The sequence below is a fragment of the Syngnathus typhle genome, linkage group LG4 (genome assembly GCF_033458585.1).
Source record: "Syngnathus typhle isolate RoL2023-S1 ecotype Sweden linkage group LG4, RoL_Styp_1.0, whole genome shotgun sequence".
NCBI classification, from domain to species: Eukaryota; Metazoa; Chordata; class Actinopteri; order Syngnathiformes; family Syngnathidae; genus Syngnathus; species Syngnathus typhle.
The window spans coordinates 7,897,330-8,037,326 of NC_083741.1; the positions used below are offsets into that span (position 1 = coordinate 7,897,330).

At 41.8% G+C, this 139,997-nt stretch overlaps 13 protein-coding genes and 1 long non-coding RNA gene across 25 annotated transcripts in view; 5 read left to right on the forward strand and 9 right to left on the reverse strand.

Moving 5' to 3' along the window:
• The window catches only part of nqo1 (NAD(P)H dehydrogenase, quinone 1), a 4,385-nt gene extending 3,297 nt beyond the window's left edge, over positions 1-1,088 (reverse strand). Inside the window, exon 1 of the mRNA XM_061276961.1 lies at positions 834-1,088. Coding sequence (XP_061132945.1) covers positions 834-924 — 91 coding nt within the window. The 5' untranslated portion in view covers positions 925-1,088. The remainder of the gene's footprint in view (positions 1-833) is intronic.
• A 7,951-nt stretch (positions 1,089-9,039) lies between these two features.
• On the reverse strand, positions 9,040-12,485 carry LOC133153143 (beta-1,3-galactosyltransferase 1). The gene is made up of 2 exons (XM_061277216.1): positions 12,223-12,485; positions 9,040-10,421 (listed from the first exon to the last, which is right to left on the reverse strand). Exons 1-2 carry the CDS (start codon positions 12,255-12,257, stop codon positions 9,230-9,232), a joined length of 1,227 nt encoding a protein of 408 aa, XP_061133200.1. The 5' UTR covers positions 12,258-12,485; the 3' UTR covers positions 9,040-9,229.
• A 5,045-nt stretch (positions 12,486-17,530) lies between these two features.
• On the forward strand, positions 17,531-18,926 carry LOC133153325 (cystatin-B-like). The gene is made up of 3 exons (XM_061277557.1): positions 17,531-17,731; positions 17,815-17,916; positions 18,676-18,926. The coding sequence occupies exons 1-3, from the start codon at positions 17,666-17,668 to the stop codon at positions 18,802-18,804; spliced, it is 297 nt and encodes a 98-aa protein (XP_061133541.1). The 5' UTR covers positions 17,531-17,665; the 3' UTR covers positions 18,805-18,926.
• Positions 18,927-19,878: 952 nt separating this feature from the next.
• Positions 19,879-26,953, forward strand: kiaa0895l. Its single transcript, XM_061277552.1, has 7 exons — positions 19,879-20,216; positions 21,780-22,533; positions 22,613-22,756; positions 23,284-23,416; positions 24,189-24,494; positions 25,329-25,426; positions 25,557-26,953. The coding sequence occupies exons 2-7, from the start codon at positions 21,811-21,813 to the stop codon at positions 25,716-25,718; spliced, it is 1,566 nt and encodes a 521-aa protein (XP_061133536.1). The 5' UTR covers positions 19,879-20,216; positions 21,780-21,810; the 3' UTR covers positions 25,719-26,953.
• A 582-nt stretch (positions 26,954-27,535) lies between these two features.
• On the reverse strand, positions 27,536-39,911 carry csnk2a2a (casein kinase 2, alpha prime polypeptide a). Of its 4 annotated transcripts, XM_061277555.1 has the most exons (14): positions 39,697-39,911; positions 39,160-39,275; positions 38,891-39,057; positions 37,062-37,173; positions 36,062-36,163; positions 35,829-35,879; positions 35,667-35,726; positions 33,097-33,180; positions 30,829-30,939; positions 30,595-30,696; positions 30,264-30,364; positions 29,743-29,891; positions 29,471-29,561; positions 27,536-28,433 (listed from the first exon to the last, which is right to left on the reverse strand). In XM_061277555.1, the coding sequence occupies exons 3-13, from the start codon at positions 38,998-39,000 to the stop codon at positions 29,485-29,487; spliced, it is 1,059 nt and encodes a 352-aa protein (XP_061133539.1). In that variant the 5' UTR covers positions 39,001-39,057; positions 39,160-39,275; positions 39,697-39,911; the 3' UTR covers positions 27,536-28,433; positions 29,471-29,484. The 4 variants fall into 4 exon arrangements, with proteins under 4 accessions (XP_061133539.1, XP_061133538.1, XP_061133537.1 ...); XM_061277554.1 differs by having other exon boundaries at positions 27,536-28,429; positions 38,891-39,275; XM_061277553.1 differs by having other exon boundaries at positions 38,891-39,275; positions 39,697-39,910.
• An 872-nt stretch (positions 39,912-40,783) lies between these two features.
• Positions 40,784-45,266, reverse strand: LOC133153321 (zinc finger protein 319). 2 transcript variants are annotated; one of them, XM_061277550.1, is made up of 3 exons: positions 45,151-45,266; positions 44,893-45,013; positions 40,784-43,991 (listed from the first exon to the last, which is right to left on the reverse strand). In XM_061277550.1, the coding sequence occupies exon 3, from the start codon at positions 43,854-43,856 to the stop codon at positions 42,084-42,086; it is 1,773 nt and encodes a 590-aa protein (XP_061133534.1). In that variant the 5' UTR covers positions 43,857-43,991; positions 44,893-45,013; positions 45,151-45,266; the 3' UTR covers positions 40,784-42,083. The 2 variants fall into 2 exon arrangements, with proteins under 2 accessions (XP_061133534.1, XP_061133535.1); XM_061277551.1 differs by having other exon boundaries at positions 44,893-45,087; positions 45,151-45,213.
• Positions 45,267-45,821: 555 nt separating this feature from the next.
• On the reverse strand, positions 45,822-56,249 carry jph3a (junctophilin 3a). Its single transcript, XM_061277549.1, has 5 exons — positions 55,030-56,249; positions 50,803-51,583; positions 50,276-50,400; positions 47,764-48,992; positions 45,822-47,629 (listed from the first exon to the last, which is right to left on the reverse strand). The coding sequence occupies exons 1-5, from the start codon at positions 55,409-55,411 to the stop codon at positions 47,549-47,551; spliced, it is 2,598 nt and encodes an 865-aa protein (XP_061133533.1). The 5' UTR covers positions 55,412-56,249; the 3' UTR covers positions 45,822-47,548.
• A 3,140-nt stretch (positions 56,250-59,389) lies between these two features.
• On the reverse strand, positions 59,390-63,902 carry psmd13 (proteasome 26S subunit, non-ATPase 13). The gene is made up of 13 exons (XM_061276601.1): positions 63,762-63,902; positions 63,299-63,377; positions 62,759-62,793; positions 62,595-62,650; positions 62,457-62,500; positions 62,296-62,382; positions 61,715-61,886; positions 61,563-61,642; positions 61,356-61,481; positions 60,769-60,831; positions 60,130-60,210; positions 59,757-59,873; positions 59,390-59,689 (listed from the first exon to the last, which is right to left on the reverse strand). The coding sequence occupies exons 1-13, from the start codon at positions 63,860-63,862 to the stop codon at positions 59,594-59,596; spliced, it is 1,137 nt and encodes a 378-aa protein (XP_061132585.1). The 5' UTR covers positions 63,863-63,902; the 3' UTR covers positions 59,390-59,593.
• A 42-nt stretch (positions 63,903-63,944) lies between these two features.
• On the forward strand, positions 63,945-68,202 carry sirt3 (sirtuin 3). Of its 7 annotated transcripts, XR_009714188.1 has the most exons (9): positions 63,945-64,334; positions 64,423-64,483; positions 66,110-66,289; positions 66,454-66,686; positions 66,784-66,884; positions 66,972-67,133; positions 67,536-67,748; positions 67,895-68,024; positions 68,148-68,202. XR_009714188.1 is itself a non-coding variant. In XM_061276602.1 (8 exons), exons 1-8 carry the CDS (start codon positions 64,250-64,252, stop codon positions 67,919-67,921), a joined length of 1,062 nt encoding a protein of 353 aa, XP_061132586.1. In that variant the 5' UTR covers positions 63,945-64,249; the 3' UTR covers positions 67,922-68,202. The 7 variants fall into 7 exon arrangements, 6 of the variants coding, with proteins under 6 accessions (XP_061132586.1, XP_061132591.1, XP_061132588.1 ...); XM_061276602.1 differs by having other exon boundaries at positions 67,895-68,202; XM_061276607.1 differs by having other exon boundaries at positions 66,784-66,822; positions 67,102-67,133; positions 67,895-68,202.
• A 3,022-nt stretch (positions 68,203-71,224) lies between these two features.
• On the reverse strand, positions 71,225-76,514 carry drd4b (dopamine receptor D4b). Its single transcript, XM_061276827.1, has 4 exons — positions 75,953-76,514; positions 75,257-75,369; positions 74,029-74,627; positions 71,225-72,447 (listed from the first exon to the last, which is right to left on the reverse strand). The coding sequence occupies exons 1-4, from the start codon at positions 76,196-76,198 to the stop codon at positions 72,239-72,241; spliced, it is 1,167 nt and encodes a 388-aa protein (XP_061132811.1). The 5' UTR covers positions 76,199-76,514; the 3' UTR covers positions 71,225-72,238.
• A 4,968-nt stretch (positions 76,515-81,482) lies between these two features.
• On the forward strand, positions 81,483-92,117 carry cdhr5a (cadherin-related family member 5a). The gene is made up of 14 exons (XM_061276903.1): positions 81,483-81,671; positions 82,712-82,884; positions 82,956-83,018; positions 83,086-83,175; positions 83,261-83,347; positions 84,269-84,373; positions 84,453-84,638; positions 84,841-84,931; positions 85,500-85,597; positions 85,680-85,886; positions 86,178-86,291; positions 86,398-86,464; positions 86,753-86,913; positions 90,273-92,117. The coding sequence occupies exons 1-14, from the start codon at positions 81,587-81,589 to the stop codon at positions 90,837-90,839; spliced, it is 2,094 nt and encodes a 697-aa protein (XP_061132887.1). The 5' UTR covers positions 81,483-81,586; the 3' UTR covers positions 90,840-92,117.
• ctsd (cathepsin D) lies at positions 91,846-96,720 on the reverse strand. The gene is made up of 9 exons (XM_061276904.1): positions 96,560-96,720; positions 95,573-95,732; positions 94,676-94,799; positions 94,461-94,579; positions 94,184-94,383; positions 93,373-93,495; positions 92,963-93,107; positions 92,659-92,757; positions 91,846-92,362 (listed from the first exon to the last, which is right to left on the reverse strand). Exons 1-9 carry the CDS (start codon positions 96,619-96,621, stop codon positions 92,201-92,203), a joined length of 1,194 nt encoding a protein of 397 aa, XP_061132888.1. The 5' UTR covers positions 96,622-96,720; the 3' UTR covers positions 91,846-92,200.
• A 1,786-nt stretch (positions 96,721-98,506) lies between these two features.
• Positions 98,507-101,287, forward strand: LOC133153051 (uncharacterized). The gene is made up of 4 exons (XR_009714241.1): positions 98,507-99,381; positions 99,489-99,605; positions 99,692-99,850; positions 100,820-101,287. It is a non-coding gene; the product is annotated as an uncharacterized LOC133153051 (long non-coding RNA).
• Positions 101,288-132,136: 30,849 nt separating this feature from the next.
• Positions 132,137-139,997, reverse strand: part of LOC133152848 (zinc finger protein 408-like) — a 9,242-nt gene continuing 1,381 nt past the window's right edge. Inside the window, exons 2-9 of one of the 2 annotated variants that reach the window (XM_061276787.1) lie at positions 139,922-139,997; positions 139,307-139,365; positions 137,660-137,874; positions 136,580-137,235; positions 135,646-135,852; positions 135,303-135,426; positions 134,951-135,184; positions 132,137-133,531 (exon numbers count right to left, since the gene is read on the reverse strand). The exon at positions 139,922-139,997 is cut by the window's right edge and continues 195 nt beyond it. In XM_061276787.1, coding sequence (XP_061132771.1) covers positions 132,930-133,531; positions 134,951-135,184; positions 135,303-135,426; positions 135,646-135,852; positions 136,580-137,235; positions 137,660-137,874; positions 139,307-139,365; positions 139,922-139,997 — 2,173 coding nt within the window. In that variant the 3' untranslated portion in view covers positions 132,137-132,929. The remainder of the gene's footprint in view (positions 133,532-134,950; positions 135,185-135,302; positions 135,427-135,645; positions 135,853-136,579; positions 137,236-137,659; positions 137,875-139,306; positions 139,366-139,921) is intronic. The other variant, XM_061276788.1, reaches the window with a different exon arrangement.

The following is a 139,997-nucleotide window of genomic DNA, read 5'->3' on the forward strand; positions in this document are numbered from 1 at the left end:
TCTGCACCTCTTTGGAGTCATCCAAACTGCACACCTTTTCTTTACATGCAAATTTGATTGAAACATTTGACACTGATGGCAAGTTACAATATAAATGGAATAAGTTCATCGAGGTTATCATTTGCATAACTGCACCATACTGAGGAGTTGTTAATCATTATTTTGGCTAAAATACATGAAATGGTGAGTTTTTATGAACAAGTGCCAGTATCATATGTTGCCTTTCTTGGCTACTGCAAACTACAACAACAAAAATAAACTCTGTCTCAACTTGCAGGGCTTACTTGTGCAGTAAGTTTACAAAAGCAAAACCCCACAGATGCCCCATTTCCAAAGGATTCATTTGAGTTTGTTTTTGAGTTTGTTTTATCTCACAGGCGTCAGAATGAAGAAACAAGAACATTCCTTTGTGGGCACAGCACATGATCTGCATCTGAATATCATGCTGGACACCAAAGCTACATTTTTCTAACATGTTTTATTTACGAATTAAGACAAGCACATTGATTTGGGTTTTTGTATTTAAAAAGTATATGTTGTTAAAACATGGAAGCAAAATGTGTTCACCAGACATAATATAACAATAAAACTGCACAATGAAGAATATTTTAACTGATAAAGCTTCTGCAGATGCTCTCCATTATTGCACAGTATCACCAGCCCACACAAACATGCCCAGTAATTCTGTTGAAACCATAACACGTGTAAGCCGAAATTTATGTTGTGTCATATCAGTTTCATACTTTTAAAATGATCAGTTTCACTTATTTTCAACTTCAGTGTTTGGAAGAACGATATTGACAATTGCTCCAACAACAGTAATAATGACTTACGCCCAAGCGCTTCTTCTTCAAAGACGTGACAGTCTTCTGCTGCTTGCTTCTGTTCATCCACCAAATTCTTTTCCTCAGGGGCAACGTCCATGTTGTGTTTGCTGGATCAGTTTGTCCTGTGGGTCAGCTTCTTGTGCCTTTTATACACCCTCGAGCCCTCTTTGCGTGACAAACATGGTCAGATTGGAGATGAGGTGGAGCAAATGTACCCCAGACTTGGAGCTATGCACAACCGCAAAGTACAACACTGCAAGACCGGTTTAGTTTTTTTTTTCTTATTCTTAAGGGAGGAGGAAGCCAAAGTGTGTGTGTGTGTGTGTGTGTGTGTGTGTGTGTGTGTGTGTGTGTGTGTGTGTGTGTGCGTGCGTGCGTGCGTGTGTGTGCGCAATTTAGTCTAGCTGTGGAGTCACTGGTGCAGGTAAATAAGATTGGTTTCAGTTGGCCTGGAAAAGAATGTATGGGACACTTTCAAGGGATTATCGGACAGGCATCATGTGGGCTGAAAGACTTTAATCCGACTTAATTTTACTTTGTGTGAAGCAAAATTGAAGAAGGGTGTCCGTTTGCTAAAGATGAAGTAATTCAGACGAGTCGCTTTCTATAATGTCACCGTTCTGCAGAAACTGGCAGACTACTTTGAGTTTGGCCATACTGCAGTTGTCACTGAAATGATCAATATTTTAAATTTCTGAGGATTTCACGTTACATTCCACACCAACAAACAAACTAGTATAGTTACTCTGTAGGACATTAAGCAAATAAAGCATATGACCAACTAAAACAATAAAGATAATACAAAAATACATATACATGAATATTTGAAAGCCTTTTTCGATGTTAACACATCACACTTTGGTAAAATTCAAGTAAATTACAGTTGTGGTAATGGAATACATACATTGAAATAATGTAAAAGTTATGTTTCTGATTTGTAAATACCGTTTCAAGTAATGTGTGTTACCTATGCCAATCATAGTGCAACAAACATTATTTTCTTATCATGTGGCTTTCTTCGCTTGTTTATGAAATATCAAGAACAATGACAATAACCAAGTGGCATAAATGCTCCTAATCATTTTTTAATATGATGTATTGTCCGCTTCTTCCGAAAACTGCTGTATTGCTGCCACTCATACAACGTTCCTGGGTGTCAAGGTACCTGCCTGTCAGACATTTGCCTTTAGCCTGGCAGCCTGGAATGCGGCAGGAATGTTACTTGGTCACATCTGCCATCTACTGATCAAGCCTTGCTCACACTTCCCCCTCAGAAAGAAATGTATGGAATCCTGCAGAGGATAATGGCATGATTCTAATTGATTATACATAATAAAAGAATACAAAATGATCCTAAAAAAAGACCGTACAGCCTGATAAAATACCAAGCTACTCTAAAAGAGCACAGATTTTACGCATTGAATTGGAAGAAAACACTTGTGACATTAATCTGAAAAAGAAACCGTCACAGCGAAAAACAGACTGTAAAACTAAAACAGAGATGATGCCAAAACTGTACAACCCCCAAATTACTACTTGTTACAACTGTTTTTGTGTTTTCTGGTATTGGCGTACACATGTTCCAAAACTGAGGTTGCGAGGGGACATCTTGTGCACATTCTTCTGTGACTAAACAGACCAACTACCACATACATATGGCCTTTTCATGATGGCCACTATCCAAACCTCCAATCCAGAAAAAAACAACAGAGGCCTTCATTCACACGATAAGTAGAAAATATCAGGGCATTTCAATTCTTCTTGCCAGCAAAACAGTGATGCACTTTGGCGTCAGGATTTATTTTCGAACTCCCAGAAACGAAACGTTTCAACTTTCAAGCCAGTTGCACAATATCAAAATACGGCATTTGTAATTTCCCACTGTTACATATGCCACTATGCAATGAGTGGGGAGTCGCTGATGGTGTAGGGCAGGGGTGTCAAACTCATTTTTTTCCCGGGCAGCATTGTAGTCATAGCTTCTTTCGGAGGGCCATTATGACTGTCAACCCAAATAAATGGATGAGCACCTCATATTATATACAGTGAAAACTACAAAAGAAACTGACAAATAACTCGTTTTCAAATCAGACGAGTAAAAACTGGTCAAATATTTAAAAAAAAGATATTAATTTGCGATTCTAGTAATGACATGAATTTGATACACCATTTGCCTTCGTGGGCCACATAAAATGATGTGGCAGGCCGTATCTGGCCCCCGGGCCTTGAGTTTGACACATGTGCTGTAGGGGAACACTTGCTTGTCTTGTGTGCCGACACCCTGAGTTCGATTCCCACCTCAATACAGGCTGGAGGTTGACCTTCTGACCACGTGGTGCAGGGACAATAACCTCCTGCTGAACGTCGACAAGACCAAGGAGATTGTTGTGGACTTCCGGAAGGGTCACACCCAACACCTGCCGCTGACCATTGACGGTGCTGTGGTGGAGAGAGTGAGCAGCGCCAAGTTCCTGGGGGTGCACATCAGTGAGGATCTCTCCTGGTCCACCAACACCGCATCACTGGCAAAGAAAGCCCAGCGCCGCCTGTACTTCCTGCGGAAACTCAGGCGAGCGAGCGCTCCTCCGGCCGTCATGACTGCATTTTACCGCGGCACCATTGAGAGCGTCCTCTTCAGCTGTATTGCTGTTTGGGGTGGCGGCTGCACTGACTACAACTTGAAGGCCCTGCAGCGCATAGTGAACACGGCTGGTAAGATTATTGGTGCTTCGCTCCCCTCCTTGAAGGACATTTACACCTCCCATCTCACCCGCAAGGCGACCACGATTGTGAGTGATGTGAGTCACCCCGCTCACTCTTTGTTCGAGCTTCTGCCCTCTAGGAAGAGGTACAGAAGCCTGCGCTCCCGCACCACCAGACTCTCAAACAGCTTCATACTCCAGGCTGTTAGGATCCTGAACTCGCTCCCCCGTTCTGCGTAGCGTCCTGTACTTTTACTGTCTGTACTGTCTGTATGCACACTGGCTCTTATTTGTTGTGTTATCTGTTTAATTATTATTTATTATTACTCTTATTATTTATTGTTTGTGCCTTTTTGTTTATGATGTTTTTTACTTTTGCGCTATGCTTGCTGGCTCCGTTTTGCTCCTCTTATTTATTGTGTTATCTGTTTATTATTTATTCATCACTCTTACTATTGATTGTTTGAAGTTTTGCCTTCTTGTTTTTATATTGTGTTGCGTACTTGTGTGTCTATCGTGTTATGTGTCTCGTCACCGTGGGATAGAGAAAAACGTAATTTCGGTCTCTTTGTGTGTTGTGACATGTGGAGAGATTGACAATAAAGCTGACTTTGACTTTGACTTTGTATACTTTGAGGCAATGGTTTACATCAAGTGTCATTTAAAATAAACCTTAGCGCTTTAAATACCACAATACCACAAATATTTGTGTGTGAGTGACGGTGTGAATGTGTGTGTAAAAGAAAAAATGTAATGAGTGTTTTGCAGCAGTGTCATTGACGTCAGTATGTTCTACGGCACTTTTTTGAGCTTTTAACCACGTTAAAATGCTTACTCCTCACCTAAACCAGGGATCGTCAACCGGTAGTCTGCGGCCATCTAGTGGTCCATGACAGTGTTGCAGGTCGTCAGCGAAATTGGAAATAGAAAATAATTGTAACTTTTTAAAAATAAAATTGATTTATTGTTTGGACTTGATTCATTTTCCAGCTATTTTTGGGAATCATTTACCCATCCAATTTATGATACTCAAAATAGACATACAGATTGTAAATAAATGGCCTGAATAGGTCTATCCTTCTTCTGTGCGAAATAAAATAGTATTCCGCCAAAGCAGTTGTCCCCGAGTTGCTTCTTGATTATAATGGTGGTCCCTTGAACAAAACCAGTTGAGAACCCCTGCGTCAGGCCAACAACTACCGATGTTGTCCACATGGGGCCGCTGTAATCAACGACAATGCACGTCCAAGTTTTCCATTGCAAGTCCAACTGCAACAACAATTTGCATTGAAATAGAATCAAATTGGGTAATTATACTGTATATTGTTCTGCTAGAGTATAAACTATATATTAAAATGATATTCGCCCAAAGTCAGACGAGTAGACTGAGTTGTGTTAATTTTCATATTTGTTTTTACAATACAGCCCTAATGATTATAATATCAGCTATGTTGTAAATTTTCCCATCTCCTTGGATGTGCTAAACTTAAACTGAAAGCTGTCATAGTACGAAGTAACTTTAGATACAGTGGAAAAGACACAACACTGTCAATGCCGCGGTCGTAAACAACTAGGAGCCTTACACAATTCAAACAAGTATGTGCAAAGACAAGCTGAAACTAAACCGATACTGTGTTGCTTCATTGGTAGCTTGCCTTAAACAAAACTGCAGTGAATTTGGCTAACATTTGCATCAAGGCTCGATAGCGGTTAGCATGGTGTGAGTCAGTAAGCAAAGAATTTTATATTTCTAACATGTTTAATGTAATACCATGGTAAAAATCGACCAATATCTAATATAAGGTATGTATTTTATAAATCAGTGTGACTTAAGACTACTAAAGTATTACAGCATATAAACATTGAAAATTAAGATATGTACCTTGTGTTTTCATTAAAGAGTACCTTCGACAAAGTGTTCAAAACAAACATTCTCCGCGGGACTGAGGTTCTCCGACAGGCTATTCCATAAACGGGGGCCTACAACTAGAACGATGCTTTGCCATGTGTGTGTGAGTGTGTGTCCTGACCTTTGGGATAAAAGGACCTGTAATGAAAATTTTAGTTTTGTTCTGGTTGAGCTGGAGAAAGTTCTCAGCCATCCAGGATCGAAAAGCACACTACCGTGAGCGTGAGCACCAATACGAGCGGGAAAATCAGGAAACACGGGGGGCTCAGGAGAACAAAAGGAGTGTGACTGTTCACAACATTATGAATCGGCAGGGAGTGGCAAGCGGGCCAAGGTTAACAATGTTACACAATGTTACACAATGTTACACAATGTTAACAAAACTAACAAGTGACAGTAAATGGCTGATTGTGCAACACAGACGCAGGGAAGGGCAAGAGCGAACACTTTTGTGTCAAACAAACAGAATATGACAATGGCACGTGTCTGTATAGCAATTGCATTTATTGGCCCGAATAACACAAAACAACATACCGTTTTTTTCCATGTATAATGCGCAAAATTTAACTAATTTATTGTCCTAAAATCTGGGGTGCGCATTATACATGGGTACAATTTTTTTTTTCTTTTTTTTTTTTGAAGAAAATCATGGTACAACAATTTTTGAAGAAAATCTTATCACGGGTGGAGTGTGGAAAGGAGCGGGGCGACCAAGTGCAGCTTGGACCAGGGTTTATTGGAGGAACTCAAAACACAGACTTGGTAAACTAATTGTGATAAATAACTGGAACATCACTCAAATATTGGTGATCCCGTTGAGAGTCTCACATATTTCTTCACTATCGAGTTTGCTACTGCATGCGCAGTGATACTGACCGGCAGAATAACATCCGGTTGTTCCCAAAGATGATCTTTTTTTAAAAATAATTTTACGTTTACGGACTTAAGTAACCCGGCCGGGTCATACCAAAGACTACAAAAATGGGACCCATTGCCTCCGTGCTTGGCACTCAGCATTAAGGGTTGGAATTGGGGGGTTAGATCACCAAATGATTCTCGAGCGCGGCGCCGCTGCTCATTACTGCTCCCCTCTCCCCCAGGGGATGGATCAAAATCACACGGGGATGGGTCAAATGCAGAGGACAAATTTCACCACACCCAGATGCGTGTGTGACGATCATTGGGACTTAAAAAAAATTAAAATTTGGGTGCGTATTATACATGGGTACAGGCTTTTTTCCAGCATCGACATGCCATTTTTAGAGTGCGTATTATACATGGGGGCGCATTACACATGGAAAAAAACGGTAAGTACAATAACAAAAACATATCTACACTGAGAAATTGTGTCAGCTGCTTCATTTAGGGTGCTTTTAATTTTTAATTTAATTTAATTTGCTTTGCACGCCACCATTCTTCCAGTTGTAGTATTGGATGAACAGAGGGAACAATTTTATTGCTCCATGGTTGCTGCCATCAGTGGACACGCCACAGTAGGGAATACCTAGAAGTGCTTCGAAAGCAACGTCAACAGAACGGGGTGCTATCACGGAATTTACAATGGCTTCTGTCTTTGAATTTTTGACCTAATGGCGAGTCTGTGAAAATTTTCCTTAACAAGCCAGATGTGCAGTCCATTGACCTGTAGTCTTCATGGTGTTTAACTGTATGTAAGGCATAGCTACCTTCTGCTGCAGTGACGGCTACACTCTCGGAGTTCGTCACAAAGAAATCTGTGACTTTGGATGATGAGTTCTCGCCCCTCGATGCTTTTGTGTGCTTACCTGAATTTACGTGTGCCTGCAGGTCGTTGGCACCTTTATTTGCCACAGACAACTAAGTGCCCGCCTTAGTTAGTTTGCCGTTTCTGTTGGACTTGTTCCCCTCATCCTCCCGTGAAACTACCTTTTCCCTCAATAAACCCTGGTCCAAACTGCATTTGGTCACCCTGCTCCATTCTGATCCATGACATTAAATCATTTAAATTTATGTTCTCCTTTATGCTAATTCAGCAAAGTAATATAGACGATGTTCCCATTTTGTGCCAAGTGATAAATAGCTTTTCTTCATTGCTGCACTCCTCCCTCATAGCTGTTCATGGGATGCAAACAAACATGTCGAGTCTTGTACGTGCAAGAGGTTCCAACAGATAACAGAACTGCTTGTCTGCTGAAAAACAGAAAGATAAAAAAACTAAAACTATTCCTGACCAATATACATATTCATTTGTGATTTTGTTTCCCCCATCTTGGCGATGATGTTCAGCATGTAAACAGTCAACATAGTTACTTGCCTGCTACTCAGTGATTGTTTGCAAAGCAATGGCAGTTATGAGGTGTGTTGCCTGAGTTACAGACATGGAGATTCATCAAGTTAAAGACGAGTTGAAGCACATTTTTAAAATTCTCAAAAGGAAACTGCTTTGTTTGGTGTCATGAGGACTGTGGTTGTCCTAGTGAAAGTCAGAGGTGTTTAATAAAACGTCCTCTATTCTTTGCTGCACTTACATGTAGTCGCAATACAGGAATGTATTTTCATTGTCCACATTGGAGTAACTTTTCTACATTTCCACGAAGCTAACAGTACATTTTTGTTATAAAAAGTGCATATTTTGCAAATTTCTTCACAAAATGTTGTGATGAACAGTTTTAGACTGTCAACAACACATAAAGTAGTCAGGACATTATTTTCTAGGATAAATTTATCACTAACTCAGTAGATGAGGACACGCATGCCAATAACTATTTGCTACACTACACTAGGGACCAGACTCATCCCAAAAAAATGAGATATTAGCCAAGCCAAGGCCATTCCATATCTGACCAGCAAATACAGCATGTTCATGACAGAATTATAAAATCTTAGTGAATTGGGGGGGGTGAAGAGAGGGAAGGTGGATGCAATGTAAAAGGTTAATTAGTTTGCCTTATTTGGAGTGACAGCAATGAAATTTAAACGGCAAAAGTATAATACAATTAGTGCAGTGTGGTAAAAACTGAAATGTTCACCCACGGAGGTGAAAGAGAGCTCCGTAGAGTAGGACCGGGCGTGCGTAAAAGCCATGACCGAGCTCCATCCACCGTCCCCGGACAGCCACCCGGCCGAGCGCCGGCCCCCGACTTCCATCCACGGAGGTGAAAGAGAGCTCCATAGAGTAGGACTGGGCGTGCGAAAAAGCCATCATAGTTTTTCAAACCTTCTGTGTCACTCCAAATCATTAAATCCTTCAAACTCTTCGTCCTCCGTGTCACTTACAAACAAAGCGGCTAATGATGCCGGTAGTACGTGGGGCCCTTCGTCATCTTCGTCATTCCGTGATCGAATCTTTGGCCTTTATGTAAACAACCGCCGCACCACGCCGCTGACGCCACTTGAAATTCAAATTACAGTAATCCCTTGCTACATCGCAGTTTGTTTAAAATTCACATATAAGCCGCATATGCGCAAGTCAATACCACATGGCATTATGGGGGAAATGCAATGTTTTTAGCATTTAGCTCTAAGCAAATTATTACGTATTTGCAAATGTGTTCGAAAGTATTCGCGAGTACGTTTGAACGTATTTGCCGGTCAGAAGGTTCTCAATCGGCAGCTCCACGCCTCCATACATAATAGCTTTATTGCACATCAAGAAATCGCTCTCTTGGAAAGATAATTGAGGTGATACAGAACAGATAATAAATACTGATTCCTCTTTAACATGTGCAATGTAACACGTTGAGAAAACAGGGGTAAAAACAAAAAACAGATCCCACTCTGGACTATAATAGTTTGAGTCATACTTCATTATATCAGCAGGCCTTCCCTGCCTGTTGTAAATCTTTCCAAATCAACTTGAGATCAATATGTTCATCTAAGGTGATGGCGATAAGTCTGGAATAAACACAAGGATCGTATGACACAGGAAATAACTGGAAGTATTGCGAATCTGGAGGGTCTGTGGGAGAAATGCCCAGGTATTCCATGCACAACCCTAAGTGCACGTCTTCAAGGTAAATGGATTTGACATATCTGGACGCTTCCACAAGCTTTTTAGGCAAGTCCATAGAAAGAACATAACCTAGGCCCAGAACATAAAGTGGGTACGTTGCTTTTGGGTAAAGATCCACTGGGACATACCACTTGGAAGTGGGAGTTCTCAGAACCTCTGCTTCTCTGGCTACAAGTCCAGTCATGTAGTTTGTTTTTGGTGCATTTAACAACATGGAAATGAGATTTGGCACATTGAGGTACACGTCAGAATCAATCTTCATGACGTAAGGGGCACCGGCGCAGTAGGAGTTAAGCCACTCGAGCATCACCATGGTTTTGATGGTCAGGTTATTGTAGGAGTCGAGAAAATCGCTCTGGATCAGGTCTCCATGTTCCTTGCTCTCTTGCTGCAACTCTTCTTCCAGCTGTTTGACAGGCTCCCCGGTATGCAGTCCCAGCAGAAAGAAAACATTGACCACCTTCCCCAACACCACACTTTCCCCTCCCCAGGTGCTGCGGATAACGTCTCGATGATGTCTGTTGTGGGGCGCCACGGGAACCATCAGTGTCACAAATGGTTTCTGCTCTGCACATTTGTTTGGCTCGTTTATAATAAAATGATACTCAGAAGGGTAAGCTACGACGTATTGGATTTGGCCTTCAGCCAGCGGTTGGTTTTCTGCAACCTGCTGAATTGCAAAGTGACTTCCTTCACTTGATAGTCCAGTTTTGACGCCTTCTCTGTGAGTTGCCCAAACTGCGGCAAATGGAGAACTTTTCCAATCCACTCCTATGACAGAAATGTTGCCACTGCGTAGACTTTCCAGCCCAGTCCACCATTTTCCTGCATTATATTGCATCCACCATTGAGGTCCCCAGTCACTTGCACTGTCCTTTATGTTTACACTGCAATAAAACAAAACTACTGCCACTGCCAATATGAAGAGAAGCCAGTGAGGTCGTGCAGTACAGCAACATCGCCTGTGTTGCCTGCCATCCAGCATTCCCTGCCTGATGGATGAGAGAGACAAATATTAAAAAAAACAAGTATTTTACACTCTCTATTGTAGTACCATTGTGAATTGACAGCAACTTCTAATGGCCAGCGTGAACGGATCAGAATCTGTCGTTTTTGTAGCATTTACTTGAACCCATCAGATTCTTGCGCTTCGCCAATAATAGACTCTGTACAGTAATTGCTTCACTCCATGACGTAGCCGTGTCTTATCTTATATCTATCTTATCGTCTGCATAAACATTAACTCTTGTTTATAATAATGAGCAGGGAGAGCAAAAGTGACACATTACCAGCAATGATGAGGTACTGTACAAGTGTCCAAAGCCACTTACGTTAATAATCAAACCATCTTAGCACAGTGCTACTTTAGTCCTCATGTGAAGCAGAACAAAACATCTTGTAATACAAAACTTGTAATACGCCATTTTTAACTGTCGTGTTCTTGTCAGAAGCCAGATTGATGGGATTTAAAATTGTTTACTCATTTTGAAATGTTTTCATTGCTCATTTATGAAAGAATTTAGCTAAGACAGATTGTCTGGGTAACTTATTAGTTTGAGAGCACTTAAAAAAGGGAGGGCAAATGTGTAGATCGAGATAACAGATGGAGGAGAGAGGGGCACAGACTTTAACAATGTGAGAACACCAATTCTTGCATTTTATAATAGAATACATTTCAATCCCGCTTCCTGCTAATGTAGCACTATTCAAATGTAGGGGGAGGACAAAAAAGGGCTCAGCAGCAAGGTTCAGTTCAGTCACATGTTGAACTGAACTCTGTGCTTCAGCTGTGAGTCAATGATCCATCTCAAAAGCTCTGAGGCATATCAGTATCTTCACACTAATAAAGATGGTCACATTGATCATGTTTTACTAATAGAGGTTGGACACAGTCTTATTTAGCTTCAAAGCTTCGTAGAAGCCAGCCAAATCTACCTATCTTCCTACTGTACTGTACGCATAATGTAAATAAGTTTTACGTCGCAATAAAATTGCAATTCTGAAATTGCAGTAACTATCCACCCATTTATACTACAGAGATGGGAAAAACCAAAAGGCCAGGAAGAACAGAGAAATAACATTAATCGTTGAGGAGTGTTATAATGACGGCCGTGGGAGTTTTAGTGCTGGCAGCTCTTGCACTTTATTGAAAATATCATATGTTGTTATATATTCTTAGCCGGTGGAACTATCTGTGGCACACAATTTCATTTGATGATCAATAAATACTGCGTAGTAAATGTATTACAGTGTAACCTTGTTATTTAACCTTATCTACTTGTAGTAATCATTTCATAAAATTCTTAATTGTCCTCAACGGTAGACAGTAATTTATGCTCTGTACGCATAATTTTCCTTGCTGTGGTAAATATGAGGTAAAACATCTTTAAAACATAGTAAAGGAACTTTGGGCCGAATTTGGATTTGCTATTGGTAAGCGTTAAGAGACAATTGTGATATGTTACGTCTGATGCAACCACCTACACGTACCAATCGAAAATGAACGAAAACAAAAAAAAATTACATTCTGGTCATTCGGACTGACTAGCCTGTCTTTTTTTTTTTTTTTTTGCTATATAATCAGTGATCATTGATATGACTGAACATCTGTGTCATTTAGATCATAACATCATTATTTTTGTCTTATTTATTTTCTAACATTACATATTACACCAAACTTGTACTCTTCTACATCCTGTCTTTTTTTTTTAAATATACTGTCTGTATTTTTCCGTGTTCATGATTCCACAAAAGAACAACGGACAACATTTCACTAATAATGTGGATACACACCTTTTTCCACAAGAGGTCAAGTCAATCTCAATCATTTTTATCCTCTTCTCAATGAAGGTGTGTCTATATCCATTCCAAAGGAAGAGCTAAACAAATCTCCGCTGAAAGACAAAAAATGAAAAATGGAAAGGTGTCAAACACGTGGACAGGTCTTTCAGCAAGGCTGCTGACAGTGAAAAATGCAGGGTGTAATCACCAAGCATTGTAACATGAAAGCATTCCTTCTGTCTGCATGATTCACTAGCAGAGGAAACTTCCACAGGTTTTTGTTAACCTGGTGGAGCCACACCTTTCTTTGCCCCACCTTTTCTTGCTGCATTGCCATCTCTTCTCGGGGGAAAATAAAAGTCCACTCCGTGGTTAAACTGTTACTTTGTTAGAGCATGAACAACACCCGAAAACCACGGATTGTTGGCTCATTACAAACTATTAATCAAATTGGGCTCTTTTGGACTATGATTTCTTATTTTTAGTTTGAAAGAGGCGGGGACGGATGTGATGATCATATTATAATTATGGCCGATTAATGATGATGACGTAAGGGTGCCCAGGTGACTGTTAGTCAGTATTCTCACGCAGGAACAATGTGGACTAACTCGACAGTATTTAGAGACTTGTTCATGTTAGAAAAAGACAACAATTCAGCCCAGAAGTCACAAAAACACAAATACATTTTGCTGTATCATCTATTGTTTTCAAAAATAAAACAAATAGAAGGGCAAAACCCTTTCTGTGACCTTTGTAGGATGCTCAAGTTAAAGTAAATGTGCTGCTGAAGACAGGTGGAAAGATGTCTTCTTAACTTCTTAATTTCTCTCATGATTTAAATCCTTATTTTTAAGGGTAGAATCAAATTTTGTTAATGCACTCAAATCAGGAAACGGTTTAAAGGTGAAAGTAAACAAAATGTAGCTTTTCCCCTTGTGCTGCTCTGATACTCCTCCATACTTTGTATATGATATAAGCTGAATAAATGTACTTTAAACCCAAAAAGGGTTACGTGTACTAAAATAACACACCTGCGGCGTGCGTCTATTTACTTTCAGGAGTGGAGCTCTTTTTATCACCATATCTACAACACACTGACTCCATTCTATTTGCACAATGCTAGACTGATGCTAGTCTTTCTTTTTTATTGGGGTGTTTCCATTTGCAAAGTACTAAAATCAGTATTCCTCTGCCTGACTTCTACGTCATTCATCTGCTCTCTCATGCTCAGCCAGCTCCTACAGTAAATATTAGTTATCCCTCTGGTTCTGGTTTCTCATCTAGCACACCAAGGAACATTAAGACATTGCTTCAACTGGCCATTCACATTTCATTTTTCACTCTGTTAAACAGAATGAATCTTTTGTCATTTGTTTTGATTAGTGTTTACTAGTTATGTGTCAGGGCGGCACGGGGGGACACTGGTTAGCACATCCGTCTCACAGTTTAGGGTGCAGGGGTTCGATTCTGGCCTTCCTGTGTGGGATTTGTATGCTCTTCCGATGTCTGCGTGGGTTTCCTCTGGATACTCTGGTTTCCTCCCACAATCCAAAAACATGCAAGGTAGATCGATTGACCGCTCTAAATTGTCTGTAGGTGTGATTGTGAGTATGGATGGTTGTTTGTCTATACATATGTGTTCTGTGATTGGCTGGCAACCAGTTCAGGGTGGACCCCGCCTAACGTCCTTAGACAGCAAGGGGAGGCTACAGCACATCGGCAAACCTCATGAGGATGAGCGGTTCATAAAATGGAGGGATGGATGGATGGTTTTACCGAACACCTAATGTGTTTATGGCAGCAATTTTGGTAAAAAATAGTTTGGTATATGATATGCTTAGTAACTTATCTTGGGCCCTGACTTTGTATATTACCGTTTTTTTCCGTGTATAGTGCGCCCCCATGTATAGTACGCACCCCTAAAAATGGCATGCTGATGCTGGAAAAAAGCTTGTACCCATGTATAATACGCACCCAATTTTTATGAACTTTTTAAAAAAAAAATTTTAATTTTATTTTTATTTTTTTTTTAAGTCCCAATGATCGTCACACACGCAGGGAGGCAATGGGTCCCATTTTTATAGTCTTTGGTATGGTCTTAACTAGGCTGGATGTAATTTTTTTTGTTGGCGTTGATTTCTCCGACTGCCCATAAACGCACCACCGCGCACGGGAAAGAGGCGGCTCTGTATGGGAGAGACGTTGAAGAGGAATAAAAACACCCTTGGAAACCAAAACTTGCCCCTCGTCGCGACTCGGAGCCGCAACAAATGTTTCGGATTTGTGTAGGGTACATTGTGAGACAGCAAACGAGCAGGTGATCGAGCAAGCCTTGTCTGATACCAGAGCATTGCGGTCGCATGGAGCGTGTTTGAAGTGAACAGCAGAGACGAAAGGAACAAGGCAAAGTGTTGTGAAATAAAATATTACCTGTAATACGGATTTAGGTAGAGAACTGAACTCTCACTCTTTATATAGCTGACGTGTCTTGCGCGTCCGTTCTGCGCATCTGTAATGGCGGCCTCCGTATGATATCCCGTTTGCGTGTGTGCGCGTGTGCGTGTGTGCGCGTGTGTGCGAGAGCGAGAGAGAGAGCGCGAGAGAGAACGCTCAACCGTAGCACGCCGCCGACCGCCCAACTGCACCGCGCTGGTAGCATTATTGTGACAGAGCCGTCGCTGAAATTTAGAAGATATTTTTAAAGTCCTGATGTACTTTCTAAAATTTAAGTGGACCTCAGTGCGCACTGCGCAGGGAGCTTAATTTGGTGCGGTCGCGCAACCGCAGCGCGCCGGGCGCTCACTGTCGCATTGCTTAAAGAGCGCCTTTGTGTTTTAGGATGAACAGCAGAGACCAAAGGAACAAGGCAAAGTGTTGTGAAATAAAATCTTACCTGTAATACGCATTTTGTTATTTGCTGATTGAAACTGCTAATTAAACTGTGAATTGAAACTAATAGGAAGAAAACAACTCTCGCTCTTAATATAGCTGACGTGTCTTGCGCATCCGTTCTGCGCATCTGTAATGGCGGCCTCCGTATGACGTCCGGTCCGCGATGGAGATTAAAAACAAACAATATTTGACAATAACACACCATCAAGGATTGCACCATCGCATCAAACGATGTGTCGTCAATTATGTATTTTACTGACTGAGTGTGTTGGCCAGGATGGCTGAATGCGATGCGCGATTGACAACAAACAAGAAGAAAGGTGAGTTTTATTTCGGGGGAGATTTGTCATGTCTCGTCCCCAGTTTTGCTATGTGTCTAGGTTGCCATAGTTTCTGTTCGCGTCGCCCCTCTCTTCCTGTGTCACCTCAATCGATGTAACGTGTTTTGTATTTAAGTCCTGTCTGCCCCTCGCTCACCGTTGGATCATTGCATGTGTTACTGTCATTCTGTTTCTGTCTTTGGTAATGTCACCCTGTCTTTTTGTTCCACGACTTTGTCGGTCAGTCCTGTTGTTGGTTTTGTTGTACCATGACTTTCTTTAAAAAAAAAAAAAAAAAAAAAAATTTTTTTTCTTTGTACCCATGTATAATACGCACCCCAGATTTTAGGACAATAAATTAGGTAAATTTTGCGCACTATACACGGAAAAAAACGGTAAAATAAAATAAAAAGCAATAATAAAATAAAGAACAAAAAATCGTCCAAAGGGGAAGTGCATCATGACTCATGGTGGGATGGGACGTTTGCCTGACTTGTGTTTCCGCAGTGTGGGTTCAGTTCCTACTCCATGAGGCTTTGAATGAGAGTGAATGATTGATGTTGCAATATGTGCCTTGTGGCACCAGTCCAACCTGTCCAGGGTATAGCCAGGAGAGGCTTGAAGCTCACCTATAACCCTGAAGTGGTCAAAAAATGGATGGAAACACTTTACATGTTCAAAAGGAGTAAACAAATAATAAAAAGGTATTGCCTGCTTATTGGTCATGATGGCAAACGGGAATAGAAAGTCGTTCAACTCAGGAGTGGGGAACCTACTATCATGAGCTGTATTTTGATCAGTTTTAGATTTGTTTCATGTTTTGACAGGTTTATCCCGTGTCCCATAATTATGCCTTATCCTGCTTGTTAGGTTATCATTTCTACTTGTTCTCATCCGCCCCGTTTCTTGTTTCAATTAATCAGCTACTCCCAGCCACTCGTGTCGTGCCTCGATATTCTGTGGTTGTTTCAGTCGTCGTTGTTGTGTTCCCATGTCATGACAAGTTTTCCCTGTACTTTGTGGTATTGTTTTGTTTCCACGAGATTCTTCGTTGGTTTGTAATTTGATTTTGTTACTTCACAGGTCCTATTCTTTCAAGTACATTGCCTTCTTTGTTTTCCCCCCAAAGTTATTTTGAGACCTCTCTTGCTTTCCCTCCCAGCTTTACTTTATTTGGGTTCACCACATTGTGCTACAAACTATGCAAACTCATCTACCTATTTTCGTGACACAATTAACCTTGGGATTTATTTGGACAGCAAATGCAGCATGTGAGAGGGACATTACCTGTCTTTAAAAGATGATTAGGTGTTAAGAGGGTGGAGGTTGATGCAAAACAATTAGCTAGCAATGCAAAAGGCAAACGTGTTTCTTTAAATAATAAAATGTTATAACTATAACTCAAAACTAAAGTCGTGATACAGTAATCAGTACAATTAGTGCAAAGTGGGATGTACAATATTATTGACAGTGCTACTGTTAACATTTCTGCTCTTCACAATCTCTTGTTCAATTATAATAAAGCCACAATGTATGAGTTTGGGTGCACAGGAACTGCCTGCTTTTTTGCTTCCCTGCTGAGTTTAAATGTGACTTATTTCTCATGTGATTTATTTATGTTCATTTGCCCCCCCCCCCCCCACACACACACACCCAACAACCACCACCGCCAGATTTCATGGCCTTTATCTTAGTTTCCAAAAATGCAACTCCTTAGTTAATGTGTCTATTTACACAGTAAAAAAATAAATGTCCAACTTTCTAAAACATTTTATTGCGAAGCGGGTTGAATAATTTTGAACGAAACACGTATCATTACTTAGACACTATGTACTCGGATCATGGATTTAAAAAAAAGGCAAATCCCCGTTATACAATGTAAATCTCAAATGTATAAATATATAACAAATAGTACATGATTTAATGAAACACATTTAGTTTTTATTTCATTTCATGGTCAAAATGCGGCATTCTGCTCCCTTTAAGAGAAGCGCATATGTGATGAAATACAAGTTGACGCCCCTTTCTGGTGTTACGCCTCTTTGGAATAGTTCGCTCCTTTCCAACACCACGCCCCGTCCGTCTTGCGGTCTGCATACAGATGCTGTTGCCTCCCAAACGCGAATGGTACAGTCCATTATTAGTCATCGTCACATGACAAAGCGGTAGTGTTCAACTGGACAGACGCACGAAATCTTGCACTTTTAATCCACAGTCTCAAGACTCAAGACCCAAGACTCAAAATGATGTGCGGAGGGCTTGGTCAAGCAGTTAATGCCGACGAAGAGATTCAAAAAATATGCGACAAAGTGAGTAAGGAATTTGACACGATTGATTGATTGGTTTGAAAGTACAGCAAAAAAATATATCAACCAAAAACCGATGCCTGCAGGTAAAGTCTGATGCTGAGGGAAAAACTGGGAAGACTTTCGACGTCTTCATCGCCAAGAGTTACAAATCCCAGGTTGTGGCTGGGACCAACTACTTCATCAAGGTAAGCTCGAAGCAAGCGAGAAAAAGTTGGTCGGCCTGACGTTTGATATTTGATATTTGATATTCCGTTTGTTTTAGGCACCGTCTATTCATTACATGTCCTCAGGTGACATATCAGACAAGTCATCATAAATCAAAAAGATTTATTATATTTATTTTTCGGAAAGCACTAACTGATATAAATTGTATACTACAGCTTACTAAAGCTGAAAATGTGATGGTAACGATCATTATAGAGAAATAAGAGGCTTTGACGTTACAAAATTACACATAAATTGAACAAATGTTCATCAAAATCGGATTCATGCCTCTATTACAATGTCACGAGCCCCCACCGGCTAACGCAGGGGTGTCAAACTCATTTTTTCGCGGGCGGCATTGTAGTCATAGCTTTTTTCGGAGGGCCATTATGACTGCCAACCCAAATAAATGTATGAGCACCTCATATTATATACAGTAAAAGCTACAAAACAAACGGACAAAAAACTGGTCAAATATTTTTAAAAAAAGATATTAAAAGTGAAGACAATTTGCAATTCTCATAATGACACTAATTTGATGCACAATTTGTCTTCGCGGGCCACATAAAATGATGTGGCGGGCCGTATCTGGCCCCCGGGCCGTGAGTTTGACACTTGTGGGCTAATGTATAGTTCACTTCCTTCTTTTTGTTACCCTTAATGAGTATAACATTTCAAATGTAGATGGTTGGAGCAGTTGAGTGGCTCTTCTAAACATTTGTGTTCTCATACTGTTGTAGGTGCACGTGGGAGGAGACGACCATGTCCACATGCGTGTTTTCCAAAGTCTGCCCTACGCTGGTTCAACGATCGAGCTGGTTGACATCCAAGTGTCCAAGACACACGGAGATGCCATTGAGCACTTCTGAATAACAAACAGAAAGTCTCTCCGATTTTCCATTGAGGGTCACTTTGGGGTAGTTGCATATTGGGGTACTGGCACATTGGAATTGGTATATTTTGCAAATGGCTGAATAAACCTCAAATGTGATTTTTTTTTTTTTTTTTGCCAGGCCTGATGTGAGTTTGTGTGCATTTTCAGACATTCAAAAACGGGGGTGTCAAACTCACTTTTGTCGCGGGCCACATCGTAATTATAGTTTCCTTTGGAGGGCCATTATGACCGTCAACGCCATATATGATACATTATAGGCTACACAACAAACTGATGAATATGTTTTGAAGCAAGAGATGTTCAAATATTTAAAAACGATGTGGTAATAACAATTTCTAGCAATACCTCTATTTTGTGAAATGAAGACAATTTGTAATTTTAATATTGACGCGTGACTTTGTACCGTCAATTTGTCAGTACGGCCATATAAAACGATGTGGCTGGCCGCTTCTGGCCCTGGGCCTTGGGTTTGACACTTATGTTCAAAAACAACTTTATTTTCTTGCCAAACAAAATTAGTTTGATCTGATCAGAGTTTGGATTAAAATTATGATTAATGCACTGTATTCATGGACACTAAAATTATTGATCCGATTAGGACTCACACTTTCGATCGGAACAAATCACTTTGACATGCGCAGATTGACCAAACGCTACACGGAAATAGTAGAAGAAGAAACCGTAGCGACTTCCGTGTCAATAAAACATTGTTACGTCAAGTTAACACTTCCTAATGGAGCTGCAATACTAGTTTTGATTTTGTGAATTATTGTAACGTTGAAATTTGTTCCCAGGGTGATTTGATTGATTGAGATATTTTTTGTGTAAAAGCCTCGCCCTTCATACAATAATGGACACGGAGATGTGGTCACAACAACTCAATCAGCATTTTGCAAAAAATAGTGGGAACCGTAATTGTTATGTCAGCACTTTTGAAAATGACAGGAACTGGAAGTGCTGTATCAGCGTTTTGGATTCATGCCGAAAGGCGGGCCTGAATCCAAAACAAAGCAAAAACTTGTTGCTGATAATCTGTGAACGAAAAATAATTTGTCACAATTGTTATGTTGATGTAATGCGTGACATTTTATCGTCACTTGAACCGGAATAGAGTGGAATTGCTTTTCCGGTGTCGTGCGTCATCACGCAGCGTCGCGTGACGTCATATGTTCCAACGCCATCGCCGCTTCCTGGCCGGTCCAGGCAGGCGCCTCAGGCCCGCTCCACACCGGACCCTTTTCTGTCCTCTCCTGCTCCAGAAGCACTCGGCTGCCTGCTGCTGAGGACCTCCGGCTGGCTGTCATGTACGACTGAACGGTGGGGAAGAATGAAAACCTCTTCCCAGCGCTGATTGGTTGGGAGTAGTTTGTGGAGGAAATGTTGATGGTAAGAACATTTGTTTGTATTATCTTGAGAGGCAATATGAAATGTGTTTCAAATGCAAATTTAGTGCAAGATCTAGTTTTCTTCCAATTACTTAAATGTATTATATTATTGGGAGCAATTTCTGAGAAGATTTAATCTGCAGCAGTGGTGGAAAGTAACGAAATACAAATACTTAGGTGCTGTAACTAAGTAATTTTGTACCTAGATTTTTTGTATCTACACTACTGTTAAAAAGTTTGGGGGCACCCAGACAATTCAATGTTTTTTATTGAAAACCAACATAATTGCACAAGGGGTTTTAATGGTTTTCTAATCATCCATTAGCAATTAGCAAACACAATGGACCATTAGAACACTGGAGGAATGGTTGCTGAAAATGGGCCTCTATGTAGATATTGCATTAAAAAACAGATATTTGCAGCTAGAATTTACCACATTAACAATGTATGAAGTGTATTCTTGATTAGTTTAATGTTATGCTCATTGAAAAAAATAGCCATTTAATTTTAAAAATGAGGACATTTCTAAGTGACAGTGTACAGTGGTAGTGGTATACTTTATTCGAGTATTTGTTCATCAGTTGATTTTTTAAATTTGTTTGTAAATATATCTATGTTCTATTTATTACTTTGTCAAAATGTGAACACAATTTTTTATCGCTTTGTCAAAAGAAGTTCCTAAGGAGAGGTGAAGGCAACCTGGAGTTGAGATATTTGATTGACTGATTGATTGATTGATTGATTGATTGATTGATTGTGGAAAACATAGGGATAGCATCAGGATTAATGTCAAGGGAGTATCAATGACAGCAGTCTGGCTGTGAGAATGATTCATGGAGAATTTGTTGTCTTGTGGCAGCCTAAAAATAATCTTCTGGTGTCTGTCTTAACTGAGGAAGTACACAAATGTACCATGAAGTCGTTGCAAAAAAATAAAAAATCTAGTAAAATGTAATTATTGCCAGTAACCTTATTGGACATCAGATGGAAAAGAAGCGGTAGAAGAATGGCACAGCTGCTGAACCTTATGCAAAGGAGATGTGTTGGACTGTGTGAAGGAAAAGGCCTAAACCCCCCCACCCCCCGATACATTAAAACTACACGTTTTCGAGTAGGGCTGCTCGATAATGGGGGGATAATATGAATTATGATTTATTTGTAATCACGATTACACGATTTTTGTGCCAAATATAAACAATTATTTATGTTTGGTACAAAAGAATATCTTTATAAAAAACTATTAAGATGAATACATTTCTTTGAAACATTAAGTTCCTTTATACACTATAAAATGTATTTAAAAAAAAAGAGTTTCTAATGTATAAATGAGGTTTCCTTGTGTAAACTAACATAGTGCATTGAATATTAATTAATGTTGTGTAAATTAGCAATTGTTATCAACTCGCTCCACAATTGCCCTTAACGATTAAATGACCTTTTAGTTTTATATGACATCAGCAACGTGTTACAGTTTTACTCAATTTGAATTGCTTGTTTGAAAAATAAAATGTGCAATTTATCCGCTAGCTGTGTGATTCCCTGATCTCTGTTCTGTCTGCTCCAGCCCGAGTGAGGCAGAGCTGGTGGCTGAGGTGATGGTGTTGGACTCGAGTGAAGTCCTCATGGATCATGTCGAGGGTGAGTATCCCGAAGGCGGCGGGCTCCAGTCGGACAAGTCCAAAGTCGTCAAAGCGAGCAGTAGCAATACAACGACGCTGAGACCTCGGGCCGTAAGGCGCCGTGTTTCCAAGCAGGCCAAGGCACCCCCAAATGGGTTCCTGGCTCAGAATGACACTAACCAGGTGGAAGACAGCAAGTTAGTGTCAAAAGCGGGCGATACGCCCAGGCCAGCTCTCCGTCGCCCCCTCAGCCTAGACATTACACCACAGCGCCTGCGAAGGTCTCAGGAGCAGATGGCAGAAAGGCAGCTCACGCAACCACCTTGGCGCAGCGGGTCGGCCGCCCCGTCACCTCCTGCTCGCAGCCGGACTAGCCTCAGCCTAGGTGCCGGTGGTTGGATGCGCCGCAGTGAGAGCACGTGCTCAGTCAACCAATCCCTGGGGCTGCGTGCTAAAAAGGGGAAAATGCGACCCGCCACCTCCCTACCACACATCGCTAAAGGTGTGGGAAGCATCCCACCGTCCACCTCCCCCAGGCCGTGTCTGCTTGTTGCTCTCAGGCCTCTAAACCTTGAGCAGGAGAAGAAAAAGTTTTTCCAGTCTGACTACAAGTATGAGCCCCAATTTGAATATGCCCAGCCGGAGCAGAACTCCGTGCTAGACAAGTACAGCGAGGGCTCTGGCCTCTTTCTCGAGCAGGTATGTCACAATCGGAGAAACCAAATCGTTTTATCAATCAAGTGTGAGTTCACATTGGGCGGTTTGTGTGTGACTGCAGGCTATTGGAATCATGGAGTGTGTCCTGAACAAGTTTGGCTCCTATGAGACTTTTGAGGAGGTCACAGGTGGAACTGTGCTTCCTAAGAGTCAGGTGTGGGCCACCGTGCGGAAATATTTGCAAAAGGAAGGCTGTGTGGGTGAGGTAAGTGCAACCCCAAACTTTAAATGTGTAAACCTCAGACATTAAACATACACATTAAACATAAACAAAAATACATAACCATTTTGTGGCATCTAGGTTACCATAAAACCAAACACATTATTTTATATTTTAAATTTGTATTTATTATTTGTATCTGAGAATGGCTCAGTGGCACGTTCCTGTGTCGTGGCAGTCACACACAATGAATGAACTCAGGGCTCTAGATTAACTTTCCTTTTTTTTTAGGAGTAGTGGCCCACAAAATAATATTTGAGCATCACAAGCAGAACACCAGTGTTGTCATAATTCCAACATTTTGACTTTGATACTATACCTGCATAAAATACCTACAATACCAAATAAAATCCAAGAATCCCCCACCCGCACACCCCAAATTTAGTTTCTGATTTTGAGCATTTTTTTCCCCACCTTCAATAGAAAGAAATAATAAATATTGAAAACTTTGACGTGGCCCTTTAAAGACCACCCGTAATACTTTGTCTATGTTTGTGTGTGTGCATTTTTAGGTTGTGGTACGTCTCTCTGATGAGCTGCTTTCTCAGGCCGTCATGATGGTGGAGAGCTGTCGTCCAACTCTGACCATCAACCTGGCCGGAGCACGTCAGCACTGGCTAGAGGGGATGCTGAGACACGAAATAGGTGAGCTTGCACAAGAGCACTCTCAATTGGATGTCAAGTTTTCATCAGTTCCATTTTTTCCCTCCTTTTATCTGTGGTCGGAGAGCACCTGTGTCTTGGTGTGTCTTATCACCTTCAGCAGCACTGCCAATTTAACTCTATAGCAGGGGTGTCAAACTCATTTTTTTTTGTGAGCCGCATTGTAAACATAGCTTCTTTCGGAGGGCCATTATGACTGTCAACCCAATTAAATGTATGAGTACCTCATATACAGTAAAAGCTACAAAACAAACAGACAAATAACTTGTTTTCAAATCAAACGTGTAAAAACTGGTCAAATATTTAAAAAAAATATATTATTAAAAATGAAGACAATTTGCAATTCTAGTAATGACACGAATTTGATGCACAATTTGTCATCGCGGGCCACATAAAATGATGTGGCGGGCCGTACCTGGCCCCCGGGCCTTGACTTTGACACGTGCTCTATAGTAATGATAAATGTCATATGCGGCGGCACGGTGTCGCACGTCCGTCTCACAGTGCAGAGGTTGCGGGTTCGATGCGTGTTCTGGTGCGTCTTCTCCCTGTGCCTGCGTGGCTTTCCTCCGATTTCCTCCCACATCCCAAAAACATGCTAGGTAGGCCAATTGAGCACTCCAAATTGCCCCTAGGTGTGAGTGCGAGTGCGAATGGTTGTTCGTCTCTGTGTGCTCTGCGATTGGCTGACAACCGGTTCAGAGTGTCCCCCGCCTACTGCCTACAAGTTTTTCTCTTGTGTGTGCCCGGTCAGGCACACATTATCTGAGAGGCGTCAACAACAGTCTTCAGCCATGGGCCACGGCGGAGGGCAGAAAGCAGTTTGGCCTCAAGCCAGCCAACCCCACTGAGGAGGGGCTGGCCAGCCTGCACAGTGTGTTGCTAAGGAAGCAGCCATACTTGTGGCGGGCCGCTCTTCTTTACTATACAGTTTTCCATGCCAGCAGCATGAGCTTCAGCCAGCTCTTCAGTCATGTGGCACGCTTTGTTCAGCATCCAGACGTCCGCTGGGAATACTGCCTGCGTGCCAAGAGAGGACAGACGGACACTTCACAACCGGGTGAATGCACGCACGCTTTGGCCATCACGTTCTCATCCGCATCGTTCTCTTGAACTACTTTAGAAAAGTACTCGCTCATTGTTTGATCGAATGCTTCACGAGGCTCATGAACTCATGCCAAAATATTGTGGGGTCTGAGACAATTCAACAGACAACTATCATCATGAATTTTAATCCTCATGGCATAAGCACTTAATAATAATGGAAAGTATTGTACACAATGGATGTGCCAAAGCATCCACAACTTGGTCTAAGAAATGAAAAACCAGATTTTTCTGGGGGTCTGCACAAGTAGGGCTTTTTGAGAAATGAATTTCTGATCTGAGAAATGTACCAAACCAACTGAGGAAAAGCTGAAAGACACTTTGACTATACTTCAATTCAAGTTGTTGACTTGCCTGCAGTATTTTAAGCACTCAGCATGACAACTTCGCAAAATCCTACCTAGCAAGTGTGGCGTAGACTTGCATCCCAAAGTCACAAGTCGGATTATAAAAATACTGCAAACAAATCTATGAATGTATCCCTTCAAACAGAAAGATGGAAAGATGTGGACTGCACTTAAGCACTGAAATCTCAACACCATATAATTAAATACATTCTGATTTGAATTATATTAATTATTTAGCTGGAGCGACCACAGTTCACACATAAGAAAAAAAACAATGCAACTACATTCCCATAGCTTTGCTAATGTTGTGAAATGACGTACAAAGTAATGCTAAATTTGCTCATGTGAATGAAATGCGGTAGATATATAACTTTTCTATTTGGCACAATTCATGTTCAAGCATCATTAATTTATCTATTTTAATCTGTGTGGTTCTTTCGCAGGCTGCTTCAGTAAAGACCAAGTTTATTTAGACGGGATCCTGCGGATACTTCGGCATCGAAGGAACATCGACTTCAAGATGTTGACTTCCTTAGGAAAGGTCTGTCAGTGCCTTTATGCATCAACGCAATCGTCTTATTTGACATTTCTATTAAAAGGGGGATCACAGCTCCTTACAAATGCAAACCAACATACACATTCACATAGTTGATTATTTGTGTTGCTTTTAGGTGTCCTATGAAGATGTGGAGAAGCTACGGCACATAGCAGTGATCAACAACGCCAGAATCCCACATTTCATGCAAGACCAGGAGCGCTACCTCCAACATCTGGATCACATTGTCGCAGTGAACAAAGTCGACGATTCCACATTGGAGCAATTGCTTCCTTGACCCCCTTGCACCACCTGAAGCCACTCGGTGAGCTGAATGGCACCAAAAATGATTCAGTGTTAGCCATTCTCTGAGCACTTTTTATTCAACTTGAATGTTACAAATAAAAAGGGACGTACGCACAAGCACCTCTCGCTCCATTCACTTTTGTCCATGGCATGTATGTAAAGGCTTTTAGGCACAGCAAAGCTCCCTCACTCACCTTCTCTCACTATGATTTCACGTCACGCCTCGTCATATGCACTATAACTATCAGATTAATGTCAAATTATCATCGCAACCAACGACTGTACAAGACACTGCTGCAAATTAATTTCAACAATCACATGTATTTATGCAATTTTTTTTAGGGTTCAAACTGAATGTTACCAACATTAGCTTTAAACATATTTGTATGTTGTGGTCTTTTTTTTGCCTTAGAACATTTGTATCATGTAAATTAAAATGACACTAATATATAATCATGGGAGGTCATGAATCTTTGAAATCAAGTGCCGGTGGCTTCAGGGAGGATTTACATTTCAGTGTTCCTGAGAGTATGATTTGTCTTAACGTTGTTTTGGGTCTTTCTATCAATCGGATACTGTGATGTGATCCAGCGATAAAACACTTGAGGAAAATTGTTGAGAGGATTGATGTCATTTTTGCGTAGCAAGATTAACAGCAACTCCCTATTAACATTACACCTATGGCTTTAAAACAAAACTATCATGTTTCAATTTTTTTTTTTTTTTAATCAGCAGCCGTTGGTCCATCATGAGTGAACGTGCCACGGCACTATCATTTGACTTGCCCCGATGGCTTTCTCCTCTTGTGTTTTCTTGCTACTTTCTACTATCTCAGGTTAACTCCTTTTGGTTCAAACATTCCTCGGACACATTCTGGCAGGTAAACCAGGACCGGGTTGGGGGTGGTATCGCAGCCAGACCTGATCAACCTGAGGGTTTTTTCTAGACTCAGATTACCTTCAATCAAGGAGTGTGTAAATTGAGCCCCAACTTTCTTTCTCCCCCTCCTCCCTTGTGTTCTCTCTCCATCTAAGATCTTGAAGCGCCGTAATGTCTAATGCCGACAAGCCTGTACGCACTGTTAGTCATTGTTTTTTATGTTTCTTGGGCAAATTTAGCCTCTTAATTACATCTCGTTGCCTAGTATTTGGTAACGACAATAAAGGTGATTGATTGATTTCCATGAACTTGAATGTACTGTGTATTTAATAAATATCTGCTACGTAATTGGAGTTTTTTTTTAAATTTCATCTCCTGCTGTAAATAAGCTAACACTGTTATGTAGCGTGTGTTTTTTACAACATATTTAACAGATTTTTCAAAAATCTAAGGAAAGCCTGGTGTTTATCTGTAACACTCCTGATAATTTGTTCTGCATAAGTGAAGTGTTTTGTTTTCAGGGCACTTTCTGAGGTACGGTTATTTAAAGGTCGATTTTTGAGTGATTAAAAAAAAAAATGTTTTTGGGTCACTTTATAACCCAAGAGTTGGCTTATGTTTTAACTGATTGTACATTCCAAATATAGTACATAAATTGAACTGGTAACTTGTCATGTTTAGGCCAACATTAAAAAGGATTAATAGCAATGTAGCAACTTTGGCAAGCCACAATGCACGTGTGTAAATGAATTTGGGGCATTTCTTAGGGTTAGACCAGGGAGTGGATCTTGAGAGAAGTTTCAAGACTGCACATGATGTTTTTAAAGATTTGCAAAAAAAAACATTTTTTTCGTTGTTTTTAAATAGAATACTTCCCAAATAGTCTTATTTCCTCACTATCAAGATGAATTGACTATCCCAACACAAATGTTTAAATAAAAATGGTTTATTCTTTTTCAATATACTGTTCACTTTATAGTAGAAAATATCTTACAAACCACTCAGTGCTAATATCAGAACTAGATCTCTGGTCACAACAGATGACAGGCACAAGCTTGCAGCACAATACCTGATCTAATCTTAGAAAACAGTCATTTGCTCAAAGAACAGGTTCAATTAAAGATTAAGCGTGAAGAGAACTTGGCCAACATTTTTTGGAGTAATACTGTACTAACTGCTCAAACTATTTTGTTAGTTTTTTGGGTTTTTTTAACGCAAACCACACAGGTTCTTAATTAGACCCATAGCAACGCGCTTATCAACGAAAATAGATATGCTTGGTAATCTTCGATGAGTGACCCCTTAAGAAAATGCTTACTATACGCAAGCAGGTAGGTCATCCTGACAACTGAAAAAAAAAAGGCCAAAAATATAAGCAGGCTGGATGTCCTTGCGCAAGAATAAACACAATGTTTAAAAAGTATGATGAGAACACACACACACCAAAAGTATTTTGAGGCAATGAAAAAGTTTCAAATATGGCTTTCTGACTCGATTTCTGACTGGCTTTTTACATTTTCCAAGTTGACTTCTGCCAAATTGTTCTTCAAATGATGTCACACTTCAGCGTTTGTCCCTCGCCAGGACCTCACTTCAGGAAAACAATTACTTTGTCGAATATATGAAATTATTTTTTCAGATATTATTTGTATGATTACTTTGTGATGTGAAGAGATTTCATTTGGCATTTTCTGAAAATACTTCACACTTGATCTTTACGGTTGGGTCTTCAACTCCAAGCAGTAAATATAGATCAGTGAGTGCTGCAAAAATGACATCCGTACGGCTGCTGGTGTGGAGACAGAGATCGCTGCGATTTGAGATCTTCCTGGAGAGAGAGAGAACAAATATACTCGTTAAATGAGTAATAATCAGTCATACAATTCTATCACTATCAGTTCTGCTAGGACAGAGCTAGGGCAAGTTGAGTAGTTAAAGCAGAAAGTGAAAGAAATGCTCTAGCTCCATGAGGACCAGATCATTAAGTCATCTACATTTTTTTTTCTTTTTTTTGCTATCAATTGCAATTGCTGCAATTGGGAAACCACTGAGCTGTGCCACTCTCTGAGAATGGGCGGAGACAGCGTTATTAACCTCTAGTCTCTGATGAAATGTGCAAGAAGACCGGCACATTTAATCCAGTACTATGTTGTCATGGCCAAAAACAGTTGCATCTCTGTGCTTCTGTCAGACAATGCACCACTTCTCCCAGAAAACTGTTGCAATTACAAATGCATCGGGATCCAAATTGATTTCCTTTGTTTGGGTGTGAGAAAAGATTCATCAGGAATTCATCCATCCATTATCCAAACAATTTTAATCTCACAAGGATCGCGCGTGTGCTGGATCCCATCCCTGTGATCTTCGGGCAGTACAGCCTGAACGGGTCACCAATTCCATTCACAGACAGTCACAATCACACCCAAGGACAATTTAGAATGCTCAAATCACGAGATAGCGCGGCTTTAGCCTCTCTCCCACCCATCAGCATCTCTCTCCCTCTACACCCACCCTTTCTTTTTCCCTCCCTCTCTCCCACCATAGCAATGGTACAACCACAAAGACAGTGAAAACAGTAAATTAAAACAAAATCACTGTGTTTGTGCTTGTACCTTTATGTTCCATGTAAATGCTGTGTTACAGCTGTAGCGGTTTTAAAATGCGCTCTATAAATAAATACATTAATTAATTTGTTTCATAAAACTCTTTTATGGATATTGTAACAATATATTTTTCTCTACTTGACGGACTTCGCCCATCACGGGTTCTTTTTGGAACGTAACCCCCGTGAAAAATGAGGGTTCACTGTATTGAATGATGGTGCTTTTGGCCGGAACTGTATTCATAGTGATGCAGTGTACTTACCTGCCTGCTGTTTATCATAACACAATGGAGGTGCTTAATTCCTTTGTGCTGACTGTATTGGCATTAGTATTGGATTGTTTTGCCACAGGGTCTAGAAACAAAAAGACACGGTAACGTCAGCTTTGTTATGTTGGGAATTAACACGCAATGAAACTGATTTCAACGTGTTATTATAACTGAACAGTCTATGGAGATATTTCTAATAAATTCAGATCACATTTTTTTCCCTGTTACCCCATTGGCCTGATTGACCTCTACAAGATACTACTAACAGAAATATGGGTGCTTCATGGCCTCCAAGGCTGTTGGTCTTTGCTGGTGGTCATAACGCAGGAGCTTGTCCAGCAGGTCCAGAGCCTCAGGGCTCACCAGGTGTTGATTCTCTGACTGGATGAACTGTTCCCACCGCTTCCGTGTTTGCCTGAACACACAAAGCAGGGTGTGTGCTTAACATTGTGGTGGGAATATGACTGTTGAAGCCCGGGGACAATTGCAGAACAAACAAGTAGGCCATTAGTGATGAGTTGACTTTGAAGGAGCGAGCAAATAAATAAATGAATGAATGAATGAATGAATGAATGAATGAATGAATGAATGAATGAATGAATGAACGAATGAACGAATGACTCAAAAGAGCTTGTAGAAAACTGAAGAACTCTCCTCATCCGAAGTATCATCTGTTCAATGTAGTGTCAAGAAAGCGAATGGCTAATGTGTGAAAGTTAATTATATAATAATTGATAAAGGCAATAAATGGAGCTAAAAAAACAATGTAAACCAGGCCAACACTTACTGTCCCAGTAGGTCTTGGAAGCGACTGTCCAGTTCTATTCGATACTTGTTTAGGTAGCCAAAAAGTTCATCAGTACCAAGAACTTTAGCAATGCGAACCAACTGAAAAAACAGGATTCAAGTGTCAGATTTTTTTTTGCCCCCCACATACGCCATGACATCTCAATTGAGTAGCAAGATATAAGTTTATCTTCCTCTACATTTCCAGGCCAATTATAATCACAGTTACAAGAAAAAGTCCTACGAGTGATTTGTTGACCCAGAGAGCAGGTGGAACTGTCGCTGTGCTAAAAGGCAAACTGTCATGACTGTTAATTTAATTCTGCTGTTACCTGATCATAATTGTCTTGGCCATGAAAAAAAGGCTCCTTCAAAAAGATCATGCTTGCCAACATACACCCGAGACTCCACATGTCCAAACTGTAGTCATACATCTGCGAAATGGGAACAAATATCAGTTGGGAGAACATATCAAACATCACCACCTCATTCAGCATTTAAAAAAAATAAAATAATAATCAGACGTTGTGCAGTGTGAAATCCTAAAAAAAAAAGGGGGACTCTACCTTGTAATCCACAAGCAACTCCGGGCCTTTGAAATAGCGAGAGGCCACCCTGACGTTGTACTCCTGAGCAGGATGGTAAAATTCTGCCAAACCCCAATCTATGAGACGCAGCTGTAACATAAACAGAAAAACAAAAATGTTCACTTCATTAAGTCACACGCCTTTTATTTCTTCGATGGTCTGCATCTTTAAGAAGCATACAAATTCCAATGGCAACTGGAGTGGTGGCATAATTAACTAACAACGCAAAGTTTCACAACTATAAACGCTTTTATGGGATGCGCAATGGAGACTGAGATGAATGGTGAATTGAGCATGGCATAGGAGTTGAACCAACACACGGTCATAAATCAGGGATGTAATGATAATCGATTTAAAATTGATTCAAACAATGTATCGATGTAAAAAAATAAAATAATAAAATAATCGATTCACGACTTCATGTTAACCATAGCCACTCTCGCATATCCTTGCTGTAAAGAAACTGCACACGCACATTGCATGAATTACTGATAAGTGAAAAATGTAGTCAAAATTAGTTCAATAGTTCTTTTTTTTTTTACGTTACTGAGAAGAACAAAATGGGAACGTTAGAACAACAACAACAACGGTTGTAAAATGAGTCTTTCATTTAAAAAAAGAAAAAGAAAAAATCGAATTGAAATCGAGACCGGAAAATGGAAAACTGATATGAATCTGGGCTTGAGTGAATCGTTACATTTCTAGTGAAAAGTGGGAAAATGGGATTTTTTTACGTTATGGGAAAAACTCTCTGTCTGGGCTACTTAGTACAATAGGGCAACAACAAGTTAACCATCATTACAAAACAAAAGAAGGGCTTATTAAAATAAATGATATTAGAAATCTGTTGCATATAGGTGAAGACACTCAGCTTTGCAACAAAAGCCATTTGTCACACATTAAAGGTAAGTACCCAAGAAATTGTCATCTTATTTTCCCCCAAAAATCAATTTCCTTCGTTTTCCCTTGTTGCAAGACTGATTCTCCATCCAAACAAATCAGACTTTAACCAGCATGCTTGTGTTGAAAGGTTACACTCCAAGTACTGAACTATCAATGTTTCTCATTACAAAAGCAAGAAGAGGAACCGGTCTTGAATACTTTGTCGGCGTGTGATAGGTTAAGGCTGCATGCCACATCATGCTGGGGCCTGCACATACTCTTAAGCTCCTCCAATAGATACCAACAATACTGTAGACAGCAAGGAGAAAAAACACATTCCACAAGACTTACCAATGCAAATAGCTTTCATTCACTCTTCAAGCAGAGGTGTCGATTCTTTGATTCATAAACAAGTAATTATAATTATTTAAATAATCATGTAACCGTTTAGATGGTAAATGAGCTTTCAATTGAATAGCGCTTTTCTACCTGAGCTACTCATAGCATTTTATACTGTTAGCACATTTACCGACTGATGACGCAGTATCAGGCGCACTTCCCCCCACACTGCTCCTCAGTATCTTGCTCAAGGACACTTCAACATGGTCACAACGACCGAGGATCAAACACGGTGTAGTAAAATGACCACTCTACCACAAATTGTCCAAAAGTTCTCTAATTTCTGGAGTCTTTCATGAAAGCAGACTGATTGTCTGAAGATGTAGAGGATGTTTACATCTTCTCGGTTGGCTTTCTTTGACCCAACGAGTGTACTGAAAGCTGATAAAAATAGGGATTGGTTCCCTTGGCAACTAGGAACTACCGGATTTTAAGAAAAACGTTAAAGGCCAACAATGGAGAGGCCAGAGAAATGATATCCACGCTTCGTCAGGAGATGTCTGAATTGAAAAAGTAAATTGACAAGTAACGTGAGGCCAGTATGGCGGATGATGAGTTATCAACTGGCTCGTGACCAGGGTTCTCGTAGGCCATGTCTTTCTCGTGAAATCTCAACAATCTGTCTTGTCTTAGTATACGATTTAGAGAGTCACCTCTGGTGTTTTCTCTCTTTGTTTCTTTTTTTGTTTCTGTGGCATCATAAGCAACATAATAGAAGTTATTGAGTTAGGCAATGTAAATACTTGGTTAAAATTGGGGTGGGACAAGATAAGCAGAATTGCTTCAACCCGTATCCCATTTCGGCAAGTCGAGCGAAAACATTACATTAAATCAAAGTTATCTGATCCTGATCATCATGCAACTAAAACACTTATGTTGATGGGTAATTGAGGTGGGTGGGGGATGGTTGGGCACAATAAAAGTGTAATTGACTATAATTATAATAAGCAGTAAACTAATACACACCTTTCTCAGCTGGTGGTCGATCATGACATTGTGAGGCTTGACATCTCTGTGCATGATTCCCATACTGTGACAGTAGTCCAGGGCCTTGGAGACACAGGATACAAATATATGTTGCATATTTATTGGTATTTCTTTCAAAAGTAAATCAATAAAAACACCACACAATTACACAATCACGACACTATTGGCAATGCGCCGAGACCAGATGGATGGAAGCCATTGTGCATATTGTTTCCTATTTTTGTTGTTTTTTTTAACTAGGCCACAAAATCGAGAAGAATCATCTTCGCAACCGAGGCGTTATTGTCAGACACAAAACATGTTATTGTATTGGTTGTTCCACATTATTAAGCATTTCCGTTTTTATGCAGAATGGGGGAAAAAAAAAGAAACCCGTTTCTGCTGAATGCAAAAAATAGATCAACAAGATAAAACAAAATAGCTGCTGGACATTTCAAGACAATTATCATACCATTTAATTATTTGCAAACAGTTTTGTTTAGTTTAGGGCGTATTAAGAAAAGTCGTGGACAGGCAAGGAGCAGCAGTTAAAAAAAAACACATGAACAAGAAGCAGCAATTTCAAGGTGCTGGTGTTTCTTTGGAGTCCCAAGAACAACTACCGTATTTTTCGGACTATAAGTCGCGTTTTTTTTCATAGTTTGGGTGGGGCAACTTATACTGAGGAGCGACTCATATGTGAATTTTTTCATAAATTTTCAAAAATTAAAAAAAATAAGTATACAAACCGCTATATAGCAAGGGAGAACTGTAATTTGAATTTCAAGTGATGTCAGCAGCGCGGCGCTTGTTTACATAAAGGACAAAGATTCGATCACGGGATGACAAAGATGACGAAGGGCCCCACGTACTACCGGCATCATTAGTGGGTTTGTTTGTAAGTGACACGGCGGACGAAGAGATTGAAGGATTTAAGGATTTGGAGTGACGCAGAAGGTTTAAAAAACTATTATGGCTTTTACGCACGCCCGGTCCTACTCCACGGAGCTCTCTTTAACCTCCGTGGATGGAAGTCGGGGGCCGGCGCTCAGCCGGGTGGCTGCCCGGGGACGGTGGATGGGGCTCGGACATGGCTTTTACGCACGCCCGGTCCTACTCCACGGAGCTCTCTTTCACCTCCGTGGATGGAAGTCGGGGGCCGGCGCTCGGCCGGGTGGCTGTCCGGGGACGGTGGATGGGGCTCGTACATGGCTTTTACGCACGCCCGGTCCTATTCCATAGAACTCTCTTCCACCTCCATGGCTGGAAGTGCCACCTTCGGGGATGGAAGTCCACGCCACCACACGCCTGGAAGTCCACGCCGGTGCTTGTACTTTGTTAACGCTACAATATACCGTATTTTCCGCACTATTAGGCGCACCTAAAAACTTACATTTTACTAAAAAAAAACACAGTGCGCCTTATAATGCAGAGCGCCTTATATATGGATCAATTGATGAATTTGTTGATCCATACTGGTTGTACACAGTGCTCTGCCAAAATGTTTCAGTACGTTTTAGTACGACTAGTAAATTACAAGGTCGCATCGCTTCCCAACATTACGGCAACTGTAGTCAGAGGGCGTCACCGAATAGCTGTTGTACCCGCGAGGCTGTTTCATTTCAAAATAGGCTGCTCTGTTCATGTATTAAGTACATTTACGGATTGATATGGAAGGGAAACATAGGTAAGCAGTACCAATGTGTTAGATTGAACTTTAGTCAGTTCCGATAATTTTATAAGAAATTGTTTGAGAAACGCGATTGTTTACACTTTGCTGAGGCTCATGGGAGATTGCGAGCTGAGGCTCATGGGAATTTACGGATGGCTAATGCTATAACGATAGCTGCTATACACACCAGGCTATTTCATGTCAAAATAGGCTGCTCTGTTAATGTTTCGAGCAAATCTACGGATCGATAGGGAAGGGAAACATAGGTAAGTAGTACCAATGCGTTAGATCGAACTTTAGTCAGTTCCGATCATTTTATAGGAGATCGTTTGAGAAACGCTATTGTTTACAGAGGGCTCGTTGGTTATTGGCTAGTGGATGCATACCGCAACCCTAGTCAACCTCAGTTTGTTGCAGTATAGCTTCTATTTTACGCGCCTTATAATCCGGTGCGCCTTATAAATAAACAAAGTTTTAAAATGGGCCGTTCATTGAAGGTACGCCTTATAATCCGGTGCACCTAATAGTGCGGAAAATACGGTAGTTATATACTAGATCTGTGGAATAACGACGACGCTGACGTCAGGGCGCACGCGCGGCGTCGTTGACAAAGGACGAAGAATTTGATCGATGGATTTATTTTGTTTTTTTTTTCCACGTTATTGTGTATTTTATGGCTAATGCGACCTATATTCCGGAGCGACTTTTAGTCCGAAAAATACGGTAGATGCAAACTAATAATAAATATTTGACGATAATGAATCTGAATTTCCTGCCATGGGGTAAAACGAACTTCAGCTTCCGCAGTAAAATAACTGTCATGCAAAACAACACACCAACGATCAAACACATGATTTAGGCTGCACAATGTGGTGTTGAGACAAGAAGATGATGTCACCTTGAGAAGCTCATACATGTAGTAACGAATATCATGGTCTGTCAGCCTCTGGTAAAGCTCCTGTGGAATATGAACAACGTCAGCAATTTAAACAGCAACCTAAGCGTAGGCTTCATAAAGGTTATCATAGAAAGTATTATGATTTTGTACAAGAGTACGTACCTTAAAATTTGTATTATTAATGCACTCAAAGACAAGTGCTGGTGTTCTGGACTGCAAAGAGAACAATTCTAAAAATGATATATATAATAATATAACACAAATGCACGCACACACTTTCCAATTGAGTTGTGACATTAAATGGTGGAAATGTGAAATTATTTAAGTTTGTCTATTTTTTTTCCAATATTTCCATAGGGGTATGTAGTTGATTTTCTAATGACATAGTAACTCACCACAGGGTCTTTCACTGTGTCAATCAGGCGGATGATATTTTTCCCCCCACGTAGATTTTCAAGAATCTTTATTTCCCGTTTTATCTTCTTCCACTTGACAGGCTGTGTTCAAAACAAGCATTTTTTCAAGTGATTGATTGATCATTGAGATCTGTACCAAGATATTTTGCCAGAAGTGATTTTCAGTTGTGTTGCAATTAATGTTGGCAGGAGGTCGTCGTTAATGATACATGAGAATTGTAAATATAAAAAATATATCATTTGGACGCATACATTGCTTTATATGTTTTATGTTGTTTAAAATAAAAGAAAAATATGACAGTGTTACACTTTAAGATCCTTAAGTGCTGTTACAAGTCCACCAAATATTTGTGTTACAAATAAAAGCTTAGGAGTTTGTTGTTGAATTAATTAGAACAAAACATTTTTATTTGTGTTCTGTCTTAAGATGACATGAATTGAAGTATACATTAACAGTTGTAGGCTTGTTGTGGGCTAAAATGCTATTGAACAGAGATGCAAACTAAAATGCTCACAATGTTAAAGGTTGACATCTTGAAATTGCATTTTCAGCGACCGCATAGGTTTTGCGGTCAATACTGCAAACAAACCATCCCTCACTTTAAACACCAAACGAGTCCAACAGTAAACATTGACTCGTTAGTAAACACAGGACAAAGATAATTTTGCAGAATTTGACCCCCTTCTCACTTCAAAACTGAACATTGAAGCAACTTAACTGTACAAACACAAATACTGGTACTCAATCATGAGCAGGATCCAGCTGAAATCTTACGTCCTGTCCTGTGAGAGAAATTAGAATTCCCAACTATTAATGGAAGAAAAGAAAATATGTAGTCTCAACCATATACTTTGAGCGTGAATATTGTCAAAATCCTACACCCTTTAAGCTCAATTTAGAGAAAGCACTGGATGGATGAAAAACGTGTTGCACGAGTCAGGCTCAGTCAAGGAAATAAGACACAAGGTTAGGACTCACCTTGAGGATTTTCACCACTACTTTTTCACTGCTGCTCACGTTAATGGCCTCAAAAACTTCACTGTACTTCCCGCGACCCAATTTGCGCACCAACTGGTAGTTGTCTTGATTGCTGAGGGAAACGACAGAGAAGATCACGTTTAATATAATGCCACCAGATTCCTTTTGGTTGATCATTTCGAATATTAAAACATTTTTCCATTGAAAATAACAGTGAAAAAAAATCCGAGTCGAATCATATAACCATTATAAACTGGACAGTACAGGCAATGGTTTAACTTTATGTAACAACTTTGGTGATTAACTGTCAGGCCAGTGTAAAAAGGAGACAACGCTATACTGTGTCAAGTAATAGAAAGCAGGGCTGTGGACTCGGACTCTGGGACTCGGTCATTTTTGCCGGACTCGGACTCGGAGCTGACTTTGACCGAGTCCACCGAGTCCGACAATAAAAAAAATATGTTCAATTTTATTTTCATCAGGCTGCTGAGAATGCGCGTAGGAATACTGTCCACAGCCCTGCTTGTTTGTTATGAAGACAAATTAAGTTGTTGCACGTACAAGACCCACAATGCCCCGCGCGCAGCCAAGATGGAAGAACCCGGGAGCAGCGAGAGAACAATGTTTTGCCTCTAGATTTGGGGGGGAAACGGAGCGTAAGTTACGATCAATGCGGCCACGTTGAGTTGCACTTAGGCTAATGTTTACATTATGTACCAATGTCAAGGACGATTATGTCACCCAGCTTATATCATTGATGTGTTTCGATAGTTGTGGGGTCGTCACTAATTATTTGTGTTTAGACAAATGTCTGAGCTATAATGGTGTAATTAATGATTAAAACTTGAAAGTATCTGTTTATTGTATTCGTTTATATGTTTAATAAAGACAAAGCCATCACAAAACTGTTGTACCGTTTTTTTCCATGTATAATACGCACCCTAAAAATGGCATGTTGATGCTGGAAAAAAGCTTGTACCCATGTATAACGCGCACCCAAAATTTGACTCCTACTTAAGTCCGTAAACGTAAAATTATTTCAGAAAAAAGATCATCTTTGCGAACAACCGGATGTTATTCTGCCGGTCAGTATCACTGCGCATGCGCTAGCAAACTCGATAGCGAAGAAATGTTTCGGATTTGTGTAGGGTACATTGTGACAGCAAACGAGCAGGTGATCGAGCAAGCGTCTGATACGAGAGCATTGTGTTCGTATGGAGCGTGTTTGAGGTGAACAGCAGAGAAGAAAGCGCATCTGTAATGGCGGCCTCCGTATCATATCCGGATTTAAAAAAAAATAAAAAATAAAAAAAAAAAATAAAAAAAAAAAAGTTTTTTTTTTGTTCCCATGTATAATGCGCACCCCAGATTTTAGGACAACAAACTAGTTCAATTTTGCGCATTATACATGGAAAAAAAACGGTAATTATTTAGATTTTGATCTAAATTCGCCTTGAATAAAGACTAAGCAGTCACATGAATTAACAGAAAAAATGGACAGCCGGACTCGGACTCGTGGTCAAGAGGCCGGACTCGGACTCGGTGTAAAAATCCGACCGAGTCCACAGCCCTGATAGAAAGTAAATTGTGTCCTCACTATTCATTCTGATGGTGTCCAAGAGAGCTTGCCCCTGATAAAGGGTTCAATCAAGTCTGTGAGAATTCGAAAATAGAATAAATACTGCATTAACGTTTGGTTAAAGATTGTACAATTTCCAAATGCCTGTGAGACCGTGAATGTGTGTGGGCTAAGTCCTGACATTTTTCAAGTTCCATTGTCCATAGGTCCACTTGCTATTTATCAGAGTATTTGGTAAAAAAAAAGGTACCTCCACTTTGACACATGCGTGTCATAATCCCAGTATTCTCTGTTCTTCCCAGTGTTAACATCGGTGTACACCCGGGCCTTGCTGCTGGCTGGTGATGCTGATCCGGGCATGGCACACCTTGAGGCTCGGTGGTGAAGACTTTCCACTGAATTTTGGTTGACCCAGTACTGGAAGGCAGCACACTGATTCTCCAGACCCAGTGGCTTTAAGACCTCTTTGTTGGCTTTACCATTGGGTTTGGCTAGTTGTGAAGAGCCGGGATGACCTACCACCGCTGATGAACAGGAGAGTGCTACGATGATGGAATGTGTGGTGGCCCTTAGGATGCTGGGCAGGATGGAATGAAGAGGCGCCAGCTACAAAGGCACAAGAGAGAAAATGGACTCTATAATGGCAAAGACAAAAGATAGAAATTTAGCAAATGTAAGTTTCAGTTTAAAGTCGAAAAAGTAAAATAATAAACTTGGCACTGTCAATGCAACGAAATGATCACGTTTTTCATTTTATGTGATAAACACTATAACTCCTGAAATAATGACATGAGGTTGAAAAGAAATCCAGATGTAGTGCACCATCAGAATTGATCAAAACAAAACGTGATTTGAATTATTTAGCTAAAAGGCGACTTTCTAATAGTATTGGGTGGTTTCGTTTTTTAACGATCAGCAGACATGCTTTATTTATTTATCTTAGCATTAGAGACACTAGTAAGTCATTCACACCTTCGGGATCTTGAGACGTCAAAGACCTGTGTGACTATTTGACCTAAATTAAATCGGCATCAGAGCTAACGTGAGCGGGCTAACCTCGTCGAGGAAGTGTCGAATCCGGTCGACATCTACGTGTGAACAACAGAACCTTTCCCTCCACCGGGCGATGTTTTACCACCAATGTGGTTACGACTAAAACTATGTGTAATGTTCATCGGTATTGGCTTAATGAATTCAATTGGCTACAAAACACTTTGTGGGAGTATAAACTTCCTTCTTCTCTTAACCGGAAGCAAACCTATGACCTTTTATCGCGTCTTATTTTGTTGAATAATAAATAAGACCCACATTGTAAATGAATACCTTTTAATTTTATTTATCAATATTAAGCCTGTAAGGGGTTGACGGGTGAGGGATAAACAATTGTTGACAACATTATTCAACATTTAAATGTTAAATAATGTAGTCAACTTTTTTGTACACAATAGTAAATTTACTTCTAATTGTCAAATTGTAAATCTTTGCACTCCTGTGTATGCAATTTAATCTATAATAGTCTCAAAATGCGTTTACAAATCTAAGAGTCTTAATAATTACCGAAATTTTATGTCGGTGAAAATCACAAAGAATGCTCATGACTGCAAGAACTCTGTCGCCCTCTACAGCTAGGTATTTGTAACAGTCTTAACTACAACCCACATCCCTGGGCAGCATAGTGTAAGTCCTTGTGGTTAAAAAGTGTGCCTCACACTTCTTGTCTCCAAATGTTGTGGTTGATAGGCAACAGTCAGCACCCCAATGATTGCTCACAATGGGGTCCGAGTAACCCTAAGAATTTTATATGATGTATTTTGTAAGCAATTTTGCTAGACCACCCCCACGACTCCAAAGCCACCAAACAGTAAGTTGGGCCTTTGGGCCCTTCTACAGGCTCAATACATTTTACGGTGTAGGTCACCATTGCGCCATACTTTAGTATTAAAATGAAATGTTTTGCCTTCAACCTGTCTGACTTACATGATGCAATACAAAATATACAGCAGTGAAATCAATTTATGCGCCAAAGCTGAGTGGTCAATTATATCTATAGCAAGGATCTGCCTCAGCATTTCATTGTCAACTAAATGTCACAACAGTATACAGTTTGTAAGGATTAAAGAAATGACTATATCAGCTCATGAAATCTGTATACACTTTGATATTCCACAATGTGGTTTATTTTTTTCTCTCTGTGTACACTATGAACAGGAGTCTAAATGATACCTTTTTAAAATTATTTACCAAATTATGACATGATCACCCTCTGCCAGTCCCTTCGTCCATGTCAGCTCAATTTCTCAAATGCTTCTTCAAATATACTGCGAAAAATGACAATATAGAAGTATCAAATTGTGAACTTTCATACATTTTTTCCACTTTATCCTCAGAACAAAACACGTTGCAGCTTGAGGCTGTGTGGAGTCAAGTATACTCAAGTATAGCTGAGGGATCCTGGGAGGATTATTTTCATCTACCACAGAGTAATTTGCGAATTACTTACACGTGAACAATATAATGATAGTTCATCAGAATAAACATAATAATTCAAATGGAAACTTCAGTCCTTGCAAAATATCAGCAAGCTTATCAATAGTAAAAATAAAACGTAACAGAAGCACTACACATTTTTTTCAATGTTTACGTGAGCGCATACACACAATCTATAATAATAGGGTAGACTATGCGATGAATCAGTAGTTATAAATATTACATTGTGCATTTCTATTGCACATGTCAAGTGTTCTCATGACATAATAGGTATTTATTAGTTACCAAATGTCATTTGTTTGAATACATTGATGCGACATCACGTTTAATAGGACTTGGGCTATACACTTCACAAATTCACCTTTTTTCTTGTTTTTTTTTTTATCTAAATAAAAAACCTATAATACAATAGTGAGATTAAGAGTGATAAATATTCATGCACAGAAGATACTATCTAAGGTCGAGTATGTGAACAGACTGCTGCACAGGGCGGACACTGTGCGTGGATGGGAGGGAGTCGCTCGGCTATTACTGAACATCAACTCAATAAAACGAGATCTGTTAAGAAAAAAAGGCACAAGGACATGGGGCGTAAAATACATGAGGGCACATTTGACAGCAGTCTTGCTGTCCAGCTTGCAAGAGTAAACAGTAAAAAAACAAATGCAATCACATCACATGCAACATTAGGGCTGATCAGCACGATCGTTCCACCTTTTACATCAAACCCCTGTTTTTGCTCTTTACAACAACAGTTGCTGAAGAATCATTCTCTGGCCCAGAGTTTCACCTTTTAGTCACGGAGGGGTAATGGAGTCTTCACACGATGGACGCTGTACAAGACATGAGGAATCTTCGTTAACGGGCGCGTGTTTGAAACAACCAAGTTTGAACGCGGAGGCGGCGACGACATGTTGCTCTATTGTTGCTCTATTTGCCGTCCGGGGGCTGCTGAATCACGGTATACAGGGCGCTTCGGGGAAGCTCTCGCCTTCGGCGGTGTGTTGGACCGTGTGTTCCTGCAGAGCGGCGAGGTCGACAAAGCGCTCGCCGCACCACACGCATTTAAACTGCGTCTCCCGCGAGTGCACGCTCTGATGCTTGGCCAAGTGCTCGCGTTGCTTGAAGCTCTTGTCACAGCTGGCGCACTTGAAAGGTTTCTCTCCTGTGTGGACGCGACGGTGGCGCTGCAACTCGGACGAGTACCTGAAGCGTTTCTCACAGTCGGGACATTTCAGCGGTTTCTCGCGGGTCGGGTCGCAGCGGTGCTGGACAAACTCTGAGGATGACACAAAGCGCTTATCACACAGAGAGCATTTCAGCGGCTTCTCTGCGCAGTGAGTGTTTTGGTGGCGTTGCAGCGTGGAGTTCTTTTTGTAACCTTTGCCGCACACGTCACACTTGTAGGGCTTCTCAACTTCCCCTCCACATTTGTGCCTCAACAGCTCTCCGGATTGGCTAAAGGACTTCTGGCAAGTTGCGCACTTAAACAAGCTTTCCATGCCATGCACCTGCTGATGGTAAAGCAGGTGGGAGGGCTGCAGGAAGCCTTTATCACAAAGGTTACACTTGAAAGGGCGGTCGGCCGGATTCTTGTGGGTGCGCCGGTGGCGTACGAGAGCGTACTGTTGCTTGAAGCTCATCTGGCATTCCTCGCACTGAAAGGGCCGCTCCTCGGAATGAGTGCGCTCGTGCTGCCGCAGGTCCGACGGCCGCTTGAAGCTCTTTCCACACGAGCCGCATCGGAAAGGCCTTTCTCCTTCCGGCTGGCATTGATGGTGCAGGAGCTCCGACGACTCCTTAAAGTGCATCTCGCACAGGTTGCACTTGAAAAGGTGCTCGCCCGAATGGGCGTACATGTGGCGCACAAGGTGAGAGCGGTGCTTAAAGCTCTTCTCGCACACAGCGCACTTGTATGGCCGCTCGGAGCTGTGTGTGCGCTGGTGGTGAGCCAAATGCGAAGACTGGCTGAAGCTTTTATCGCATGTATCGCATTTGTACGGCTTCTCACCTGTGTGGACCCTCTCGTGGCGGGTGAGCTCGGACAAATGCCGGAAGGACTTATGGCACACTGAGCACTTGTACGGCCTATCGGGGGCAGAGGCCTCAAAAGCTGGTGGGGATGAGGCATTGATTGCCGCACCGCCACCAGATGTCTCTCCGGTGGAGGGCTGCTGCGGATTGGCCGCCGACGAGGTGGGAGTGACGTTTCCGGATCCGGGACGGTACGTTTTCTCGCAAATGGAGCACTTCATTGGGTTGTTTCCATTGCCGTGGGAGTTGTGATGCTGGGCCAAAGAAGTGAGCAAGGAAAAGCCCATCTTACACACGCCGCAAACAAAAGGCTTCTGTTCCACCTGCACGCACTGATGCTCCAGCAGGTCCGTGGCTTGGCTGAAGATCTTCATGCACTGTGTGCACTGGAAAGACCTGTCTTGGGTCACCATGCATTGATGCTCGTGGGGGTTGGCCAGGTGAGAGATGTCGTGTCCGCAGGCGCCACACTTATGCACTCTTTCGCCACCTAGCTGCATGGAGGGCTGCTGTGCTTGCACAACATGCTGCTGCTGGCCCAGCTGTTGCTGCTGTTGCAGAGAAGAATCCGGTTGTAGGACAACGCCGTACACGGTGCAGGCCAGCGCGTCCGTTGTCTGGGGAAGGGTGTGCACTACAGAAGGTGGAGCTACTGTGTGCTGCTGCTGCTGCTGTTGCTGCCACGCCTCCGTCATTCTTGCACTTGAATATTCAGAACTTAGGAGGTGAGTTTTGAAATGACACACAGAGCAGATTGGTGTTTATGACACAGTATCAGGAAGGTGGGCTCTCTGTTGGTTACACACGTTCTTAGAAATAAACATGAAGACCTGGAGGCAGACAAAACAATCACAGAATTAGGATGTGTGATGCAGATTGATTAACTGACCATTGTGTTGCATAGAAGTAGGCTCATAGACTATGCATGCATGAATAAGTAGACAATTTTAGTCTACAAAAAGTAAAGCACCTAAATAAGAAAGTGGAAGGCTCTAAGCCCTTTCAGTCAGATTTTCTAAACACATGTTACAAATTAACGTTAACAAAATGGACTTTTGGGAACCACAACACAGCGATATTAGATTATAATCAATGGTATGAAAGGACACCGAATTATGAATACATGCATTGCAGGAATGTCGCTAAAATGCGGCTGTCAAATAATAGCGTTTTGTGACCAAGCCAAGCTTAGTCTATTTCCTGAATTAAATCATGCACCACAATATATGGGCGAGTTCGCCGAACGTGTAACTTACGTGCACTTGGTACTCCACAGCTACATGTACTAGCAAACCTTCCATGCAAACCTGGTCACGATTTGGAATGGAAATCTGCACCATTTTGAAGCCGTAGCCGTAGCCCGTAGCTGCGGCAGCTAACAGCTAGCCGCTGGTCTGCAGCCTTTACGTTACTAAACAAGTGGACCTCCTTTGCAATTATTTGGCTAGTGCTATTTTTAAATAACTACCGCTTTCTGTTTTGTAACAAATTATTCAACAATGGCAAAAGTGCAACAGAAGACGCTGAAATACAATCGCCGCTTTGCACGAGCATTTTATGAAAGGCCACTAGATTGCCTGGTCCAACGATAGATGAAAGCCTCCATGGAGAGCTGACCCCGAATCTAAAGTAGGCCTCCGCCAAGCCGCGGGTAAAACTCCCCTCTCGCAGCCTTAGCCTCTCACATCTGCAAAGGTCACACTCTGCAAACACGCATTCATCAAAACGTACCCGGGTCGCTTATTGAGGTTTCTCACTGCTGTCTTCTGAACGGAGCCGGGAAGGTTCGGTGTAAGTAGGTGTCGGAGGACCGGCGGTAGAAGGGATGCGGTAGGAACTCGACGCCATCCTTCTGCAGACAAACGAACACCGGAAACCACGCAGTGAGCTCAGCTACAACCGTGGCTGCCCCATCAAGCAGCTCCACTGAGGAGGACGAAAACAATCACGGGGGAGATAACGGGGAGTGAACGACTAAGGGTTACTCACAAAAACGAGCACAAAGACGACGAGGAAGTGGAAAGAAATCACAAATGTCGCTTTTACAGCAGCACAACGCTAGGGGGCAGTGTTTTAAGTAATCAACTGAGCCGTCATTGGCGAGGGGACAGCACACGGGCACAAGCTGTCACGAACCACCTCCGTAGATTTGCATAAAACACGCACATATTTACTGTGTGTGGGGGGGGGGGGGACTCTTGTTTTTTTACACCAAGAACAAATACTATTTTCTTTTAGATATCAGCACACATAGTGATCTGACCTGGTTAATGTTGATGTGATGTTAAGGATAGTTCATGAGGCATGCAGTATTACGCTTCTATTTTCTTCAGAAACTTCTCACTTTGCGCTCCATGGCACATTACTGCTTGTGATGCAATTTTTGAGCCGCAAAATGCATGTGATTTGGTTCTCTGAGTAGTGTGCAACACAAAACATACCGCGGAGTTCAACATGACCTTCTCATGAGGAATTTCAGTTAGTAAAAGTGAAAGAAAGAAAGTACGTATTGTAATAGTATAATATATGTGATTTATTTTTCCAAAAATTACAATTTTTGAAATTTGCATCCAAACAAACAATATATGCATTCTGACAGGTGTTAAGGGTTGATATTAGGCTTTGATAGGCTTTATATTGATTTGTTTCTCATGAAATAACCTGTGACAAAGTAGAAACCATCTCAATGATGGCATTCAATAACCACGAGTCACTATTTCATATTTCAAACATTTTATTATTTTTTCCCACATTAACAATCTCATAAACCAAAGCGTAAGAAAGAGCATGCTCGGGCATGCAATGATGTCACAATATGATGATGCCACTGGGTGCCAAGTATAAAACATATATAATAGTAGAGAATTTGTTTTTATATCATTCATAAACTCATGACATTTCGAGAGTTAAAAGCTAGCGTTTATTTTACACTGCTCTCCATGTCTCACGTAGCCTTGTGTTACTAAATAAAAGAGACGAGGAGGAGAGAGCTTACAAAGTGACACCAGATTGAGCAGGCTGAACAAACATGCGGAAAAATCTCATCCGGCCCAAAAAGTGTCAGCAAATGACACCGTAGAAACCCCACCTTCCCATTTTGAGTGGTTCAAAGGGTGACTAAGAGACGGAGTCAAAACAGTGCATGCCATTCCTGGTTAGGTGGGGAGTGTGTGAGTTGTGTTGAAGGTTATTTGTTTCCTCGTAGCCTGGCATCATTGTGGATTTTATCGCAATTTACATTAAAATTCATTGGAGACGGAAACGGAATTAACATGAGGCACTCTACATTCTCGCTGGCTCTCAAAATGTGTCAAATAGGAATAATAATGACACATACACATACCATAGTATATAATTAGCGGTCCTAACATAACAGTCTGGAGGCTGTACAAAGGGACAAGGCTGAATTCTCGTATTGTCAGCAGTTAAATGTCACATGTTGGGTTGCCGCGTGCGAATGTGTGTCGATGTGCAAGGAGTGCTGACAGAAAAAAAAAAAAGATCTCTTTGCCAACAAAGTTCCTTGAGTATAAATTTGGTGTTGGTGATATACAAAAGTTCACAAATCACACATGAGCCTTAATTTTCCCTCCCCAGATCCAAAGATTTGGTTGTGTGGCGACCGCAAACAAATGCAACAAGTAGTGAAGATAGAATTTAAACAAATGAAAAGAGAATAGTGATGTTAAAAGGATTGATAATGCATTTAACACCCCCACACAGCCTCAAGCAAAAGTTTCAATTGGATTTGGAACAACTTGAATAAATAAATAAATAAATAAATAAATAAATAAATAAATAAATAAATAAATAAATAAATAAATAAATAAATAAATAAATAAATAAATAAATAAATAAATAAATAAATAATGGCTGAGCCCTTTAAATGGATCTACTCTTGCAGCATAGTTCTGTATGTTGCGCATAGTGCGAAGAGGGGAATGAGATTGATACATGGGACTGAGAATCACAAAAAGTTGAAGGACGACGTCTGTTTTGATGTGCAGTGCAAAATGTAGTTTGAGTTTCATGTGTTTGCGAAATGATAACCAGTTTCTTCTTTTTTTTTCTCAAGGGATGGAAAATGGACCTAATCTGCCGGTGAGAGTCCATTTAAAAGTATGCAATGGACACCCATGCATATGTGTCCATAAATGCCACAATTGTGTAAAGCTGCAATCTTCACTTGATTATGAAACTTATTCAATCATCTTTTAATGGTTGCAAGCTCAAAATAAGAGTAAAAGGAATGGCGTTCATGCAGAAACTGAGGCTCTGTGACCGTCATTCAGGCTGTGGGCTACAGTGGACTAAGCACAATGTCCATCTCAATAATATAATATACTGCAGTAATCAATAAGTCTTAGTAGATCATACCTGTTTTAGCTTAAATAAAGAAATGAATGAAAAGAATGGCTACTCCAATATTGAGTAAGATGACCATAATCACCAGAATGGAGCTGGAGCCCTAGGGGAGGAAGAAAAGACAAAATTGGTCATGTCATTTGCTTCTTTAGATGTTCACATTCTCGTCAGTAATTGAAAATGTGTAGTTTTGCCTCTCCCGTGCTGTGGAATAAACAAAGCATGAACTGGACTTACTGAGTTTGATTTGAGGGTGAGAATCTCTCCTTCCTGCTCCAGAGTGATGGGCTGAGACTGAAGCGGTGGGGAGAGGGTGAGGTCCCTATGCAGCGGCCAGTCCTCTAGCTCCGCCCCCGCATTCAAATTGTCCAGCATCTGGACAGAGTCCACGGATCCCTCTCTGACCGGTCTCAGGCCTCGGGATCTCAGCCGGTTGTTTTTGGGGGCCGGTGATTCCTGAGCCAAGCCTCGAGGTATCTGCGGCCTCATGTCTACTGTGTAGTCATTCATCCTTTCCTCATCCTGCTCTGTGAGGCGTGAATGGGCGGGGCTCCACCTAAGGCTGCTTTCTGCAGTCCAACCCTGGGTGAGGCCATCTTGCCTTTGGTCAATTACAGCATGCTCATTAAGTTTGTGGTTGGAGGGATTGTGCTGCTTCAGGTGGTGGTTGGAGAAGACATGCTCTCGAAAGTTGTAACTGGAGGCAACGTGGTCTTTGGGGTTGTGATTGGAGGAGATATAATCTTGGGAGTTGTGATTGGAGGAAGCATGCTCAGAAGTCTTGTGATTGGACACGTTATGTTCCAAAGCCTTGTGATTGGATAAAATGTGTACCTGCCTATAGTTGGAAGAGGCATGCTCATAAGCCTTGTGATTGGTCGACGAGTGATCCCATGTTTTATGATTGGATGACGTGTACTCCCTTGACTTGTGAGAAGAGGTGGCAAGCTTGGAGGACTTTGGGTTGGACGCAGAATGCTCCCATGCTCTGTGGGAAGAAGTGTGCTCCCGGACTTTGAAATTAGAGATTGATTTCTCACGAAGCTTGTGGTTGGTTACAGGGACTGGATCGTGGCCATTAACCTGTCCCTCCTGTTCCTCAAGTAAAGAGGGCGTCGTTGAGCGGCTGCTACATCCTCGATCTGGGTACACGTCATCCGCCCAGTTGTTAGCACCCCCCTTCAGCATGTCCGTGGCCCGTGACTCCACCAGAACTTGGATCTCTGACCCACCCTGATCATCCACGGCGCTCTGTCTCATGAAGCAAGCATTTCTGGAACGATGTACATGATTGGGTGGGCTGCGGGCCGGACAGATGGGGACACTCAGCGCAGGGCTGAGATCGGGCGTTATAACAGGCGGTGTCATGTCCGGAGTACACAGCTCTGGACTGTCTGTTCCGGTGGAGATGACCTCATGGTCTTTGTCCTTGACGTTCTGGTGCTGGGGCATTTGACATTCGAGCCCTAAGAAAACAGTTGGATATTAACGCCAATGAGGTGATCTGGCAAAACCCCACAGTGCGTGTGTGCCAGAATACGGGACAGTGTTAATAACATGCTGTGTAACGAAAGCAAAATGGCAACACTGTAAAATCCAATCTTCATTCTATGAACTAAAAGTTTCATAAGTATCTATCTTCATTGCTCTTTTCTCGATAACGACCTTTTACTTACCATATTATTAGGGAAACCTGCGTAATCTTAACACATCTGATGCGAGAGCTGTATCAAAAACGGCTTTTGCAATATCGGCTACCCTTTCAAACTAAAACTACAAGAATAAATTATTGATACAACATATGAGAAAGTTTATGTGCAAGTATTTACACCACAGGTGTCAAAGTCAAGGCCCGGGGGCCAGATTTGGCCCACAGGGGCAAATCATCTGTTTCGACTTTATGTTTGCAAATTGTCTTCTCAAGTTTTTTTGTTACCAACGTGTTAAAAAATAGTTGAATAGAAAAAACAAACGTAGTTATCCATCAATTTATTGTGTATATTATAAGGCGATCATGCATATCATGCAGTGTATGGGTTCACAGGCAGAATGGCCCTCCGAGGGAGAACATAAGGTGTCCCGTGACAAAAATTAGTTGGATACCTCTGGTTAACGCAATTTTCTGAAAGCAGAATTTTACACCACCCATTATGCTAATTTATTTTTATTTTTTTAATGACAGCTTGAAAAATGCAGTAAACGAATTGTAACTTGATTTGAATTAGTGGCCCAGTGCTTCTTATTATGCAGCTGCTGAGCACAGAATCTATCAATGAGACAGCTAGCAAGAGATGAAAGAGATTAATAGGCCAAATAATTTGACATCATAAATACAATAGTTGATAAACAACTATGCAAACTTTGTATGTAAATATCATGTGTGAGGCAACCAGAGAGTACACACTGGATGACTGTGAATTATGAAAATGGTTCTGTGGACCACTCCTTTCTTATGTAGATCTGACATTGATGAAAGATTTAATGGATAGAAAACATTATTTCTGTTCATTCCATACTGTTTTTTAATGATGGGTAAATGAAGCTTCAAGATGATTCATGAACCCGTTGTTGTGTTTACTTAGACCTCGAGATGGCACTCTCTGTTCACCGAAGAGCTGAAAGCCCACCGACTTGCCATTTCTTAAAACCCTCACTTTAAACCAACATTGCCATCTAGAGGAGCCAAAGAATACAACAACTGGTTCATGAAGCTTCATTTCCCCATCACTATTGTGCACGGACAACTTACCATTGCCGTAGATGTGAAAGGAGGGTGAGAGCTCTTTGGCAGCTATCCGTGACAGTCGACATTCTTCCATGGCCTTCCGTGCAACTCCCTCCGCCGCCTCTGCCTTTCCACGAGCGTGGCTCATTCTGGTCACAACAATTGGAAACGATTCACTTTAGAATTCTGAGAGAAAATGGAAAGGTGTTCTGTCTACCTTTTATAAACTGACGATGGACCAACATGCAGTATTTCATACCGGTCGGCGGGGGACACCCTGAACTGGTTGCCAGCTAATTGGAATCGGCAATTCATACATATTTTTGGAATAAGGTAGGAAACCGGAGTACTCAAAGTTAACCCACGCAAGCATGGGGAGAACACTAACAATACTTCTGACAGAATACATCCAAATGCATTTATAGAATAAGTTTTGAGCTCCTTTACTATTTTTGGCAGGACAATAACACCATGTAGTTACTTTATGGAAGGATCAGACATGTACTACATTACATGTTCAACCCTTCATTTGTGCATAAGCAAAAAATTACCTTGACATGGCAATCTCAGCTTTCTGCTTGGCAATTTCCGCAGCCTTTTCTGCAGCTTCAACAGCTCGGTCCACCTTCTCCCTGATTTTACTGGCCCTCAGCGGAATCAGGTTCTTGCGCTTGCCGCTCACCAACACATTCTGCTTGTACTTTCCCTCTTCCTTGGTGCCATCAGGAAAGGTGGTGCATCCATACCCATGTCTTTTGTTCCCTGCCCATTCACCTGCGTAGTGAAGGCCATCCGAGCGTCGACCCACGCCCCAGCCAGCCCTGTGGTCGCTTTGCCACTCACCTGCATACATTTCTGTCACAGTTGCATCCACAGGAGCGCCCTGTTCATTTTCACTCGCATTGGAGTGGATGTCGGACGCAGCCGAGCTGACCGTACTCATGCCAGCCTCGCTGCAGAAAGAACTTTGTTTGCTCAGCTGACTGGCAAGGGAGCTTTTAGATTCCGAGCGTCGTAGTTTCAGGCCGCTGAGGATGGACTGCCGGAAGCGACCTTTCCTCTTTCTCTGGCGCTCGGCTTCACTTGGAGCAATGAGAGCAAAGCCTCCTCGGCCGAGGGGGCTGCCGGCCAGCCCAGCCACCACCCCGTCCGTGGGCGTGTTGGCCACGCTGTCCTCAAGCACAGCCGGGGGGCCGTGACTGTGCTCAGAACGGAGGGAGTTTATGGACGTTCGCAGAGGGAAGAGGATGACGGCCGCCATGCCGTATGGCACGCTCTGCCGCACGCCGTAGCCATGACGCATCCCACCCAGCCACTGGCCCTGGTAGGTTCCTGGCCCAGACAGAAACATGAGTCAGAAGTCAAACAACTATGGCTTTGTTTTATTACTTGATAACTCTCCTTGTGAAATATTCTTTCACCGATTGGTCAACCCCGTGTCAACAATTCCATAGACATTTCATTTAAAACAGCACCATACATGGATGCGTCTCAGTGATAGTGCATAGTTTCTATGACCATATTTGGGTGCAGCCTTATCAGACAATAACACTTCCAATTTGGCCGAATGAAACATTTACGACATTTCAGGAATAAAGAGAGACACAGGACTTGCCTCCTCAGCAGCACCATGATGCAAGTGAGCAAGGCATCAAAGGCACCCTCAAGGGTGCAATACATTTATCACTTCAATTCCCTTCCATGCAGCAACCAGTCTGTTTATCAGATGATTCCGTTCTTCTTCTGCAGCTATACTCCAAAATGCATCTTATAGAATCGAATTTGGCCCAAAATGAAATCCTGTGATTTGCCGAGCACAACCGCACCTACTAAAGATAAATCAACTTGATCAAATCCACTTTAAACCAATATGTTTATGCGTTATTACCTTTCAAAGTTGGCTGGTGTGATTTTTGGTACTTATCAAATTTTATGACCCTTTTACAGATTTGTTTCTTAGGTTTATTCAAGTTCACGTTTCTGCATAGAACAGTCAAATAATTCTCACAGGGTAATAAGCTTCTGTGTCTGTTAAGTCAACTGTGCACTGCAATAAATGGCCGCTGAAAGGGAACATGTTGCATTGATTGCGTAGCAAGAGATGGAAGAACAAAGATGGTCTTGTTTTCTCAGAGGACCACTCTTCAGTTAGATCTGCGTATAATTAGTATGTAGTATGTAATTGGGACACGGAACGTGCCCCAAATATACAGTATAGCTGATATTAATTCCCAATTAGGCCACACAAACAGGAAATAATGCAGAAAAAATATCCTTTAACAAATGCAAACATTATTAGCGGACATACAGACATTTGAAATTTGCACTTGAATAATGGCTACTGTACTTTAAAGGTTTCCTCAGAATAATTATTTTTGTCATATCATGTCAATCATGAAATCCAAAGATAAATGAGAAACATAATTATTTAATTCCATCAATTTACGAGAGGTTTCCAAGCCATAGTCACAGCAATTATGAGGTACTATTAATAAATGTGGTACTTGAATTTAATTGATGATAATGATGATGAAAACAAATCAAAAAAACTAAACACAAATCTCACTTTGCCCAAAAACATATTTGTTAAGTCTTTCGCTTAAATTTTATACTATTCTGTAAACTAATGAGAAAGAAGTTTTCTTTAGGTGCGCATATTATTACATCGCAGCATTTGATTAATTTTTTTTTTTTTTAAAAAGAAAAAGAATAAAGAGAACATGAATGTAATAGTCAAAGGTGGTGGTGGCAGTGTGATGGAATGGGTCTGACTTGCTCGGTCAAGACCTGGATGATTTGCTGTGATTAATGGAACAATGTATCCCAATTATTATTTTTTTTAAAAGTTTACTTGGGTGTGATGTCAAAATTGCTGTGATAATCTGAAATATTTCATGTGAGTAATACGGAAATACTGTACATTAAATATGGAGGGGGAATTACCTTTTCATGGCAGTCCACATACAATCCAGTTATTGATTGCTAGTATAGCAATATTTGCTCCATAATTCTCCAAGGTGCATGAAGTGGTGCTGCGAATTTTACATTTATTGCTATTAATCATGGGAAAGTAACTTATGGTCACTGATTGTTGCTGTTGTTATTTTCCCCAGATAGGAAAAAAGAGGTGTCTTTTTGAGGGTACAGCACATATTTGTCCCATCACAGGTGAGTTATTTTTAGAACACTCCGTCATACCGTGTCATTCATGGGGTTCTTGGGGGATACCTGGTGCCAGCAAGCACAATATTTGTGACCCCTCACGTAGCTATAAATATTTTGAGAACCACTTCAAGTAAAGTGCAAGTTCCATACCACTAGTTGGATAGACAACCAGCTATTCTTGACAAAGTCTGTTTTAAAGACTGAAAAAAAAAGTTCTACCTGCTACTTGTGTGAATGCCAGCAGCCATGCATTAGTGTAAAAGTTTCCAGTACAGGTTTTTATTTTACTTTATTCAGCCACACGAGAAGGGCAAAATTAGAATTAGCTCCCAGTGAGAAGCAGGGGCATTGCAGTCCATTGCAAGCATACAACGAGAACACAATTTGATTAATAAAGTACGGTGCACACCCACACACACAAAAATATATATCAAATAGTGTGTAAATATGCTGCAAAGGTGTACACATAAATAAATATAAGTCAATAAAACGCCTCCCCAATGTATTTGTTAGCATGGTCGACGCCACAGTCTGGCGTTATTGCCTAATTGCCCGCAACCTGACCAGGAGCTGTCTGTGGTGCTGAAAACAAGCAAGCTCGTGCTGTGTGGGCTTGTGGACGGATTCATGCCCGTTTCGTCTCTCCTCTGTGTTGTGTGCCTAGATTTACTGGCTTGGAGAAAATGTGTCAGCTCGTGCATGCTGAATTCCTCTGTCGGCGGTCCTCCACGTGAGCGAAAGACCAGGCGAGGCGTGTTATGTGACGCAGTGTCCCCCCCACCACCACCACCCTTTGCATTCAGTGACTAGTTTATATTTCCTGTGTAAGAGCATTTTGTAACAATAACTTCACAGCAAACACCCAAGACCGTGTTCCCTAATCCAGCACTGAACTCCGACATTCTCCTTTGCTCGGCTTGGGCTGCATCACACATTAAAGGGGCCTAAATTATAAGTAAGCAGGGAAAAGCCTGATGACGGGGTGAGGGGAAAACAGCCAATCAGACTGCATGACTGTCAAGCTGTGGTCTCTAGTGACAGGCTGACCTGATGTCTTTGCGTTACCATGGTGACTTTACAGCACCGAGGGTGTGATGCTGAGCTAATACGAGGTGTGTTGACTGTGTTCCTCCGCCCCTATATTAGCTCTTTTATATTTAACGATAAAGACCTAAACGCTCTTGGTGTGTGTTGTGGATGTGACATTGTGATATTATATTTATGTCACTACACTGGAGAAGCCATGTATTTGACACCAGGCTCAGCAAGTGGTTCAATTTCCATCCATCTTCTCTATATTGCACATGGGAGAGCTCATGCCAGTCAACTTGGGCGAGAGTCAACAGTTACTCGTGGGGCACATATACGTAGATAAACAAAAGCTTGCATTCAGACAACTTATCATCTTCAATTGTCTAACATGCATGCTCTTGTAATTGTAATTTGGGAAGACCCAGGCAAGCATGGAGAGAACACACAAATCTGCATGGGGAGTTCTGGAGGGAACATTTAGAAAGGCGGATGTGCTAAGCACTCCACCAGTTTTTGTTTTAAACATGAGTTTAATAGCAGTTGCAATCAGAATGATGACGAAGACTCTAAATCAGCGTTACCTCCATCAGAATAGGTTTCAGTTCCGTATCCATCCTGGAGGCCGTTGCTCCACGTTCCCTCATAGCGAGCGCCACTGGCTGTGCTTTCCAGCTGTCCGTAGCGACCTTTGAACCCTTGCGTCCATTCCCCTCTATAATCCCAGCGGCCCTTGCTCTCCACTCCAATGCCATGCCGCTTGCCTTGCGCCCAGGTGCCCTGATAGCTGTTCCCACTGGGCCACGTGTACACACCCAGGACCTCAAAGCCGTGACTCCATGCCCCAGCGTACTCGCCCTGACCCTGTGGCCCCGTGCAGACCCCTCTGCCGTGGGCTTTTCCCTGCTCCCACCCCCCACAGTACGACCCCCCATCATCAAAGTCAAACCTGCCTCCAGTGGACATGCATGAAACAGGTTTAGGCAAATCCTTAGAATGTCAAGAAAAAGAAATACAAAGGCCAAGTTAACTCAGAAGTAGCAAGTGGGGAGGAGGCCTCGTCCGGAACAAGTAGCAGCGAGGCACGGGCCCCTGGCTTCCTTGCCTTAAAATATTAAATCCACTTTCCTGTTAGGAATGACAGGAAGGCCTAAAACGCATCATGTGGGATGGAGAAAAAACCTATGCCTCAGTGGTGGAGCGGGAGCGATGAAGACAGTTGCTATACATGGGCGAGCTGGCTAACAGTGCTCCTCCTCATCGTCGTCCAGTGCCTCCTCCACCCTCGGCGCTCTGCGGCCCGTCGTCTCGGGCGCTCCAGACAAGCGAGGGCTAGGCTTTTCCAACAGTCCCGCAGGCCTACGAAGCAGCAATCGAGCTCGGCTCAATTAGCCATCAGAGCACATCCCTCCTGCACCGGCAGACATGAAGCTGAAATCCAACCGCACTCGTACGACATTCAGACAAAATGTAGAAGAGCAGAAAGTTGCAGCAATTTCTCTACAGCAAAGCCTGGAAAACAAACATTTGGGCTACAATCCGAGTCATTGAGTCATTACAGCACAGACTGCCACAGAGGCCGAAGCAAAGTGGAGCGTGGTTATCTCCTGTTTCCTGCCCCTCTCCACTCTGCACAGGAGGCTCTCTCCTTAGGGTGTTAAGAGATGCCGAAAAAAAACATTCCGCTCCATTCTCCTCTCCATCCCAGCGTCCCTCTAAACCAGAATTGTTGTCTCCCTCAATTCCACCAGGTCGTCTGCCCTCCTCTTCATTTTTGGCCTGTCGCTATTTTTCTCCATCTATCTCTCGCTTCTCTTGTATCTACTCATTACACGACTGTTCCAGCCCAGTCGATACCCCTCCCCCACACGCACACGCACACATACACGCTCCTTCTCTCAGCTCTTAAAGAGATACAGACAGAAGGATGGTGCCAGTAGCAGCATGTTTGGAGGGAGCTCGATGCGCTCTCCCTTTGGGGATCCAGCCTGCTTTTCCTCATTATCCAACCTCATTTCACTCTCTCGCTCTGCTCTGCTCCCCTCAGACTCGAATGTGGTTGGTCAGCAAACCGATTCCCTGATAACCGGTGGTTGGTAAGGTCATTTATCTCCTCAGCTAAATATGGCCAGCCTTGTCTGAGCCAGTGGATCACTTCAGTGGGTTTTAATGAGTGTCAAATCGACCCAGACTGACCTTTAACAAATAATCTTCAAAACTGACAGCACTGCCATGGCTTTACTTTCAAATGCAACAATGTCATCAAGTGTTTGGCAAAACCTCAAACTGACAGATGAGATGGTTAAGTAACATCAATAAAAGGCCTTTATGGGGGTGTGGTGTGAAACAAATTGATAACTAATGGCTGTGGGTTGCTTTGTGACTGCTATGTTCAAACCAAAAGATCAGGGGGCTCCTCTATGGGGCCTGTGGTCACCAAGTAGCCCCCAAGGATCACATGTGTAACCCACAGGCCTGTCCTATAAATACACAAATGGACACAATTGTTGGAACCCCTCCGCAAATAAAACAAAAAGTCCCACAGCGGTCAGTGAAATGACTTGAATCTGAATAAAGTAATGAGAAATAAAAATAAAAATTAACCATTGACAATCAGGCTGTCCACAGATGTTCAATAGGATTCAGATCAGTGCTCATAGAAGGATGATTCTGGATAGTCCGATGTTTAGTTTTTAGCTGTGTGTTTTGGGTTAGTTGCTGATCTGAGGTGGACCAGCTCCTCGCTGGTGCTGCCATGATGACTGATGGCGTCTTCCTGCAGCGCTTCATCTGATCAAATAGACTTCTACACTTCTTTATTACATATCGTTTCCTATTACATTGTGAGCTAAATGTTGCCCACCCTGGTGGTCACGGACGTTTTCTCATCAGTTGGAGTTTTTCCTTGCCCTTCTGGAGGTCAAAATAGGGATGTCATTAATAATTGTCAACTGTGGGCCCTTTGAGACCTTTTTGCCATTAAGGGCTAGAGCAATAAATGTGACTTGACTCAGAGCAAGCTTTCTGCTGCACAAATTCAAGACACCCAGTGACAGATGTAGCAAAGCAACCCCAGAACATAACAGAGCCTCCTTCATGTTTCGCCGTTGAAACTGTTGTATTCTTGGTATGCTTCATTTTTGCGTTGTGAACGTACAGCTGATGTGGAGGTACTTAAAACATGCTAATGATGGGGTAACCTTGAGTTGTTTTGCTATAGAAAGAAATAGGAACATGACTTACAAGCAACCCAGAAAGGTTGCCTTTTGTAAATTAAGTTAAAATCTGCTCAAGTGAACAGCTTTGACTGGAAGTCAGTTTACTTGTTTTTTTAATGTCCTTCAAAATTTTCAAAAATGTTGAATTTCTTTTATAATGGTATAAATGGATAAAAAAAAAAACACAGAACAAAAAAAAAAAACCTTGGAAGGTTTGTCGATTTGTCTTTAGTTAAATTCTGAAACGTATGACCAGAGGGGAATTTGAATTATTTGCAAAGAAAAGACACTTAAATTTTGCTTTGGAACCAAGAGTTGCATATTCAAGACTTGCTGTAGATGGAAACTGATCTCTGACCAGTGCAAAGGAGATCCTGACCAAGAATTGTAATTTCCTAGTCTAACATTCCTATTGTAATTTAAGCAAACCTTTGATGAAATACCAGAGTTTAATTACCATCAACAGGTAGGTCAACTTTATTTGGTAGTTACTTACCAATGACTACATGCATTCACGCTTACGATGCCATGCAGTAAGCTGATGCCCATCTTTTTTCTTACCACTTTGAATGTGATCCAGGCGTTCATTGAAGCTTGATAATGAATAAATCACGCAAACATAATTGGCTTCTCTATCCACCAACAATTAGAACATGACTTGATGCCCTAAAAGACTCAAATGAAGCAAAACAAATACCCCTTCAACGTCATAATTCAGTAACAGAAGCCAGTTATGTAAAAATCCATGACCGCAGGGGCAAGTGTAGAGCCACTGTGACATTCAAATAACACTATAATAGAAGCAATACAGTTGTTCTTTGATAGAACAAACTTTATTTACAAACATTTACAGAAACAAAAAAATATAAGGGTGAATAGTCCCCCTACATGTATGGACCAGGGTTCCCCACCCCACCCAATTTATGACCCAACTGTATTTCATCATCTACAGTCTATGATATCAAGCTCAAAAAGTAACAATGAATGTCCAAGACCTTTGAGCCCACAGGACACACTGCATTAAAAACTGGCATTTTTATGGAAAAGACATTGCCACGTCGGCTCAGGAGTACCTCAGGAAACCATCATCACTTAAGAATGTACAAATGCAACTTAAAACTCTGCCACGCAAAGCGAGAGCAATATATTAAACGCTGCTGGCTTCTCTGGGCCCAAGTTCTTCTGAAATGGATTGACAAAGCAAAAAAGTGTGGTGTGGTCTAAAGAGTATATATTTCAATTAGTTTTTTGGATTATTATTTGCGCTAAGTTTAAATGCCAACATCTGTGATGGTATTGACATCTGCATAGGCCCAATTAACGCATATAAAATTGGTACATCCAGGTTTTGGAGCAACATTAGCTTCTATCCGTACATCAAAAAAGAATACCACCTACAAAGAATCGACAATTAGTGTCCTCAGTTCCCAAAAGCTTATAGAGTGTTAGTGAAAGGAAAGTTGATATAAACATGCGCACGTGCCAGCAATTTTAGTCTGTTGCAGTCATCAAATTCATAGAGTGAATATTGCCCCCCAAAAAGGTTTCTCAGTTTGAACATCAAAAATATTCTCTTTGAAGTGTAGAACTGTAAATTTTCAAATCACCATATTCTGTTATTGTTCATGTTTATTTTAAAGAGCATTCCAACCTGATTGGAATTGAGGTTTGTAATGTCATGTGCAGAGGGTGAATATACCTGAGTCAGTAAGTGATAGAGATGAAGTTGACTTTTGTCAACATTTTATTCAGGTTATGGAGAGTTTGTCCATATCGTGATAATACTACAAGCAAATTTATTTTGTAAAACAACAGTTGGATATGAAAAGTGCCAGTAACCGAAACGATGCAGTCCAATAGAAAAACAAATAAACAGAACAGAATAGGCTTTACTGGTCAAAGAGGGATGTTGACAATAATTCAGGAGGTCTTAGGTGAGGATGTCATGGGCTTGTTGTTCCACTAGCATGGCCATGTTCTTAACATCTCCGCACCAGAAGTCCAAACGTTCCTTCATACCTTTGATCTGAATTGGGGAGTAACATGCGAGTGTGAGGGAAGGAAAATACACCCTGGGGCAATGAGCATCTCACCTGCTGCAAGTCCAACACCCTAGGCTGAACCCAGGTCATCTGAACCTTCTTGTCCACCTCATCAATGTTGCCTTTAATGAGGCCAACAGACAGAGCCTTCATCACCAGAAGTTCCACCTGCACAGAAAACAGATTTTAAAAAAAATATATGTATATATATTTTTTTAAATGTGAGAGATGTCATGGAAAAATACTTTTCAATTCTTTGCACACATTCATTTCCTATGAAGTGCTCCACCCATCAAGTGTGAAATTACTCAACCAAGTGTGCTGTAATTCATGATATTTTAGGGGGGGGAATATAAGCCATCTCATGGAAAAAAGAAAAACATATCCATGAAGATATCTAGAATATGATGATCATCCCACAAACCTCATTAACAGGGATTTTGGCACTCTGACCAATTTCTGTGAATGTCAGCTGACGGTTGTTTGCTGGACGTGTGAAAGTCATCTGCAAATATAAACGAGAAAGGATTAAAGTATAAAGAATTTTCTTGTCAAAATTCGAAGGGTTTTAAAAGTTGAACTGATTTTGTTTGAAGAAAAAAAAAATATCAAGGGATTTCAGTGCCATTGTCTGCAGGTTTCATTTATCCTCTAGATTTCATAAATTAGAGCTTTTCTTTGGACAGCATTTGCTTTTCTTTGGACAGCATTTGAGTGTCTGTGCGCTGTGGCTGTACCAGGTTCTCGCGTGAGTGTGGTCTTTCTGTTTATTTATGTAACTGTTCTCTTGGTGTTCAGGAATTGGCTTCAAAGCAAATCAGTGACTAGGTCTCTTTTCTGCAGGTTTCCGTTACATACAACGGACTAAATCAGTGATACAGCAAGGTTGTGAATGTAAATAACAGTGGAACCTCTCAGTTCAAGAACTACATTTGTTCTCTGGCTGTCTGTGAACTAAAGTAAAATTTCCCACCAAAACGAATGAACTCAAACTGGTGCACTTCTGCTGCACTTTCCCACCTAGCCAATTGTGCACTTTCACCAGAAGGTACATGCATCTCACCTCCATCACACAGAGCAGCTGGATCTTCTGCATCAGTTTGGGTTCGTGTGCTGCAAGGTCAGGCTAGAATTCAAGACAGATGGGAGAGAGATATTCAGATTGATAATCAGATCGTTACCGAAAATTGGGGAACGTGAAAGATTTTGACTATATAAAGGTGGCCCGAACAATTTTGAAATCTAATCGAACTGGCTGTTAACATCCCACGCAATGCATTGAGGGGAGGGCGGGGCGTCTCACGGAAGTGTTACTGTCATAATGTCTCTGTCATAACACCGTCGTATATTGGAATTTACACTGCCATCCCCACTTAATCTTGTGATACAATATGCAATTCTTTTTTTTCCCAAGCTCTTTCCAAACAATTTGAAAATTGCATTCTACTAAATACATTTTAATGTTGATTTGAAGTTGAATATTTGTTCATACCTAATACATAGTATGACAACACATTATGGACAATGATACTACAACATAATGATACATTTAGGAAATTTGATTATTCTGGAAAGAACCAAGGAAGGTTCTTATAGTTATGGGGTCTCTCGTGTCTTTGAACAGGTGGATGAATAACAAATGAAACAAACCTGCTGGCCCCATGCAGACTTGAAGCCTTGGAATTTTTCTACATTGCCTCCATTGAATGCATACAGTGTGTCAATGAGCCACTGCTTGTCTGTGTTTCTTAAGGACTCCAGTACAGGGTGCATCAACTGCAAAAATAAGCAGCATACAGTCATTAAGTCTCTGCCCTGATATCGTTAAAGCGAGTACAGATTTAGAGTGCAACCGACCAGTTCGCCAAAGTTGTACACGCCCTCTCCCAACAGACCAGCAAGTCCCAATGTGAAGGCTCTTTCCTGCTTCTCCGTCTCTGTGAAATCAATACCAATTGTTATTTTGTTATCCACCTTCCAATTTGTATTTCCTTCATGCATTAGCTTACCTGGAAGGTCTTTAATGTCCACGCAACCAAGGTATCTGAGAGCATCCTTGTAATAAGAGGCGTGGTTCCCAATGATGCGATAATATTTGCTCGAGAGGTCATAAAACCTGCCATGCACCGATGTAACACCTGGCAAATTATTCAACATTTCCTCAACCTCCTCAATTAGTTTCTACAAAAGATAAAAATAACAAACAATAAGATGCGGGCATTTGCAACAGATTAGAGCAGAGGAGTCCAAGCTGTCCTCAAGCGCTGGTGTCCTGCCCGTTTTTCATGTCTCCCTGCTGCAACACACCAGATTGACATGATCATGACCAGTATCAACCCTCTTCAAAGCTTGCTGATGGGCTGATCTTTTGAATCCAGTGTCTTGCAGGAGGGGGTGAGGCATGGACGACAGGCAAGGACAGCAGCCCTTGAGGACCGGAACTGAATATACCTGGGTTAGAAGGATATGTAGTGCTTGCAGAATTGAATGTCTACCTCAAACTCATGGCAAGCCATACTGTCAGACTTGAAGATTTGAAATTTTGAAGAAAGGAAGGGGGTGTAAAAAAATGTGTTTGGCTCTCCCCCACCTTGGTTGCCGGAAGATCATTGATTTCAAGTTTGAGACTGCCAATGGACGTCTTGCAGAGAATGACAGCTTCTTCACTGCTTTTCACCTGGACCAAATGAAATATAACCAGTTTTTACAAATTGTGGTGTTATTCATTTGCAATTGGATCAGCGAACCCACTTTTTCTTTGGTCTTCTCAAGAAAAGTGATGGCATCTTTGGGATCTGGAAACAACTATTTTATTAATCCTTCTTGAAATACAATACGCATCAAATCATTTTGTAGAAAATACTGACTTCTACATCACGCTGGTCTTACCTGTCATCTGTCTGGCAACATATAGAATGATCTCCATGAGTGACAAAGGATTGATTCTGTAAAATAATAAGATCTATTAACTGGAGATCGAGAGAAATAGACATTTATACACTAACAGTTAAGTGTTATTTTTGGTAGCCTTTTAGTTGTTTTTCTTGATTTACCTGTGTTCAAAATCACTGATGAAGTTTTCATAGAGCTGCAAAGAAAAAAAAAAAACAGGACCATGTAAATGTTAAGTATTATCGTGTAGATAGATAGATAGATAGATAGATAGATAGATAGATAGATAGATAGATAGATAGATAGATAGATAGATAGATAGATAGATAGATAGATAGATGTAGAAATGTTATACAAGTATACAAAACATTTCTCTTGGGACGTGGTAAGATTCCTGTTTCTTAATTTTCCCCAGTTTCATACAAACAGCCATTCATCGCTGTCTCATACTTGTTTTTTCTTTCTTTTTTTTAACTTATGAAGGAATAACACACACTAATGCATTTAAATGTATATCTACCTAGATGTTATACATCATCATAGCCTTAGTCTTTACATAATGCATAAGATTGTGCAATATGTCATTGAGTAATACATATATCCTAAAAATACAGCATTCTAAGTGAAACACATATATTGGTCAAATGAAATAATTGTAATAAAAATGTGAAGAGCTACGTGTATCACAATGACGGAGTTACCTGGATAAGGCCATCTCCGTTTTTGAAACAAGGATCTTTAACGAAGTCTGTCAATCTCAGTGTCAGCTGATGCCACAACCTATCAAATGAACCAATACTAGTACACACTCTCAAACACAATGGAAATGGAAGAATGTAAATGTGGTTATGCTGTAATATATTATGAGAATACCCTGACTTTAGTTAGTTTTCTAATGTGAAATTTTCCTCCAAGAGTAACTACTATATTGTGCAATTCACTATAAGAGACGTCGCTGTTAATGGTTTGTATGTATAATGACTATTAGAGACATTTTATTGAGTTGTTCTTTTCGGAGTTGAAGTAGCTGACTATAATGTGATCGTAAATGACTGCAGAATTATGCTAATGCTAGTTCGGCGCATGACTCAGCTAGCAATTCAATCGAATGAGTTTGCTAACGTCTAGCGAGAGCTAACGTTAGTTAGCAGTATTTTATTTTACCTTTTGTTGTGCAAATCCTCCAGTGTGTGCCACTCAGTCGCCAACTCTGGCGTTGAGCTGTTGCTCTGCTGTTGTTTGAGGTACCCGGTAACATCTTTCATGGCGGCAACACAGTGATATTAAACTCAACTCGTTCAGAATGATTTTGGGCTAGCGTCAAATAGCTTGTAGTGTAGTTGGTCTGCTGGACTTGACGCAATGAATTATGGGAAGAAATTCTGCGGTCAAATCGACCTCAGTTTGTCGCTACTGTACTTAAAAGAATATATCTACATAAGGGAAGAAAAGAGATTTTTATAAGATTATTGGAGTTACTGTAATACTATATATTTATGACAGTATTTATTCTGCGTCACGCAATAACAGTACGGACCTTCACCGACAGGTTTAGGAATTTCATGTCGCTCATGTATTGGACCTAATCCTCTTCCGTAACCATATACCATGGAGGTTTAGTGCTGTTTTTCTTGTTGTTTATTATATCGTACATGAGTGTGATGGCTTATATGAGCTCTAAATGTTTCTTGTATCGACGTTGGTTGTCAAGATTAAGCGGAACTGTCCCTTCTAGCGGTCAGTGAACAAACAGCTGCAATGGAGAATTCCCACAGTGTCAACTTTACGGTGCAGTGTACTGAAGAGCAAATGTCATGTTTTATAGACCGTGGTCAAAGAAGTTTGTGTCCGTGTCAAGATGAAAGACGTTTTTCCAAGTGGGTCAGGTATCACAACATACTGACAGACTCAAACATGGAATGCCGATTTGTGTTCCTATAACTGACCTAACATTCTTAAAGTAGAATTCCCGATTTCACTCAAAGACCACCAGGGATGGGACATTGTGATTTTCTAGGAATGTTGTAGTGATTATTTTAAAATGTAAACACTTGTCGATATTTATAGGGATAAAGTGGTGTACATGTCTAATCTAGCTCTTGTTAGATTATTTTTGATAATTATTGAGAAAAATCACAAACATGGTGTCTTCCCATAGATGACTATAATTATTGCTAATAATTAGGGGTGTAAATCGCGGGTTTTGTCACGATACGATATAATATCGATATAAAGAACTACGATACGATATTTGTCGATATCTTAAAGCCTGCTGCGATTCATTCACGATATATCGCGATATAGTGCTCTACGATCGATTTTTTTTTTTTTTAATAAAAAATATAGAACAATATCCTGATTTATAACAATTCATACGCAAAATCAACAAGGTACTGCAAACTCTTTATTTAGGAAATGACAAGAGTATTGTAGTATACTAATTCCTTACTTTAACACTGAACTTTGATGTCGTGTTTTTTCTTTAAATGTGCGGCGAGATTTGTGCTCCCTGAATATTTGATCACCGCATGGCAGGATTTACAAACTGCACGTGTCTTGTCCGTTGAGCCATCTTTTCTTTGGAATCCAAAGTGCTTCCAAACGAATGACTTGAAGCCTAAAGGGGAGCAAATTTCCTCGTCTTTTTGGACACTAGCCATAGCAGCAGCCCAGGAGCCGCGTACTAGTTGTCCCCTCCCCTTTCACGTGCGTGATCTGCTCACAACACAACAACGCCGGGCGCACTGCTCCCGAAAAGAGGAAGCAAGCAACAATGAACTGGATTTCAAAATAAAGTCGCGTCTCATGTCCGAGGTCAAACACGGCGATATAAATCGATGTTTACCTTTAGCATCGATGCCAATAAATCGCAGAGCATTATATCGATTAATCGATGTGTATCGATGTATCGTTACACCCCTACTAATAATCAAAAGCAATTGAGTAAGTTAGTTATTTCAAATGTGTGTATCAAACGAGTAGACTAGCAACCCTTTGCGTTAATCAGTTCGCAAGCAGAGCTCTCTTTTTCAAAAAGGTTGGTGACCCCAGACAGTAGCTGCCATATTGTTATTGGAGAGAACATTAGAATTTATGCCGTGAATGTTCCTATTGTTTCAGAGTAAATTTGTAGTCATGTAAATTACATGTCATGCAGTTTTCAGAAGTTGATTCGTAATAAGTGCACATTTCTTTGCATTTTTTCTCTAATCAAGTGACCACTTGGGCTTGGATGATTCAGTTGTTTTGAGGTATAATTATTACACAGTAACTTTTGACATCTGGCCTTTTCAGAGAATTTTGTTCAAAATTAGAGATAGATTTGTACATTCCAGTTTCGGATCTTTTTGGGTGCAGCGGCGGCCTATTCAGCCCAAGGACGTACCATCGGCTAGAGATAGACTAATGAACTGACAAACTCTTGATTTTGATTTTCCCGTTACCAATATGGCAGCCCACACACCCTAGTGGCTTTGTATGAAGAGGTTCAATTAACCTCTACATTTCCCCAGACAAATAAACTCTCCTTGGTGGAATGCAACTAAGGGACTTTTCTCCCGGGGTGGTGGAGCATCTGCAGAGCAGCAGACCTTGAAAAACATCACTAAGAACATGCTGGAGCAGAAGTACAAGAGAGTGACGGTGATGGCAGGGGCAGGGATTAGCACTCCTAGTGGCATCCCTGATTTCAGGTCAAATTGTTCTCCATGGTCTCTTATCCCCATGGTTTTTTTTTTACGCATCCCTGATTTCAGCTCAAATTGTTCTCCATGGTGTCTTCTCCCCATGTTTGTTTGTTCTTACACATTAAAACATTTATTCCGGGATCTTTAATGAGTTGTCATTTCCTCTGCAGGTCCCCTGGAAGCGGTCTCTATGACAACCTGCAGCAGTATAACCTGCCTTATGCTGAAGCTATTTTTGAATTGGCCTTTTTTCATCACAATCCTGAACCATTTTTTGCCCTAGCCAAAGAGTTGTATCCAGGAAATTACCAGCCTAATCTTACACACTATTTTGTGCGTCTGCTTCACGAGAAGCGTCTACTTCTCAGAATGTACACACAGAATATTGATGGCCTGGAAAGATGTACGTATGTATTAATTTTTCTACATAATTTGTTGTATTTCACATATTTCTTTTGTAAAGAAGTGATTATTTTACATTAAGCTGCATTCCCCTACAGTAGCCGGGATCCCCTCTGAAATGCTCGTTGAGGCCCACGGTACGTTTGCCACAGCTACATGTACTGTTTGCCGAAGAAAATATGAGGGAGAGGACCTACGCGTGAGTTATAAATCAGAATATTTTTATTTCAGTCAATTTCTTAAATTTCTCAACAAAATAAATGTTAATGGAGTTCCTTGTCACTAGCCAGACTTGATGAGTGGAGTGATTCCTAAATGCCCGACCTGTAAGGGTGTTGTAAAGCCGGACATAATATTCTTTGGAGAGGAGCTGCCACGTCATTTCTTCAAGTACCTGACAGACTTTCCCCTCACAGATCTCCTGATCATCATGGGCACCTCACTGGAGGTGAGCACCATTTTCCAATTGATTTAACAAACAGTCCTGTGAAAGAAGTGAATGGTTTGTTTTTCGCCTGATTGTGATTCACAAAGTCTCTTTGAATTTTGTTTGCGCATCAGGACTAAAACAAAACAAAACAAATCTTGTACTTTTCCGGGTCGTAAATTTTGGTCAGTTAAGTCCATCCATATAAAATGCAAAAAAAAGCCCCTTTCTGGTCAACGTTTCTAAAAAAGGCCTAGGGCTCTTTTTATTCAACTGATTGACAGCTCACCAGAAACAGCTCCCAGATTGATCCTTTATCTAATTACAGCACTACCTTTCATAGATTAGTAATGAAAACTGAGCAATATTAAGTTTGGGTGAAGTCTTAATTCCTCATACTGTTGTTCATTTTCCTCCCTAAAGGTGGAGCCCTTTGCCAGTCTAGCTGGAGCTGTTCGAGGCTCTGTTCCTCGGCTGCTCATCAACAGAGACTTAGTGGGTCCATTTGCAATGAGGAACACTCGACCCTGTGATGTTGTACTGCTGGGCGATGTAGTGAACGGTGTCCAAACATTTGTCCATGCCCTCGGTTGGACTCGGGAGCTGGATGCTCTGATGGCAGCGGCTGCTAAGAAAGTGAGTTTCCATTCGGCTGGCAACTGAAAATAATCTCCACAAGGGACAAAACATTGGTCCTGTCAAAAAATAAGATGAATGGATTGGAAGCCCAATAAAACACTAACTGGCTAATGCACTAATGTTTTTATTGCTTTTTTCTGCAGAATCCAACAATGACAGATGAAGAATAATGAGAAATAGAACATTCAGAGGATGAACATTTCTCCAGAAGATCACATGGACCAATTAATACTGATTTCATGTAAATGTAGGCACCAATAATAATGGCCCCTTTTTTTGTTGTTTATTAAAATAGGATTGCTCTGCTATGAATTAATTGCACCTCAGAGCTACTCACAGCACTGGATCTGTTTAGTGAACTGCTGGAATTGACTTTTGATGAACTACCCATTGTTATTGACTGTCAAACATCATTACATATAATAAAAATCAAATCAGTAGGGACTTTTAACCTGGAAAGAATATTTATAACTTCGGCACATGGTTGTGGTTAGAAGTACAAATAGTACACTCATGATAACACAGACTTTATTGTAACTCAAAGGAATAATATAATTAAGTGTCATAGCATCCAGATTTGAGACCAAGATAATGTGTTTCTTTATTTGGGAAAACTGTTGGTATATATATTAAGTAGATTACCACTTCTTTACATATAATAAAAATAAAATCAGTAGGGATTTTTAACCTGGAAAGAATATTTTTAACTTCGGCACATGGTTGTGGTTAGAAGTACAAACAGTTCACTCATGATAACACAGACTTTATTGTAACTATAATTAAGTCTCATAGCATCCAGATTTGAGACCAAGATAATGTTGGTATATATAAAGTAGATTACCACTTCTGGATCTAGAATTATACACATTATAGTTTGGGATATCAAAGAAAGACGTTAACCCATCAGTAACTTTTGGAAAATGGTAAATCTGAGAATTCATGAATGATCAGAGACAATAATTTACAAAATGAATGAATCATGATGAATCATAATTTTTGGACAGTGTAAATGTTAAAAGCAATACCTGAAAAATTATTGTCGATCATTCAATTGCGCAGTAAAACCATCCATCCATTTTCTGTACCGCTTGTCCCCACGGGGGTCGCGGGCGTGCTGGAGCCTATCCCAGCAGTCATTGGGCAGTAGGCGGGGGACACCCTGAACTGGTTGCCAGCCAATCGCAGGGCACACAGAGATGAACTACCATCTGCACTCACACTCACACCTAGGGCAATTTGGAGTGCTCAAATGGCCTACCAAGCATGTTTTTGGGATGTGGGAGGAAACCGGAGTGCTCGGAGAAAACCCACGCGGGCACGGGGAGAACATGCAAACTCCACACGGGGAGGGTCGGAGGTGCAATCGAACCGGCACCCCCCTAACTGTGAGGCGGATGTGCTAACCAGTGTTCAACCGAGCCGCCTGTGTATAAACCATAAAAGTGCAAATATCAATGTCATCTGATTTTCTGAAAACAAGTTTAAAGCTGATTTGGTGTCAAAATACCCTGTGTAACGCCATCTTGACCATTATAAACATTTAACAGTCAAACATAGTACCCACTCTGCAGTATGAATGCTGCTGGAAAATTGAATTTCCCCCCTGGGATGTGTTTATTATAAATGCTCATTCATTTATGTTTTTTTTTTTTTTATTACCGTAATTTTCGGACTATAAGTCGCTCCAGCCATAAGATGCCCAAAAATGTGAAGAAAAAAAAACATATATAAGTCGCTCCGGAGTATAAGTCGCATTTTGGGGGGCAATTTATTCGACAAAATCCAACACCAAGAACAGACATGAACGAGCAACAACAGGCTAAACGATACGGTATGCTAACGTGACAAACACAAACGAGGAGCTGAGAACGGGCCTGACGTAACATTCAGTTATTTAAAAAAACTATTACATAAATAACACGTTTATAAAACCATCTGTGTCACTCCAAATCATTAAATCCATCGATCGTCCTTTGTCAACAATGCCGTGTGCCGTGCCGCAGTTCAAATTATTCCACAGATCCATACAACGATATATAAACTATATTTTAAATAACTATCACATAAACAACAATATTATCAAACCATTTGTGTTACTCCAAATCATTAAATCCATCGATCAAATTTTTCGTCCTTTATGTCATCTTGGGGATAGAGGACATGTCCAGAGGATATGGCGCATTAAAGTGTTAATTACTTTATTTGATTTTTTTCTCTCTATTTTTCATGTTTTGAATATGTTCAAGATAAAGATATCAAAGCATGAGAAGTGATCAACTATACTAAAAATAACATGTGAAGTGGTCAACTATACTTGTAAGTAAGTGATGTGTTAATGATCAAGTAAAACTTTTGGAAAAAAAAAACATATAAGTCGCTCCTGAGTATAAGTCGCCCCCCCCCCCCATCCAAACTATGAAAAAAAACGCAACTTATAGTCCGAAAATTACCGTATCTATTTTTTTTTTATATCAGTTTCCTGGTCTCTTTTGCTATAAAAATCTTGTATGACGTTGCCGAGTATTGCCATTATTTAGATAAGGGGCGCCCCTAACTCTGCCTGGTTCACATGCATTCAATAACCCCTTGAAAAGTGTAATTCTGACAATTTTCTGTTTATGCAAGGCCATTTAAACAACCGCAAAAACCTCAAAAAGCTCATATTTGGGTTTTTAAAAGTCTGAATATGACCTCTGGGTTATTCCTTTTACGAGTAAAATGTTTTGTCACATAAACATGCATCAGAATATCTCCAGTGCAACAAACATGTTTTGTGGTCTATTAGCAAGGAATTTGGATCTTTTGACTCGACAAACAACTTGTCTGCGCGCAATCCACCATGAATACACAAGCAGAAATAAACAAACATTGCAAAACTCACTTGCAGCACAGAACCACACTTCTGCAGCAAGGAGGAAACAGACTACAGTACTTTATTACTGTGATGAAAGATGTGGCTATAATTGACAATAATAAGTAAGAAGCAAAAGTGACTATCTATTTGGATAAAAAAGTTTCAGATATTGGAATTTTGACCTTAACTCGAATATTAACAAAATACAGATGTGGATTTTTTTTTTTAAGTGCACGCCTAAAAGCTAATTATTTTGATATAGGTTCTGCAAACAGGAACTACTCCGTAAAATTGTCCGTTCGTTGCTCGTTTCTGGACTTTTTTAAAACATTTTTTTACTTAAAATCATCATTGTTGCGGATTATCAATCCACAGCAAATATTTTAAAACATTTAAAAAACCAATTACCTTAAATTCCGGACTATAAGCCGCACTGGACTATAAACCGCACCAGCTAAAATTGGGGGATATTTAAGTTTTTTCCTTATATAAACCGCACCGGACTATAAGCCGCACGTGCACACGCGTCTTTTTACAAGGAAAGACCGTTCACAGAAAGCCTTTTTAAAGTTTTAATAACATACTTTAACATGTCTTTCTAAACACTCCCTGTGACGAAGGGTTTAGAGCCCTTTGACGCAGGTCACCTAGCGTGCATTCCTACTAAAGCTCATAATAGTCACAAGCAACACAGCCAGAATAAGCAGCAGCCATAGTAGTGTTTCAAAATAGTATTTTTGTTGTTGTTTTTTTTCTTCAAGATACCGCAGTGTATAAAAGTGATCAAGTCATCACAAAAATCACGAAAAAAATCCTTATATAAGCCGCACTTGACTATATGCCGCAGGGTACAAAACTTTGGAAAAAAGTCGCGGCTTATAGTCCGGAATTTTGTGTCAGGGGACCCAATAGAAAAACAAAGGCAAGGTAAGTCAGTCAGCCTCTCTTTATATTGTGCATTTACACGAGAATAATGTGCTTTATATAATTAACATGTAAAAACATTTATAAACAAAAGAGTCAAAAACATTTAAAGCAAAGTAAACAAATACAAATGTACATTACCAAAATTACTAAAAGAATATACAGTGCAAGAACAAGATTTTAAACAAAAATATTTAAAAAATGCTTTAAGACCTTAATCATAAGTATGCAGGGGTGAGGGCAGTTTTTAACCTGGATTTTCCCATAATCGAGCATGTTTCCACATCTCTTTTTTAAAAAACTTTATCCTAATACCCAAAGCATTTCTGTATACTGACAGCAATGTCCCTACGTCAAGTTGCAATCAAACGATCTTGAGAGGAAAAACATGTTTTGAGAAGACACATTTGAGCATTTGAGGACATTTTAGGCTTGAATCCATCTTTCCTGGCAGACGTCGTTTTTCGTAGTTGATCCTCAGAAGATAACAAGCTCGGTAAAACAAGCTACCAAACGGTATGCCTGTAATTTGTGACTGTCTAAAACTGATTGTGCTCAAAGGAAAAACATTTTTACCAACTGACAGTCGAGGTACAACAGATTGATGTAGCTAGTTTATGACCACTGCACTAATGCATCTACACCATCCACACCTTGACTTATTGACGGACTATTACAGTACAAACAATCCTAGTGTTAATTAGACCGATCATGTGTAGCAGCACTTTCTGAAGCATTTCTTAAAAAAATTCTTGAACTCCGTATTAAAGATGGTATAGATTATAGGATTGAGGGCACTGTTGACATAACCCAGCCAGGTCACCGTGCTTATTAGTCCAGGAGAGATCTCACACCACAAGCACACAGCTCGAGTGATATGGACCACAAAGAATGGAGTCCAGCAGAAGAGGAAGCAGCCTGCATGAATGTATGAAAGCAGTATTATTAAAACTCATTTATCATGGACTTGACAAATGATCAATTGTTTCTCACAGAAATGCATGAATGGTAGATATTTCATTCGCCCTGGAGAAGTACTACGTCATAGAAAAAATATATAATTGCATATATAACATATCTTGCCAAGCTGTACTGACCAACATCAGTGGAATTCCATCTTCAGTAATCCCTCTTTTATCGCGGATAATTGATTCCAAAAACCAACCGCGATAAGTGAAATCCGCGAAGTACGGTCACCAACAAGAAGTACTGGGCCGGCTAACGGGTTAGCGGAAAACGGACTTCTAAAGGAATGTAAACGAACATTTGGAGCAATACTACTTTGTCCTAAAGGTTAGACACATGTTTCCTCAATTTAAAAGTTTTATTTTGACTTTTAAATGTTTTTTTAATTTGGAAACAAAATCCGCGATGTAGTGAAGCCGCGATAAAAGAAAAGCGAAGTAGCGAGGGATCACTGTATTTGGTCCTGTTAGGACATAAATGACTGCAAACAGATGAAAAAGAAATATTATACCGATGCAGGTGACTTAAAATGGAAAATTACTTTTTATTTTACAGAAAGGGTTGGATTTTACACACATTTGCAACAGCACAGTAAAGAAATGAGTAGCTTTGTAAAATTACCAAAAGTGAAAATTGATTTTAAATGAATAAAAGACCTTGATCAAAAGTATTTGGGAAAAGTGTAAATGATTGCTTTTGTTGGCATCTTATTCTACTTGTGTGCAATATAACAGGTAAATGCCACTCCACCATGTTTGCTTGGAAACCTCGATAAGAGCTGGTTTCCTGCCTTAGACAGCTCGAACCCTTAAATGAGTTGACTTTACCATGGCAAGGAACATGCTGCTAAAAATATCTAGAATTCTTCATTGTTGGGATATTCTGGCATGCCCTCAACATGTTAAGACATACAGCAAGATGTTGATATTAAATGAGTCTTTATTTGTTTTCCTTTTTTGGGTGGATGTACTCCTCTTTGTTCACAATCCCAGAAATAATATTTTGGTATAATTTCAAAATGGTTAGGCCTGAGGCATCAATTTTCAAGACTCTTGATGAAGGTGTTTGTTTAGTGCTGGGGAATAATTAATTCGATACAAGCTGTTAGTTGTGCTCCTCAATGGATTGGCTCACTGAAGTAATCAATTACTCCGCTATCTTCTTTGAAACTTTGGTTCACTTGTGATGGAGTTGCAGGCCTTTTGTGAGTATGATCTTATCATCATTGAGTATGGTTTCAGTGCCTTGAAAAAGTTTTTCACCTTTTGTCATCTTACCACCACAAACTTATTTTTTACAACCACCAAAAATTTTGTATTAAGATTTTGTGAACACAACTTTGAAGTTGTAACGATAACCGCCAGCACGAGCGCCATAGTATTTCTCAAAGATGTCAAAAACAGGCTTTCTTTTGCAAGAAATTGCGATTTGATTTAAAAAATAAGCCCATTTCTAAGTGACCCCAAACTTTTGAACGGTAGCGTATGCTATATCAAAAAAATGGAGAAAAAAAGTGGAAATAAAGAAACTCACCGACAACAACAGGCAACACCCTCATGGCTTTCCTCTCCCTGCTGTTGATCTTGGCTCCTTTCTGTCTGTTATGTCCGTGGCTGTAGGTCACTGTGGCTATGGAGTTTGCTTCATACTGACGGGGATAAGGAATCTCTTGCTTGAAGTAGTCATCCATATGGTCAAGCCTCGACGCATCAGCTTGGCCTCTTTCAATCATCTTAGGTAGAGGAGTCAACAAAGGTCCGGTGATGGCGCTCGCCAGTGGCGGGAGGGCGGTGGCGATGACCGCATGCTGCAGCTTCCTACACGCGTCAATGCTGCTGCGCAGTTTGGCCTTACGAGCCACTTCCCAGTGGCGTAGGCTGCGAAAGACACCAAAGTATAGCAGGACCATGATGGGGCATGGAATAAAGAAGGAGCAGATGGAGGAATAAACAACATAGTTATTGTCCTCCAGTTTACATGTGCTGGGGTCACGGTTTGGTACATTGTTGATTCCAAAGATAACAGGTGAGGCCACAGCTAGGGCGAGCAGCCAGGTGGCTGACAACAGGATGAGTTGACGATGGTCCACGTGCTTGCGGTTATAATTTAGAGGAATGGCAACAGCAATGAACCTGGAAAACAAAAGAACACATTGCAACTGATATTATGCAGTCCAGGGTGTAAAGTTAGGGAGAGAAAGCCTCCAGGTCACCTGTGACTTGCTGGATGGGTTGGGTGGATGGATGGGTTGGATGGATGGATGGATAGATGGATGGATGATGGGTGGATGGATGGATGGATGGATGGATGGATGGATGATGGATGGATGGATGGATGGATGGATGGATGGATGGATGATGGATGGATGGATTAGATTAGAACAGCGGTATGGATGAGCATGGCCTTTTCTTCTCCATGAACCATTCCAGAATTAATCAAGGAAATAAAAGATGTGAAGGAAAGCCCCAATAAAAAATAAAAAAAATCCACCGATGGGTGACTTTGCATGACCTAATGGTACTAAAATTAGTCACCATCATACAACTTGCTGTAAAATATCTGTATTGCTATTTTACTGTTGCTTAAGATTCGTTGTACAGCCAGGAAAGACAAATGTGACTTTTCTCTGCCATTGGACCTCCATCATACAATTTTTTCATGTAGCTCTTGTATCGGATCTCATCAGACACTGTGAATGTATCGATTGAAGTGGTTGGTGAATGTATTTCAGTGTGACTCTAGAGAGAAGGGAGAGTATTACCTGTCCACACTGATGGCACAGAGGTTGAAGATGGATGCAGTGCACAGCATCACATCCATGGTCATCAGGCCATCACATACAAACACATTCAAAGACCAGACTCCACCCTGGAACTACACACACACACGCACACATAGCTGCTCAAAATCTGAATCTGAACAGCCGCACAAACAAAATCTATAATCCTCTTTGCTCTTGCATCACTACCACCATCCCTCAAGGAAACATTGTTCCTGTAAAACACACCTTTCTGCATACCTTCTTCTGCCATTGCAGGATATTATAATAATACCTTATTGTTTCAGATGGTAGATGAATGCTGACAGCCCACAAGATTTGAACTCACTACACCTTTTTTGTTTGTTTGTTTGTCTGATTGAAATTATCTGCCCAGTGCTGGTGAAGTGCACAACAAGAACACAGTGGCAGCCAATTAAAGAAGAAGGTCTCGCTTGTCGTCTCTGAGTCATAGTCATACTTTTGCACAAAGGTTAGCTTTAACACTTAATGAGAGCTGTGATCGCATAGCCTGTTTAAGTATGAGTCATACTTGTACTGTTGTGAATTCAAATAAGACTCTCATTAATTGTGGTTTTATTAACTGTCAATAAATTAATGTCATATAAATGCTAATAATTCACAGCTAAATGTAGCTTGCATGAAAGCTTTGGAGTGTGGTGCCAAGTTGAGTTTTACCTCTGCGTAAACGAAGAGTGGCAGAACCAGAACCGCCAACAGCAGGTCTGCAAACGCTAAACTGACGATGAAATAGTTGGTTGTCGTTTTTAAAGCTTTTTCCGAGTAAACACTCAGGCACACGAGCACGTTGCCGAAGATGACCACCATGATCAATAAGATCCCGAAAACTAGAGCCGGAAAGCTGTGGACCACCGGAACCACCAACTGCGTAAGGTTACCAAAATCCGAGCAGTTGTCCAACATGGTGTTGACCGCATATGAAGAACGAGCTTCTCAGACGTAGTTTTCATTTAGAAGTCGGATCCAGTTGCCATATATAAGGGAAATTCTACTGCGCTAATGAAGCGATCCGGACCGAGTCGGAGAGCTCTGCGCGTAGAAGATGCAAACTCACGTCTGAACAGAAACGGAACGGTGCTTAGGCATCGGTTTGATCAAGAGTCTGAGAAAAGTGACGTCACGGTTTGGGTTCCCCCACAGTGTCTTGTGACTTTTTGGAGTATTTTTATAAATAAATAATCTCATTTGCTGTTAGTCCAGTCATCGTGTTGGTCTTCACGTGGTTCCGGGGGGTAAACACATTTAAAATTGGAAGCAGACAGTATTTATGAAAATAAAGAAGATATGCAGGATAACGAATATGGATCAAAATCATGAAAATGAAATATAATGAAAGGAAAATTGCTCAAGGTGCACAGTGTGACCCTGAACATGATAGTATAGAATAATACAAAATGGATGCATAGTATTACGACCAATAGTTCTGTATTTGTTAAGCATGAATTCTACCTCTAATGTTGGTGGATCTTTCGGCTCACTGCACATGATGCAGGTGTAAATGAAAGTGTCAGTAATTTTTTCATAACTAAATTGCCATCTGGGAGAATAATAAATCCTTCATATCCGAGCACCATCTGTTGGAGCAGATAAAAGTCTTTCACACAACGCATATAAAAATGATATTTCATTTTGATTAAGGGTTACATTTGCAAAACACTCCTTTCCTACAACTTTTCATCAAAGTCAGCATATTAGAAGCTCCAGCTCCTCAAAGGGAAATAGGTGAAAACAAAATAGCATTTCACTTCGCCTGCAGTTCTGAGGTCGTGGTTGGAATCTGGACTGGGTTCCCTTCTGAGTGGAGTTTGCATGTTCTCACCATGCAAATGTGCATATTTGGTTAATTGAAGACTCGAAATTGTTTCTCTGTGTTGATGTGAGCGTGTTTAGTTTGTCTATACGTCCCTTGGAATGGAATTGGCTGATGACCACCTCAGGGTTGAGCCTGCTCCTGACCCAAAGTAGGGATGTATCTAACAGCTGCTATTTTGTACCGTTAAAATTTGTTTTTAAAGTATTCTATAATGTAATTACTATCCATCTAGTATTATGCTGTGTGTTGTGCATACGTATTATTATGTGCACTCTGTTTCATTTCAGCCTGATAGACTCGAGAAAGCTTAATCTGCTATCAGTTCAGCCATAACTCAGTACAACCCACCTGACAACATACAGTCCAACTTGTTGCTTACACTGTATATCGTTATGCATGCTGAGGCAGGGCTTCGGACTAACATTTTTTTACTAGGAGCACAGTAGCCCCTAATTTAAAATTTTAGAAATATTTAGGCGTGCACACAGTCCATGCAAAGTAAATAATCACATTCTGCCGCATTCTCAGAAACGACGGTGTTGTCAGTTCACATTTTTGCGCAAGTTGCAATTCAACATAAACCACAAGAAGTATAAGTTACAGCTTAAACACTAAAGAGGGTTAATGGATGTCTGGCTACATGTATGTATGCACTCTGCGACTACCTAGGTCTCTCTGGTTTACTTGGGAGAAAGAAGGCATTGATCATCTATCCATCCATTTTGTGTACCGCTTTGTCCCCTCGGCGGTAGCGGCCATGCTGGACCCTATCCCAGCTGTCATCGGCAGTAGGCGGGGGACACCCTGACACTCGCACTCGTACGAGAGGCAATTTGGAGGTCTCAATCGGCCTACCAAGCATTTTTGGGATGTGGGAGGAAACCCACGCAGGCACGGGGAGAACATGCAAACTCCATACAGCGAGGCCCGGAGGTGGAATCGAACCAGCACCCTCTGAACTGTGAGGTAGACGTGCTAACCAGTGCCCCACCGTGCCGCCTGCATTAATCACCTCTTGGCTAAACGTCTGTAAGACTTACGATATTTAAGCACGTTTTGGGTGGCGGCCCTGTCACAGGCGATATCTTCCCCATATATTGTTTTAAGAGGTGGTTCACTGGGCTGAACATTGGCACCTGTATGATAAGTCCATATGTAAAAATTATGTTAGCACTAAAATTGAAGCCACTATAAGAATCTGTTGCTATTTAAGGGCTTTTTTGGGATGAGATTTACGCCAAACTGTCATAACCACTTCTGGAGCACAATTCCTTTTTTTTTTCCATCTCAGCCTGTTTACATCACCAGAGGCAAGCAGACAAGCATTGTTATGCGTTTTGTTTCCTGTCTTGGTTTGTCACCTTGTGTTGTCACCCAGTGTCTGAAATGGTGAATAATTGCCTCCAAAATTCATATGCAGATTCCTACTCTTATTCACTTCAATCTGTGAAAATATGAAAGACGCCTTCTTACTAGCCAGACATGGAGCTCTGTGTCACAGATGTTTTTTTTTGTTTGTTTTTGTTTTTAATATAATGCATGTTTATTGTGGTTAATATATTTTTTTGTTAATATATGTTTTCGTTACAATATAATTGTGTTTATTATAAATGCTCATTCATTTATTCTATTATTTTTTCATTACCGTAATTTTCGGACTATAAGTCGCTCCGGAGTATAAGTCGCACCAGCCATAAAATGCCCAAAAATGTGAAGAAGAAAAAAACATATATAAGTCGCTCTGGAGTATAAGTCGCATTTTGGGGGGCAATTTATTCGACAAAATCCAACTCCAAGAACAGACATGAACGAGCAACAACAGGCTAAACAATACGGTATGCTAACGTGACAAACACAAACGAGGAGCTGAGAACGGGCCTGACGTAACATTCAGTTATTTAAAAAACTATTACATAAATAATACGTTTATAAAACCATCTGTGTCACTCCAATTCATTAAATCCATCGATCGTCCTTTGTCAACAACGCCGTGTGCCGCGCCGCAGTTCAAATTATTCCACAGGCCCATACAACAATATATAAACTATATTTTAATTAACTATCACATAAACAACAATATTATCAAACTATTTGTGTCACTCCAAATCATTAAATCCATCGATCAAATTTCTCGTCCTTTATGTCATCCTGGTGACAGAGGACATGTCCAGAGGATATGGCGCTTTAAAGTGTTAATTACTTTATTTGATTTTTTCTCTCTATTTTTTATGTTTTGAATATGTTCAAGATAAAGATATCAAAGCATGTGAAGTGATCAACTATACTAAAAATAACATGTGAAGTGGTCAACTATACTTGTAAGTAAATGATGTGCTAATGATCAAGTAAAAAGTTGTGAAGAAAAACATATATAAGTCGCTCCTGAGTATAAGTCGCCCCACCACCCAAACTATGATAAAAAACGCAACTTATAGTCCGAAAATTACGGTATTATACTGCATGTTTTTCCATTTACAGTTCAGTATTTTACTGCAGAAAATCAAGATACCCTGACAAAAAAATGAAAGGCTGTGAAAGGTGAAGCGGGCAATAGCAAGGGAACACCGTACAGCCTTTTTTGTCTTGTAAATACGACTTGTGATCCAGTCCAAATCCGCTTTCTTTACCATCTAAAACTGTCCAGGTTTCTTAGAGACTCCAGGTGTAAGACAAACTCACCCGGATTGGTTGGTGGTCAATTACTGGGAATATAAATAAAGACAAATAACAGTTGACCCTCACATTGTAGACGGAACCGTGCCCACCTTGCCTGGGTCAAGTCACTTGGATAAACCACGACATTGTCGGTGACGGCAATCCAAAGTCATTTGACATTTTTTTTAAGGTTTTATTGTTAATTATAATTCCAGTAAAAGTTAAATCAATTCAAACTCAGAATCAGTTTACAGAGAATGGAACAAAAGCCTCTCTATTAGAATTCCTGCAACTTCACCACAATCTTTAGAAGTCAGTTAGTCCCATTGATAGCATTGGATTAGATGCCCTGCAGGAAGTCATACTGACACAAAAAGAAATGTTAAGCCATTTGTAGAGCACCCAACTGCCACATATCCTGGAGTTTATTGTAATGCTCCATTTTACTGGAAAATACGACTTTTATGACTTCTTTTGAAAAATTAATATGATGGGAGTGTGATTGATTAATAACTGGGAGATGCAGCATATGCCTAATTACCGATGGAGGATGTCTAGGATAGGATTGGAGATACTGTGTGATTTAATAAATCCAACAAATACCTCTGTCTGGCGTGAACAAAGATTCAATTCATTTACACAATCTTCACAGGAAAAGGTCATCTTTATGGTCAAATTGAGGAACAAAAACGTTTTGCAAATAAGGACTTGCTGATGATTTTGGGAAATTAGTGCTTTTGTCACTCCCATTTTTTTCTTGCTGCTTTTTTGTTTTTCTTTTTTACCCAGATTCCCCTGAGGGGAATTGTTGTCACTTTGTTTTTTCCTGTTGTTCATGCCATCTGATAAATTCAGATTAGGGTGTACCCTGCTTATCTCCCAAAAACACGCTCGTGACCCTCATGAGGATAACATTTCCACGGTTACCCTACCCCACTGATTCTGGACCTTCGATTTCTGTGTAATAGATGGACATTCAAGAAATGAACACAGTGATAATTCAAACATGAATTTGTGGAAAATATTAAATGATACTAGACATTGAAAGATGTGGCAATTCTCAGCTTGTTCCCTCACGGGTTGACATAACAAGTCATTTGAGATTTGTTTGGCACCATTTTTATGTATCCCTTCATGACATAACCCAAAAGTTTTTTTTAAATTTTGGTTTGGGACGGGCTGTGGCCAGGTATACTCTACTTGTGCACTCCTTGCAAGTTTTAAAACTAAGATGGCCGCCTCCTGTCAATGGAATTACTGGAATTAAATCAGACGTTTTCGTTTTCAAATCAGACGAGTAAGAACTGGTCAAATATTAAAAAAAAAAAGATATTAAAAGTGAAGACTATTCGCAATTCTAGTAATGACACAAGAACTTGATGCACAATTTGTCTTCGCGGGCCACATAAAATGATGTGGCGGGCCGTATCTGGCCCCCGGGCCTTGACTTTGACACCTGTGGGTTAGTAAGACCCACCTGCTGAGACCTGTACCTGCCTTCAAATTGCATCTTGAGGAAGCAAGAAGAAATGTTTCCCACTGTTAACATTCCTCTTGTTGATTTCCCTGAATGCATCGGGACTGCCATTGCAAACAGAGCAGTTAAAACAGATGCAAGTATTTCTGTGGGAGGCTGTCAGGCCTCTGCTGGTATCCGCTTAATGCGATATGCGCCCGTAAGATGAAGTCACAAATGTCGCAACTGTAGTTGACTCCCACTCGCAAGGCAGCACAGACAGAGCATTATGTGGAGTACCAGCTGGTACCACGGGCTCCTCATCCTCCCTGTGTCTTCATTCTGTTAGTCCCCCACAAATCAGGACATGGATCAAAAATGGAAACGCCAACCTGTGACCGTCATCATCATCATCACCCTTTGTTTTTGTACGTTTGGTTCCGCTCAAAGACGTAAGTAGTGCTCTTATCTCTACTGAGGACTTCATCTGTTGCTGCTGACTGCAGGAGGATGTTGATCAGGCTGCTGAGACAGAGAGTCAGTGTTTATAGTTCTTGCAGTGCTTCCAATCCTATTTGCTTTATAGCCATCTGAAAAGTCATTAACCAAACACAAAAACGGGAAAACCCTTTTTTTTTTCTCAAACAATTTCATTGTAGAAATGTATCTGACCTGCATTTTACTAAAATCGGTCAAAAGTCCAAGTTTGACTGTTCAAAACCAGCAAGAAGAAACACATCGTTTGAATGTCCAAGTCATAACTTTTGGTCTTGTTCTGTAAGTTGGAAAACAGTCGATATGGAAGTTTACAAAGACATATTTTTGCTTTATGGTAAAAGTTGTAAGTTCATATTTACAACTTTCTTGTATCACTGTAAAATCTAACAAAGAATGCAACCCTCTTTGTTTTCGGAACTACTACTATGTTTAGGCCACAATGTTTTTAGTTAAGTTTTAGAACCTTCAGCATGCAGTGGAGTGGTATTATTACTTTATCTTAAATCTAATATTACATAATAGTATTGGTTTATAGGATATTTCAGTTATATCGAGAACTATTTGGACAATAGATATTTTTATTATTTTGTCTTATATACCTACGTACATATTATACTGTAGAAGTATCTGTATTTATCTTAAATGTAAAATCACATTATAGTATTGGTTTATAGGATATTTCAGTTATATCGAGAACTATTTAGACAATCGATATTTTTATTATTTTGTCTTATATACTACGTACATATTATACTGTAGAAGTATCTGTATTTATCTTAAAAGTAATATTACATTATAGTATTGGTTTATAGGATATTTCAGTTATATCGAGAACTATTTGGACAATAGATATTTTTATTATTTTGTCTTATATACGTACATATTATACTGTAGAAGTAGCATTAGCAATAATATTAACTAACCTAATTAATATAACTATCCATATTAATAATGGCGTCACAAGGCCTTGATTGATTTTTCACACTTCTCTCAGTTTGTACAGTGCCCGCTGGGCCTGTGTCTGTCCCGGAGAACAGCACCGCTGACCTCCAAGTTGTAAAAATAAGCTCTGGTAGTGACGTAACACTGAATGTTGTGGTGAACCCTGAAGAAAAGTTCTACCTGAAAGGCAAAGCCCTGATGGTGAAAAAAGAACTGGATTATGAGGTAATCTATTGAGGGTTGCATTTTGCATTTTTCAAACTTACATCATATTACAATGGATGAATGTTTGCTAGGCTTTGCCCAGCAGAGCAGCTCTGGTGGTGTGGGTACAATGCAGCAGACCAGGCTCCAAATCTGTGAGTACAATATCATGTAATAAACTGACACATTTCATAAATGAATCATCATTTTATACTATTTAAGGTCAATGAGTCTGTGGAAGTACTGGTGGAAAATATCAACGATAACCCCCCAAACTTTGCTCAGAATAACTACGTACTGGAAGTAAATGAGGTGAGCCGTTGGACTTTCTTAATTTATCATTCATTACTCTCCCGTTGGATATGACTGTGAATTTTGGACTTTTTGACTTCCCCAGCTAACACCTGTCAATTCCAGTGTTGGACTGATAGAAGCCACTGATGCTGATTCTGAACCACTATTTTATCGCTTAGAATCTACCATGGTAAGACTATTTAGAAACTGAAGTAGAATTTTCATGATCATGACAAGCAGAGACAGTAATGTTGTACTGAAGTATTATTTTGACTTTTAAATGTTTTTTTAATTTGGAAAAATAATCTGCGATGTAGTGAAGCCGCGATAAACAAAACGCGAAGTAGCGAGGGATCACTGTACATACAGAATCTTTGTAAAGATATCTGTCGAGGTTATCATATTTAGTTACAATTAGACATACGCCAGTAAGAAACAGGAGCCCAAGAACATAACCAGAGCCAGTGTTTTTTTTTAAAGTTCCACTTCTCCCACGCCCCTCTTTATTGCATTCGACCTGGAAAGAAATAGTTACAAGTCTCACAATGCCTTGTATGATGTTCTTGTCAGTATAAATTGTGACTGGCAGCTGCAGTCAGAAACAATCCATTGGGTTAATAATAGCGTTGCAAAGGATTTCACACATATATGAAAAGTTTCCTTTGAGTCGCAACAGTGTTATGTTGTTTACTAGTACAGTAATCCCTCGGTTATCGCGGATAATTAGTACCAAAAACCACCCGCGATAATTGAAATCCGCAAATTACGGTCACCAACAAGAAGTACTGGGCAGGCTAACGAGTTAACGGAAAGATCCTAATTCGCGATCATGCTATCACGCGAAAACGGACTTCTAAAGGAATGTAAACGAACATTTGGAGCAAAACTACATTGTCCTAAAGGTTAGACACGTGTTTCCTCAATTTACGAATTTTATTTTGACTTTAAAATTTTTTTTTTTAATTTTGAGAAAAAAAATCCGCGATGTAGTGAAGCTGCGATAAACGAAACGCGAAGTAGCGAGGGATCACTGTATATGGTCATGTCGTGACCACTTCTCTATGCCCCTTTGGTCTTAACCCAATGTTCATTACTCTTTCTGTTACATTAGGACAAATACTTTCGGCTGGAGAACATCAACACTCCAAAATTACTTGTGAAAAGTGTTATAGACTACGATGTTGTTCAGAAAATCTCATTGATTTTACACGTACAGGTAGGCTACAGTGAAGTCTCCCAGCACAACTTCCGAGACTTGTAGCTCAAGTAATCTTTGTTGTCAAAAAACCTTACAGGACACATTTAATGGGTCAGCCTCCAATGAGCCCTTCTTCACATCCGTGGCCACCATCACAGTGCATATAAAAGATGTAGACAACCGGCCGCCCTGGTTTCAGCCTTGCTTAAGGACTAATTTAGGGCTTGCCAAACTGTGTGTGAGCACTGGTTATAGAGGCAAAGTCAATCTGACTGAGAAGGAGGTGAGTCCACACCATGATGATATAGTACTTTCAAAGCCTCCAAATATAAAAGGTGCAAAGGTACTTTCACACATGCATCTATCACCTTGTTTTCACAGTCTGTTGAGAATGATGTTGTACTTTGATTAATTTGATGCAGACACACGGAGGGCAATTAAAACAAAGACTCGCTATAGAATGAGCGCATGATTTGAATCCACAGGAAGGCCCACTGACGCTGGAACCAGGCCCAGTCTTTGCAAAAGATGGAGACAAGAACAGGAGTGAACAGATCAGCTACCGGATTTTAAGAGGTACTCATTTGATTGATTTATTGATGTTTTCTGATATAGGGCCACCATCTCTTACGCTTTAGACTTTAGTCTTGATAGAGTACCATTGATCGAATAAATCGTACTAATATACTAGAAATTGAAGTCACTCAAAATTGCAACTCTCTTTGAGACGGAGAATCAGGGGAAATGCTTTTATGGATCTATTATGGTATAATGTTCACATGCACACAGTTGATCTGTATTTTTGATCTCACTATTTTGTACTAGCTCCAGGCAGGTCAGTCATAAGTGTGGTACAAAACAACACTTTATGTGTTTGTTTGTGGTTTGTTTGGATTTTGAACTTTCCAAAACAAAATACCTTTGACTGAAATGAAGATGTGCTTATTTTATATCTATAAAAATTGCAGAGTACATAGAGATGAAAACCATGGTGCACGTTAGGCCACGACTTCCTCCTCCTTCCTCATTATTGCAAATATCCCAAAAGACATCATGAAGTCATACCGACACAACGTTTTTTGTTTATAAAGGCTTTAGGTGGATTAAACCTTTATAAATTATTTACATTTTCTTGCCAATGCAGGGAATGATGGAAATCTATTCCAAATAGATGAAGATACAGGAAATATCAGCATGACGAAAGCTGCCGATATTGTGGGCCCGATAACACTCACAGTTATGGTAACACAACATCACACTGGACTGTTGTTTTCCATTTTGTTATTCACATTTTTTTATTTGTTTCCAATTCCAATGCACTCAGGCATCACAAGTGACCAACAGGGATCAGTTTGCTGTGACACAGGTGACCTTTGATGTAACCAAGAAGAGCAGAAACCCTCCACACTTTGAAAAGGAGCGTTACGAGGGCTTTATTTACAGCAATTCTATACCTGAGAGCATGATCCTCAGAGACCGCAGTAGCAACAGACCCTTTAGGGTCCGAGCGCGAGATGAAGACTTTGCCGGTGTAAGTTCTTCACTTTTGATGGAGGACAGGCCATTAGGTGGCAAGTTTTGGTTTTAATCGACTATTATTTTCAATCCTTTTAGCCAATTAGCAGAAGACTATTTAGAAACACTTGATAAAATACAAAGCAATGACTTGATGTTGAATATTTCTGCTCTTACCATAACATCGACACCAGCCTGTCCTGAGGCTCCTCAACCGACCAAATCAGTTTGATCTGAAATGACCCTGCTCTTAACTGTATTGAAATACAGTAAGATTTGACTTGTGAAATGGTTTCCTGTATTTCAGGGTGTGAATCCGGATGTAAAATATGAGGTGCAGTACAGCAGTTACGTCAATGTGACCTCAGATGGTTTTGTGATTCTGAAGAGAGTTGTCAAAACGGAGTCGTTTGTTTTACAGGTGAGCATCAAGGTAACAAGCACAGCAACAATAAATGCCAACATATTTTGACTTCTAAATTGTTGGTGGTTTATCCCCTCTCTCCCCACCCCTCTCTTAAAATCAGCTTAGAGCAGTGGACACAACAACAGGAGAATTTGGTACAGCCGCCCTCTCTGTTCAGGTTATACCTGGTATGAGAATCACTTTACAGTCTACCGCCTCTAATTCACAGTCACGGGAAATCTGACAAAGACTTGAATATGTAGGCAATAGAGGGGAATAAAATGCAATTAGAAAGTATCCAGACAGCCTCTGCTAACATGTAAAATACAGTACTACAATTGCAAGTACGTAAATTGCCTTAGCACCTGCGGACTTGAAGGAAAACATTCTATGATTTGAGCATTTTAAAAAATGGTGACTAAAATGGATGTACATGCAGATTTGATTTTTACATATACTTGTCATAATCTCTGCAGCTGATGCCATGCCGTCCCCTTCAAATGTTGGCTATCGTGCGGGTGACATGGCACTCCTCGGGCTGGTTATGGCGGCTTTGCTGGTCCTCTGCCTTATTGTGATTGGCTTCTTGATTTCCCGTCTATGGAAGGGGCATTCCAGCGGTGATAAAATATGTGAGGTCAGTGTTTCTAGCTGTAAACGCTCATATAGTAAAGAAATATATACATTAATAACAGATCACACAAGCATATTTTATATATTCACCGTATTGGCCCGAATATAAGACGACCCTGATTATAAGACGACTCCCTCTTTTTCAAGACTCAAGTTTGAAAAAATACTTTTTGAACACCAAATTTAATTTTTATACAGAAAATAATTACAGTACACTCTCTGATGAAGGCGGAAGTTACTGCCGAAACTGTCAGAAAAAGCTACTAAGGTAAGACCTTGCAATTTGTCTGAAGAATGTCTGAATGGCAATTACAGTACATCTGAAACAAATGATTATAACAATATATTCAAGAGAAAAAGCATGTTATTTTGCCTCATTCAAATCATACAAAAACTGTCTATCACATCTTGAAAACGGAACATTTAAATATGTAAACTAAAGTGCGATCACATTTGTAAATGAATGGCTTCTGGTTTTTGAAAGGTAAATAAACCTACTGTTTCTGTTGGGGAGCCTGAGGACTGTATAGGGGGTTGGCTCGGATGGTTATGCTCTTTTCGCCCCCGGGGGTCGGTCAGAACACAGGAGGGAAGACATGGTTCAATTTTGATTGCTTGACTGAATTATTGGCAAAAAAGTAACAGGCACTGTGGCTCATAGGGGCATACAGGCAAACTGGCAAAAGGGTATAGGCACATCTTTGGTCATAAGGATGTGAGAGCAGGTGTGTGTAGTGTACATGGGTGAGTCTTTGGGTGTGTGAATGTGACTCTTGTATGTGTGATTCTTGCGTGAAGTGTGTGAAGGGTGTGTGTGGTTTGTGGGGTGGGTGTGGTTCTGCAAAAGACAGAAATACAGCACGTAAGTCAATGCTCAACTTCTGACGTCACACAACACTAGTAGACGGCACACATTACATGACTAACTGCGTGTAACGGTTCCGCTATACTAAATAACCATAAACGAAATACTCCCAGCAACACACCAAACATAAGTCATTGAAACAACTAAATATATTTGCTGGCAACGTTCAGACAAACAGCACAACAGTAGACAGTAGTGACAATGAAATGTATATACTCACTTTGTGTCAAAGACGCACACAATCACAGCAACACACTCAGTTGATACCAGCAACTTTTAACTTACCTCTGCGCACAAGCTCCAACAATCGCTGACGTAACCCACGCAAGACTTAAGGCGCGGTGACATAACTGTCCAACATTTTGACTTCAACATAGGAACCTTTCTAACAGTTTCTCCATTTCTGTTATCTCTTCTCTTATTTTCTTCTCTTTTCTTTCTTACCGCTATTTTTTATTTTTCTTCTTCGTGCTACCGCTATTTTTATTTTTATTCTTCGTGACAGGGGTTCGCTTTGGCCTGGGGCAGTGCTTCTCAATTATTTTCTGTTACGCCCCCCCCTAGCAAGAAGAAAACTATTCGCGCCCCCCCCCCCCCACCGTGACTATCCTAACTTGTCTTGTAAGTCGTAAAATGTTGCACTGTCGCAAACGTGACAGAAGTAACAATGAGAGCGCCACTGCCCCCTGCTGTAGTAAACGCGCAATTACACTTTATTCTAGTACTGCCAAAAAAAAGCCTGTTCCCCAGGGTCACACGCGCCCCCCCAGGAATAGCACCGCGCCCCCAAGGGGGCGCGCCCCACTATTTGAGAAGCACTGGCCTAGGTGACTGATTCACAATTTGGTTTTGTCTGATATCAGAGATTAAATAAAGAAAACCAACTGGCTGATTGATTTGTTTTAATTGAGAGGGAAAAAAAACAGCAAAAGCATTTCACTAGCTGACCAGGAGATGGCGACAGCGTGGCATCTGAAGACCATGGATTGTTTGTTCTGCTATAGCCTAGGTGACTGATTCACAATTTGGTTTTGTCTGATAATAGATATTAAATAAAGAAAACCAACTGGCTAATTGATTTGTTTTAATTGAGAGAAAAAAAAACATCAGCAAAAGCATTTCACTAACTGACCAGGAGATGGCGACAGCGCGGCATCTGAAGACCATGGATCGTTCTGCTATGCCGGTTTAAAAAAAAAAAAAAAAAACGTAATTAGCTAGGGGTCAAAGGTCAAAGTTTACGGTTCAAAGTTCACCCAGGGGTCAAAGGTCGGTTCAAAGTTCACGGGGTCATGTGCACATTTTCGATTTTTAACTAGAGTTGAAAGTTCAGGGTTCAAAGGTCACCCAGGGGTCACCACGGGGTCACCGCGGGGTCAACGCGGGTTCATGGGGTCACCACGGGGTCACCGCGGGGTCACCGCGGGTTCAAAGTTCAGGGTTCACTTTTTTTTTTTTTTTTTTTTTTTTTTAGGTTAACCTTTATTTAACCCAGTGCGTCTCAATTATTTTCTGTTACGCCCCCCCCTAGCAAGAAGAAAACTAATCGCGCCCCCCCTCCCCACCGTGACTATCCTAACTTGTCTTGTAAGTCGTAAAATGTTGCACTGTCATAAACGTGACAGAAGTAACAATGAGAGCGCCACTGCCCCCTGCTGTAGTAAACGCGCAATTACACTTTATTCTAGTACTGCCAAAAAAAAAGCCTGTTCCCCAGGGTCACACGCGCCCCCCCAGGAATAGCACCGCGCCCCCCAAGGGGGGCGCGCCCCACTATTTGAGAAGCACTGGCCTGGGGAGTTAAGTTCAGCATTCCCTTTAAAGATATCTGGCGCCATCTAGCGTTGCGAATGGGTATAATGTCTAGACCTCAAACGTAAGACGACCTCCAATTTTTCAGTCTTATTTCAATGCAAAAAACACCATCTTATATTTGGGCCAATACGGTAGTTCATGTTTCCGTTTGTTCAAGCAAATTCTTTGGATTTCTTGTTGACAGTGAAATACACAAACAGCAAACGTCTCTTCAAAACAGAAAATTTGGAACATTAATTATATATACATTATATATGCCCCCCCCCCCATAATTGTTAAAACCTTTTTTACAGCCATTAGTTATTCATATTAGAAGGTAGACCACAATTTAAATTTTTATAAGCATGTTATTTACTTTAAAATGTAAAGAGGCTTTTCTTGGAAACAGAAAAGGCATGCACCGATAGCAACTGATTGTATGATTATTGCTAATACAGTTATTAATTCTGTAATTATTGGCCAAATGCATTTCATTATATTCCTAAGCCATATATTGAAGAAGTGCTTTTATGTAGTTATTAAAAAAAAAAAAAATCAGATTCCCTATGAAATCTTATCAAGAAGCACACACCAGGAATTTGTTGAAATATGCTAACATGATGACACCATCTTTATACAGTGAATGAACAGAAAATTTCTGAAGCCATAATTACATTACTTTCTCATCTCTGCACTGGTTCTAGTGCTTGGACTGTCTGAAGTCTGAGCAGCCAAACAGGGGCCGCAGAGACTCCCTGCAGTACACCAATGATGGCTTCCAGAATGAGGCTGACGGAAGCCGTGGCCGCTGGAGGAAGGCCCTTCCCAGGCGGAGCACCTTCCCCGGGGGCCAAGTCATGCCATTGGGGAGACGCAACCGCCACTGTTCCTCCTGCGGTGTCTTTACTAACCACGCCCCCAAAGGGAGTCCCTCAGTAAGACCCTCCAGGAGAGGGAGAGGAGATGGAGATGATTACCGCGCAAGGGCCATGCTGGCCAAGCAGAGGAGGAAGGAGGGGCAGAAAACTGTATGGTTCAAGGAGATCGAGGACTCCTCAGACATTGAGGTCGAGATTATCCCGGACACGGTGGGCCGGGTGGAGGAGGAGACGCAGGAGGAGCTGGAAGGGGAGTTGGTGATGGAGGGAGTAGTCAAAGACAAAGAATCTAATGATGGGCAGGAAAACCACAGCACGGAGCCTAGAGCAGAGCAGGACAATGGTAGCGCCGCATCGGATCAGGAGAAGGAAACAAACGAGCGGGATGGCTGACAGGACGTCCGGCTCAAGTCAGTATTACTTTTGGATACTGTCTGCAGCCAAGGTCTGAACAGTCCAGTCCATGAAGACTCAACATGTGGATATAAAATATTGGTTTGATTAGCACAAGCTGCTCAAATATCGTTCTTTCTTATGATGATGACTCAAGATTATACTTTAAAGCTCAAAGTCAGTCTTGTGACGAATTAGATAGGTTTTAACATTTGCCAAGTAAACTAAACTGCAACATCAGTCAATATGATGGAGCAAAATGAAAAAGACAATCAGGAAAAAAAGGTCTTTCCTATAATACATGCAGTTTTAGAAAGTAGTTACTGCTGCATTACAAATATTGAAAATGTGCACAATTGCAGTGTTGTTTTTTTTTATCTTAACAAATATGACAGCTTTTATGACTGAAATTCACAAATGTATTCAAGTGTGTCAGTGAACACACCCCAGAGAACATACTGTTGCTACATTGTGTGTTTGTTTTATTATTAATTCACTATGTAGCTTTGAGGTAATGGAAATGGAACCAGGCTTCTAAATATCTGTAGGATTTTAATAAATAAAAAAAATCAAGAAACCTTAAAAATAGCTTTTCTACTAATGCTCGTCAACTAATTCTCTGGAGTACACGTTTGTTTCTGCGCATTTGAACATTGCTGTGAACACATTAGGAATAAAATAGTGTATTTTAGACAAAATATCACCTTGGTCCAAATTGTTTTGGATCATGCAATGCAGTCGAATCTAGTAACATTCTGAATTAATCAAGAAGCTTGAAACACTCCTGGAGTTCACATTTTGTATTACCCATTCAATTGAATGTTTTTTTTTTCGTTTTGAGATCTTCAACAATCCCCTGCAGGGCGGAATTGTACCCCAACAAGACACGGACTACATACAAAAATTCTGAAATAACTTTCACGAGAGAACGGTCCTCTTGTAGGCCAAGACACTGACTATATGCGAAACCTCTAAAATGAGTAACAGAAAGAACTGTACCCTCATGACAATTTTAATTGTGTTTATTGAGGCATTAAGCCCAATTGCAAAATAGGTACTACATCAGTCAGTAGTCAAAGCTCACCTTCCTCTAAAATTCCATTTAATTAAAATTTGTTTAAAACAAGTCCCTGATGAAAATGAAAACCAGCTCAAACACATCCACCTCCTTTAGCTGCATGCAGTACCTCTAAAACCAGTCTGAAATCTTCCGTGGAGTGCATGTCAGCTCTACACAAAATCTATTGCTAATTAGTTTGATTGCGAAGCAGCAAAAGTTGTGTAGCCCAAAAAAATGCCTTTGTGTGATTTATTTTTTTAACACTGTACTGCTCTGCATATATTTTATTCTTATTTTGTACTTATTTGGATTTAGCAAAGCCAACCCTGTTGTTCTCTCGATCAAACACGGTGTAGTACTGCCCGATGAAGACGTCTCCCAGAATCCACAGGGGACCTGCTGGGGGAGGGATGTCCAAACCCATGAAGCCACTCAGACAAATGGTCTTTCCACCTTGGCTCTCCTGCAATTTAGAAAGTGGCACAGTCAGGGTCCGCTTATGTTTTGGTATTTTAAAACGAATACGCCAGAATCTAAAAGTTGGCAGAGAGCTTGTAACAGGAACGGGAAAAACAAAACAAGTGTAATCTCTCTGAATAACAAAGCTGCCCCCTCATGACTTGGTCAAATGAAACAAAGGCTAGAACTGTTGGTTTTTTGGTGATGTAACCCTTATTCAGTGTTTTATTGTTGTTGCTCAGTAGAGCATATCTCTGTTGCCCCCTGCTGGACAACAAAGGCACATGCACAGGTTCTCACCTTGAGGACATATTGGTCTCCAGTCAGCTTGTAAGACTGGCCACCCACATTGAAAGTGATGACAGGCAGTGAAGGGATCTTATCACAGTTGATCAAGTACTGAAACAGAAATAGAAAAGCTTTACACTTTTCAAGCACAAACCAGCTCATCTGCGTTAAAATATAGACTGACATTTGTACATCATGATTTCATAATCATACTTGGAAATTAAATTTCACAAAATGACTGGAATTTATCACTCAGAATATGAATTGGATGGATTTAAAATTCAAAGGACGAGTGAGGCCTGAGCTTTAATCTCACCTCTCCCTGGATGAGCGGAGTGGCTCCGATGGCTTTCTGCAGTGCTTTGACCTCCGCAGCGGGGCCAGTGATCAGAGACGTGCCGGTGTCCACAATAGCTTCACAGCCACTTTTGCATAAATTGAGCTGGCTGCCCACTTGCATGCTGAAATGCACACATTAGTAAGTAACATCCAACAAAGTCTACAATGAAGCAAACTGACATCGGGGATGAAGCCCATGCAAGCACAGGGAGAACTTGACTTGCCACAGTGCCACCCAATAAATAACCCGAGTAATTAAATAATTTACTCTGCTTAGTGAAATCACAGCAGTGATTAGACTTTACAGTTATTGACCATTACACTACCTTCCAATAAGTCACATTAATCTGCTGAAAGCAAAACAACTTTCCCCGTAAGAGAACTCACGAGTCCATGTGGATCTGCCAGTATGCTTGGCGGGTGACGTTGACATAGCTGAATTCACCAGTGTAGTATTTAGGGTCTGTCCCTCCCAGCAGCAGCTCACCACCGGGCTGAGTGTCAGGGTTCCTAAAGCAGAGAAAGATGTAAATGAACAAATAGTAAGTGCATGATTGACAAGACACAGCCTGTACATAATCTGAATTTCTTTTGTTGAATTGTTGAATATGATTGTCATTGTTTTGCGACAAAAGTCATGAAGCAATTTAAAAAATAAACAAGCGCTTGTTCAGAAATGCTGTGCATCCATAACTTATAAATTAAATCATTTAATACATGCTTGCGAATAAAATAAAAATACAAATGGGAGCACAGATCGTCACAAGCGTGGATGTGTCTACTTCACTTGCAAAATGTACAGTCTGAATAGGAACCACACCAAACGAAAAAAATGAAGTCCTCTTTTGGTCCGGACAAAACAAGCGGACTAAAGGACTTTTCTGGTCTGAATACACCCTTAGAAATAATTGGCTGCATCTTGCTGGCTTCCTACCCGGTAACGTACTTTTCGTAAGTCTATGCGAGTGGAAGACACCATCACGCTGGTGTGCGTGGCCAACTCTTCCACTCCCACATAGTGAGTCACAAGTTAAAAAGACGCACTTTAGACCTGAAACTTGGTAGCGTTTGATTTCGCATGAATCGGCAACATTTTGTCCCTTATTTGATTATAATTTCGTGCATGAGAGAAAACACAGTCATTTTAACAGTTATGTTCCCTATGTCTTCAGTAAAATACCACCACTATGTTTCTCACCTGTTAAGGTAAAAGGAGAACACATTCTTCTCAACCTTTTTCTGGCTCATGATGTTATCAAAGACTGGCGCCACAGCATCCACAGAGATGCGTGGATAGGCCATGCCAAGGATCCCATCAAATTTGGCAGCAATAAAAGCCACGCCGGGCTGCTTTATGGCTTCCCCAAAGAGCTGATTCTCCACAGATAGGTCTCCAATCTAGAAAATGGAATCACCATACAAACGCAATGATTCAGTTTTTTCTTTTTTTAAGGATCATTTACTGTTAATCTTACAGTGCACGTGTCCTGACTGAGGTAGCCCGACAAACTGCCGCTTCCGTACTGGATTGCAAAGGAGGTGCCATTCTTCACATACGTGCTGGACTTGGCAGAGTTATATTTGTGGTGAAGCACTACAAAACATAAGAAAAATTAAAAAAAAGTCAATGAATGTGATTTTATAGCCTGACTCTAAGAGCTGCTATTTTATAATATCAAAAATGACTTACAGCAAGCAATGTCAAGAAGGGAGCAGTGGATGGACGGAACCCACAAGTTGGATGAACCAGTGTCAAAGACGACGGTAAAGGGCTGAGGTGGGGTGCCCAGGCCAATATCACCGTAATACTGGGCCTGATGACAACATACGCTTGAGTATAAAACCACAGAAAAATCTCGGGTGCTTGTATGATGAAATGGTCTAAATAGAAATCATTGTCGGGCTAATTGGCTAGAAATGTATTTTGAAAGATTACCAACAAATCCAACACTAAATGTAGGTCAGTCTGTTCTATTTTCTTCAGTAGTATGAGATGCTGACAGGCTTAACAATAATGACTGTTAAGAGTTCAAAAAGTCAAAAGTCATGTTCTCCTAGAAACGCCTTAATTGACACAAATGGCTGTTTCATGTGACAGAAAGACGGTTATTTCAAAATGCCATTGCGAAATAGTGATTTTTATGTCAACTAAGTGAGAAGTCCTAACTTTCACTTCCTATATTGGTTAGCTCATAGGTTCTGAAATAATAAAAGAGCGCTACTGTGATGTCTTTGACAAGAATATCACCATGGGGCTTAAATCTTTGATCCAAAGGTCATTGCTAAAAGGTTTAGGAAATTTATTCCATCAGTTGAGACTGTTCTCAACCATTCTTTTGAATGTGGACAGTTAAAAGACAGTAGAGTTAAGAAATCAGAACAAACTACTCAGTGACAGATCATGTGCAAAAACTTCCCCTTTCTGTGACCAACTCCTTTATCCATTTTAGCTTTTACTGTTGGGAGCAAAAAGGCAGGACTATAATTATTATATATAGCTTAGATTTTTTTCACACAGGGAACACCTTTCCTTGTCGTGCTTCCACAGCTTCAGTTTTCGCAAACATTGCATAAAGGAAATGCCTACATCAAGGTAGTTCTTTAGGGTCTCGGGAGTGGGTCCACTACTTGAGGGAAAGCCAAAGTTGTACTTGAGGGATTGCTTGCCGGCCGCCACCAGGTCCTCTACATTTTTCCCGGAGTCGGTCAACTCTCGCCTGATTGAGCGGAATTTCTTCAAGGGAATTCTGCATCATAGGACAAAAAAACCCAACAGAGTTGATTTTGTAGTCTGGCACCAAAACAGCTGGAAACTAAAATGTGAATAAAAATAAACCCATCTGTGAAAGCAGGCGCCGCAGTAAATACTTTTAAAAGCTTGCAAGTAACATTTTGACCTACTGACCCACAACACTTATCTCTACATAGTTTACTACACGAGAATGCAATGACATTTCGAGGTTATAAATTGTTGAGAATAAGCTGTCAAAAAAGCCTGTACTTAATATTTCGCATTTGGCTATTTTATATTCACAGTTTAAAAGTGATTTATACGCAATAATTTTCTATTAATGTGACGTTACTATTGACATGCAAGAATAGGTTAGTGATAGATTACGACTTGCTTACAAATTCCCATCCGGATCTGAGTGGCCAAGCACGGTTAGTTACTCAAGTATTGCGTATTATGCTAAGGAACTGTACTGTAATAGAATATTTTATTATCATTTATTTATTATGGATTTTATGTGTTGTTTTTTGTGATATTGTTAAGTGCATTTATTTATAGCGATCCATTTGCGCACAGAGCAGACCCTTCTGAATCATAACAGCCTGCCCTGCACATAAATCAACAAGAGCTCTTTGACTGCAAGAACACGGGCTCTTTAATCAATATTTCTTTTTCATGCATCGCCACTCAGAGTTTTTATACCCTCCTAAATCACGGAGTACATGCCCATTTGCCCCCTGTGCGTTTCGAAGAACTATAGCTAACCACAAGGCTAATTTGAACGAGTGATATTTTTTTTTACTCTACTTCAAATGTCGATGTCAACAAACTTGATTTTCTTACCTAACAATCGCGTCGCTCGTCAGAGCTAACGTCGACAAAATAAGCAGATAAAAACTCTTCATCGTAGCGTTTTGAAAGTCGCAAAATAAGAAATACAATGACTGAGCGATTTGACGCTTTAGTAAGCAATAGGCGATCAGACGAACGAGTCATGTGACGCGGGTGCTACGTTTAAGGTCCACATGACAATGGGAATATCCACAACTCAATAATAAAAAAAAGAAATTCTATAGGGCGCAAAGAAAAAAAGTTGTTTTAAGAAGGTTTTGTGGGCTATACGGAATTTAAATAGAACATGAACAATTTTCATCTTAAACATTTAACATTCTCTTCATATTTTATTAGTAATTTTCATTACGTCGGGTTGACCTGAGGAAGGACTATTTATTTGCGTATATTTTTAAAATAAACTATATTCACAATTTAAGATACATATGCATTTTTTCCTGTAAGTATAATTTTTTTTTTGCTAAAATAAATGTTAAAAGTAAGCGCTGTATGAACGTTTTGAATGATTTGTCGTCGTCAGTTCCGCTGTCGGCCACCGTTTGTCGGCCATTGTTACCAACCGAATCGCCGTACCGTCCGGATCTGCAACCATTTGTGGAGCAGACTGTCACACACGCATACTTGGGATCAACGAATACAAGGACTCTTACGTTCAACATGAAATATTTTGAGTATTACAAAAACCTACAGCAATACATGGCTACCGGTGAAGTTCATGCAGATGTATCCAAAAGGGATCGCGCTGAAATGCGCCGTGCCATGTCTAAATTTACAATTAAAGGTACCAATCGCAATCATATATTTTGGTGAAGTAGTCTAGCAAGGTTATTTGCCGTTTACTAGTTTTGTACTTTCTAGATGGCAAGTTATTCTACACGGGACCAAATAAAAGATACATGCGGCTTGTGGTGTTGAATGGGGAGGATAAACAACGTGTCCTCGCGGAGTGCCACGATAACTCGGGGACGAAACCGAGTCATTGCTGGTTACTACTGGGGAACTTTGAATGATGATGTCATTCATTGGGTAAGCGAGTGGTGGTTGGGACCATGGGACTATGTCAGTTTGGTCGGTACCTGTTATGGATAAGGGAGTCCAACCAGCTAAGCAAGAGTGCATGATAAAATATTGTTTTTAGGGTATTTTATGGCTGATTTAATACACGGGTCCAAAATGAACCGCTAACACAACAGATGGCAGCAGAAAGCTAACAAGCCAGCAAGGTTAATTCCTTTCTTGACCACGCTAGTAACTCAAAACATCTCAAATCCTCTTTCCCACTTGAAATGAATGATTTTTAATGCCATGAATCTGCCTCAGCCTTCCTAAAACAAAAAAAGTTTTATTTTAATTCACTAAACAGTTCTCTATAGTATTCTTTATGAAAACATACTGTAATTTTATAACTAATTGAACCCCAAAAATTAAACAGTTTAGGTCCCTTGTGCACATTTGCTGTTCATTTTGTTGTGCGCGGCTTGGCCACCTGAGGGCAGTATGAGACAGACATTCTGGTATCGTTATCCGTAAGTAATTTTTTTCATTTTTTTTTTTCAGGAAACAAAAACCTGAACCAAATACTGTTTGTTATATTACTCACCTTTCATTTCAGGGGTAAAATTAACCAATTGACTAAATCGACTGAAATTTAGTAGTTGCTCGGAGCTCAGGTCATTCAAGATTAAAAAACATTTAAACATTGAAAATAAATGTAATGATGGTAACAAAAACGATATGTAAACACAAACATAATGCATTATTATTTTTTATTACATTTATTTTTTATATTTGTTTTTTTTTTACTTTTATTCATAAATTTATTTTGGCGGTTTTCGACCTCCATAACCAAATGCTGGATGTTAAAAGTGGGCAAAAGAGGACGTTTGGTCATCCTATAATAAATAAAAGTAATACAATACATTAAAATAAAAATAAAATAAAAGCACATCATGTTAAATTCTGACTTGCCTGTTTAGTGTAAAATCCTGTTTAAAATGATTAAATTAATAATAATAATAAATCGTTTAAAATCGGATGTGGTGAGGGCACAAACAATGAACTGTGATAAAGCAGGCCAGGATTCTTGTCCTTGCCGTCCTTACAGCAGTCCTGTATGACATTTTGAGGTGCAAGTTAATAGTTATTGTGGACAAAGCCAATGATCCCAAAAGAAACAAGGCTCAATACTGTATTTTTATTCAAAGTGCAGGTGCATAATGAAAGAAAAACGTTGAATTATTCTCTTAGGCGAGCCATTGTCAGCGTTGCAACTTGAATGTCCCTAAGCCCGAACCTCCAAATGAACTGAGTAAGCCGTAAGGTAATGGATGCTGCCTATTTGCAACGAGATGAATGAGCATAAAAGAAAAGCTGGATATTGAATTGGAAAACTGATAAAAACTATGTTCTCAGGTTAAACAACCCTGGGAGCTTGTTTTCATGGATGTCATCGGCCCGCTTTGTGAAACAGACAGAGGAAATAAGTATATTGTGTCCATGACTGACCTCTACAGCAAATGGGTTGCTGCCGAATCCTTGAGTTGTAAGAGTGCAGACCAAATTGCTGAAGCCATCGTGACCAAAATGTATACATTTGGCATCATTAGGAAAATCATTACTAATTTATGTGCGGAGATGGTGAATGTGGTGAGACATGCTTCGTTTTCCATTGACGTCTTTGTTATTGTTCTTTGTTTGCATTACACAAGTCCTCCCTGTAACTGCTCTATCCCCAGATAAATGAGTGCATCTTTGAGACGCTTAAAATCAAAGAGGTCGTAGTAGCAGAGAATTACATCAGGACAAGTGGAAAGGTATGGTTTTTTTTGTTCTTTTCTGTTATCTTACATGATGAGGTCTTGCAGGTTTAACATCAAAAAACAATTGTGAATATATTTCTGAACTGTATGAATTTGTTTAGGTAGAAAAAATAAATCATAGCGTAAAGCGTGGTTTGAGGAAATACTTCAATGAGACAAATAATGATTGGGACCTCCTGCTACTTGCAGTGGTATACGGTCTGAACACATCTTTGAAAGTGGGTCTTCTTGTTTTTGTCATCTAATCTTTTCACGTCTACCTAAATGAGATGTAAGGATACATAATGTATTTTTTACTTTGCAGGCATCCACGAGACACAGCCCTTTTTTCCTTATGTTTCACCGGCATCCTAATTTACCTGAGGTCATGAACGCATGTCCCATGACCAGTATTGTGGAGGTTACCGATCCAGAAGAGGACATTGACACCATTGTTCACGAAAAGATGGAACTGGCTGAAATTGTGAGTTCACTTCAAACTACAAACATTAAAACAGTATGTGACCTTCCAAGCACAAAACATGGGTCAAGTTTAAGAAATTTACCTACGAGATACAAAAAAAACCCTTCGTATTATGTAATCCTTAGCAGTGCATATCAGCATCACAGACCCTCATAACCTTTGTATTTCCACAAACATGACCCTGACCGTCCCAAATTTTTTATACAGACAGGCCAACCAAAATTTGGCCTTTTTCTTCCCAATTTCGTTTTTCATGTATTTATGAATTTCAAACTGGGGGAGCAAAGTAGTTATGGCCAATCAGAAGTGGCTTTTCAATGTTTGTTTAGCAACAAGACTGTTTTGTTTTCAGCACAAGGGATTGTACATTCAGAAACTTAGAATGCTGCTGTTTGGTTTATCCCAAAGGTGTGCCAGAACCTTCTCTTGGCACTCCAACATGGAACATGGCGCACCAGTGTATCAGGCAGTACCGAAGGAACCATTTCAAGCACCTTCTATGAGAACATAGACTATGTTCACAAATTAATGAAAGGAGCGTGCGCTCTATGGTGTTACGGCATCAGAGGGAATTTCCAAAAGCACTCTAAATCTGGCGCTGCAGGGAACCTCAAGCTTTCAGTTGCTACCAGACATGGCGCGTTTTTCTTTGTATTGCATGTTTATATTAGTTTAACTGATATTTGGACTTTTGTCGTGGAGATGCATTAAGCTAGCTAATTCACTCCATTTCCAAGTGGGAAGTGAGCTTTACTATTTTTTTCTGGTGTTTGAATCACAAATATGAAAATGTATCATTTTCACATTTGGGTATTTCGCTAGAAATGGCAATGTGACTTCTGAGGTTCAGATATAGACGATTGGTGCAGTAAAATAAAAGTTAACTCACAACCCGAATCTGAGAAACTGTTTTTTTTCCAGTTTATGCACTTTGTGTATCTTGTAAAATTTCAAATGTATTTTTTGCAGGTTATAGACAACATTGAAAAGGACAGACAGAGGAAATTATTTGGGACCCATAAGACACCATTTGTTCCAATGTGCTCAGACAATACTGAAGACAATGTTTCGGTCCCTGACAACCCAAAGAAGCAACATTTTAAGGGAAGTCTATAGTTTATGGACTAAAGAGAGTGAACCAGAAAAAGGACTGATTGATTGTAAAGACTTTGCTACTTTGTCCAACACCGTCACAATCTCTGTATCATGGATACCCTGCCCCCACCACCACCCCACATACTGCCCTCAACAATAAGGGCGCATATAAAACAAAACAAGGGTCACCAAATCTACAGTTTGATTCAATTTTCAGTTTTGTGCTCAAAGTTTCCACAAAAATAAATGTTCTTTTATTAGAAATCAAGGCGTATATTCACAGCATTATTTTTAATTACTATTATGAATGATTGTTTTTCCGTCTATGGCAGTTGGATATAATGGCAGGCATGACAAATGCTAACTTATCTTCACTTGGATGGCAAAGTGTACAACCAAACTGTATAGTTTGCCAAAATAAAAGTCAATGGTTCTCAACAAATATACCAGCTTTGTGTTCAACTCAACAAGACTACATTTCACACTAAACATTTTTTATTTTGATTTGGTGGTTTAACATGAAGGTTTTCTTACATAAAATGCATGTTTTGGCAACACAAGTTGAAAAACACTGACCTTATAATCAGGTTCCTAAATAAAAGCTCAAATTATTTAATGTCTTCTATGATGCACTTATATTAAGCTCCATCTGCAGACTTTGGTTGAAGAACTTTCACGATGGATTGTGGTAGTACATTAGGTTGACGTATTGCTCCATTCTCCAGACATCTTCTGTTAAAGTTCCTTGGCACAGTAGCCGAAATCAAATTAGTGTGTGTGTGTGCGTGTGTGGGTGTGTGTGCGTGTGTGTGCGTGTGTGTGGAGGGAAAGGGTGCAGGGACAACTACCGTTTTTTTCCATGTATAATGCGCAAAATTTAACTAATTTATTGTCCTAAAATCTGGGGTGCGCATTATACATGGGTACAAAAAAAAAAGAATTTCTTTTTTTTTTTAAATTTGGATATGATACGGAGGCCGCCATTACAGATGCGCTTTCTTCTCTGCTGTTCACGTCAAACACACTCCATACGAACACAATGCTCTCGTATCAGACGCTTGCTCGATCACCTGCTCGTTTGCTGTCACAATGTACCCTACACAAATCCGAAACATTTCTTCGCTATCGAGTTTGCTAGCGCATGCGCAGTGATACTGACCGGCAGAATAACATCCGGTTGTTCCCAAAGATCTTTTTTCTGAAATAATTTTACGTTAACCGACTTAAGTAGGAGTCAAAATTTGGGTGCGTATTATACATGGGTACAGACTTTTTTCCAGCATCAACATGCCATTTTTAGGGTGTGTATTATACATGGGGCGCATTATACATGGAAAAAAACGGTAGTTACTGAGGACATTGGACACATGCCACCACAAGATCATCTTTTTTAAAAGGCCTCGGCAGTAGGCCCAATATATTAAATCCTTTCTCTCTGAACCATTTGAAGGTTGCTTAAATGGCACTAGCTGGCCCTCTTTTATTGTGTTTGAAATTTCCCTTGTGGTGAATGTGATCAAACTGCTTCTTTGTATCAGGTGACCACTTTGGAGAGATCAAGACTTTGGCAACATCACTTCACCCTTGTGTGTGCAATCTAAATAACAAAGACATGTTGCAATACAAGCAATATCAACTTGCTTTTTTTTTTTTTTAAACGGGATTTGGTCTCTGCTGGGCCAGTAATGTGGTTGACTCATGCAACTGGGGAAAGACTCAGCCGGATACATCTGTCATTTGATACAACTAAATCACGACCTTGGACAATCAATCATGTTGTACATTGCATTGGAACTATATTGGGACATCTGACAGGTGTTTCCAATGCACAGTGCACTCTTTCAGAAATGCACGCATGGCCTTAGTGGGCATATGCAACGTACACCAACGAGGAGTCAACAGCGTAAAAGTTTCCTGTAGTTTTACAGCAAGTGGCTGGTTTTCTGATTGGGGGCTGAATTTTGGTACCCAAAGATCCTCATGAGTGACGTTTTCCCCCCGATAATGATAAAGATTATGAATACCTACTGGGCATGCTGTGTCTTCTGTCAGAAGATTAAGAGCTTAAAAAGTCAATGAAAACAAATGTGTGTATTTTGCTCACACTCCAAGAGATTTGGTAAGAAAATCGTTGATGGAATTAAAATTTTTACATTTTTATCAATTCCCCATCTTTGTGAATATATTGTTCACATTGAATTAATTAATGTTGCACAATAATGATCAAAAATATTTTAACAAGATAGGACATAGATGAATATAAATATGCAGAACTTTAAGCCCCGATCCCACTGAGAGACAAACATTTGCGACGGTAGTAAAATACGCGTACACGCCAGGACTCGTTCAAGGTCGCAAACGTTCACCAAAGGTTCAAGTGTAAGCAGTGAAATATGGTGAGTGATTTTAAAGGGAAAAGAATAATGCCTCTTGAAGCGGGTCAATATTTGAACATCGGTTGGCCATACATCCTGAGAACTACCCAAATATTTTCACTTCCGCCACTTGAATGAGATTCGTTCCCCCACGGAAGATTTTATTGGGATTTTACTTAACTACCAAACAGCGTTTTCTTTATTCCCACTTTTATTTCAGCATAGTTTGGCAATATACTTCCTTACATTAGTCCAGTGCTTCTCAATTATTTTCTGTTACGCCCCCCCCTAGCAAGAAGAAATCTATTCGCGACCCCCCTCCCCACCGTGACTATCCTAACTTGTCTTGTAAGTCGTAAAATGTTGCACTGTCGCAAACGTGACAGAAGTAACAATGAGAGCGCCACTGCCCCCTGCTGTAGTAAACCCGCAAATACACTTTATTCTAGTACTGCCAAAAAAAAAGCCTGTTTCCCAGGGTCACACGCGCCCCCCCAGGAATAGCACCGCGCCCCCCTTGGGGGGCGCGCCCCACTATTTGAGAAGCACTGCATTAGTCAATGGCAATGAAATTCATTTGCATTTGAATAGGATTTTCAGAAAAAATACGACCAAAAATAACAAGAAATTGCAGTTACTACCAACATAAATTCAGAAATACAGTATACAGTGTCATGCCTCGTCCCCAGTTTTGGTTGTGTCATCGTTTCTGTGTCCGTGTGCTCGCCCCTCCCTTCCTGTGTGCCCTTGTTTAGAGTAATCACACGCACCTGCCTCTCGTTACCTGTGTTGTATTTAAGTTCTGTTTGAGTGTCACTCCCCGTCGGAGCATTCTCTGGGTATGTGTGTGTAACACGTGGACCATGCATGTCTCACGGTCCCGGTCACGGTTGGTTTTGTTCCTGTCTTTTGTTTCACAATTTAGTCTGTTAGTCTTGTTAGTTTGTTGGTTAGTCACGTCAGTTTGCCTAGTCTTTTTGAGTTTGTTGCAATAAACCCTGGTCCAAGCTGCACTTGGTCGCCCTGCTCCATTTCTCCACTCCGAAGCCGTGACAGAATGCTCCGACCATCACAGCGACCAGCGCTTGGACCTTCCAGGATGAGCTCCCGTCCGCGACGCGCAATCCACGCCCGTCGTTCGAGCAGGTTCCAGCGCCATGGGCTTCGCGGCCGCCATCAGAGTTCCTCCCGGTGCGACCGGCTCCGCCGTTGCCATCGGACTTCGCCCACCTGCGACGCCAGACTCGCGGCCGCCGTCGGACTTCGCTCCAGCGACGCCGGACCCACGGCCGCCATCAGGGTTCCTCCCGGCGCCATCGGCTCGACGGCTGCCATCGGACTTTGCTCCAGCGACGCTGGACCCACGGCCGCCGTTGGTCTTTGTGCCAGCAGCGCCAGAACCTGCGATCATCACCCGACATCTAGAAAGGCAACATGCTTGACTCGTGCCGCTGCGCACAACTCCGCCTCCCCGAATTCCGCCGTTTGCGGCTCTGTTTCCCCGGGTGTCCGCCGATTGCGGCTTTGTTTCCCCGGATGTCCGCCGATAGCGTTTTTGTTTCCACGGGTGTCCGCCGATTGCGGTTTTGTTTCCCCGGGTGTCCGCCGATTGCGGCTCTGTTTCCCCGGGTGTCCGCCGATTGCGGTTTTGTTTCCCCGGGTGTCCGCCGATTGCGGCTCCGTTTCCCCGGGTGTCCGCCGAGTGCGGCTCTCTGCCCCTAGTCGCCGCCCGAGTGCGGCTTTCTGCCCCTAGCCGCCCCCCGAGTGCGGCTCTCTGCCCCTAGGCGCCGCCCGAGTGCGGTGCATGTCCCCCTAGGCGCCGCCCGAGTGCGGTTCATGTCCCCCAAGTCGCCGCCCGAGTGCGGTTCATGTCCCCCAAGTCGCCGCCCGAGTGCGGTGCATGTCCCCCAAGTCGCCGCCCGAGTGCGGTGCATGTCCCCCAAGTCGCCGCCCGAGTGCGGTTCGTGTCCCCCAAGTCGCCGCCCGAGTGCGGTTCGTGTCCCCCTAGTCGCCGCCCGAGTTCGGCTCTCTGCCCCTAGTCGCCGCCCGAGTGCGGCTCTCTGCCCCTAGTCGCCGCCCGAGTGCGGCTCTCTGCCCCTAGTCGCCGCCCGAGTGCGGCTCTCTGCCCCTAGTCGCCGCCCGAGTGCGGCTCTCTGCCCCTAGTCGCCGCCCGAGTGCGGCTCTCTGCCCCTAGTCGCCGCCCCCCCGAGTGCGGTTCTCTGCCCCTAGTCGCCGCCCCCCCGAGTGCGGCTCTCTGCCACTAGTCGCCGCCCCCCGAGTGCGGCTCTCTGCACCTAGTCGTCGCCCGAGTGCGGCTATCTGCCCCCCCGCCCCCCCGCGTGCCGTCGTGAGGGATTGGATTTTTGGGACGTCGGGAGCCGTCCCTTGTGGGGGGGGTTCTGTCATGCCTCGTCCCCAGTTTTGGTTGTGTCATCGTTTCTGTGTCCGTGTGCTCGCCCCTCCCTTCCTGTGTGCCCTTGTTTAGAGTAATCACACGCACCTGCCTCTCGTTACCTGTGTTGTATGTAAGTTCTGTTTGAGTGTCACTCCCCGTCGGCGCATTGTCTGGGTATGTGTGTGTAACACGTGGACCATGCATGTCTCACGGTCCCGGTCACGGTTGGTTTTGTTCCTGTCTTTTGTTTCACAATTTAGTCTGTTAGTCTTGTTAGTTTGTTGGTTAGTCACGTCAGTTTGCCTAGTCTTTTTGAGTTTGTTGCAATAAACCCTGGTCCAAGCTGCACTTGGTCGCCCTGCTCCATTTCTCCACTCCGAAGCCGTGACATACAGCAATCAACCCGTCCATTTGAGAGCTAATATAAAGCAGGTGATGCACAGAGCATAAGCCGCTGCTTTGCTGGTCTTACTGTCTTTATTGCTTGCCTCTTCGGGTTTGTGTTATTAACTCCTGCACATTATGGTTTGTTGCCGCTGTAACTTCATAAAGCATCTCCCGCTCTGTACTGTTCAGCCGTGACTTGGGATGCTTATTCTTTGTCTTTTGACTGACTTACTGATCTTCTACTGTATATTCATTTGTGTTTCAATTTACTGATTTCAATTTCTTTGTGGTTGTCCATTGCTATATGTCAAGGGCTTTGTTACAGCTGCAGCTATTGTGAAATGCAATATAGAAATAAAGTTGTATTGTATTGTACATTCATTTCAATTTATTCCTCTTTCCTTTTATTTTACAGACACATGTTGATTTGAAAATAAGAGTTAGTGGTCATGATTAGTTTTGATATACAACAATTATATTGAAGTTCAATTTTCATTTAATATCTTTGGTGGCCTATGGATTCCACTGAGCCCTTAATTGGCTTCTGCCTATTTCACTTGACCTGACCCGGTGACCCCTGCACTCAAGGGGAATTCCAGAAACTACAACTCCCCACTACTCAAAACTTTTTTTATTTTTTAACTATGATTTTCTCCTGATTCACTACAGAGACAAGTCTCTATATGAACTGGAAAAAAAATCCATCCAAACAAGAGACTGTCACCAGTAGCCATGGGAACAAGAGTTTCAACCGCATGCTTATATCTATTTAACTCTGCCTTTGTGTGAATGGACCGTATACTGCCAATATCTATTCGACGCATCTTCTATGCAATTCATGTTATTACTGACCAAATGTTGAGTGTGTCTATCAATCAAACGCAATTCAGTCTTGACAGGTATCTCAATTTTCACACTTAAATTCAACACCTCTTGTGCTTACCGGACCTGGTAATCAAGAAGACGGGCAGGTAGAAATTGACTCACGAAAGAACAAGAAATAAATGGGTAGAAACTGATAAATTGCTTTAGTTTTAGTTACTATACTATGTACTTATTGTTTGACAAGAATCACCACCCCTGTCATCAGTGTTGGTAATAATTGATTATGGTGTGAACTGTGAAATAATTTGTGACATGTTGTACGACTGCTATATTGGATGGAGCGGTGACTTTTTGTTGTTCAAGGAGAAACAACAGGCACTTTAAACTTTCTGAAGAATGTCTGCTATCATTGACGAACAATGAGACAGCCGCTCAAGGAAAGTAGAGAGGGCGTCACAGACTCACCAGACTTTAAAAATCATCCACCACACGGTAAAACAAAACAACAGCACAACAAAATTAAAATCAACAAGTAAAAAACCCAATTACAATTGCTATAGGAAAAAAAGAAAAATTGAACATTGACGACATGATAACAAAATAAAATAAATAAAAACAATCAGATACAAAGCAGTTTAAGTTCATTGGATTATAAACAAGTATGTATGAATTCAGAAAATATGTTAAAAAAAAAATCAAGGAAAGTTTTACCATATAAGTTGATTTATGCCCGGTCTGACCACAGTCTCTGACCGGCCCTCACAGTGACCATGAAGTCAAAGTAAAACATAGTGTATTTATTTTAAAAATTCAGCTTTCATTTATGTGCACACCTATGGATGCTAGCACGAGCAAGGTTAGAAGAAAGAGCTACAATTTGTGTGTGAATGTTGCAAACTTCCTGAATTTCCAACTCTTCTAGCAACTGGTGGTGGTGGCTCCTTCCAGCTTTTCCCCTCAGAGATCGCCACAGCGAACCATCTGTTTACCCGATAGTTTGCATGAGAAGTTTGGGCGCAGGTTTTACCCTTCCTGATGCATCCCTCTGCGTTTACCCGGGCTTGGGAGACACTGGCTTGTGTCCCCCAATGGCTGCATCTGGTTCCCTGACCGGGAATCAAACCCAGGCCACGGCGGTGAAATCACTACAGTCAAGTGACTAGATCATCATGGACAACTCTTCTAGCAACTACTTTTCTAAAAATATGACGTTAGAAAAAATGACAACAGTGGTCTTAGCAACACTTTTATTCTTTGCACAGTGGAACAAAGAGGGCCAAGAGGATTTGGGTTTATAATACTGTATGCGTTTTTCCCATTCCAAATACTGTATGTATTGGTCGCATCATAAGTCTGTATCATTTATACATCGCTGTTAATAATACCATACTTGACTGATTATTGAATCTTTTCTCATCTTTATAGATCGTGTTCATAGCTGCTTTGGTGTTTGTCATGCTTTTTATTTAAATATCAGTATACAATCAGAAACAGAACAAAAACAACAACAACAAAGGTTAAAGTGGAAAATCTTTACCGCCACCTGACCTTACACAACTGTAGAACTTTTTTCCAACTCTTAAAATGCAGTAGACTGAGGAGAGTGTTTTTTTTTTTTTTCAGAACATTGTATGGACTTGGACTCCAGTGTAATCAATGGCAAATTAATGAAAGCTTCCACTGTTTCAAATGAGGCTGGGTTGAGTGAAAAGTTTAATGAAAGAGGGGAAACCTCTCACTCTGCATTCAGACAGAATTTCAGAATTTTAATAAATGAACAAACAGCCTTAATTCCATGCCTCCAATCTTCATATTTACATTTTATTTGGAAAAAAGAGTCCTCATCAGTTAGCCAGCACACAAGATCACAATATCTATGGAACTGAATGTCAAACAAACTGAGGCTTTCAAGACTAAACAGAAAAGAATGACTTTATTGTCATTGTACAACAAAATTAAGGTATTCTACCAGAGGGGGATGCGGCCATGTACCACTGGGACCAATTCAGGGTCAAGTGTTTTGCTCAAAGACACTTCAACATAGTCACCAGGGATGAGGATCGACTGCACAACCCACGATTTGGGAGACAAACACTGAGCTACACCGCCCATGGAAGGTTAGACAGAAAATAAGACCCTTTTGAAAATTACACACCTACCTACTTCAAACAATGAATTCAAAATGAGCTTGATCACTGTAAGTGGGCTGTTACGAAAGTGCACCTGGGTGACATTTTCTTTCTCAGCATGCCTCCGGCTCATGCTTGTGACTGGCGTCGGTTATTTAGCATACAGCTATGTTTGGATGAGACAATGTTATGATGAGACACAAGAAAAGAACTACAGGAAGAATTTAAAACCTCTGGCCATTTTGAAAATGATTTTTCTTGGTATGAATGCAAGACTGTCTCAGAAAATGTGAATATTCTTATAAAGTTCTTTATTTTCTGTATTGCAATTAAAAAAACAAAAAAGTCATACATTCTGGGTTCATTACAAATCAGGTGAAATATTGCAAGCCTTTAATTATTTTAATATTGCTGATTATGGCTTAAAGCTTAAGAAAACTCAAATATCCTATCTCAAAATATTACAATACTTCCTCAAACCAAGTAAAAAAAAAAGATTTATAACAGCAAAACAAAATCAAACATTTGAAAATGTCCATTGATGCACTCAGTATTTGGTTGGGAATTCTTTTGCCCGGATTACTGCATCAATGCGGGTGGCATGGAGGCAATCAGCCTGTGGTATTGCTGAGGTGTTATGGATGCCTAGGATGCTTCAATAGCAGCCTTTAGCTCATTTGCATTGTTGGGTCTGGTGTCTTTCAGCTTCTTCTTCACAATACCCCACAAATTCTCTATGGGGTTCAGGTCAGGGGAATTGGCAGGCCAATCGAGGACAGCAATGCCGTGTTCAGTACACCATATACTGGTGGTTTTGGCACTGTGGGCAGGTGCCAGATCATGCTGGAAAATGAAATCATCATCTCCATAGAGCTTTTTAGCAGACGGAAGCATGTAGTGCTCTAAAATCTGCATCTACTCTGGACTTGACGAAACACAGTGGACCAACGCCAGCAGCTGACATGGCTCCCCAAACCATCGCTGTGGGAACTTCACACTGGATTTCAAGCAACTTGGATTTTGCTCCTCTCCAGCTTTTCTTCAGACTCTGGCGCCTTGACTTCCAAATGAAGTCTGAAAAGAGGACTTCGGACCACTCTGCAACTGTCCAGTGCTTCTTTTCTATAGCCCAAGTCAGACGCTTCTTCCATTCTTCCGTCTTGAGTTCAGAAGTGGCATGACCATGGGAATACGGCTATTGTAGCCCATTTCCCGGACACGTCTGTGAACAGTGGCTTTTGATACCTGGACTCCAGCCCATTAAAATTCTGGATTAGTATTTTCATGTTTAGCAATACAAAGAGTGAGTCGGTCTGTGATTGCTCATTCAGGCACAGCCATGGAAGCTTTACTTATGACATGACAAGAATGTATTGACACCAGTGTGGCATGTTGTTATGTCCGGAAAAGAGGGTCACGTGATTTGGAGAAGGCGGGACTGCTGGTTTCTTTGTAATAAGAAGGTGAAATAAAGCTGAGTGCTCAAACGTTACAGCGTGACGTTTCTTAACATCCACAAAACAACACAACCAGTTTCCTGGGTGCATGTCATGTTTATAAAACTATTGTTGCAAAGCATATTTATACTGTCTGGTCTGGTTTGTATTCAAAAGCTTTGTGGCAATGGCTTACCTTTTCACACAATGACAATCCTTCGACTTTTCTGCTCTCAGGTGGTTATAAAAGATTCGTCTTGGTCTCTGATGATAGTTGTGATTTACATTCATAGACTTTATTTTATTTCTGTGGCATATTAGCTCAGCCTTGACATTTTCAAACATTAACACATTTTATGAGCTATCATAAATTTGATATTCCACCAACTAGTTGCTGTTACATCATAACAATGTGGAGGCAGTAACAGTAATGTTTGCTGCATCCCTTAAAACAGCAATGGATGAATAATTTAGGAATGATCTTTTGTCAAGGGCGTAGCCATCACAAATGAATTTTCATTCATGTAACCGGGTGACTCATCTTCTCACCGATAGCGTACATTTGTGTGCTGTCAAGCGATTAAAATATTCATTGAATTGGATTTTTTTTTAATTAAATTGGATTCATTTCATAAAAAGTCACACAAACGGCCCCACAACAGTTCATTCTAAGAATTCAAAATTTGGGCAGTATAAAAAATAAATCAGGCATATGAAATGTAAACAAGGACAAGCCGTACAACGAACAATTTTTCAAGTTTGTTTTTAAATTAGTAGCAATATAATAGTCTTGATTCACCATATTAACCCAACCCCAATCACAAACAATCGCATGGTGCGATGACAGATGATCCATTCGATGAAAACTCTGTTACTTTAAATATTTTGTACATCCTTTGTCTGACCACAGTCATGATTCTGTTTCAATGAATTGAAATGAATGTATTTCAGATTGTAGGGCGATAGCAGCAACTGTATACTGGGTGAAAACAATGAAAAAAAATGCCGATATCCCAGAGGGGAACAGCTCACTGCAACTTTTTTTTGATTGGGGAGAAACTATGAACTTTTCATTTTTAGAACGACAAACTTACTTCATAAATTTTCAATTAGGAACTATGAACTGAACAAGTTCATTTTAAAAATTGTGCACTGAACTTCGAACTAGTTCATGTAGAAAATAAACTTTCTCGACACGGCACTCAGACTATACCAATTGTCCTGATGAACACCTATCCCGACTTACTTTGAGCCGCATACGTACAATTTGTGTAACTAATTTGTGTGTAATATGTCTAGAGGTCAAGGGCTTTAACTTGTTTATTCAGTCTACTGTCACCCCCACCCTTTTTCTCTCAATAAAGATGCTCTTGTGGGAAGCGAGAGTCAGACTTCATTCGACCATCGCTGTAAGCACAGGGACGAGTGAACTCTCCGCCTGCAGGTGTCTAAAACGACTAACTTGTCTCCCATGTGGTTCTTGCAAAATAAGTTGGAGTGACCACCGCTCTAACAATAGTCGCTCCACTTAATATGAACACATCTCTGCAGCACAACCTTTGACTTTTTTCTTATACACTATACAAGCGTGAATTGGGATTCAGAAAGAGAGAACATACAAACTCCACATAAAACGGCCAGAACCCAGATTCCAGCCCCAAATCTAGGAACAGTGAAGCAGATGTGCTAACCACTCATCCATCATTGTATACAAGAAATCTCACCTTTATTAATTGTATTCGCCATTACCGTATTTTCCGCACTATAAGGCGCACCTAAAAACCTCAAGCCTTATAATCAGGTGCGCCTTATATATGGACCAATATTGAGCCACTACAGCAGGCGTGTCCAAAGTCCGGCCCGTGGGCCAAATGTATATATCTTATATTTGGACAGAATTTTAAAATGGGTCATTCATTGAAGGTGCGCCTTATAATCCGGTGCGCCTTATATATGGACAAAGTTTTAAAATGGGCCATTCATTGAAGGTCCGCCATATAATCCAGTGCGGTTTATAGTGGGGAAAATACGGTACTGAATGTGTTGCTGCAATGCAACCAAAATGATGCACACATTTCGTGGCCTTGATTTCCCCCCACTACTACTAGAGGGGAAGAAAAACATCAGGAACATTTCTATCTCTTACATAAACGCCGTGTCTCACATGTTTGCGCATGTTGTTGCAGTTGTTTTTTGCAGTGGTTGACAACTATTAAAACTGTCGGAAACTATTAAAACTGTTGGCGAATGTCTGCCCAATGTTTGTGACCATTTGCGACCTTGACAAAAACTCGACATTCAGGCCGTGCTCAAACCCTCGATAACCTTCAGTGCTTAGTGAGATACAGTCTTAATTGAAATTAACAGATTATCTCTTCTTGCCCAAGACAGTCTTCATTAGACGTTAGAATGAAGCAATTGATTCAATCTAATTATGTGGAATTCCTGATGCAGGCTCGACTCGTCTTGTCTTCGAAGTTAGATCCCCCCCCCCCCTTCCCCAAACTCATTACAGATGTGAGCTTTGTGTCTTTGTCCCACAGCAACACGCCCCATGAATTTGCGGTGAGCTTTAGGGAATTATTATCAAACCCATGATTTGGAGGATGATTACTATATCTATTGAGAAGCTGCTTCGTTCTCCTTCTTTGTCTGCCTGCTCTTTTCGAGCAGCTCAATGCATGGCTGCACTAAATGTTTAATGCGTTTAGCCCAAAGCTGTGTGGTGTCAACAGTCTTGCTGTGTTCAAATACACAAAAGACAAGCAAATAAAGGCACACACAAAACTGAAAAACACATTACAAAAGATAAAACACAACTGAAAAAGAAACAAGCAAACAAGAAATGCAAATCACAAACAAAAAAGTAAGCAAACTCAAAATGGAATTGCAAACATAAAAGCTAGCAATGAAGAAAAAGAATCAAAAGCAAAAAAACGAGCAAACAGATGAGCGACTACACAAAAATGGAGACTCCTGGGATTGAAACTGAGAAAGCACACGTGCAAAGATATTCTTAAAGCTTTAGGAGTCCACCCAACCATGGAGAGAGTCATTATCCACAAATAGAAAAACATGGAGTGGTAGTGTGGTGAATTCTCTTCGATGGTCAGCTGGTCTTCCAAACAAGATGGTGAAAAAGTGGCTGGCTTGGGGAAGGAAAACTTCAGTCACACATGGCTGATTGGGGAAAGATTTTATTCAACCGATGTCAGAGAGAAGTGTCTCGCGCCCTAGCCAAGATGTCGAGTCCCTTTGTCTACTCTCGTCCTAAACCTTATACTCTTGTCCTTCCCTCCACGCGGGAGCGCGCAGATGGGGCTGTTCGCTGACCTATGACCCCGCAGTTGCCTCCCCATCTCTACATCGTGTGTATCTTAGCAGTTGTTAATGGAAGCCAGATGTGTCTGGCGCCAACGAGTCTACCTTCCTGGACCAAGCCCCAAACAATCCCACACGAACCTGACCCGAACATGACCCGGTCACACTTAGGCTTACTAGTGAGATAAACATTGCATGATACCAGAATAAAAATACACTACAGTAGTAAACACCCAGCCTACAAAAAAATGACCGCAAGACCACAGTGATGACTCATCCAGGAGATCATGAAGGAACAAAGGATGCCAGTCAAGGCAGAAAAAAACCCAAATACCGTTTTTTTCCGTGTATAGTGCGCAAAATTTAACGAATTTATTGTCCTAAAATCTGGGGTGCGCATTATACATGGGTACAAAAAAATTGTAATTTTTTTTTTTTTAATTTTTTTTTTTTTTTTTTTTAGAAAACAAAACCAACAACAGGACTGACCGACAAACTCGTGGAACAAAAAGACAGGGTGACATTACCAAAGACAGGAACAGAAAGCAAACAGACATCATGACAGTAACACATGCAATGATCCGACGGTGAGCGAGGGGCAGACAGGACTTAAATACAAAACACGTTACATCGATTGAGGTGACACAGGAAGAGAGGGGCGACGCGAACAGAAACTATGGCAACCTAGACACATAGCAAAACTGGGGACGAGACGTGACAAATGTCCCTCGAAATGAAACTTGAAATCACCAAGTTTTGGTTTCCAAGGGTGTTTTTATTCCTCTTCTACGTCTCTCCCATACAGAGCCGCCTTTTTCACGTCCGCACGCCTCTTTCACTACAGTAGTAAACACCCTACTGAAGCATTTTAACATTTTTTTGTGTTTACAATAATCAAGGGGGGAAAAAAAACGTCCGTTGCGTCATTAGCTAAAGGTCAAGGGCCAAATGTTTCTGCGTTTATGGGCAGTCGGAGAAATCAACGCCAACAAAAAAAATGACATCCAGCCTAGTTAAGACCATACCAAAGACTATAAAAATGGGACCCATTGCCTCCCTGCGTGTGTGACGATCATTGGGACTTAGAAAAAAAAGAAAAAAAAAAAATTCATAAAAAAAAAATTCATAAAAATTGGGTGCGTATTATACATGGGTACAGGCTTTTTTCCAGCATCAGCATGCCATTTTTAGGGTGCGTATTATACATGGGGGCGCACTATACACGGAAAAAAACGGTAATAATAAAAAACAACGCCAAAAAGAGAAAATTCTATGAAATGAAAAGACTAAAGTTGCACTTTGCGTGTATCTCATTACATCTGGGGTAAATGTAACACAGCACTCCAGAAATAGAACATCATACCAAGTTTGTGAGTGTGATAGTCTGGGGCTGCTGCACTGATACAGGACCTGGACGACAAGCTGCTATAGAGTGAACCATGAATCTGTCTTTTTGCCAGAAAATCCTGAAGGTGACAAGTTGGATTTTGCAACAGCACAACGATCCAAAGTACACCAGCAAGTCAACTTCTGAAGGCTTAGAAAATATAGGTTTTGGAGTGGACTTTAGTCAAAATCTAGATATGAAACCAATTTATTTTTACATTTGTTTGGTGACTGTAAACATAAAGTGTGGAAAAATACTGCAAAAAATAAGAATTTGATAAGAAGGCAGGTACTTTTATATGGCACTGTACATCTCACTAGTTTGTACAAATATAACCTAAAACAATGCTCTTAGTTTTTCAAGGTCTAAAACTTTCGAACTAAAATGTACTTTTGGCTGTCAATATTCCGATTACAATGCACAGACATCTCCAGGATGACTACCCTACAGTCCTTTTCTCCAATGAATATTTAAACAGGTACAGTAGTTATTTATATATGGGAAGTGTTAAGTATTAAGAGAGCTGAATTAGAAAAAATGTCTTACAATCATTTTGGCCTCGCTTGTTGCTTCTACAAAAAAGCTTATTAAATGAATTATTCTGTAGGTAGATAATAAATGAATCCTCAAAAGACAAGCCCTTTAATGCTCATATCACAGAACAGTTGAAAATGAGATGAAAAGTGTGCACACATTTGTGTTTGAACACATACATTCACAGTTTAAGTTTGTTTATGAGTTCGAAAGATGATCTTCTTGAAGGCCTTCCTAAAGTCTCGGTTAAAAATAGTGTAAATGATTGGGTTCAGGCAACTGTTACAGTAGCCGATCCAGAAGAAGAGGTTAAAGAGTTCATCGGGGATCGTGCATCTCTCTCTGCAGAGAGCTTGAAGACTGTAAGTAAAGAAGAATGGGAACCAACAGAGGACAAATACTCCCATCACTACTGCCAGAACAAACGTGAATCGCTTCTCCCTCATTTGTGCCACTTTGTTTTTGGACAAAGACATCTGCCTCCTTCGGAGCGTCATGGGAGAAGGGAGGAGGAAGTGTTGGGAGCAGTGATCAGATGATACCCACGATATGGAAGCGCAAGATGGAGGAGGAGGCTTCAACCTGTTTGCTGGTCCCTCAGTGTCTTTTCCCTCCTCTGCTTTCCTCTTCCCACCAGCTCTCCTGGAGATGTGGCGCGAAGCAGAAAACAAGGATGATGTTTTGATGTTGTCTCCCTGGGTCTTCTCCTCTAAGTTAATAATGTCCAAGTCTTCTCGCTTGTGGCTGCTGGTGTTACTCTCTACGTTTGAAGAGCTGTGTCTATTCTCAGGTGCTTGGTTGTCTGGCTTGTACTGGGATGCTCTGCACTTGGCTCCAACTCCTTGGACACCACCAAAACACGTCTCAGATTGAGATGGTTGCCGCTCGATCACATTTTTAGCCACAAATACAGTGGAGGCTCGCTGTTTGGCCACACGGTATATCTTACAGTAGACTAGTATCATGATGACTCCTGGCGCAAAGAAGGACACAAGGCAAGAGGAAAGGATGTACCACGTCTGGTTGTTGAGTAAACACTCCTGCCTCTGGGGGTCTTTGTTCTCATCCAAGTCCCAACTCTTCTGTGTGTGCGCCATGAGGAGAGGCGGTGAAGAGATGACGATAGATATCAGCCACACCACACTGATCATTAATTTGATCCGTTTGGGTGTCCGTTTGCGGTTGTAGCTGACGGCTTTGGTGACTGACCAGTAGCGGTCGAGGCTGATGGCGCAAAGATGGACGATGGATGAAGTGCAAAACAAAACGTCCAGAGCCAGATAGAAGGAGCACCATGTGGAACCAAAATACCAGTAGCCCATCACCTGAAAAGAGAAACCATTTAGGATATGGCAGTTTAGTTACAAGGAAGTTGAGTGGAAATCAATGACATGCCAGCGGTCCTATGTCCATCTGACACGATATAATTGCAGTTATCAGTGAGGTGACACTGTCAATATTTTCGACTAATTTGTCTCAAAGTGAGACAAGATTTTTGTTTTCATTGAATGAAATGAAAATGAAAGTTCTCAAGCTTGTCATGTGTTTGTCTTGTTATCTACCGAGACCATCGAAACATGAGATCAGCTTTAATTAGAGTCTATATAGTTTAGTATGTTTAAGGAAAAACCCAAGAGGTGTGAATAACATTGTTGTTTAATTCATATACAAGATTTGGTATTGATCACAGCTATTGCATATCATTAACTTTATAATTACCCAAAATAGTAAAAATAAAAAAGTGTCTACGAACAAGCTAAGCTAGTCAAGCTAAAAATGTTTCTGAATTGGGATTTATATGTGGAGCTGATATACAGACACACTTGACGTGTGTGCGTAAAAGAAATTTGCTTTCAGTCTCTGCGAAGCTCTGAGATATCTAAAATGACTGTGGACCATTTCAGCCTAAATTGTGGGAGCTAAGACATAGATCAGCTGAATCATCGCAGGATGGTGTATAGGTGTTTAAGCAAGGTGGACTGAAAATGCTGTGAATAGCTCAAGGCAGGCCTTAACTTTCACAAGGAAAAAAAAGATAAAATGTGTCAGGCAAGAACGGAAAATGTGCACAGCACAGGGTTGTTGCATAACAATAGTCCTCCAACAAAATATGGATGTCACTAACGGAGTGGAAGATGGAGCAGGGCAACCACGTGCAGCTTGGAAAAGGGTTTATTGCAGGAACTTACAGACTCGGTAACAGACATAACTTGCAACCGAAACCAACAACAGATACTGACCGAGATGTGAGACAAAGGGACCGGGTGACATTAGCAATGAACCGACAGGGGAGTGACACAGAGACAGGACTTAAATACATGACTGGAAATGAGAGGCAGGTGAGAATGATCACACTGATTGAGGGAACACAGGAGGGGAGGGGCGACGCGAACAGAAACCATGGCAACCTAGCAAAACTGGGGACCAATCATGACAGTACCCCCCCCCACAAGGGACGGCTCCCGACGTCCCAAAAATCGAATCCCACACGACGCGGGGGGGGGCGGGTGGGCAGAGAGCCGCACCCGGGGGGCGGCGACAAGGGGCAGAGAGCCGCACTCGGGCGGCGGCGACTAGGGAAACCACCTCACTTGGCGGCGACTTGGGGGACAGAACTGCACACAGCGGAGGTCAGGGGCCCAGGGCCACACTCGCGGCACACACTGGGGGCCTGACGCGCAATCGGCAGGAACTTGGGGAACAGAACTGCACTCAGCGGAGGTCAGGGGCCCAGGGCTACAATCGCGGCACACACTGGGGGCCTGACGCGCAATCGGCAGGAACTTGGGGAACAGAACTGCACTCAGCGGAGGTCAGGGGCCCAGGGCCACACTCGCGGCACACACTGGGGGCCTGACGCGCAATCGGCAGGAACTTGGGGAACAGAACTGCACTCAGCGGAGGTCAGAGGCCCAGGGCCACACTCGCTGCACACACTGGGGGCCTGACGCGCAGTCGGCAGCAACTTTGGGGAACATGAACCGCACTCGGGCGGCGACATGAACCGCACTCGGGCGGCGACTTTGGGGACATGAACCGCACTCGGGCGGCGACTTTGGGGACATGAACCGCACTCGGGCGGCGACTTTGGGGACATGAACCGCACTCGGGCGGCGACTTTGGGGACATGAACCGCACTCGGGCGGCGACTTTGGGGACATGAACCGCACTCGGGCGGCGACTTTGGGGACATGAACCGCACTCGGGCGGCGACTTTGGGGAACCGATGGCGTCGCAAATGGGGCTGTGGCTGTGGCTCGGCTGTGGCTGTGGCTCGGCTGTGGCTCGGCTGTGGCTCGGCTGTGGCTGTGGCTCGGCTCGGCTTTGGCTTCGCTCGGCTTTGGCTTCGGCTTGGCTTGGCTTTGGTTTCTTGGTCTTGGCTTGGCTTGGCTTTCTTGGGCTTGGCCTTGGTTTCTTGGGCTTGGCTTTCTTGGGCTTGGCTTGGCTGCTTGGCGTGGCTTGGTTGCTTGGCTTGGTTTCTTGGCGTGGCTTGGTTGCTTGGCGTGGATTGGTTGCTTGGCGTGGATTGGTTGCTTGGCGTGGCTTGGCTGCTTGGCGTGGCTGCTTGGCGTGGCTTGGCTGCTTGGCGTGGCTTGGCTGCTTGGCGTGGCTTGGCTGCTTGGTTGCTTGGCGTGGCTTGGTTGCTTGGCGTGGCTTGGTTGCTTGGCGTGGCTTGGTTGCTTGGCGTGGCTTGGTTGCTTGGCGTGGCTTGGTTGCTTGGCGTGGCTTGGATGCTTGGCGTGGCTTGGATGCTTGGCGTGGCTTGGATGCTTGGCGTGGCTTGGATGCTTGGCGTGGCTTGGATGCTTGGCGTGGCTTGGTTGCTTGGCTTGGTTTCTTGGCTTGGTTTCTTGGCTTGGCTTGGTTTCTTGGCTTGGCTTTGGTTTCTTTGGCTTGGCTTTGGTTTCTTTGGCTTGGCTCGGCTTGGCTTGCGTTTCTTGGGCTTGGCTTGGCTTGGCTTGGCTTGGCTTGGCTTGGCTTGGCTTGGCTTGGGTTTCTTTGGCTTGGCTTGGCTTGGCTTTGGTTTCTTGGGCTTGGCTTGGCTTGGCTTTGGTTTCTTGGGCTTGGCTTGGCTTGGCTTTGGTTTCTTGGGCTTGGCTTGGCTTTGGTTTCTTGGGCTTGGCTCGGCTTTGGTTTCTTGGGCTTGGCTTGGCTTGGCTTGGCTTGGCTCGGCTTGGCTTGGCTTGGCTTTGATTTCTTGGGCTTGGCTTTGCTTGGCTTGGCTTGGCTTTGGTTTCTTGGGCTTGGCTTGGCTTGGCGTTGGTTTCTTGGGCTTGGCTTGGCTTGGCTGACGGAAGCTGGCGGTGGAGGGGGGTCCAAGCGCTGGTCGCTGTGTGGTCGGTTCATTCTGTCACTAACGGAGTGGAAGATGGAGCAGGGCGACCACGTGCAGCTTGGAAAAGGGTTTATTGCAGGAACTTACAGACTCGGTAACAGACATAACTTGCAACCAAACCAACAACAGATACTGACCGAGATGTGAGACAAAGGGACCGGGTGACATTAGCAATGAACCGACAGGGGAGTGACACAGAGACAGGACTTAAATACATGACTGGAAATGAGAGGCAGGTGAGAATGATCACACTGATTGAGGGAACACAGGAGGGGAGGGGCGACGCGAACAGAAACCATGGCAACCTAGCAAAACTGGGGACCAATCATGACAATGGACCTGACACAACAACAAGCGGTCCTATGCCAATTATACAGCAGATGACTTAAGGTTTGGGTTCTTCCAAATCAGAAATTTGTTTGGCCTTCACAACCAAAATGTATTCAAATTAATCATGTAGCGCCATAGTACTGACATATATTGTACATAAGATGAATGGTAGCACAAACATAATGCAAATTGCAGACTGGCAAAAAATGTGTGCCTTTAATCAAACCGACCCCTCCGTGAGTCGTCACCTTATCGTGGTGGAGGGGTTTGCGTGCCCCTGTGATCCTAGGAGCCATGTTGTCTGGGGCTTCATGCCCCTGGTAGGGTCACCCATGGCAAACGGGTCCTAGGTGAGGGGCCAGACAAAGCACGGCTCACAGTACCCCTTATGATGAAAACTATTATTGAATTACGTTTTCCCTCGCCCGGACGCGGGTCACCGGAGCCCCCCTCTGGAGCCAGGCCTGGAGGCGGGGCTCGAAGGCGAGCGTCTGGTGGCCGGGCCTTCGCCCATGGGGCCCGGCCGGGCTCAGCCCGAAAAGGAAACGTGGGTTCCCCTTCCCATGGGCTCACCACCTGTGGGAGGGGCCAAAGGGGTCGGGTGCATTGCAAGCTGGGCGGCGGCCAAAGGCAGGGACCTTGGCGGTCTGATCCCCGGCTGCAGAAGCTGGCTCTTGGGACATGGAATGTCACCTCTCTGGCTGGAAAGGAACCCGAGCTGGTGTGCGAGGCAGAAAAGTTCCGACTAGATATAGTCGGACTTGCCTCCACGCACAGTTTGGGTTCCGGTACAAGCCCTCTCGAGAGGGGCTGGACTCTCTTCCACTCTGGAGTTGCCCACGGTGAGAGGCGTCGAGCAGGTGTGGGTATACTTATTGCCCCCCGGCTGGGCGCCTGCACATTGGGGTTCACCCCGGTGAACGAGAGGGTAGCCTCCCTCCGCCTTCGGGTGGGGGGACGGGTCCTGACTGTTGTTTGTGTCTATGCACCAAACGGCAGTTCAGAGTACCCACCCTTTTTGGAGTCCCTGGAGGAGGTGCTGGAGAGCGCTCCTTCTGGGGACTCCATCGTTCTACTGGGTGACTTCAATGCTCACGTGGGCAATGACAGTGAGACCTGGAAGGGCGTGATTGGGAGGAACGGCCCCCCCGTCTGAACCCGAGCGGTGTTCTATTATTGGACTTCTGTGCTCGACACGGATTTTCTATAATGAACACCATGTTCAAGCATAAGGGTGTCCATGTGTGCACTTGGCACCAGGACACCCTAGGCCGCAGTTCGATGATCGACTTTGTAGTCGTGTCATCGGATTTGCGGCCGCATGTTTTGGACACTCGGGCGAAGAGAGGGGCGGAGCTGTCAACTGATCACCACCTGGTGGTGAGTTGGCTCCGATGGTGGGGGAAGATGCCGGTCCGACCTGGCAGACCCAAACGTTCTGTGAGGGTCTGCTGGGAACGTCTGGCGGAATCCCCTGTCAGGAAGAGCTTCAACTCCCACCTCCGGCAGAACTTTTCCCAGGTCCCGGGGGAGGCAGGGGACATTGAGTCCGAGTGGACCTTGTTCCGCGCCTCCATTGTTGAGGCGGCCGACCGTAGCTGCGGCCGTAAGGTCATTGGTGCCTGTCGTGGCGGCAATCCCCGAACCCGCTGGTGGACACCGGCGGTAAGGGATGCCGTCAAGCTGAAGAAGGAGTCCTATCGGGCCGTTTTGGCCTGCGGGACTCCCGAGGCAGCTGACAGGTACCGGATGGCCAAGCGGAACGCGGCTTCGGCGGTTGCTGAGGCAAAAACCCGGGCGTGGGAGGAGTTTGGCGAGGCCATGGAGAATGACTTCCGGACGGCTTCGAGGAAATTCTGGTCCACCATCCGGCGTCTCAGGAGGGGGAAGCAGTGCAACGTCAACACTGTTTACAGTGGAGATGGCGTGCTGCTGACCTCGACTCGGGACGTCGTGTGTCGGTGGGGAGAATACTTCGAAGACCTCCTCAATTCCACCGACACGCCTTCCATTGTGGAGGCAGGGCCTGGGGACTCTGAGGCGGACTCTCCAATCTCTGGGGTTGAAGTCACTGAAGTAGTTAAAAAACTCCTCGGTGGCAAGGCCCCGGGGGTGGATGAGATCCGCCCAGATTTCTTAAAGGCTCTGGATGTTGTGGGGCTGTCATGGCTGACACGTCTCTACAGCATCGCGTGGACATCGGGGAAAGTGCCTCTGGATTGGCAGACTGGGGTGGTGGTTCCCCTCTTTAAGAAGCGGGACCGGAGGGTGTGTTCCAATTACAGGGGAATTACACTCCTCAGCCTCCCTGGTAAGGTCTATTCAGGGGTGCTGGAGAGGAGGGTCCGTCGGGAGGTCGAACCTCGGATTCAGGAAGAACAGTGTGGCTTTCGTCCTGGCCGTGGAACAGTGGACCAGCTCTTCACCCTCAGCAGGATCCTCGAGGGTGCATGGGAGTTCGCCCAACCAGTCCACATGTGTTTTGTGGACTTGGAGAAGGCGTTCGACCGTGTCCCTCGGGAGGTCCTGTGGGGGGTGCTTCGGGAGTACGGGGTACCGAGCCAACTGATAAGGGCGGTTCGGTCCCTGTATCACCGATGCCAGAGTTTGGTCCGCATTTCCGGCAGTAAGTCGGATTCGTTTCCAGTGAGGGTTGGACTCCGCCAAGGCTGCCCTTTGTCACCGATTCTGTTTATAATTTTTATGGACAGAATTTCTAGGCGCAGCCGAGGCGTTGAGGGTGTCCGGTTTGGGGACCTCAGCATCGCGTCTCTGCTTTTTGCAGACGACGTGGTGCTGTTGGCTTCTTCAGGCCGTGATCTCCAGCTCTCACTGGAGCGGTTCGCAGCCGAGTGTGAAGCGGTCGGGATGAGGGTCAGCACCTCCAAATCCGAGTCCATGGTCCTCGATCGGAAAAGGGTGGAATGCCCTCTCCGGATCGGGGATGAGGTCCTGCCCCAAGTGGAGGAGTTTAAGTATCTTGGGGTCTTGTTCACGAGTGAGGGGAGGATGAAGCGCGAGATCGACAGGCGGATCGGTGCAGCGTCGGCAGTAATGCGGACTCTGTACCGGTCCGTCGTGGTAAAGAGAGAGCTGAGCCAAAAGGCAAAGCTCTCAATTTACCGGTCGATTTACGCTCCTACCCTCACCTATGGTCACGAGCTATGGGTCGTGACCGAAAGAACGAGATCCCGGATACAAGCGGCCGAAATGAGTTTTCTCCGCAGGATGTCCGGGCTCTCCCATATAGATAGGGTGAGAAGTTCGGTCATCCGGGAGAGACTCGGAGTAGAGTCGCTACTCCTCCACGTTGAGAGGAGCCAGATGAGGTGGCTTGGGCATCTCATCAGGATGCCTCCTGGACGCCTCCCTAGGGAGGTGTTCCGGGCATGTCCCACCGGGAGGAGACCCCGGGGACGACCCAGGACGCGCTGGAGAGACTATGTCTCTCAGCTGGCCTGGGAACGCCTTGGGATCCCCCGGGATGAGCTAGATGAAGTGGCTGGGGAGAGGGAAGTCTGGGAGTCCCTCCTGAAGCTGCTGCCCCCGCGACCCGACCCCGGATAAGCGGAAGAAGATGGATGGATGGATGGATAATCAAACCGACTTATACTATTATAATTGGCAACTGAATTAATATTGACATGAAACCCACTTCAAATCTTGACCTTAAGCGTGGTTAGAAATGTTCAATTTTCATAGCAAAACTACAAAATAGTTTACTACAAAAACAACAGGGCCATTGATTAAAAATGTGACAATGTACACAGAGTTTCTTTTACCAAATCCATTTAATGTCACAAAAATTAGTACACAGCAAAAGTGTTGTAAGGCTAAATTTTTAGATTGAAATAAAAAGCTCAATTGTGTACTCATTGAACAGCGTAATCCTAGAATTTATCCTTAAATGATGTTTAACTAATTATAGAATAATAAATATTGGTTTTGGATCGGAGTGACGGATGAATTTGTTAAGAATCCACTTGGATAGACTAAAGCTGGATCTGAGCTTTGTCTGTTCTCTTCATGGTATAATTCATGTTGCAAACTACTTATGCTGCTTTCACAGCTAACGTCAGCCAGAGGAAGTGTGAAATCTGGCGTAAATACAATGATTTAGTGCATCAACCTCTTTGACCTGATAACTGCGGGACTAAATGCACTAATCAGATAAATCATGATGCAAAAGAACAAGCTGGTGTGCAAGTGCATAAATGAATGCACGAAGCTGGCTGGTGTCGGAATAAGTGAAAATAATAATCAAACATGTTTTTTTAAAGTTGTCAAATAATTACTAAATGTAAAGAACACTTCAACAAATCAGTTAAACACATAAAAGATCTTCTCAAAATCCCTTCACATTTGCATTCAGCATGGACGAGCTTGTATTCCCTTTTGTTGCAGATGCTGTGTGAAGCTGTTAGTAGATAATTGAAAGGAGGATTTGAAGTCTCCAACGACCTGGATCATCGATGTCTATGGCCGGGACACAAAAACTGTAATCTTGTGATCAGACTGTCAAATAGCGCCTTGGTTCTTGGGTTCAATTTTGAAGGCAGGCAATTTTGAAGGCCACGTTTAATTGATTTGGGGATCATGGCCATGGTAAAGCTTTAGTAAATGGTTTTGAAAGCCTTACCAAGTTGATGAATGTCATTGACTTTGTCTCATCTGGTATTTTGTTGCAATTTTGTGATATCGATGGTGACAGGCTGTGTTTGGCTTTACGTGATCAAAATCCATCAGAACATCCTGGCTCGGGAGGGAAAGTAGAAGCTAGAGCACAGGCCGAACTTCTTTGAGCCTCCAGGATTCACGGGCACTATTTCCCCACAGTTCGTCTTTCCTCTTCTTTTTGACTTGTCCCATGAGGAGTTGCCTCAGCGTGTCATCCTTTTCCATCAAAGTCAATCTTCTGCATTCATCTCTCTAACACCAACTGTGATCATGCCCATCCCTCACTACATCTCTTTCCCTGGCAGGTCCATCCTCATTACCATTCAACCAAGAATTCACAATCTCTCCTCTGGGTGTGTCCAATCTATATCAATCTTCTCTCTCTAACTTTGTCTCTAAAATATCCCCCAAATTATCTCCCAAATGAGCTCTTTTCTAAAGTTATCTCCAGGTACACCAAATCACTTCTAATCATTCTTCTCCTTTCCAGCACATGCCTCCACAACTCTGCACACCATCCATACGATTAAAAACTGTCACGGGTAAACTTTTGCTCCATTCCTCTAAAATTCCACTAAACAACCTGAAGGAAAAACTTTACAGCCACCTTGTCTGGATGTTTCCATATATCTACACGCATGTTATTGGGACTGACTGACTTTCCATTTTTCATGCTTTTTAGTGCCTTTCTACCTTCTTCCATTCTAAAAAAAAAAAGGTACAGGATTTTAGGCAGATTGAGTAACATTTACCCAAGGTCAGTTAATTATTTTAAGATGGCAAATTGTGCTGAAAACTGTATTTGTGTGGGCTGAAGAACTGAAGTTGGTTGCCATGTTAGAGTTTGCTGGTTTTGGACACTGGGATTGGAGTTCAACTCAGTCAGGGAAGATGGCCATGGATGAGGCACGATGCTTGCTTCTTCTCATTAGAACATTGATAATAAAATAAATTGTATTCAACTATACTGATAACCTGGTAACCCATTTCTTGGTAGTGTTAACGTATAGCTATCATACTTTTTACCTGTTGCTGGAGCAAAATCTTGATACAATCTGCTGGGTCAAATTTTGAACCCAATGCACAAGACATAAATAAGCCAGCTCAGATGCACTTGGACCTAATGTTTAGTTAGCTATTTGACCCAACTTTGTGGGTTATTTATTTGACCCAGAGAAATAACCAGGAAAACAAGCCATTTGGGTTTTTTTGTCAGGTCAGGCATGGGGGCATGCGCTCACCATCCTGCTCGACTTACTCAGTGACCGTCTGGCATAGGTCCAAGCGCCTGCCGGGCCCGATGCGTCAACACTCTTCAAATGACTCCCAAGTGCAGCAACCATCGTGCACGTGGCCTCCCTACTGGGTGCTTCCAGCCTTTTGGGTCCGGCTCACAGATTATTCTGTTTGCTAGGTCCGTCAGCGGGACGATCGACTTCTGCCTTGCATGAGGTGGAGCGGTGAACCACGTTGCCGAAGTAAGTGAACTCTTCCACGATCTCAACCCTCTTGCCTGCCACGTCAGCCGACTCAATAGCACCATCCAGAATCTCGCCGAATGCCTGGATCTTTGTTTTGATCTAGGAGACACGTAGCCCTAATGGCTCCGCTTCCTCATGTTTCGAGGACATCCAGTGTCTCCACAAAGATCGTCTCCTTGGCAGCCCCCAGGATTGAGTCTCTGAATCCCTCCCACAGCGCCTGTGGACCTCCCAAGGAGCCCAGCCCTCCAAGCCTCCCAGCCAGACTCTCGACGTACGCCGCAGCCACATCAGGCATCCCGTAGCCGCCCGATGTCCAGCCTTATTTGGCCAGGCGCCGCCCTTCTCGGAGCCTTAAGACGGAGCTGTAGCGTAGCAATGAGGAGCCGGTGGTCAGTATTGAAGAACTGAGCACTCCGGAGCACCCCACAGGCCAGCAGCAGGGACCACGACCACCTATGAGAACGTGGTCGATCTACTTCTTGGTGTGGCCGGTATTAGAATACCAAGTCCAAAGCCACGGATCCAGTCTCCGAAACCACGAACCATCAACCCTCAGACCATGACTCCTGACAAAGTCCAGCATCAGGGAGGAGTTGGTGTCGCGTTCCCCGTTGGGGAATGTTCCAGAGCCGTGAGGACCGATGCACGCCTTGTAGCTAATCCTGGAGGTGCCTGTGACAGCATTGAAGTTCCCAAGGACAATCAGAGTGTCCCCACTCTGGACCACGCTCACCGCTGAGTTGATTTCAGTGTAGAAGGCTTGCTTAGTGGAGAGCCCGGTGGCAACATATACTGCAACGAACAACACCACGCTCAATAAGTGAGCGAGGCGCAGTCGTATAATACACTCCGAGACCGGCGTGACTTCCTTCACCTGCGAGACTACTCGGTCAGCCACCACCAACGGCAACCCCTGGAGGTGCCGGCCATCACACTGGCCCGACCAGTGGTAGGTGTAACCACCCACTCTGGTTTCGCCCGAACGTGGCCACCTTACCTCCGTGAGGGCCGCCACCACGATGGCCAACCTGCAGAGCTCTGCAGACAAGCAAGGCACGTCGGAGTCTTCCTTGAGCGAGAGCACGTTTCAAGCGGCCGCCTGCATCGGATGCCTCAGGCTTAATCGAGGTCTTCTCAATCCAGTGAACGACTCCGCTGTACCGCCGCAACGCGACGCCGCACCCACACCAGCCTTGCAGCTCCGAGGTTTTTCCCCCAGTCGGGCTATGGGGGTCTCGCCTCTAACCACCGTTTTGTGACGATAATAGAAACGTTTGTTGATTTTTTTTCTGCATCTAATACTTATCTGACCAATACATCTCATTTGAGTAAACAATGCCGAACTTAAGTTTGAAAACCCACTCACTGATTTACAGATGAGATGAATCCCACTTTTTTTTCTCCTCACCTCATTGGCCAAGGAGAAGGGGATGACCAACGTCGCCACCAGTATGTCCGCTGAAGCCAGAGACACGAGAAAAAGATTTTGAGGAGCCCGCAAGGCACGGCTGGTAAACACGGCCACCACAACCAGTACATTCCCCACAACTGTCACGAGGATGATGACAGTGACAACCAGCAGGATGAGCGCTGATGCTGCCTTAGAGTGCGAAGGCAGAGAAGCAGACGTCAAGGAAGAGGACGTCTGACTAATATTCTCCAAAGAAGAGGTTGTGGAGACAGTGGCCATTACAGGTGAGAGCACATCTGAGTCCATTCTTCGTAAATTACAGACTCTGTTTTTTACCTGACTGCATTCAAATCAGACTTGCCTCATGCCAGTTAGAAAAATGTAGGAGAAGAAAGCAAAACAATGCTCCCAAAAAGTCTTTGAACACAGAGAAGGTCCATCATCGTAGCAGAACAGTTATCAAAATAAAAAGAAAACAATTACACATTTTAAAGTCTCATAGTCATTTAGTCGGTATTGAAGGATTTGCAAAATAATACGTTGATGTTACAAAGATTGTACTTGTTTCCAATATACCACGCGCACAAAATACGATGCCAAGTTGGAGTACAGCAGCAGTCCGAACAGTCATGTGGAGTGAAGAAAGCATCCACAAAATCTTTGGTAAGGAGCGAAACAGACAAAAAGGAAATAAGTAACAAAAAAAAAAACTGGGGGAGGAAGAAGAGAAGGTAAGGCATAAAAATATCAATGATGCAAATGGTTGAAGCGCTGAGTGAAAGTGCTGCCGTTTTCCGATGCTCCACTGCTGGAATAAGCAGGAGACGGAGTGAAATGAAAGAAAAGATGTGCAGTGAGGAGAGTGAGAGGTGTTTGGGGAGAGTATTTCAACACCCAGAAAAGCAAGGAATGAGAGGAGAGGAGAAGAGAGTAGCGGATGAAAGGAATCTGAGAGCGGAATATGGCACAGCGAGGAAGAGAGGGAAGAAAAAAGGAGATGATTCATGGATCAAGCAATGTAGACACAAGAGGGAAATCAAATAGAAGTGACGTGCAGAGAGGAGGGATGACAAGTTGATGCACAGGAGCAGCTAAGAAAGGAGCAGAGGGGGAAAAATAAAATAACAGAAAAATCTTGGTGGAGATAAAAAAGGAAAGATAAGGATAAATAGATTCCATTGGAAAAGGTCCAGGAGAGAGAATATGTGGAGTAACAGCAGTGGGAAGCAGATAGAACTTTCATCAAATTAATATTGTATCAAATTTTTTTACCTTTGAATTGTCCAAATCCTTTAATGTCTTTTGTGTTTGATCAAAACAAGACCTTTGCAAACGTCTGCTTTGACTTAAAATAAATAAATAAAATAACCGCACGAGTCAGTTTGGCAAGTAAAGTATTTTCCGGACTATAAGTCGCAGTATGTTTCATAATTTGGCCGGGGGTGCGACTTATACTCAAGAGCGACTTATGTGCGAAATTATTAACACATTATATAATTTCACATGTTATTTTCACAATGGACCGCAAGAGGGCGCTCTAGGTCTGTGGACTAATTGGAACTGCAACTAAGCTGGCCTGAGATGAGGAGAGTGCAACAGCAATGTGTACATATTTTTATTAGTTTATAAACACTCATACACTTTTTAAACTTTTCAAATCAATCAATATGTAAATGAATCAATCAATCATGTCAATGTGTAAATACTCTTATTGATTTATACAAACAGTTATTCAAACAAACAGTTATTCAATCAGAACACTAACACAGCACACCATTCATAATATTAGTCTCCAATAAATAAATAAAAATCCCCAGCAGCTATGTCCATGGAGGTTGATGATAGTTCGGTGAATCTTAAATTTCTGAATATGCGCACCTTTAGTGAGGAACATCAAGCTTCTTGGAGATGGTCTTTTAATCACGCCTTGTCCCCAGCCGTTCCACTACGTGTCTGTTGTCATGGTTTCTGTCTGTGTGCTCGCCCCTCCCCTCCTGTGTGCCCATGATTAGTTTGATTATTCTCATCTGCCTCTTGTTACCTGTCGTGTATATAAGTCCTGTCTGCCTCTCACGCCCCGTCGGATCATTGTTGTCCTGATGTCTTTTTGGTTCCTGTTGTCGTAATGTCTTCACCTCCTTTGTTTCACGTCCCTGTCAGCTAGTCCTTTGTTATTTTAAGTCATGTCAGTTTGCAGTTCTTTGAGTTCCCTTCAATAAACCCAGGTTCAAGTTACATTTGGTCGCCCTGCTCCATCAGTTCCGTGACACTTTCAGGGCCCACCTTGGTTGAACATGGAATGTGTACCATCATTTTCATCCAGGACTGTTGAAATAATTCTATCGGACCACAGTTCAAAAGCAATGTCTGATTTGCGGTGGCTAAGTTTCCTTTTAATTTTCATTTTGTCAGATTCAAGGTGCAACTATTGAACACACAACCTTCAAGTTGGGAGAAAAACACTGTACCACTGAGCCACATCACCCTTACTATGTATGCAGATTCCTTTTTCTCTAGTAAATGGCTTACTCAGCTCATGTTATATTCAAAACATCACTCATAGCTCTGAGACCTTTGAAAAAAAGCTTGGAAAATTGATACAACTGCTGTGGCACGCTAGCGTGTTGTACCCTTTCAATCAATGGCAGTGAAATTAATTTGTGATTTTTTTTAGTGGCCTTCATAAATGAATATACAAAGGCATACGTGATATTTTAAACTTATTTGTTCTTAGAATGAATAGACTTGCTGATAAAGAAAGTATGCTTATTTAAATTGTAACAGAAGATTTAGACAGCTTGGGTTGAGTTCCCCTTCAATGAACAGCTTATTGTCCCTGTGTTATCCAAAAACATATTTTCATGCCATATTTGAAATATATTTGGGTTGAGAAATTGAGTAACCTGTCTCCTCTGGTCACATCAGACGGCACATACAGTATATTACATGGTAAGAGGAAAAGCCTACATTGTTGTGTTCTTAATTTAGCTGTGTGCAAAGATGGGTAGCTTGAACTCAACCTAAAGCTGTATGTTTATTAAACTCAATTACTCCTGTTGCCTATAGATGCAGCCCACACCACCGTGGGAGGTGAGTGACGCATCACTGGATCCAGTCAGGGTTGACAGACAGAACAATTCTCACTTTTAAATTCTCACCTATGGATCGATCCATTTTCTGTACCGCTTGTCCCCACGGGGGTTGCAGGCGTGCTGGAGCCTATCCCAGCCATCATCATCGAGCAGTAGGCAGGGAACACCCTGAACTGGTCGCCAGCCAATCGCAGGGCACACAACCAGCAATCCGCACTCACACCTACGGGCAATTGGAGTCCTCAATTGGTCTACCACGCGCATCTTTGGAATGTGGGAGGAAACCGGAGTAGCCGGAAGAAACCCACGCAAGCACATGCAAACTCCACACAGGGAGGGCCGGAGGTTGAATCAAACCCGCACCCTCCTAACTGTGAGGCGGATGTGCTAACCAGTGTACTCCACTTGTACTTTTGCGCTATTATACTGACTGTCTGCTGTATGCACAGTTGGACCATTTCCACCAAGTTGCTCTTATTTATTCATTGTACGTGCCTTCTTATTTTTACTTTTTATATTGCTTACTTGAATGTTTTGTTTGTCTGTGGACCAATTGGGTGTAATATGTCTTGTCTCCACCGTGGGATAGTAGGAAACGCAATTTCGATCTCTTTGTATGTCTTGACGTGAAGAAATTGACAATAAAGCAGACTTTGACTGTGATAAGCTACGTACATATCTTATCTGCGCATGAGTGAGAATCGAGTGTAAAATAAAAAAGGTTACCCAACAACTAGCAGTTTTTCAACAACTAACTTCCAAGAGTGGAAGGCTTAAAAACAGCTAGAGGCGAAACAATGAGGTAAGGCTGAAGAGGTATGTTACAACCACTGGGAAAGAGAGAAAAAATTGGGAAGATTTGTCAATGACCCATGCTCCTCTGGGAGTTAATGGGCATAAAAAGACGACACTATCATCTTAAAATATTGCTGTGAACTTAGAAAGACACTAACATCTGAAAACCAAATGACATAGTTGGTCATTAAAACGAATCATATTTTTTTATTGAAGAGGTCATATGATGAGAAACAGCTTTACTAAATGGGCTCTCTAAGCTTCGACAGCAAACTTGTTTGATTCACAAGTCATTAACTACTGCCTTAAGGTTCATTGAGGGGATAATGAAGACTCTCTGCGAAGTTCTAGTTTATTTTTAAGATAAATGGATGAAGAGAAAAATAGACAGCAGCAAAGAATTGTTGGATATTACTGGCTTCAACGATTTATGGCTGGAAAATATGCAGCATTTTGTTGCGGCAGCCTGAAAATCAGAAGCTTTTGGTGCTCAGAATCTCAGTCTAATCTGAAAGAAAAAAAAAAAGATGAGGTATAAGGTATATTTTTTCAGGTATCGGGAACTAATTTAACATATATTTTTTTGTTAGACAGTTGACAGAGACAACAAATCAACGATAACATTATCAAATCCTTTTTTACTCTACCATGTTAATTTCTTTATAGTATATATAGTCAATCTTAAAATTAATATGAATAACTTTGAGCTTGACTGTAGATAAATACAACTGAATTTCTGGATTCTTAAAAGATATTTGTATTGTATGTATTTGGCAGTGAATGAGGTTGAAGTATCTCTGTTAGTACTTTTCTCCTTAGCATAAGTACTTTTTGTCCACTCTGCTTTTGGCCCTAATATGACATGCATACTTCAGAGACTGACCATAAAATAATACACTAAAGAAAAGGGCTCAGTAGATATTCCGAATTTTGTAATTGGCAAAACTTTGTTGTATGGAGGCAGAAAAAAACCTGCATTTTCAACGGTTGTCAAATGTAAACACATTAATTTATTCAATCGAATGCATTTTGTGTCCAATGAAGATTGTTCAACCGATAATGAATACGAGTTAAAGCAACACAGTGTTTATCTCAACTGTCTGGGCCACAGAGCAGAGCTCCTCCTCTTGTACGATCATCAGATCTCCGACTGCTTGCTGCTCCTGGACCACAATGCACTGGTCTGCATCGCCTGATATAACCACTTCAACCAGCTCCTGTCCCGTTCTCGAAAGAAAGTCATCTGAGGTGAGCAGCAGAGGGCCGCAGCCTGGTGTAGCTGTAGCGTCAGTGTGAACGAATACAACGGAGTGTTGGGTGTCATTTGAAGGCTTTTCATCTTCCCGAGTTGAAGTCTCTGATGTCCTTAAAATTGTTCCTGTCCCACTTTCTTCTCCCTTTCCTTGTCCTTTTCTCTGAACTTTCTCATCCTTGGACCCTTTCTTGGGTCGGCCTTTGACTGGCCTTGAGTGGCAAGAGTTTACTTGGTGTGTAGTTGGTTTGGCCTTCTGTCTTAGTCCTGCCTTGAGTTCCTCCTGTGAATGGTGCTGTGCTTGATGCCTCAAAAGACTTTGTCTCAGAGTGTAGGACGCACCGCAGTGGCAGCTGTGAGGCTTTTCTGTCACGTGAGAAGATTTGATGTGCCTCCTCAGCTTTGTTGCCATAGTGTAGCCTAGTAACCCAATCCCCCACAAAAAAGGAAAAGGTAAATATCCTCTGGTAGGTTCATGGTGTGTAGAGCTGACATTTTTATCCAAACTGTAGCATACAGATTTTTCTTGATAAACCATATACTTGTCCTTCTGAGCATCACAGGCACACTTTAAATGCCAGACATTAGAATCATCAAATACAGTAATCCCTTGTTTATCGCGGATAATTGGTTCCAAAAACCACCCGCAATAAGTGAAATCCGCAAAGTACGGTCACCAACAAGAAGTACTGGGCAGGCTAACGAGTTAGCGGAAAATGCTAATTCGCAATTGTGCTAACACGCAAAAATTGACTGCTAAAGGGATGTAAACAAACATTTGGAGCTATACTACATTGTGCTAAAGGTTAGGTACGTTTCCTCAATTTAGAGATTTTATTTTGACTTTTCAATGTTTTCTTAATTTTGAAAAAAAATCTGCGATGTAGTGAAGCTGCGATAAACGAAACGCAAAGTAGCGAGGGATCACTGTACACGTGGTTGGGTAGTACATAATGTTTTAGAAGCCACATTCTCTCAGGAAGAAAAGTTTAAAATAATTCACACAATATTTTTGACAAGAATGCTGTCTTTTTACAGCAACCATAATTAGATTCAGTTGGTAAAGAACGGATGACTAAAGCATTTGAAAGCAAATAAAAGTTTGCCTCTTGTGCTTAATTTTTGCTTTTCCTTGTTTGACTCCCGTTCCAGCTGATCTGGGAGCTATTGGGAAGAACTCAATGAACTACATCACATTTGATTTTCATGTGGACGAGCCTTTGAAGAAAACATCATTTCATTATTCTAATGGTTTCCCCATTTCAGATTCCCAGCTCAGTGGCCTAGTGGTAGAGTGTCCACCCTGAGACTGGAAGGTTGTGGGTTCAAACCCCGGCCGGGTCATACCAAAGACTATAAAAATGGGACCCATTGCCTCCCTGCTTGGCAGTCAGCATTAAGGGTTGGACTTGGGGGGTTAGATCACCAAATGATTCCCGAGCGTGGCACCGCTGCTGCTCACTGCTCCCCTCTCCCCCAGGGGATGGATCAAATTCACCCGGGGATGGGTTAAATGCAGAGGACAAATTTCACCACACCCAGATGTGTGTGTGACGATGATCATTGGGGGACTTTAATACAGGTGTGAAAGTCGAGGTCCGGGGGCCAGATTCGACCCGCCACATCATTTTAAGTGGCTTGCAAAAGCAGGTAAACCTTTATGACCATAGCTAAAATCTGGAACAAGATCTTAATTGTCATTTGTAATAAATAATAGCGTTCATATATCGGCGGCTCGTGTCCACTGGGCTTTAGTGTGACATACTGTATTGGTTGGAGGATGACAACATTGATCAAGTTTGCTCTGTTTAAGTTCTAACTTCCACTTTATGTGCTCACCTTTTTCACAAATCGGGCAACGATGGGGCCGGTCACCAGTATGGAGTCTTTCGTGGTATTTGAGGGTATGTGGGTCCCTTAATGATTTTCCACAGTAACTGCAGAGGAACACGCCTCCAGTGTGGGAAAGGCTGTGGCGACGAAGTTCAGGCTTCTGAGCAAATCTTTGGTCACATTCAGGGCAGGGATATGGTCTCTCTCCATTGTGAATTCTCAAATGGCTATCAAGGTTCCCTGCGAGAGAGACAGATGGGTCATAGACTACATTTGTTGACGAGGCTGTTCAAATGTGTTTCAGTTCACTGATAGTCATTCAACATCAGCTCTGACTTGTTTGTTCTTCCAAAATTACCTTTTTGATTGAAACTTTTTCCACAGTGCTGGCAGATGTGAGGTTTCCCTTCTGTGTGGAGTTTCATGTGATTCCTCAGAGAACCAGAGTTTGCTAGCAGTTTGGGACATATAGTACACTGCAACTGAGAGAAGAATCCCAAATCAAATTTCTTTTTCCTCTTTGTATATTCTTGGTGTGGAAAATGGATGACTGTCAGGACTCCATGACAATGAATCTTGAAATGCTACATTAAAGATTTATACATCTGACTGAGATGTAGAGAGTTCAACATTCAATTTATTAGGGAAAACTAGTATTGAGAGTGTAATATTGATGAACTTGTCCTAGAACACGCACGCACCTTTGGAGGCTGGGGGTAAATCAATCTGCAGTGAAGGAGACGGTGGTTTCGCAACGAGGATCGATGCCCAAATGCTTTGCCACAGCGCTCACACACATATGGCTTCCCTTCTGTGTGGATGACCAAGTGCGCATGGAGGTCCTGCTTTAGGCCAAACGTCTTGTCACAGTGAGGACAGGAAAAAAGGCACTCCCGATGGTGGCTCAACTGTAAGGGTTCACACCATTATTAATATACAGCATCAAGTTCAAAATCTGTGTCTAAAATCCTGTTTTGACTGGTCATGTTAAAAAAACTATTTTGCCAGCCATTATTCAAATTTAAAACTAGGCAGGAAACACCAAGAAAGGTGCATAGAGGACAGAAATAGTCTGTTAATGATTGTGGATTTGATTCATTGTTGACTGGATAGCCTGATAATGATACAAGTGTGACAGATTGCAACATGTAATTGTGTTCTTTTTTTTAGCAGCATATTTTGGAAACATCCAACAACAAAACAATCTCATCTGAATTGGATAAATAATGTCCACCAGTTCAATATTCTATAATAGGGGTATCAAACTAATTTTTTACGAGGGCCGCATTGTAGTCATAGCTTCTTTCGGAGGGCCATCATGACTGTCAACCCAAATAAATGTATGAGCACCTCATATTATATACAGTAAAAGCTACAAAACAAATGGACAAATAACTCATTTTCAAATCAGATGACTAAAAACTGGTCAAATATTTAAAAAAAGAAATATATATATGAAAAGTGAAGACAATTTGCAATTCTAGTAATGACACACAAATTTGATGCACAATTTGTCTTTGCGGGCCACATAAAATGATGTGGCGGGCCAAATCTAGCCCCCGGGCCTCAACTTTGACACCTATAAGATACATTTATTTAAAAAGAAAAAAAAAAATGCATTTAGCTGAATCCTACCTGATGGGCCTTAGAGGCCTCTGCAGAGGTACACTTTTTGCCACATTCCTTACAGGTGAAGGCTTTCGTCTTTGTGCGACTAAACTGATGTTTCCTCAAGTGGGCAATCTGATCAAACTTCTTTCCACAGCTGGAATACCTGTAACGCTTCTCTTTTACCTCTGGGCACCAAGTAGAAGCTTCAACTGTTGCATTTGATGCTCTCACAGGCATGGCATCAGAATGTGATGTTGCCATGGAAACCGCTGCTTCTGCAGAGGACTTTGTAACCAATGTGAAACTCTCTTGCCTGTCTATATGTCTGTCTGGGTTTGTTTGACCAGTGAGTTTTTTTCCTTGGCTGGTCTGACAATGAACTTGTCGTGGTTTAGCAGCCAGGCGAGAGCTACAGCGGACAGAGGGAGCTGGGCCACCTAAGGTTCTCTGCCTGTCTGTTGAGTTCAACTTTGTCATGACACTATTGGCTCCTTTAGCAGTAGTGGTTAAATCTGTGCTACTTCCCTCCAGTCTGCCTTCCTTAGGACCAAGTGAGAGTTGATAAGGTTCCTTGTTTTCTTCTTCCTCTTCATCTCTCCGGTCATTTATTTGTTTTTCCTGAGTGGTCTGTGAGTTGGGCACAGCCATTTCTGGATCCATAAATGGTTCCACTGGGTAATCTGAAAGTATGGTGTCAAAGTGTTAGTTGACTAGATTGAAAATATTTAGCCACTTAAATGTGATTTTCTTTAAGCATAATAATACAATATCATTGAAAATAATGGAGCATTTGTGTTGATGTGATGTTCCACTGTAGCTCAATTCCAATATTTTTGCCCGATTTCTCAAAAACGGCTCAAGTACGATTTTTTTTCAAGTCCGATCTGGGCCACGTTCATATTTTTTGCAACGCAGCCATAGTCTGAATGCGCCACAGATCCAATACTCTAATTGCAAAGTCTAATTTAGCGTTTTGATTACTATGCACTACTGCCTCAAGAAGTCAAAATGTATGGTTATGTCTTACATTTATTTTATTTTGTCATGAATTTAAACTTGACCCTACAACAAAGCAACTGAAAGAAAATTGTAGTATCCACTTACCTCTTTGTTCTCCTTCAGAGATGTTCTGTGCATCAAATCTGTCTCTTGCATCATTTCTCCCCTCAGTTTCACCACCTAACAACAGTTCCGTTCCTGGCTGGATCTCATGACACACACGCAAACGCATACTCACACACATACCCACACACATCTCTGCACACGTGCATTGCACTGCTACATTCTGCGAAGCTTTGCTTTCCACCTGGCAGGCAAAACTGTGGAAGACAAAAACAACAATTATTGAAGTTTTTTTTCATCCATCTATTTTCTGAACCGCTTTTCCTTACATGGGCGTGCAGGACCCTATCCCAGCTGACTCTGGGGGACACCCTGAACTTGTTGCCAGCCAATCGCAGGGTACACATGGACAAACAACCATTCATACTCACACCTATGGACAATTTGAAGTGACCAATCACCCTACCATGCATGTTTCTGGAATGTGGGAGGAAACTGGAGTATTAAAGTCAAAAGTTAAAGTCCCAATGATCGTCACACACACATCTGGGTGTGGTGAAATTTGTCCTCTGCATTTAACCCATCCCCATATGATTTTGATCCATCCCCTGGGGGAGAGGGGAGCAGTAGCGGTGACGCGCTCGGGAACCATTTGGTGATCTAACCCCCCTAATGCTGAGTGTCAAGCAGGGAGGCAATGGGTCCCATTTTTATAGTCTTTGGTATGACCCGGCTGGGGTTTGAACCCACAACCTTCCAGTCTCAGGGCGGACACTCTACCACTAGGCCACTGAGCTGGTGGAAACCCCTTCCAAGCAAGAGGTGAACATACAAACACCACACATGGAGGCCGGAGCTGGGATCAAACCCGCAACCTCTGTACTGTGAGGCGGACATGCTAAACTGTAGCCCACTGTTCCACAGTCTAAAAATGTCTGCTCATACAAGGGCAGAAAAATAGTTTGCGGGGAAGCACCTGGGATCAAATGCACAGCTGTAAAATGTTTAATATTTAATACGTAGTCATTGGCTCATTCCCAAAAACATTAAAATCATAAACTCTTGATTTGTGCCCCATGGCTCTTGCTTGCTTCTACGTTTACTCACAGATAGAATTTTTTTTTTTTTTTTAATCAGTACAAACTCCCGAAAGCAAGTTAAAGTGCTGGCACTCTGTATCTACAGCGATGGTGATAAAGAGAAATTGCTGGAGAGGAAAAATCACGACATAAGCAATGGGAGAGAAAGGTTGTGTCTATGACAATCCTTACGGTGAACAACAATTATGCTGCTGCGCTGATTCACTGTCTGCAATGGTGATACACTTGAGCTGTGCATAACAATGATTATTAATTAACAATTAATGATGTGAGTTCAGAACATTCAGAGAACTCTTCACCCCAAAATAGCATATAATCAATGAACTGATCGTTGCTTCTGAGTAGCTGAGCAATAATGTTGTTCCAAATGCCCATTGCTCACTTCTTCATGGACATCAACATCTTTGGTTTTATAATAAAAGATTGCATATACAGTAAATCGGAATATTCGTAGAGGAAATAGATGATTTAAAAATGACTTTTTTGAGGGATACAATTTATATTTGCTTAAAGTGGAGAGATGTACCTTAACTCTCAAAATAAAATAAAACAAAATACAATAAAGCCATTGGTTGTGAAGGCAGCTCACCTGATCCAGACAGCGTCACGCACCGGAACAGCATTGTCCTCTGCTATTTGCGTAGGTGCCTTCAAAACAAAACAAAACAAAACACTAAAGTAAATAGAAAATGAAAATTTATTGTACAACACTCATCATGTATGGGTGATCTGACTAACGTATTGGCTGACGTGGATGCTGGTGCCCTAATGCGCCATTTGTTTTTTCACTGAAAGCTGTTGGAAAAAGACATAGACATTACGATGAATTTACAGCTAATCAGTCAAATCTTCAGCGTAGTATGACTATTTGTAAAATTACCCACCAAATATTTAAAATCATTATAAACGCCAACTGAGTTATTTACATGCACACTTCTTTCTATATGTTCAGAGACACAATGCTGTTGTTCATAGCTCACTCAGTATGGGCGACAGCACTCACAAAATGTCATTAATATGAGCCTGCAGGAGTGTTGCACTGTGATTGTCCACTGTTTGCTGCACTCTTTTATGCAGGTTATGTAGTTGCCTTTTTTTCTCTCTCTAGTGCCACTTTAAAGGCACTATTTCTTTAAGAAAAGAAATGCACAGATTTTTCCTTTAAAGTTCTATTTCTTTTGTTATAAATGTTCATGCAACGTACCCTCTCTTTCTTGGTGCTGTCTGTTATGGATTCCATTCTCGTAATAAGGTCTTGAGGAGCAAGTTGTCCAGTCTGC

What these genes read in the sequence shown, in the direction of transcription:
- LOC133153143 (XM_061277216.1), bottom strand. Translation starts at nt 12,257, where the DNA reads ATGATTGAGATTGACTTGACCTCTTGTGGAAAAAG. An exon ending in TTGACCTCTTGTGGAAAAAG is followed by an intron (nt 10,422 to 12,222) that starts GTGTGTATCCAC and finishes CTCATCCATCAG; the next exon opens with GCAGGGAATGCTGGATGGCA.
- LOC133153325 (XM_061277557.1), top strand. Translation starts at nt 17,666, where the DNA reads ATGATGTGCGGAGGGCTTGGTCAAGCAGTTAATGCCGACGAAGAGATT. An exon ending in TTCAAAAAATATGCGACAAA is followed by an intron (nt 17,732 to 17,814) that starts GTGAGTAAGGAA and finishes CGATGCCTGCAG; the next exon opens with GTAAAGTCTGATGCTGAGGG. An exon ending in GGACCAACTACTTCATCAAG is followed by an intron (nt 17,917 to 18,675) that starts GTAAGCTCGAAG and finishes ATACTGTTGTAG; the next exon opens with GTGCACGTGGGAGGAGACGA.
- kiaa0895l (XM_061277552.1), top strand. Translation starts at nt 21,811, where the DNA reads ATGGTGTTGGACTCGAGTGAAGTCCTCATGGATCATGTCGAGGGTGAG. An exon ending in CTGGCCTCTTTCTCGAGCAG is followed by an intron (nt 22,534 to 22,612) that starts GTATGTCACAAT and finishes GTGTGACTGCAG; the next exon opens with GCTATTGGAATCATGGAGTG. An exon ending in TGTTGACTTCCTTAGGAAAG is followed by an intron (nt 25,427 to 25,556) that starts GTCTGTCAGTGC and finishes TGTTGCTTTTAG; the next exon opens with GTGTCCTATGAAGATGTGGA.
- csnk2a2a (XM_061277555.1), bottom strand. Translation starts at nt 39,000, where the DNA reads ATGCCCGGATCAGCATCACCAGCCAGCAGCAAGGCCCGGGTGTACACC. An exon ending in TAGTGGTGAAAATCCTCAAG is followed by an intron (nt 36,164 to 37,061) that starts GTGAGTCCTAAC and finishes TTTTGAACACAG; the next exon opens with CCTGTCAAGTGGAAGAAGAT. An exon ending in TTCCAAGACCTACTGGGACA is followed by an intron (nt 29,892 to 30,263) that starts GTAAGTGTTGGC and finishes TTGTGTGTTCAG; the next exon opens with GCAAACACGGAAGCGGTGGG.
- LOC133153321 (XM_061277550.1), bottom strand. Translation starts at nt 43,856, where the DNA reads ATGACGGAGGCGTGGCAGCAACAGCAGCAGCAGCAGCACACAGTAGCT.
- jph3a (XM_061277549.1), bottom strand. Translation starts at nt 55,411, where the DNA reads ATGTCCACTGGAGGCAGGTTTGACTTTGATGATGGGGGGTCGTACTGT. An exon ending in TGAAACCTATTCTGATGGAG is followed by an intron (nt 51,584 to 55,029) that starts GTAACGCTGATT and finishes TGTCTGGGCCAG; the next exon opens with GAACCTACCAGGGCCAGTGG. An exon ending in GCTGAGATTGCCATGTCAAG is followed by an intron (nt 50,401 to 50,802) that starts GTAATTTTTTGC and finishes TGTTGTGACCAG; the next exon opens with AATGAGCCACGCTCGTGGAA.
- psmd13 (XM_061276601.1), bottom strand. Translation starts at nt 63,862, where the DNA reads ATGAAAGATGTTACCGGGTACCTCAAACAACAGCAGAGCAACAGCTCA. An exon ending in ATGATCTTCCGGCAACCAAG is followed by an intron (nt 61,887 to 62,295) that starts GTGGGGGAGAGC and finishes TATCTTTTGTAG; the next exon opens with AAACTAATTGAGGAGGTTGA. An exon ending in CCAAAATCCCTGTTAATGAG is followed by an intron (nt 59,874 to 60,129) that starts GTTTGTGGGATG and finishes TTTTCTGTGCAG; the next exon opens with GTGGAACTTCTGGTGATGAA.
- sirt3 (XM_061276602.1), top strand. Translation starts at nt 64,250, where the DNA reads ATGAGTGTGATGGCTTATATGAGCTCTAAATGTTTCTTGTATCGACGT. An exon ending in TATTGATGGCCTGGAAAGAT is followed by an intron (nt 66,687 to 66,783) that starts GTACGTATGTAT and finishes ATTCCCCTACAG; the next exon opens with TAGCCGGGATCCCCTCTGAA. An exon ending in TGGCAGCGGCTGCTAAGAAA is followed by an intron (nt 67,749 to 67,894) that starts GTGAGTTTCCAT and finishes TTTTTTCTGCAG; the next exon opens with AATCCAACAATGACAGATGA.
- drd4b (XM_061276827.1), bottom strand. Translation starts at nt 76,198, where the DNA reads ATGTTGGACAACTGCTCGGATTTTGGTAACCTTACGCAGTTGGTGGTT. An exon ending in CACTCTTCGTTTACGCAGAG is followed by an intron (nt 75,370 to 75,952) that starts GTAAAACTCAAC and finishes GTGTGTGTGTAG; the next exon opens with TTCCAGGGTGGAGTCTGGTC. An exon ending in GGTGTTGCCTGTTGTTGTCG is followed by an intron (nt 72,448 to 74,028) that starts GTGAGTTTCTTT and finishes ACATTCATGCAG; the next exon opens with GCTGCTTCCTCTTCTGCTGG.
- cdhr5a (XM_061276903.1), top strand. Translation starts at nt 81,587, where the DNA reads ATGGATCAAAAATGGAAACGCCAACCTGTGACCGTCATCATCATCATC. An exon ending in GTTTGGTTCCGCTCAAAGAC is followed by an intron (nt 81,672 to 82,711) that starts GTAAGTAGTGCT and finishes CACTTCTCTCAG; the next exon opens with TTTGTACAGTGCCCGCTGGG. An exon ending in CAGCTACCGGATTTTAAGAG is followed by an intron (nt 84,932 to 85,499) that starts GTACTCATTTGA and finishes TTGCCAATGCAG; the next exon opens with GGAATGATGGAAATCTATTC.
- ctsd (XM_061276904.1), bottom strand. Translation starts at nt 96,621, where the DNA reads ATGAAGAGTTTTTATCTGCTTATTTTGTCGACGTTAGCTCTGACGAGC. An exon ending in TCAGTCAGGACACGTGCACT is followed by an intron (nt 94,384 to 94,460) that starts GTAAGATTAACA and finishes TCCATTTTCTAG; the next exon opens with ATTGGAGACCTATCTGTGGA. An exon ending in GAGACCAATATGTCCTCAAG is followed by an intron (nt 92,363 to 92,658) that starts GTGAGAACCTGT and finishes TCTAAATTGCAG; the next exon opens with GAGAGCCAAGGTGGAAAGAC.